The sequence below is a fragment of the Scomber scombrus genome, chromosome 5, assembly GCF_963691925.1.
Source record: "Scomber scombrus chromosome 5, fScoSco1.1, whole genome shotgun sequence".
In the NCBI taxonomy this organism is placed as follows: domain Eukaryota; kingdom Metazoa; phylum Chordata; class Actinopteri; order Scombriformes; family Scombridae; genus Scomber; species Scomber scombrus.
This window is the reverse complement of record NC_084974.1, coordinates 11820334-11964512: the sequence shown is the minus strand read 5'-3', so window position 1 is coordinate 11964512 and position 144179 is coordinate 11820334. Positions and strand designations below refer to the sequence as shown.

At 38.0% G+C, this 144179-nt stretch overlaps 4 protein-coding genes across 5 annotated transcripts; 1 reads left to right on the top strand and 3 right to left on the bottom strand.

Moving 5' to 3' along the window:
- The first annotated feature begins 24707 nt into the window (after positions 1-24707).
- On the top strand, positions 24708-40998 carry LOC133980248 (solute carrier organic anion transporter family member 1C1-like). Its single transcript, XM_062418907.1, has 14 exons — positions 24708-24725; positions 25878-26019; positions 29508-29640; positions 30349-30464; positions 30556-30702; positions 31164-31262; positions 33062-33304; positions 34155-34319; positions 35062-35257; positions 36316-36481; positions 37195-37367; positions 39620-39684; positions 39896-40013; positions 40764-40998. Exons 2-14 carry the CDS (start codon positions 25878-25880, stop codon positions 40996-40998), a joined length of 1998 nt encoding a protein of 665 aa, XP_062274891.1. The 5' UTR covers positions 24708-24725.
- Positions 40999-43137: 2139 nt separating this feature from the next.
- Positions 43138-52305, bottom strand: LOC133980717 (tRNA-dihydrouridine(20a/20b) synthase [NAD(P)+]-like). Of its 2 annotated transcripts, XM_062419498.1 has the most exons (12): positions 51978-52305; positions 51559-51680; positions 50825-50942; positions 49864-49986; positions 49453-49683; positions 46957-47064; positions 46285-46385; positions 45789-45936; positions 45546-45681; positions 45100-45202; positions 44840-44940; positions 43138-44410 (listed from the first exon to the last, which is right to left on the bottom strand). In XM_062419498.1, the coding sequence occupies exons 1-12, from the start codon at positions 52073-52075 to the stop codon at positions 44375-44377; spliced, it is 1425 nt and encodes a 474-aa protein (XP_062275482.1). In that variant the 5' UTR covers positions 52076-52305; the 3' UTR covers positions 43138-44374. The 2 variants fall into 2 exon arrangements, with proteins under 2 accessions (XP_062275482.1, XP_062275481.1); XM_062419497.1 differs by lacking the exons at positions 43138-44410; positions 44840-44940; positions 45100-45202; ... (2 more) ...; positions 46285-46385; positions 46957-47064 and adding an exon at positions 49005-49382 and having other exon boundaries at positions 49457-49683.
- Positions 52306-54191: 1886 nt separating this feature from the next.
- rflnb (refilin B) lies at positions 54192-56769 on the bottom strand. Its single transcript, XM_062419423.1, has 3 exons — positions 56234-56769; positions 55683-55777; positions 54192-55456 (listed from the first exon to the last, which is right to left on the bottom strand). The coding sequence occupies exons 1-3, from the start codon at positions 56429-56431 to the stop codon at positions 55138-55140; spliced, it is 612 nt and encodes a 203-aa protein (XP_062275407.1). The 5' UTR covers positions 56432-56769; the 3' UTR covers positions 54192-55137.
- A 789-nt stretch (positions 56770-57558) lies between these two features.
- On the bottom strand, positions 57559-84170 carry vps53 (VPS53 subunit of GARP complex). The gene is made up of 22 exons (XM_062419479.1): positions 84030-84170; positions 82722-82802; positions 81313-81362; positions 81120-81186; positions 75933-76019; positions 75263-75378; positions 73671-73790; positions 70948-71026; positions 70673-70816; positions 70424-70566; positions 69623-69764; positions 68907-69005; positions 68391-68485; positions 66977-67219; positions 65034-65181; positions 64504-64586; positions 64323-64401; positions 63975-64123; positions 63810-63879; positions 63493-63630; positions 59161-59265; positions 57559-58533 (listed from the first exon to the last, which is right to left on the bottom strand). Exons 1-22 carry the CDS (start codon positions 84114-84116, stop codon positions 58363-58365), a joined length of 2496 nt encoding a protein of 831 aa, XP_062275463.1. The 5' UTR covers positions 84117-84170; the 3' UTR covers positions 57559-58362.
- Between the last annotated feature and the right edge of the window lie 60009 nt (positions 84171-144179).

The following is a 144179-nucleotide window of genomic DNA, read 5'->3' as shown; positions in this document are numbered from 1 at the left end:
GTTAGTTCCCTATTTGTTCTGTGATGCATAATACAGTACATGCAGCTTTTCAAGTATTTTAAAGTAATGCTGTGTATAGGGAAAGCAGGCAGAAGGATCCAGGATGTGAAGATGCACGTTATTGTTGTAGTGACTGTTTTCTGCATCTGGTTGCTTTTCATTATCAAGCCTTGTGGGACAAGAGGAGGGATCACCATTCAAAACCACTCACATCTGCTCAAGGATCAACAAGACAGGTGCAGACCATTCACATTCTCTCTGCATGATTTAACCTATCCCACTAAGACCATGTTTACACTTAAAATACATCTTATTATGTGTTACCTTCCCAAATTAATACAGGGGATGAGGGGAGTAACAGAGATGTAAGAAGAGAGTGTAACTAATTAGCTGATTAACTAGCTAACCAAATAACAGTTAAACCACAATGCAAACCGAAGACAATGAAAACAATAAGAAAAATCACACCACTGATTAACATCCACAAAAACAGGTACTTTCATGTAGTTCTTCAACACCACACAGCATGAAGCTGCCAAATGGCCCAGTGGCACCATCGGCTGTATCTCTAGCCCTTTTAACTGCCAGCCTTAATCAGCAAGTGGGTACTAGGGCATTCAGCCACACACATCAACCCTACCTGCTCCCAGGGGAACCGCCAGTGATTTTGGGCCCCATGAAAAGATATCACATTGGGCCCCACCACCACAAACAGGTCACGCCAACTATGTACAACTGCTGTATCCACACCTCTACCTGTGAAGGCTTGCAACTCTCTTTTAGTCCAATACTAACTGCACAATATTTACTGACATTGAGCTGTGAAAATATAACACTGTGTAGACATGCATGCATGTAACATTCTGCACACAAGTAAAGCGTTAGTTTAATGCATTAGTTTTATTGTGAATGAAATATTCTATTCATGTCTATTAATGATGATATGTTAATAAAAAAAATTACTAATGTTCTAATATTTTTCAGGGCCCTTGTCAGTCAATTGTCCTAACTTTTCTACCCCTTATGGCGCCCCTGCCTACTCCACCCGTAACATTATGTCTTTAATGAGCAGTCATTTGTTAGACCAAAACAAAGAGCTTTTCAAAAAGTGTGAGTAAATTACCAATCTCACTTTGTAATGTGGACGGGTTCATTTCATGAAGAAATGTGCCATGTAAACAAGTGGAAACCAACCAGAGCAAGAAGAGATTGAAATAGTTTCCTATTGTCTGAGGCATTCAGTGAGGAGGGAAACCTCTAGAAATGTTGAACTGTGAAGTGGGAGAAGCTTTTTTAAGCAAAAGTCCTTTTCATTTCATCCATATACTGCGTTGAATGACACACAGTTGAAGCCCTGCCATGACTTGGACTAGCATGAAACATCACAAAAGATAAAGAAGTGTTTCAGAAAATATCACAGTTTTTCGATGTAAACATGCAAGTCAGTGGATTTAAAGACTAACAATTCTCACCTTATGACTTCAAAGTTGTATTTTGGATATATACAATCTCTTCTAAATTGATTTATGTGGTAGGAAGTAGATGAAAAAATATACACAATATGCAGCATAAATCAATTCATTTTAGAATTCTGGAAGAAAAATGTATACTTAATGAATTACAAAAACTATATGAATGCATATAAGCGTATGCATGAGTTGTCATATTAAATGCCAAAAAAAATAAAAAAATAAAAATTGTAAATGTTTAATTTAATGCATGAAAAACGAAGCCAGAAACTTAGGTATTACTAAGATGTGTCTCCTCACACTGATTGGCAGCTACTTTGAAATTAACTTTGGGGATAAAATGCTCATATTATGACTTTTCAAGCACTGAGTACTGAGTTATTTGTTGATAACGAAAAAAAAATCAAGTAGTTAACCTGAAAGATAGCTGGAACAGTTCACAGATGTTCACAAAAACTCAGTCAACAACATTCACATTATCAAACCACAGAACACACACACGCACTATTGAGGCTGTCAGTAGACTTTTCATCAGTTTTAAGAGATGCCCTACTCCACAAGATAAACTGTTACACATACACAAGTGTAACTGTAAACATTGTAACCACTGCACAAATGTAAAACAGACCAAGTCCATTTTTGTGTTTTACATCTCACAAGGAGCTCACCACTAATCTTTTCATTCACTGTAAATCCTTGTCTGTTATCGATAGGCTAGAATGCACTTGCAAAGTGTTTCACATTGGAAGAACAAAAAGGCGTTTACAGGACAGGCTAGCAGAAGACAAATATGCTATTCAAACAGGGAATGTAATCTACCCTATGGGGAGACACTATTTGGACTTCCATAACTGTAACCCATCCACATTACAAGCCTATGGCATTGACCACATTTATGTGTTTTTGTAAACATATTTTAGTTTGTAACCATTATCATTGTGTGTATTCTCTTTGTTGATCTTTTACTCAGCTTTGATGAATATTGTGGGCAAAAATGACGCCATCTGCTGGAATTTGCATATGTGTACACCCTTTCTAGGCCACACCACCATGTCCAAGTGGAAGATTCCTGTTTGGCGGAACACTGCTAGAAAAGCACCAGGTGTTTCATGAGATCTGTTTGACTCCCTGAAGGCTTGATGCCAAAACACTTAGGGATATGTTTTAAAGAGTGCCTTAGAGTTTGTTTCTATCTTTATGTATAAATGTATCCCTATTCAAAGAGCACATCAAATAAATTCAATTTTAGTTCAGGAAGTGCTCCTACCCAAACACTTTTGACTACTGAGGTTTTGTTTTGTGTTGTAGAGACGCGGTATCCTTGACTGGTTTTCACTGACATGAACATCAGTGTATTTGGTGGACATGGGTCATATCAGTTGTTTGCCAAATGAGTGCTGTGCCCTGTATTCTTCCAGTAGAATTAATTCTTCAGTCACTTGAACTGTTTAGTGTGTTCAGTTCATGCATGTTGAAACAGCAGTGTATAAATGATCCCTGCAGTCCATTACAATGACTATTTACATGAATTTAAACCGACATTTTATTTGTTATATGATTTTACAAATTTAGCTTTAATCCATATCTAATCGCATGACATTGCTACTTAGTGATACCAATCTGCTCCTGGAGGTGATGCGGTGAGTCACCTCTTCATTAAGCATTTCTGTTAATTAGCTTTGTTTAGTTTCATTGTGCAATAAGGAATGACCTCAGTTTCAACTGTGTAATTAATGCAAATACATACCAGATTTCTTCTGATTCCCAAGCCCTCACAAAACTGTAAAATGCTTCCTTAATACATTGCAGATAGGTATGTTGAGATCTCATTATGCATTAACAGAGTAATTCAGCACTAAGTAAAATGATAGTTTTCATTCTATATGCGGAAAATCCCTAACAGTAACAGATTTTACAGGTGAGGATTCCTCATTTGTACACTGTACAACTATAATACAGTTATATACAGTGCTGCCTACTCCAGCCTGGTGTTAACCGAGCCCCTCATATTTCATGGACCACATGTCACCATAGCAACAGAGAAACATGCAAGACTTTGTCTGTTGTGTCCTCACAGGTCCAGCTGTAAACAAAGAGCACTATGTTTACTTATATTATTACTCTTCTCTAAGAGCAGAACTCCATACAATTCTTTTTTAAAACTATCATTTACTTTTCATCATTTGGATTTAGCATTAATTTTAAAACTTGCCAGGCAAAATATGCTTAGTAGTGTCTATCTGCCTTGAGCCTTATGTTGTGTAACGTGTTGGCTTAAGAAACCAATATAAATGCCAAACCATATAATTCAGTTTACTTAATCTGATCCGGACTAGCTAAATTCAACATTCTGGTGATTAAATGTTTAAATAGCTTTCTTGACTATGTTATTAAAACATTTGGGTCAAACAGTTAATGAACTCCCACATGCAGCCGCTAATTGGGGCAGCATCTCAGTTTATAGAAATTCTCAAGAGCAGCACAACAGCAGACTTGAAGAAGTGTTTAAAGACATCAAAGCTTTCTAACAAATGCCAGACCGGGAATAGATGTCTCTGCAGCCTGACAGCGGTGAGTAAGTTACAGTATTACCCGACCAAGAGGAGGTCAACACCATCTATAAACTGCACACAACCCAGAATGTGTAGAAACTGAAAGGGTCAGCTACCTGTTGCATTACCATGGTTTAACTGTAGTGCCACCACTTAATTACTTTGAACCAGATCAGCAGGTTTTGAGGACAGACAATTTAGAAAATTCAAGGACATGACAGTGTGAGTCTGTGTGCGTTTGCCATCTGACAGTTGTGAGTGCCAGTGCAATCAGATACAGCATGGCAGGACAGGTGCTACAGGAGCATGATGGAAATATGCAACCAGTCACCTTCTGCTTCCACATGCTATTTATCTGTCCTCCAGCAGTAATCAGATCTGAAGGAGGAGGTGAAGGTGCACATTCTGTTGTCAAGCAGAAAAATCTGTCCACATTAAAGGGGAAAGTCACAGCACATACCTGAGCTACACAAGATTAAGATTAAATGTATCCCAGTATCACCCTGTGTGCATAAAACTTAACAAACACAATAAAAGAAACATACACACTTAGATGAAAAAAGCAATCCCAGATACAGTTCACACATTGCATACATCCTTTGTAAAATACATGATGCAGATGTTAGTGGATGGCCAAAATATCTAAAAATCATGTAAGTGAATTTAAACACTTAAGGCCCTCTAAGTGATTGAATGAAAGGGAAAGTGAATTATGATTCCAGCTAGAGTGATGGAAGAAATATTTAATCACACGCACAAGGGTTAATGTGACCAAAATGCCAAGAGTGAGCCCAAACCTCATTACAGTAACCAAGCAACAAAAACTTGAAATGTGAGTTTACACATTTCCTAATACTGAGCTACCCTGATGCTGTAGACCACTGTCATTCACAGCACTCGTGACACTTTCAGTATATTGAACCCAAAGTAGCTAAATCTAAAGACTGTGATAGACAGCACAGGAGGCTCCGATCAATGCAAATTTATCCAGTGACTCTGCAAAAACCACAACAGTAAAATAACATTCAGCACTTGCAAGATCAAGTAGATATGAGCAGGAGATATTAAAGCAACTAAACTCCTCATAAAATCCATCTGAAGGTCAATAACCATCAACAATATTCATGTTGCACATTCTCCATCTAAAACCTTATATATCTCCTCCAAAGTGTAAGCTCTATGGACAGCAAACTTTAAAAAGGACCTTTTATATGGGTGTTAAATTAAAGGGAAAAACCTGAAAAAGTGGAATAACTATGTCTTGGGAGATATTGGACCAATCAGCACTCTACCTCATCAACAAAACAACAAAGACTGGCATCCCCCCAATACAGACTATCTCTACCAAGGAGCACTGAAGCTGTTCCAGCAGCTCATAGCGGCTCAATACTTCACTAACTAGCTTATACCACATTTCACTTATCACCCAATGAATTGTGGATGACATACTTAGTTGAGTGGTATATGAGTCTGAATGAACTACGTTTATTTAAAAAAAACTGACAAAATATTTTAGACCAGAATAGCATCATGTGATTTCCCCTAATTTGAAAATCACTGTTTCCTGTTTGTTTCCATGACATAGCCTACTGTCTCTCATGATGGACCCCCAAATACTGTACAAACTGAGCTAACGCCAACACAATCAAGCTGTGGCAACCAGCTTTACTCACATGCGCCCTTTATATTACTGATTTGAAAAGGAGATTACAATGCAATAAAACAAAACAAAAAACTGCCCTTTTCTCATATATTAAAAGTAACAGGGATACATTATGTAAGTCATTCAATACATTCTGCAAAAAATGAGAAAAAACTCATAAGAAAAGAACATAGCTGGATAACCCCTGCTACTTGGTATCACATCAAGGAAATGAACATATTGTGAAATAAACAGTAAAAAACTTGAGCATCCTTGTCTGATTTAGAACTTAATGATATAACCCCATCATGTGCCTGGTCCAAATTATGCTTGAGAGGGCATGATGTTATCAGAGCAGCCTACTGACTAATGCATAACACTGTGAATACTATATGATTCCAATAAAGCTCAGTTGAATTGTACAGAAAATTAGAGAGAGAGAGAGAGAGAAAGAAGGAGAGGGAGGAGAAGGAGGAGAGAGAGAGAGAGAGAAGGAGAGAGAGAAAGAGAGAGAGAGAGAGAGAGAGAGAGAGAGAGAGAGAGAGAGAGAGAGAGAGAGAGAGAGAGAGAGAGAGAAATAGATCGAGGGGGACAGAAGAGAAGAGGGAGGGAGAGAGAGAGAGAGAGAGGGGGGGGGGGGGGGGGACAGAAAGAAAGAGAAGGAGGGAGGGTGTGAGAAGTACCAATCAATTTTTTCCATTTTTCTGTGAAAGCTTGTACTGAAGCCTCTCGAACAGCGCAGTCAGTCCAAGTAAAGGAGGCAGCGGGGATCACGTACTTTTCCAAGCGCATCTAACGCACCGTATCTCCAAACGGCTTTTTTTCTTTTCTTTTCCCTTCTCCCTTACTTTTCTTTTCTTTTCTTTTTTTAGTGACATGGACCGGTGAAGAGATGCTTCAGGAGATAAAAATCCCTATTTGATTTCGATTAGTCTGCCCGAGAGTTACCGTGAAGTCGGCTGGAAATGAACTCAGAAGATACACGTCGGTCTCTGAGTGATAAGAGTCGGCGCGTCTCCTCCTCTGCCATCCACATGAGAAGTTTGACCGGAGCTGGTTGAAGGGAGCTGGCTACCTGTCTTTCCTATCGGCTTTTAAATCCCTGAAGATCATTCAACTGGACGACGGCTTCACAGAACACTGAGGTAAACCTGATGATCTTGCTTGATATACCAGCTGCATCAATGTGTGTCTGGTTTTTCTAATGAAAAATGGCATTAGATTCTTTTCTTTTCTGGTGCGTTTGTGGTAATTCGTCCTCACAGTTTACTTTATCCAATTGTGATCCTATGGTAATATATACAAAGATCATTCATTGAATGGTTGTGTTTCAATACATGTTTTATTTAAGGGAATAATCAGTGTCTGAACTCTTAATATTTGTGGTGAATAATAGTGTCAAAGAGTGCACTAACTGTAAGATGTGCTGGAGAGAAATTCTGCACGAAAGCACCTGCTGTACCTGCAACCGGGGCATCCTGGCTCAGGAGCCAAACTGCAGCATGTTTCCCTGTCACATTGTTGAAAATATGCCTTCAATGATTATATGCTTTACCTGCTTGGTGGAAACGTTCGCCATTGAAAGCCTTGCTCATTTTTGTAGTCCTATATCTAGTTAATTTAGTTTATCTATTTTCCATGGTTTTAGATTCAAATCATACTCATCTAAAAGGTCACAGGTCACTTAATTTCAACAGGTAAAAGTGTCACTGAAATTAAAATCTCTTTTCTAAAGAGTGACCTGGCCAAGAGAGCATCATGAACATTGTTACCAATAAACACAGACACTACACACAGACAAATACAACTGTCACACAATACACGAGTATTGAACACATATATCCAATTAATATGCAATACAAGGTTAAAGACAGAAATCCAGTTATAATGTATAAGCAGGTGCAATTTTCTGAAAGGATTTCAGTGGAAATTTAGAAGCAATCACATTTACCAAGAGTACCATACAAATATAAGTATGTACTATATAAAAATACACAGGCTCCCTCTCCATACCAATATGTGTAGTATATTTACATGTTGCCTTGAAAATGTTTGTCTTTACAATAAAGCTACATACTCAATGACAGTTACCATATATCAGGATGGAAAAGCTGATAATTCTTGATAAGAGAATGTTGATTTTAAAATAGTGTCATGGTATTGTCTATTAATTTCCTTAAAGTCCTTCAAATGTAGATAAACCAATAGGGCGAAGCAATGTGGTTACCATATATTACCTTAAGAATGTATGCAGTAGTTCATGATGGACCCCTAACTTGGTCTGAAAATTTTGCAAAAAGACAGACACAGCACAGTATTTCTGTCTTAACTGACTACGAGCTGTCTTAAAGGACTACCCCTTAAAAAGCAATCAAGTCTAAGCGGTGAGCTGACTAATGACGCTATTTTTTCCCCATCAAGTAGATTCTTGCCAGTCTCTCTGGGCTTAGATGTGATTGGGAAAAAATCAATTTGTCTTTCTTTGGTCTCGTTGGGTACACATGTTTTTGTGTTTTTTTTTTTTACTGTAACATTAAATAAAAAGAAAAATATAGACTGCACAAGATGAAGTGTGCTCATTCTGCCAGGCTAATGAAGTATTTAATGATTCTACCTGTGATGGATTGGGCTGCTAATGTGGTTTATTGGCTCTCTTCAGTGCATCAGTCTATACACATCTATAAACCTTTCATCTTCTGGAGAAATCTTGATCTATCTATCTCTATATTTTTAGGAACTCAATTCTGGGAACAGTAATTCCATGACAAACACATTCTAGACGCAGCAGCATGACACATTTAGGTGCTAAGCAAAACTACTAGTGTATTAGTGAATAAAGGCTTGTCTGATTATTTTAGATTTTATTATTCAGCTTTATTCATAGACATGATTCTGGACTAGTTGAATGATATATCCATATACAGACTGGTGGTGTTTTATACTGAATATGGATTATAGCACAGTGTTTATGGAAAAGAATAAAAGATGTTCAATACATTATAAACAGTGGTGGTACACAAGAAAAAGTATTTTTTTCAAAACCCGCTGCTCTTGTGGAGTACTGCTTTATATTGGCCTACTCAAAGCTGCTGTGAGTCTAATACCTTGAATGTAGGTCAAACCTGTTGCGATTAGCCAGCCTCTTCAAGACAGAAAAATCTTTCAGTGAGAAGAAATGCAAACTTGTTTCATGTGGCACTCGTGGCAGTTTCAGTGACAGCAGTGGTGACGGTATTGTGTTAGTGTTCTGTGCTGCATAGCAATCACCAACTCAACCCCCTGGGGCAATTACATTCACTGTTTCACATGACTCCTGGAAATGGACCGAGTGGGGGAGGAGAGGGCAATACGTGAAATAAGTGAGACGAATGTGAGGAGTTAGAAAGAAAGAATTCATAGAGAGGGAGAGAAAGGGGTCAGAAAGGAAGAAATGAAAGAGGAGGTGACAGTAATTGTAAAGAATTATGTAAAATAAGTTGATTTGAAGTCTTTAAATGTATTTCCTTCTATTGTTTGTATGGGTTTCCCTATAGATGAATGCTTTGTTTGAAGGTATTCTTACTGTTGCATTATTATTATCAGTATTTTATCCACTTTTCTGTATCAATGCTTTCACACTGTATTCAACCAATAGTCTGTGTAGAAAGATGGATGTAGCGAGATGTGACATCACCCATTAGTTTGCACTGGAGCTGGTTTGAAGCCGGGATGTTGCCTTTCACACTTTCCAAACAAGCCCTGCCACCTCAGGTTGAAGCAAACACTACCTTACTGGAAATATACCTAGCAGCATACTTTGATTAATGATAGCTACTTATGCTAACATCAAAATAACAGAGCATATATTATAATTAAGTAACATTAAACTTACAGACATATTGTGACAATAGTCCTTGAACAACAGGTGAGTCAGCTGTTAATCAGTGTCCATATGGCAGACAGCAAAGTCGACTTCAAGTCCTCAAATCATATTAGCCACAATTTCCAAAATGACCACCAGCTAACTAGATTTTCACTTGGAGCCAGCGTTTTTTTGGAGCCAGCATCTAGTGGCTGTCACTTATATTAGCACTAACATGCTGTGGTAGTTGCCGCTTGATTCAAAGTGATCCCAAATGTACCCTGATTTGGGCATTGTTGGGAAACCTCAGTGACTAACTAAACATTCCTGCAGCTGCTTCTCTGTGAGAGCCTTTCTAGTGGCCAAGGGTTACAGTCAATTCTGTACCTAAAAAATAATTTACATTTAGGCTACTCTGTTTAACACAAAGTTTATGAAGGAAATAAAAACAATTTATGTTAATCCAACACAACTAAATGGGAACACATATGTCAAAAGATATTTACTTAAAAAGGCACCACTTTTACAGGTAATCAAATGCTCTCAGGAAGTGTTGCATCAGCAATAGATACAATAGTTTTGGTAATGAGTACTGAACTTAATTGCGAGACAAATCGCAGCAAATCAGATCAAAAAGCAGTAAGGATTCTTTCACTTTTGATAAACAATAATAATAAGAACAACAGTCTAACACTACTCAAACTACAGTGACTTATACTAATTACACAAGAGCTGCAAAGCTACTGAAAGGTTAGCATGTGATTTTTCAAATGAGAACTTTTTTTAGTTTGAGCTCAGAGTACCATGTTGTCAATGGGTCAGTGACAAATAAGGGTTGGCAAGATGAGCGATTACAAATTTCTTAAAAATTGTTTTAAAAGCATGCATCAGGTTTGTTAATGTGTATATTTTTGTGTTTATGTTGGTTTTATTTCATTTGAAATGACATTTGCAACATTATTTTCCCAAAAGTAAGACTGAATGCTCTTGAAAATGTCCAACGGTATAACCACAAAAGAATGATGAATATTAAATATTTTATCCACCTACAGTGTATGAGTGCCCTTATAAAAATATATATTTCATTTCAAAACGGCATTTAAATGTTAATGCGTTTTGTCACTATAAACATAGGACATATCCTAAAAACAAATTTTTTTCTAAATAACTGTGTGACAAATTATGGAAAATGTGTTAAAAAAAACATACTGTGCGTTGCAAAAGTTGATTACATTTATTCCACATTTTAGTTCACATTTATTTTCACATATATATATTCACAATTTTTTGTACATCAATTGGATACTGGGTTGCATCAATTGGTGTAACCAGTATTTTTTCATAAAAACATGATACACTGCCTGACCATGTTCCTCATACAGTCAAACACCATTGTTTGTTGAAGAAATGGACACTGAAAACCAAATATGACAGTTAACTAGGTTCAGTGAACTTGTTTTTTAAATGTTATTTCAGTTTAGAAAAAGGAACATCTGTCAGCCAGAAATGATTAGGATAATAATTTTAAATCCAGTCAAGAAACAATCATTGTAATTTAATTTAATAAATGAACTAACTTCTTAACTTCTAAATTCTGTGCTAAAAAAACCCAACACGTTTTACAACAATCATGGAAATTTCATCTTAGAATTTAACTCGTGTGATGTATCGTAGAAAAAAGAAAAAAATCACCTGTCCTACCATTTGACATGTAAACTGAGCAAACCTGACCAAGTCCAAAAAAATAAAAATTTATGACCAACCTTGTCAGGCAGCAGTTGTGATCATCAGGGCCCCTTTTAAAATACCGGCAACAGCTTTACAGCGATTCGGCTCTTTTCTCTTGCTTTGTGTGTGACAAAAAGCCACAGACCGAGCAGCAAGTACACCATCGCCTCGATGTCCTCCATTGTTTATGTGTTTGTGTCGCTTATACAACGAAGTCACAGCAGTTTCGCGCAGCCGTGCTATGACGACCCCGCCCACGTTGAGGAGATACTATGAAGAAATGGGAAACAACGTGCCTGGTATCAAAACCAAGAAGAGTCGAGTAGAGTCAAGTAGTGCTTGAACTAGTGCCGGTTTCAGCTGGGTCATGATCGTGTTGGAGGAGTAGCGGTAGCTCTGTCTACAGATGACGCGCGACACAGCGGGACTGTGGCTGCCTTATCTGGCCTGTTAATCAACAAAGTGGCATATTTTTCCCTCACGATGGTATAAAACTGAACTCCGGCAAAATAACACAGCTTAACAGATAATTTATGCTAGCAACAATTATACTCAGACTCCTCAGAGTACAGCAGCAAACACAAAATAATACTAAACTAGTATTACACACGCGTGGTGGCACCTTTATAAGTCACTCGCTTTGACGAAGAGACAATGTCTCTCCTTGCTAGTTAACTGTGAAAGGCCGAGTCTTTTGAAGATTCGGTGATGTCAGCGGAACTGGACCTGACGTCAGGTGTCTCACAGCCAATGAGGGACGAGAATCTAAGGGGTTCACGGGATGTTGAGTTCAGGGTGATTTGACCCTAGGCGTGGGGGAAGGGGCTGAGGGAGCCCTTTGGCACCCTTTCCTTTGTTTGAGGGGGCAAAGGGAAACTTAAATGGCTTCCCTGATTCCATGTAGGCCTCTGAGAAAACAAAGGCGCCCATGTGCTCTTAATCCACCCGACATTAAGTTGAGGCCTAACATAACCCTTTTAAATTCGACTAAACTACATGGGAACAAAAAAAGTAGCGTCACGTCATTGGCCCCAATACAGGTCTGCAGGGGTGCCCTAGTGGCCTAGGGCATATACCATATATTGGGGGACACCTGCAAGCCACACACTCCTCTCCCCACCATACCAACCACCAAACAAAGACAGACAAAGGTACTGTTTGTATACAATACATATATATAGGTCAGCTGATGGTGGCACAGTCATGCTTTGGCCACCATCAGTGAAAAAATGTTCCAGAATAATGTCTACAGTATAACCGTGTGGCGAACAATGGAAAATCTTGGAACAATGGAGCGATTAACTCTTTCTCTCAATGTGTATGTTTTCTGTAAATATTATTTTATTTTATGTCTTGAACAAGTCAAAAAAGTATATTTCACACTTTACACATGCTTCATTGTATGTGGTCATATGATGTCAGTTATAGACTGAGTAATACAACAAAGTATGTACATAGTTGCCATATGTGAAGCTCATATTTTTTTGATACTGTAGTTTAAAATGGTAAACTCACAACAGAAACCTTTTGTTCCTTTGTATGTTTGTATGTTGGTAAAAGTCATGGTTTATGTTTTTAGGATATCCATTGTGAGGGATTTTTTGTGTCATGAGGGATTTATTGTGTCATGTGTGTGTGCCTTAAGGTCTGTAAAATGCCTAGTGCATGGGCATCTTTACAATGACTTTTGCTACCTCAGGAAAGACACATGGTAGTATAACTGACTATGTCTAATTTATTTGGGAGTCAGCAGTGTTACATGGTTGGTTCATGTGTTTTAGTACATTATGACTTCCCTTCTGCAAAGTTCCACTAGGAGTTACAGTATAAAAGCTGAAACTGTTTGTTTTTGTGTGTCCTTCTCCATGTTGGCATGTACTGAGTAAAAGAGAAAGATCCATCACTCCGTCGTCTGTGCTTTTCTTCAGAGAAACTTCTACTACACCATCCATCCCATTCCCATTCCCGAGGTAACAGAAAGCCTTGAGGGAATGTCTTACAATTTGGCACAAACTTAACTTGGATTCAACGGTTAAATGATTCGATTTTGGTGGTCAAAGGTTAAGATCAATATGACCTCACGTCGTCCCATTCTTGTGAATGTGATATCTCAGGAATGCCTGGATGGAATTTCATTACATCTGGCACAAAGGTCCACTTGGACTCAAGGATTAACTGATTAGAAATTCATGGTCAAAGGTCAACGTTACTGTGACCTGTAAATCGGGAATGAATATGCTAATTACTACAAAGTTTCATTGTCTCTAAGTGAAGACAACATGTTTGTCACTGGAGATTATTCACTGGAATCATACATGTGTAATAATCATGTATAATATATAAAATATAATATATAATATAATAATATACTAATAATATTGATAACCAATTCACCAAAAAGTACTCTTAATACCTTTTTATTAAGTGCCTTCAAAGTCTTCACTACTAATATTGTATGAGTCTGGACAGACATGGATGTAAACTGCAACTTGACTGGTTGTTGGAAGCATACAACTGCAAAGCGGCCTTTCTAGTTCATTCTTCATTCAATCATCTGAAAAAGTGCACACAGCAGCTGTGTTGTTACAATGTTGACTTTATAGCTGTGATTTTAAGACTTAAGATCTTCAGAACAAATACAGGCACTATTGTTTGTATATGTTAGTCTCTCCTCTCCCAGCTGCTGTAGACATGTTTCTGTTTTTGTGCCGAGGATGAGAAGTGGGTCACATGTTTGAATTATCCATTTGCAGGGTTGCATGCATCAGTGCCAAGAAATTGCATTACGTGGTAGACTTCTGCTAAGGAGACACAGAGACATTTCTGGAGGATGGAGGTGGGAGCTGAGCAAGGCCGCGCACAGGAGAATGGACGCAGTGACGCCGCAGCTAAAGAACCGCGCGCCTCTCCATGCTCCAGCCTGAAGGTAGGTGAACTGACATACTGACATATCTTTATAAAAGATCAAAGAGCTCCAGCTGACACCTTTTTCTCTTATAGATGCTGTATGTGTGTGTGTGTTGGGGAGGGAATCACATGCTTCCTTAGTATGAATGCCTGCACGTGTGTGTGTGTGTGTGTGTGTGTGTGTGTGTGTGTGTGTGTGTGTGTGTGTGTGTGTATGTGTGTGTGTGTGTGTGTGTGTGTGTGTGTGTGTGTGTGTGTGTGTGTGTGTACAGACAGACAAGTACTAATAAAATAACCAAATTACAGCAACAGTCCAACAAGTCACTTCCGCAAGGCTGATGTGTTGGAGGAATACTGCACATAATGAGCTAACTCTCCTGGCTTAATGTAAAGACATTTAAAGAATGTCAGGGGAAATTAAATCATGCTTCTGATCTTTTATTCATCCATACACTGCACTGGCATTCCCACCAGTGTAAGGTTTAAAGAACCCTTCACAGCAGCATATATATTTCCTCCCCTCCTTTGGATGTCAGTGGTTAATGACTTGTCATCCAATGGCAGAAGATAGTATCAGGTATTGTAGCTAGTCAGTCATTTAATTGGTATAATCCTATTATGTAAATTCTTGCCTTTTCCCAGCATTCATGTGGCTGTTAGCTTCTTTCCTTCCTTTTGCTCACAAACCAAAGCTGAACCGATCCCCTCTCTGTTCATCACGCTGCAAAGACGTAATAAAATCAGGGCATCAAACTTTATTCTTGACCTTGGAAAAAAGGATATGACACAGTAGTCTTACATCATGGTCCATTTAGCTGCTTTTCTGGACCTTTCAATCATATCTCAAGTTTGCTCAGTAATAATGGAATTTAATGGAAGTGAGCTGAGTGTTCATTTTTGATCTTGGAAACAACCATTTCAACAATCTCACCTGCTGTTCTGAGGCTTTTGATCATATCACATGATCTTCATCAGCAAATGGAGTAAATGTGATCTGTTTTAAAATGAACTTCTCAACAAAAAACGCAACAAATACCATAAATTCATGTTGAGATAAATCTCATGTAAGATCTGTCTTTACTTAACCTTTTTGTTAAGTTTTGATTGCATTAAAATGTGTTAACAATTTTTCACGTTCATCTTAAAGGGCCAGTGTGTAAAATTTAGTGGCATCTAGCGGTGAGGTTGCAGATTATAACCAAATACCCAACCAATACCCTTCTCTCCCCTCTTCCCTTTCCAAGCTTATAGGAGAACCTATGATGGCTGTGAATCATGCAAAAAACTAAAATTACCCTCCATTTCATGTCCATTCTGGCCTGCCGTAGAAACATTGTAGAGCAACATGGCAGGCTCTGTGGAAGAGGACCCAATCTGTATATAAAGGTCTCAAGGTAAAGAAAATGCAATGATTCTTACTTCCAAGTGATTATACACTAATTAAAACATACTCTGCCATGTCCGTTACAACAGATGCCACTAAATTCCATACACTGCACCTTTAAACAAAAGAACATTGAAACAGGGTTTTCCTGCTGTTATCATTCCTCCTGTTCATACTGGACCTAAAGAAACCCTTCGTTAATGCACTTTGTATCTCATCACTTGAGGTCTTTTTACACTAGGGACATTTTTTTCATGTGATTCATTTGCATATGAATTTTCTTTTTTCAGGCTGTTGTTTTTGTCATGAGTGCGATTAAAAGCATCAACCAATCACAAAGTGTAATCTGCTCAGACAGCTGTTGATTGCAAATTCCCACGTGGGGAGTTGAATATCCCCCTGTATAAATTGATTGATAAGCTCTCAGGGTGTCTGTGAGATTGCATCTTTCACTGTAGGTAGACTCACTCACTACAGTGGCTGGGTAAATAAAATAAATGAATCAGTACATTGATTTACAAACACTGTGGATTTCTTTCCATGCGCCGATATGCAAACAATTTTGGTCTTCTGTCAGTCAGCCTGGTGACTGGGTCACCCTCTTAGCTCCTCAGATAGCCGGTATGTAGACAAGGATGCTGAATCCAGGTCGGAGTCAGCTCTCCTCTCTCTTCTGTTGCTGTGAGGAGGGGGACAAAGTCATCATCTCCGGCATGCATTCAGCGTCTCCATCCATAGAGGTGGCCGAAGGAGAATAAGCTGTCGCAAGTGTATGTATTTCTGTCGCAAATTCATATCACTGCTGGTGTGAATAGTTTTGATGCGAAATATTCACAGGCAGGTATTTGTTTATTCGTCATGCCCCCAGTGTGTAAAGGCCTTTAGAGTGGGCTTAGACATGATCGTTGTGATAGTAATACTTGGCTTTAGATGTTACCACTTTATTACAATAACACCTAAGAGTGGGGGGACAAAAAGTCTTGTCTCTTTTATTCCAGCGCCAGTGTGTTGAGGACTTGGCAAGTCTGATTCTGGAGTTCAGACTAAGATGAAAGGCTGGTCTCACCAGACCAGTGGCTCCTTACATCTCTGAAAATGTAACAAACAGGCATTATTTGGATAAACTGACCACATACTTTCTTGCCTGAGAAAATATTAAATATTAACAAAGTGACATATAAAAGGTTCTAGAGAGTTCTAAAAAACTACAAAGGGTATGGCTCAAAATCTCCACCATCGCCATTACGACAGCGTAAAAAAAAATGGATTATGTAACCTGTAACTTACATTGTTAGCGCATTTGAAAGGGATATTTTAATGGCCATTTTTATGAGGAGAAATAACTACGGTGAACAAATCCTCTTTCAGTGTTTGTACTGGAACCTGTCACACTTGAAAAATTGTAAACCTGTCCTTTGGGTACCAGGTGCTATACAGTACTTAAGTAGTAGTAAGTTATTAAAATAACTTTTTTATTTGACTCTTCACACTTTTACTACAATTATCCAGTTTTACGTCATAAAGTGTGTCTAAGTTCATACTTACGCTAAATGACTTCCTATTATAGTGACTACATGCTGTTTTTTTGCCTAAATTATAGCCCTGGGTCCATAGTGAATATGTTATAATGGTTATCAACATTACTTTCTGAAGAAAGATCAAGAAAATAAGGCAGAACATAATGTGAATGTCATGTTGTTATTATTAGACCACCCCAGGCTTTTCCATCTTTCTCTTTTCTTTTTCCCACCTCAAACAACCTTAAAAATTGGCTGAAAGTCTTCTGCCAACAACATGAAAGTTTTTAAAGCCCTAAATGGGATCAGACACTCTTGTTGCTTTTTCCCACATGAAAGTGATGTGAGACAATGGCGTTCAAGCAGCTTATCATAATACAGACTGAAGGAGCAAGACAGACTTGTATTTCTTCTCATAATTGTTTGGTTCCCCGACCGGCTGGGTGGGACGTGGCACAGCCCGTTTCAACTCTAATCCTGTGCACTATGTTCCACCAAAAAGCTAGAATTTAGGTGGTACAATGCCCCAGTGTTTGTTCATTTATTTTTTGCTTTAAAGACCATCCCACAACTCCCTAAATACAGTGTAATGATGTTATGAACAATGAATTATTTCCTTTTATCTGACCCTATGCAAATAACAGAAAACTGTGCGTGTGTGTGTGTGTGTGTGTGTGTGTGTGTGTGTGTGTGTGTGTGTGTGTGTGTGTGTGCGTGCATTCGTGCATGTGTGCGTGTGTGTGTGTGTGATAGTCTTCTGTGTTAGTCTAAAGCCGGCCTCACACTACAGGGGTTTTGGCCCAATTTACCCCTGATTCTGACAATCAGAGGAGAAATCTGTTCTGGGTTCTTGGTTATTAACAATGTCTGGCCCAGATTATCTGGTAATATTTGGGGTTTACAGATGCCACTGAGATAATTTCCAACATGTTTGATATTTTGGATTTAAAATCTAGATGATTATGTAACTACTTTCCAAGTGGGACCACATTGGCCAATGAGAGAGACAAGTTTACAAGCTGATGGTGTTGCCAAGCAACTGTAAACATTACATCCCTCAAGGAAAACATTAAATAACATAGTACTACTATATTAAAACTGTTCAAATCTTACCTCCAGCTACCAATTTTTTATTCAGGCTCGTTTAGCCTTCTGCTTTTATTTCTCACCACAAAGCATTTCTCACTTCAAGTGAGTTTGTTTACATCTGTTGTTTAAGAGTAGAGAGCAGAACATTTGTGAAGTTTCTCCTTGTGTGTGATGCAACCCGATTTTAAAATCAAATAAAAGCAAGTCACAGGTCACGAGGAGTCTTCGTTAATATTTTCACACAGACTTAATATGAATCACTTTCTAGTGACCACACTGAGACCAAAGCACATTTGGCATGTGTGATCATGCCACAATGCATGCCATTGTTGCAAATCACAAAACATGAAATTCAGAAAAAAATAATCCAGTTGGTTGCTTTTGTAAAAGAAAATTATAAATAGATTATTTATTTGTTAGCTGTTATCATTGCTGGCATTATACTACTTGATAAAAGTTATACCAGTCTCTAAAGTGAGGGCATGTCTTTTTTAATTTATTTTACTTTACTGCCTTTAATCATACCACTATCTGTAATAGGTGGTTCTTTTCTTCAGATTGGATGGAGACTTGTTTTCTTCAATAGGTTGTTTTAGCACAAAAACTGGAAACAGATGAATGTTGTTACCTTTGGAAAGAGCCAGGCTTGCTGTTTCTAATCTTTATGCTAAACTACATTAACCAGCTACCTTGTGTTAACTGGACAAGTATGTGCGTATAGTCCATCTTGTTATCTAACATGAAAGGGAATTATTATATTTTGTAAAAAGCTGAATTATTCTCTATGTTCTCTCTGTGCAATCTGACAGCTTAAAGGCATCATGATAGGCATGTCAACTCAGGTTTTAATTAAGCATGTTAGAGCAATTCAAATTAAATTTGATATGTATCGTAGGTTAAATTATTTTCACGACGCCATTACCTGTAATGTAGTTACAGAAACTTAAATCATAGCACATTACATTAACCTGCAGATTGGCCTCTTGCTGAGCCCAATCTGTCAAAGGTGATTAATATAAGAGTGAATTTATGATGTACCTTTATTGATCCCCTACAGAAGAGTATTAGGGTCACTGAAAAAATAAATAAATATAATTCTCTGACTTTAATCTCAGAATTCTGACTTTAATCTCAGAATTCTGACTTTTTTTCTCAGAATTATGACTTTTTTCCAAAACCTAAAAAAAATAATAATAATTTTGGGAGGATTTTTTTTTGTTGAAAAAAAAAAGAATAAAACATTTGGGTTTTTTTTGGGAAAAAATGATTAAACATTTTTGTTTTTTGAAAAAATGAAAAAGAAAATCCTCCTTAAATTTTTTTTTTCTTGTTTAGGTTTTGGAAAAAAGTCAGAATTCTGAGATTTTTCAGTGGCTCTAATACTCTGTATTAGATGTCCCCTGTAGGGGAAAGGCAAATTAATACAGCAGCACAAAGGAATGTAGTTAACATCAAAGACATTTCCACGAATACATACATATCAAAAAGTAAGTAAAAATTTAAATAAGATAAGTCCCCCCCCCAAAAAAAAACAACAAAAAAAAACACTTTTAGGGCTGTTGTTGCAGGGTGCAAATGAGTTAGAATAATAACATAATTGTATATATTTCATATCTGAACATCATAAGGCTGGGTGGGTGCCTATCCTGCATGATGTACCTGGATGCAGCTATGTAAGATTTAAACAGGAAGAACAAATGTTAATCTGATTGCAGTCAGTAACCTTTATCGAATGTTATTTCTGTCTCATGTTTTCCATCAGTCTTTACAGGCAAAATGCCACTGCAAATAATATACTAAACTGTATGAATCATAGATGTGTGCAGGGCTGGCATGCATCCGCCATATGAATCAGCTTTCAGTTGCCATTTCCCTTTGAGATCAATGTGGTCCCTCTGGAAATGGCTAGCTACCACGTGAGAAAGTATTTTCAATATCATGATGACTTTAAATAATGTTCCTTCAATGCACTCTGTCATCCATTCTGGTACAAGTGATGTCTTTGTGAGCTGCTAACTGACTGAACAGGCATCAGCAGGAACAAATGTAGTTGTGGCTGGTAAAACTGACAATTTGTCAGTATAAAGATTGTGTTGGCTGGAGCACACTGCACTGACTCATTCACATTTAAACGTTAAATTGTATCATTCAGAATGTGACACTGATGTTGTTGGCTTAAATTCCTAATTAGGCCAGTGCTGATAAAAATATATCCACGTCCGTTTGGAGAAAAGTTAGCACTGGATTTTCTGACTCAATCCCCTCCACTGAGCATAACTTAGATTTTGTTTTTCTTCACATAAACATCTAATCAAGACCATTTTGAAGTGCTCACAAAACAGGCTTTTCTACAACAAAATGAGTGAGAATTGAGAGGAAATAGGAAAACAGAAAGGTATTTTTCTTGCTTTGAAGGGAAACATAACTGTATACATTAGGGGTGAGTTTCAATAGCATTTTATCCATACCAAGTGTCAAAACTTATTAGGTCTTTAAACATTTGCAAGTAACTAAATGTTCAAATAAACTTACAGAAACATCTTGTTGGCTAAGAGGGCAGACCAACTAGTTTTAGTGGCATTCTAATAAATGTGTAAAACCTGTACTTAGGCTCTGAAACTGATGTTTGCAGGATAAAATATGACACGTTCTGTATCCAAACCTGGAAGACAGCTTGTTATTTCTTTAGAGAAGAGTCACCACTCTGTTGGATTATTTTGAACTACAAAAACACATAATCCACTCACGGTTAAAGAGTGTTGTTAAAGAGTGATGTTTCTTTACTCACAAACAGTCTTTTCTGAATAGACATTAGCTGCAGAGAATACATTGACCAGACAACACACAAACTTTTTACCTTAGCCATTACACAATTAACGTTAATTAGCTACAGCTGGTATCTGTTATTATAATCTGCAACAATAGCAGTCGGCTAAAAGTAAGAAGCCTGCTACATATCTGTTTTAGTTCTGCTTTGCTAATAAAAAAGAGTGATGCAGAATAAAAGATTTGAGCACATTGCAGCTTAACAACTCAACAAAATGGAGTCAAAATGAAACCGACCCCTAGTATGCATGCTTGCCTGTAAATTAATCCCCCCAGGAAGTGCACATGTGATGAGCTGCTTTCATTATTGCCCCACAGCCAGCACTGGTGGTCAGCATGATCTCAATGGAGGTCTGTTAAGATTGATAGGACCACTTTCATCATACAGTATCATCTACAGTAAATGGTCATTCTGTACAAGAATGTACAGTGCAGGAAAAATAAGTAATTCCTGATCATCTCCCATTTGTTAAACATACTGAATAGATTTCTGCTCAGAAGTCTCTAACTTTGTCAGTGTGGTTTTGCCAGTAGTGGTAGTATAGTCAGATGTAAATCAGCTGCAACCAACACATTTTTAATCAATTAATCTGTCCATTATTTTTTTTATTTGTTGCTTGATCAAACATTTTTTGATTATTCTATCAAATATTTTTGAATTAATCGATTAATGCATCGATTGTGACATCCTTTTTATGGAAAAAACAATCTTGCAAACAGCAGAGACAAAAACACACACAAAATAAAATATTTTAACAATAAATATATGAATGAAGGAATTATTTCAAACTTTTACTTTTACTTAATGATACTATACATCATAAATGTTAAAGTGAGCTATTATGCTTTTCCTTATTTTCAGTTTCACATATATTGTTACAATATCGGATGTTCATATTAAACATGGCCAAAGTCTCAAAAAAATAGGTAAATAGGTAACATGTAAGTCATAATCCCTGTGAACAAAAAGCTCAACCTTCAGACTGCTGTGAAGGCTTCTAATGTTTTTTTCTACTTTCACCCCGAGCTGACGCCGGCTTGTGAGGGATTTCTTTATATGGTCATCTGCTCCATGCAGAGCCCAAAAGTTCACTGTCTGCTTCATTAACATGTTTTTCCCTATGTTTTGGGGATAGTCAAGTTGAGCCATGACTTGAGTCAAGCTGGCAAACTGTGAGTGTTTTCCCATTACAAAGCAGGACAAAGTAAAATAGGTAGTTTACCTGTTGAAGGGGTGCTGGTCGTCTGCAGCTCTTCATCAGACATTATCATCACTGTGGCTGTTTCTGCTTGTACTTGTATGTATTGTGTCTGTATTAAGTCCCTGCATTACTTCTGTTGTTTTGACCACTTTTGTGATACTAAGTGAGCTCCACTAATTCAGTGAGGAACGCATTTAATTTTCTGTAAAAGTACCCCATAATTAGTTATGTAATAGCTTGTAATTTGAAGCAGGAAATGTTGGGTTTGCAGCAGTAACTTAATACAGCTGATATGGTTGCAAAGGGGCACCGCATCATAACAGAGTTGGCTCATAGGGAGGGGGGCCAGAGTTAAAACTGCCTGTTAAGAGACAGAGGCTGAACTGAGGGGCTGCAAAAAGGGCCAGTATAAGATAAACAAGACATTTTTTGAACTGTGAATCATGCAAAGATACTCTCAGTGGAGTCTTTGAATGAAAATATAAAGCTGGAAGTGACCATAATAAGTCCCCTTTCAGATGAATACATGTGTAGGCCTAATTACGAAAGGTGTTGTTTGCTATATTCTGATAATTACTGTAGATAGTGTTGCTTTACTTAAATGGCTAGTGCCAATTGTAATTGGTACTACCATTGCATTGTTTATCTGCAAAAGGTTGCTTAATAATAATAATAATAATAATTATATTAAATTAATTTATATAGCACCTTTCATACAAGAAATGCAGCTCAAAGTGCTTTACAACAAAATAAATTACATGCACCAAGTGCTTCACATGAAATGGACAACAGACCATTAATTAACATTAACATAAGATGGAAAACACAACCCACGTGATAAATTAATAGAATTAATATAAAATAATAAAATGCAATACATAGTAAGTGTGCTTCGGTGGTGGTATTTTGAGATTTAATAAGCGAAAACTCACACAGTCCACAAATCAACGCCTCAGTCTTTGAAGCCATAAGCAAACAGAACTTCCCTTTTCCCAATGGACACAGACTCAACACCGGTCTTGATTAGCCGAAGTAAGCCTCTTACAGCTTACCCCAGAACGTCTTCCCACGGGTTTAACGTCACTGTGGGTCTTATCTGTGTCGGGTGCAACCTGGAGCACACCCTAAGTTCTGCCGTGGGGGTCAAACAACACACACCAGTCTTTTTCCTCAAATCTACCATCCACTGATACATTTGATATAAGATGGAATAAATAAAACCCAATAGAATTAAGATCAAATAAAGTGAAAATGCAATACATAAAATGTGCACTTGAGGGGTGGTAAAACTGCTTACACTGACTTACAGTGTCACATAACATAAATGGAAATCTACATTGTTTCATTTTGTCTATAACAAACTGGTCCATAAACAAACTGCTTACAATTTGCGAATCCACCGGAAAGCAGTGCTGCAATACTTGTCACTGGCATGTACTCTAAGGGAGTCTTGGTTGAGTTTTTCCTTAAAACACAACAGATAAGGATGCAATGACGACTCCCAGGCACTGACTACCAACCAAAAGTCAGATAAAACTCACTGTAATAGTCCAAATACGTACGCTGCTGTCTTGTTGTTTTGAGGTCACAGAGTCCCAGGATGTTTTCTTTTAAGATGCTCATGGATAGTAGTTGTGCTGCTGTGGTAGGCCATTTCAGTTTTACTAGGCATGCAGAGCACCATGTTATTAAGTCTCTGTTTAAAGAATTTTGACAATATTATCATAATTTGGCGTGAATGCAAACAGTACATTGCATCAATGCATTCCTGACGCGTCAATGTATTTACGTAATACAATGACATGTCATTTCAGCCCTAGTCAGATGCTTCCAATTCAAGAGTTCAAACTGTATCCTGTATGTACTATGTTAATGATATAGATAAATCATACTTCCAGCCTTGATGTATCCATGACCATGGCCCATTTTTTCTGTTTATTTGTGTAATGTGATTCTCATGTGCACTGCTTTTCTCACATCAGTGCTGGATATTTAGTAAGAGGGCAGGATGCAGCACAAGAACCATGACCAAGGCCACAAACCATTACTTGTTTACAAGCATCAAAGGAGACAAAGAGATTACAGACAGTTAGTCTATAGAAAACACAAGGGTCTTCTTCTTCTTCTGTCTAAACTCTGCTCTGAGAAATGTGTGGAGTGAAGCAAGCAGTGATTCAAAGTGGATGTTTTGAGTCAATTAGAGGGATTCAGAGAAATAGAGAAGCATGATGTAAGAGACAGAGTTAAGAAAAAAGGCAGTTCATGTGACCATGTGTAGAGTGGTGGATCTCTCTACACACAAACCTGTACGGGCCAAAGTAACACATTGCAATCATGTGTGTTGTACAATGTAGCCTTTAAATATTGAAATAGTCATTTTACTTTTACAAATTAAAACATTCTGTAGATTGCAAGTCAATCTTCCAAGGCAAACTTGTGGCTTCAGATAAGATTCAGCAATTCAACCATTGCTGAGCACACATTAGTTTTCATTTTGGACATATTTCACAGGAAACTGCACACAGTAACTAGCATATTGGACACAAATCATCTGTTTCTTCATTGAGAGTGCATATAACCTGAATGTAAACATAACGGTAAGGACTATTTATTTCCTTATTGTATTTAGACTCCAGAGGGGTCGATTTTATTTTACTCTTAAATCCAAAGTACTTCGTATCTTTACAACATCACCTCCTCAAGGCAAGATCATAACTTACTTAATTCCGCAAATCTCAATGACTCAATGCAGCTGTGGTTGGCCTTGTCACAATGCTCAGTGCACAGTCTATACTTATATTATTTTTGCATTTTTTTAAACTCTAAGTTGGTACTTAAAAAAAAAAAAAAAAAGAAAACATAACATTTTTTAGTGCTTTGGATGCTTGTAATTTGTTCTGAAAAGAGTAGTTTGCTACAGTGTTTAGGTAGATGTTCATGGTATACTGAAGTTGTCAAAATCGCATCTTGTGATGCCATGCCATTATTTGTGGGTTCTAATCAACAGGTTGGGAACCACTGATCGAGCCATAGAATCAGCAGATTACTACTTTTATTTGCTTAGTACAATTTGAAATGAGTCGACATTTGGTCATTTCGTTATGTAGGTTCAAGAGCATCATCATAAAGACTTTATTAGGTTTGAAAGGATCGAAATAATGTGTAGGTTTGTAGCTAAACAACTCACAGAATATTGATTTAGAGTGTAACTTGCTTTTCTTGCTCAGTGTCAAATGCTCAAAACCTTTTCACAGGTACATGCTCATTGCTCTTCAGTGTCATTTTAGCAGTAATTAAGACAATCAAAATATAAAAGTGATCCATTGAGAGTCCTTCTGTGTGTGAGTGTGTGTTTGTACAGTTTGTATTTACAGTTTTTACTTTTTTTTCTATTTTCTTATTCTTTACCTTATTTTATTATACTTTACCTTTTCTATCAGTCATTTCATCCTCTCATAGATCTGGCTGTCATTATTCAAATGCTAACCAGTCATTCTGTAATTGCTGTTTACATTTCTCCCTATTCTATCTAAACTTTGTGTTCATCTCTCTCCCTCCCTCATCCACCCCTTCACTCATCTGATCCCTATTATTCTGCACTGCTGGCACTTGTATTTTCTCATTTGTGGAGTACAGCTCTTGTGCATATTAATGTAAAAAAAAAAACCCTGTCTTTGTTTCTTTCTATTTCCTTTTTCTCATCTCACTCTCTTCTCCCAGATGTTTTTGGTGGCTTTGTCCTTTGCCTACTTTGCAAAAGCTCTGTCGGGGAGCTACATGAAGAGCACAATAACTCAGCTGGAGAGGCGCTTTGACATCCCCAGTTACCTAATAGGTGTCATTGACGGGAGCTTCGAGATAGGTGAGTAGGCCTGCCAGCCACTGCTGTTATTTTGTTGTTCTGTTTGCAGTTTCTCTGTCATGGGTACCCCTCCCTTCTCTCTTTCTGTCTTTGCGACAGAAATATGAATGGGTCACAGAGGTATTCAAGTTGCAGATAAAGGATTCATCAGGCTTTCAAGAAGAGGACAGAGGAGTGTGTGCTTGTGTGTGTGTGCGCGGGTATGTGTGTGGTGATTCACAGTGTTGAGCAGGGACATAACAGGCTGTGAGCTTTCTTGTTGCTGTGGACAGCCAGACCACAATTTGTAAGCTTTTGTCATGCATTAACATCTCTGTAGTATTAATTTAATCTCATCGTATTTGCCAGTTATATACATGGGAATCGGCTGGCATTTACCAGCTTTTATCTGACATGTGAATCAGCTTAAAGCAGATGAAGCCTTCAGGCAAAACTAAACATATTTTGTTGTGTAAGTGCAACACAAACTTATGAGCTTTGTGTAGAAATGTATAAAATATCACAGATACAGTTGGTATATACATTTATTGATAAACAACAAGAAATTGCAACATAGAAATGCCAAATATTAGTGATTTAGAAACAGTTTTTTAGGGCGCTAACAATCCCAGGCCCGCTGGAAACTGAATGATTTTTGGGAACCATACAAGAACTGATTTATGAACCAATGGCTTTTAAACACACTGTGTGGGTCTTGTGGAATAAATTGTAAAACAACAAAAAAATCTGAACATTCATCTTTGCTTTGTTTGTTCTTGTTTTGGTCATGAATGACTGAGTTATCTAAGCATGCTTTTATTAAAAGCTGAGAAATACTTTGGAAAAAGTGCCACTCTAACACAGAGCTAGCACACAGCAAGACACATTCCTTCCTACATACTGTATACATACTGCTAATTTAGCACTTACAGTTAATGTAACTATATGTCTGTGGGATGTGGGAGGAATCACATCTGGAGAAAAGAGTTAAATGAGTTATGAGGTGACCACTGAGCCACTCTGTTACACCACGTTATAATGTGTATATCTCAACCTAAAGTTGGGAAAGAAGTGATAGTCTCCATTTATCCATACATTTCTCATATGACAAAAAATCCTTTTTTACATGATTTTTACTGTAAATCAACTTCTCACACATTTTAGAAACCACCTTATTGGAGTTGAAAGAAGACATACTGAAAACATAAAGGTCTGCATGTCCACTGCACCTGTAAAACACTGATCCCTTCCAATGAACACTGCTGAAAGAAACTGGCCCGACAATGCCACAAGAATCATGGACATATACTTTGAAATGGTTGTGTGAGGAAGAACATAGGTGTTGTTTCACTTGATTAATCATTACTTATAGATGCTTCACTAGTTGGTCCTGTATGTAGTACTGTAAGCTTTACCCAGTTTTAATGATATGATATAGGGTCAACGTTTAAATTATTGAACATGCATCTAGTTTGTAGATCTGACTTGAATCTCTACTGTATTCATGCAACAAATACATATTTTAAGTAACCAGTGGTTAGATTGTTCCCTCCCTAGTTTCTAGGTCAGTTATGTAAAGCGAGTCCATTCAACTGAAGTGTCTCTTGTAGGTTATAAATCATACATAGCTTGCAGAATGAGAGGAGATCCAAAGAGACATGATTCAAACAAGATAAAAGTAGCTATCCACTATCAGGCATTCTATTTCTGCTGTTTTGCTGTCAGGTAGGCAGTTTGATAGTGAAGAATAATTAACATTTTTCTTCAATAAGTGTGCAGCCTGTTGATACTCTTATAGAGGTGAGATTGTATATGCCGACAGAAAAGGTGAGGATGACATCTCCAGATCTCTTTCCTTCCATCCCTCCATCTCTCCATCTCCTATGAAAGCTGTTTCTCTCATGTGGCCTAGGCAACAAGCTTTTTCTATAGGACCGTTGCCGCGGCAACATGGAGGCAGAGCAGGGCAGCATGAAAGAAAAGAGGAAAGTGCAGTGCAAGAAACAAGAGAGGATAACAGCGCAGGGGGAGGACAAAAAGAGATAAGAAGATCACGAGAAGAGGGAAATAAAGAAAGAAGATAGAAGGGTGATAATTGTAAATCAGTTCAGATGATTGGCTCAAAGCTATATATGCATGCATGCACATACTGTGCAGCACATGAAATCATTCCTAGCATGTTCCATGCCTTAATTGCTGTATTTGATCATGATCATCACACATACTGTATATCAGTTTCTAGTAGAAGATTTTCTGTTATAAAGGATCAAAAATCTAATTCACTTCTCCTGAAGTACACCCAGTGTACTTGTGGCTGACTGTGCTCTGGCCGTAAAACACTGTAATTTGTAGAATACTATTAAATATAAGTACTTCTAAGAATTTCTTGTAACTGCTTAAAAAGGTTAACCCCCCCTCACATACACACATACACAAACACAAAGCAGCCAAAGAATTGTTGAAGGGTTTGACGTCATCCCGTCAAATGAACCTTTTCAATAGAAAAAGGTCAGGCAACACGGCATAAGATTATCTTTCTAGGCCACTTTTCTACCGTCTTTACAATGGATTCATTGGTTGTAGACAAAATGTGCTACAAGGTGACAATAGAGCAACGCAGAGTTATTGTTATTGTTTAATTTTTATGCCATCTTACGCATTTGCTGTTACAAATAACAAATATTTTGGATAACATGAAGCTAATGTGTCAGGTGTGAGAGAACAACCTTATCTGCAATTGAAATTGTAAACATACAGAACACAGTTTTCAGAACATTATTGTTTGGATATACTATTATAATGATATTCTCCATATGTGCCAATATAAATGCAGTAAATACCCATTATATACATACAGTACATAATTGTTTCATGTAATGGTTGTGCAGATCTCTTTAGCTCTCGTCACGACACACACACACGGTTATGTTCTTACTGGCATTTATTTTGTTTCTTCTTTTTCTTTAATGCTGTTATGCCTTTCTGCATTTATGCCATTATGCCGTGAGAACTCGTTAGCCGCTAGTCATGAAGAGAGGTTCTTGACGCGCTTTAGGCCATGCTTAGCAGTCTAGCTTCACAGTGCAGCATCAATTAAGTCTGCCGTCACTCAAGTAATAAACATTGGTTCCGGGCCGAAACACAACAGCACCAATTTTACTTTACTCAACTTATAAAGCAAATTATGAAATTAACCCATGACTTTACTTATTTAACATTTTTATCTAAATTATTTAACTACATGAAATTATTATCTTAATACAGATACAACAACACTTACAATTATACATGTGTAGCTTGTTTTTCTATAACAAACAAGTCAAAAGATAAAACAATCAAAGTTTAATATAATAGTATGAACATATGGGGCCAGCACACAGAGTCACATCTGAATAACATACAATGTCAAAAAAGAAAACACAGTAAAAAAAAAAGGCATAATTTCCTTCTCAAGCAGAGCAGTCTGCATGAAGTCCCTAATGCTTCTGTCCTTTTCTTCATTCTGCCAGGTAACCTGTTGGTGATCGCTTTCGTCAGTCACTTTGGCGCCAAGCTCCATAGGCCAAAGATCATTGCAGTAGGTTGTGTACTGATGTCCATTGGCACCTTCATTATTGCGCTGCCACACTTCATCATTGGACGGTGAGTTACAAGAGCCAGAGGTCCTCATTGTTATTTGGATTTTCATTTTAATGGAATATGGGAGTTTCCAACACATTAATAAAAGCTGCACAAACCTGCATCAGTTGATTTGACAGCTTTTTTCCCCCTTTTTTTTGTTAAACAGCCTAACAGGCTAAACAGCTTTGAACTTAGACAGAGATTTTGTAGTGAAGCTGTTTTCCCATCTCCCCATGTGCATCTAATTCCAAACAATAAATCAAATCATATGTACAAGAAGTAGACTCGTCATTAAACTGCATCACCAACCAACAGAGGACTCATTGAAACAACATGAACATCAAATAAATATGATGCATGCCTATCAGTGGTTTTTCTATTTCTATTGTTCTAGAAGATTAGTACCAATACAATCAGAAAACTCACCCTATTTCCATTTTTATCTCTTATGTATATTGGGATGAGATACACCAATGATATACTTACTTTACATAATATAAAGCTGTTTTTAGTTTAACCTATACAACGTCAAACAGCCCATGACTTGCAGTTTGCTGTTCCAGTGAGTTTTGAAGATGCGTCAGGATGGTCACTTTTTCCAACAGGCTTTCCCTCACTGACATGTTACTTATGAACATTTTGTAGCCTATATCTAAGTACAGTTATGATTTTTATCTCTGTTGCTTAGTGTTTTTAAAAAAAACAGTTCTATTTGTGTTTTGTGTACAGCTATGAATTTGAAACATCAGTGCGGTGGGTAGTGAACTCAACTCTGAACCCCTCTCCGTGCCCGGTGGGCATATCAGCTGACCTTATCAAAGATGGTAAACTGGTGCCAGCTAAAGGTGTGTGTTGACGTGTGCGTTGACAGAGATTAACACAGACTCATACTAATGTAGACAAGTATGTTTGGTTACAACTCATCTTTTCCTCCAGGTTGCGAGGGAGATTCCAACCTGTCCATGTGGATCTACGTGCTCCTGGGAAATGTCCTGCGGGGGATTGGAGAAACGCCTGTTCAGCCTCTTGGGATCTCTTATATAGATGATTTTGCTAGTGAGGAGAATGCTGCGCTATATGTTGGTAAGAAAAACATCACTTAGTTATAGAGATGCACTGTAAAAAGTAACCTATAAGTGATGATATTAAGGCTCTGTATTAACATTTTTTTAAAAGAGGGGTTACCACTCTGTCAGATTGTTTCACACACTCATTTTTACTATGGTCAAACCAGTGCGTTACCTTTGTGAACTGTTCAGTAGATATTGCAGGTAAGGTCTCAGCTTTAACAGTCATAACAACAGGTAATGTATATGGTTTAATGGGTCTCTGTGTTAACCTTTATCTTATCATTAGGAGTTCTCCCAGATGGTGCTAAAAGTTCCCTAGCAACGAGTTTTCTCTTAATTTATATGTTATGGCCCAAATATACTGAATGCTATAATTGAGTATCTCAGTATAACAGTATCTCAGTTCTAAATTCAGAGTAATCCTAATCTCTGTGTCTGTTGTAAGTGTGTTTGAATGTGTTTATCTTATTTTAGGCTGTGTGCAGACCATTTCAGTGGTTGGCCCTGTGTTTGGCTACCTACTGGGCTCCCTTTGTGCCAAAATATATGTGGACATTGGATTTGTGAAAATGGGTGAGTCAATACCTGACTACATTTCTAAGCAATCTTGGCCCAGATCTATATGTAAAATTGCGGACCATCGAGACACATTGGATGTCATGAAACCCTCATCCATGACTCACAAAGTGCTCTTGTGATGGGATTTGGAAAACAATTATTAGGACACATTTGTCTTTGTCTTGACATTTACATGTTGTGTCAAAGCTGCTTGCTGGAAATACTAAATGAATTGAAGGGGTAACACAAATATTAAGTGCATTATTAAGTACATTAAGTGCAAATGTAAAATTAGTAGAATTCATGTGGAGAAACCATGTGGTTTCGACAATTCTGCTCAGATTTAAACTTCATAATACGTCCATAATGTAATAATTCATGTTCATACAACTCTTCTCTGTTGGAGCAGTAAAGCAACCAGTGCTGTAACCATGAGCAACAGTGTGTTATAGCCCAGAAACTGAAATCTAAAAATTCTGATACCAGGACAGAAATATATAGTTCTTAACTGAGGCACGATGTTATCAGATACCACAACAATTAGATTACACACAATACATGCACATCTTAACAAGTCAGAACAGGTGTACAGGATTACCATCAATTAGCTAATGAATAAGGGCAGGCAAGGGAGAGCAATTATAAAGCCCTGTGATACATTACAATCAAATAGAGTGCTGCAGAGGGAGAAGGAGAACAAACAGAAAACAAAAGACAGATAATGAAAGGAATGACACAGAGACAAACAGACAAAAAACAGGGGATGGAAATGAAAGTAACTGGCAACAAAACAGTGAAAAGAGAAATTGGAGAGAAATCCAAGTGAGGGTGAACTGACTTATTGAAAAACAAAGGAACACAGATGTGCTTCTCCTGCACTAAATCTCTGTTGGATAAAAAAAGAACTTCAGTGTGTTTCCTTTTCCCAATATATACAGTACTGTGCAAAAGTTTTAGTAAAGTGAGGATGCTTTTAAAAACAATTTCATGAATATTTTTTATTTATCAATCAGCTTTATTTAAGATTCACTAAGATGAAGAACCCTAAAGCAAAGCAATATTTAATGTGAGCATGTGTGCCTTTTCCTTGGTACACTTTAACACAGTTTTGGTATTTAGCAGGTAGGTTATTCCCAGCATTTTGGAGAAGTTGCCTCAGTACTTCTGTAGATTTAAGCATCCCAGTTACTTCTGTCTCTTCATGTAATCCCAGACTGACTCAATGATGTTGAGATCAGGGTGCTTTGGGGGTTTTGCTATCTGTTGCAGGATTCTTTGCTCTTCTATTCGCTGAAAATAGTTTGCTGAAAGTAGTTATGGCTCTGGCTGTATTTTTGGAATAATTGTCATGCTGCAGATGCCTCCTTGATGGTATTGCCTTATGGATAAGGATCAGAAACATATAAAGTACCTATACACCTACACCCTGCTTTATTTATATATGAGTGATTGACAAATCTATAAATAATGATTGGAAATAAGGCTGAGGTGAAACAGATGAGTACTTACCTTTTAGTCTCCATGACCTGACAAAGGTCAGAATTGATTCAATACTGTCAGACTTCGTTTTATAAACATTTACTCAGTGCTTTATCTTTGCATTATTTTATTTGGTTATCAAGTTACAGTGGAGAGAGAGAGAGAGAGTGGAGAAAACCTGTTGAACTGTATATCTAATTGTTATAAAACAAAAAGTTGTCCCACTAAACCATATAAGATCTGTGTTAAACCAGAGGACAGGTATGTGTGCCCCCTTTTTCATTTTTACTTACATGAATACTGGTTAACTTTTACCCTCTATACCCCCAACACAGAAACCATCACAATCACTCCATCAGATGCCCGCTGGGTTGGGGCCTGGTGGCTGGGCTACCTCATAGCTGGGGTCATCACCCTGCTTTCTGCAATCCCATTCTGGTTTCTGCCCCGCTCCCTGCCCATGTCAGGGTCCCGAGGCCCAGAAAAGCCAGAGCAGACAAGTTTCATTAAAGACTCTCCTTTCGGGAAGCACAAGTACCCAGCGGATGAACATGCTAGTTTCCTAGAAATGGCCAAAGGTAAGGTTGGATGTAGAGGTTCGGATATATGATTTTCAGACTTGTTAGAGCTGGAAAACTATACTCTCTGGAAGTCAAAAGCAACTCATACTGCATTAATTTTTCCCTGAAATGCGTAATTTTTCTACATTCTTCAACTACTGTGAAACTACCGCTTAGTGTTTATCTAAACTGCTAAGCCACTATAACTAAACACATTAGAATCATAAAGCCAGTGAACTGACTCAGTTATGTCCGTTAGTCAACGATATTACTTAAGTTGGATAACATAAGCAACAATAGCCACTCCATTTTTTCTCTATTATATCAAATATTAATGAATAAATAAGCAACAATCAAAGTTAAAGTTTGGAAAAACATTATTAATTATTATTTATTAAGAGTTTAACAATCAAAAACTCAGCTGATCTGCTTTATCAGGACTTTTGGATGTGTTTTGATCATATCTTGATTCAAATGTTGCTCAACCGAATTGATGTCTCCACATAAGCCCCGCCCACTTTACAACTACACGGACAAAAGCAGAAAGTTTGGCTGAAAATGTGTTCATGATTATTACTATATCACTATATACATCACTATTACTGATGGAAAGTTGCTGATTTAGAAAATATACTTTCTGAGCATTTAAAGCCACTATGTACTCTAACTGGGTGAATGTCTTTTTCAAATTCTACACTTAGTAGCTTTAATTTTGTCACATGTCAGAAAGGGAAATGTCATATCATAACAGTAATTAGAGATTATGTTACAGTCAGCTATCACTCTTATATTGAACTGTTTTGATATTTAACATTTCTGGATGTGTCACAGATGTGTCTTTTTAGTTAGATTTGTTTTCTCTTCGCAGACTTTATTCCAACCCTGCGAACTCTGTTGGGGCACCCTGTATATTTGATCTACCTGTGTGTGACAATCATCCAGTTGAACTCTCTTATTGGCATGGTCACGTACAAGCCAAAGTATATTGAACAGCACTTCAGGCAGTCTGCATCAAAGGCCAATTTCCTTATGGGTATGGTACATTTGCTATGAGTATTTCACTGTGTCACATGAATTATTTGTCTATTACAACTGGGAAAATCTGCACATGACAGACCCAGGAAAGAGTTTTGTGCTGTTAAGATAACCCATTTAACGTGCTTATTATTCCAAAATAATGTTCGCTTTTGATCTGAGTTAGAAAAAAAAAAAAAAATCATCTCTAATGTGTCCACTGGTCAGCATTTTGTTTCCAGCTAATTTATGGTATTTTACATTACTGTATGATGCAGAGAAAGTCTTTTGGGAAGAGGATTTTGTTAAAGAAAGGAGAACTGGATTGGTTATGCTCTACTTTAGCTGATTAACACAGCTGCAGAGACTGGGGCTTTGTGAATATAAGAGTGCTTTGCATATTAAATGAAATTTCTAATGAAGTTGATAACATAAGATGAAAGTGTCTACGTACATGTGGTCTCATCAAGGGAGAAGTCTGCCTTGACCAGACTGGCTGCATATGAAAGAGAATGCAATATTAGTGACCAGTGCTAATGACATGGGTATAGATAAAAGACTATGCCTTCACATTGATGTTTAATGAAATGTCTTCCTCTGAAAGAGTCTCACAAGTTAACTTGCATGTGGTATTAAGCCGAGCTTTAATACAGTATTAATTCATATTGTCCGTCTTTCTTGAAATCCAAATTTAGCCTTTAATGCAACATGTAATTTCATATAATAGTGATCCAGTGTTTTGCTGTTTACATTCATCTCAGGTGTGATCAATATCCCGGCTGTAGCGCTGGGGATGTTTTCTGGTGGTCTGCTGATGAAAAGACTGAAGCTGAACCTCATGGGAGCAGCCAAGTTTGCCTTTGGCACATCCCTGATTGGTTATATCCTGTCGCTGTTCTTCTTTGCCATGAGCTGTGAGAATGCCAAGGTAGCCGGGGTGACGCTTTCTTACAACAGGTGAGTCACAAATAATCACACAGTATGTCTGGGTTACTGTTCAAATACCTAAATAAGCTCCTTTTTAAATTAAGACGTTGGTTAGGAACATAATATCATAGCTGCACCAAGGTTAGTATATTGATGATCATTCATGATTAATGTGACAGTTTAGTTAAAACTAAGAGTGATTGGTATCTAGGCAGAATTGGCACCAAATTGATAATCATTTTGTTTCCATGGGTGTGCATACATAAAAGAACAGCATGAGAACAGCCAAGAAAACAAGCAGGAACATGCAGACCGCTGTTTTACACAGTAGGCCACCCGTAGATGATCAAATGCACCAAGCACAATCACCCAGCCAGGAACAACATCACACCACCAACAAAAAAGTCATCCCCTTGTGTGTGCCCAAAAGCACAGCTGTGTGTTAAAACTGAGGTTTAGCATCAGACTTAGCTGAAGTGACACTGCTGACAAATCAGTAAAAGCTGCCAAAAGTGTGCTAATTAACCTACAGTGAATATGCTGAAGCTGGCACACACTACTTAACCACAACACTGTGAGTGGTAAATAACATTTTCCAATGCTTATTAAGTCTGTTTTTACTTTCATAAATGAGTGAGCAGCTATCAGCTCACTTTTTCATAGCAGCCAATTAGAGGTGGGCAGAACCCTCCATGCCTCCTCACCCCCAACCCTGCACTAACCACAGAAAATGCTAAATAATGATTATAATATTGAGTTATTCTACATCATTTATTGAGATTGTTGAGTCAATTAGGAGACGAAGCTACGCTAATGTAAAATTAAGACTTGCATTAATTTCTTTATTCATTCTGTCACAACAACACTGAATTGTTTGACTCTGAGGTAAAATAACAGCCAAAAAGTCTGCTTTCCTTTTGTTTCCCTCCAAATGTGTGTAACAATGTCTGATGGTAATGTAATGTGTACTGCGGTTTACAATAGTATTTTGGTCTTTGGTCTATAATAGTATTTTTAACTAATTGTTTTCCTGTCACAACCCAATATTTTTCTTTCATTCGTACTTCTTCTTGCTCTGTTCCTTCCAGTGTGGAAGGGATATCTTATGATAAACACCCTGTGTTCACTGCCTGCAACTCGGACTGCTCATGTTCTGCAAGTGACTGGGACCCAGTCTGTGGAGAGAATGGCATCACGTATGTTTCTCCCTGCCTTGCTGGCTGCAGCGGCTCTGCTGGCTCAGGGAAAAACACAGTAAGTTGTCAAGGTACTCAAACTATTTTTTTTTTAAAAAGTTGAAAAATAATTTACAATGGTAAACACCTTAATAGTGTGCAGGCTCTGGCTGCTTCACAAAACTGATACATCCCTAAAGCTGGATTTTATCCTTAAGGAGTGTATTGTTGAGATTTTTTTTAAAGATGTATCACACTGCTGTTTATTCTTGTGCATTTAATTATTCCCCAGTGTGATATTTCCAGTCTAAATTAACAATCTGTCATCTCTGGAATCTCATTAGCATGAACAAAAAAGGCTTTGACTCAGGACAGTATTGTTACTAATTATTAAAAAATAATTGTTAATAATGTTTTTGAACCTGAATGCATAAGGCAATGATGCAGATCTAGTAGAGAGATAGTATAGTATAGAGGAAATCAAAGCCTTTACTTAAAATTCCGTTTATGCTACGAATGGTGGAAATAAGTGTTGTTGGTGTTTTTTTTCCTACCTAAAAGAGGGTAAAATTATGACAATCTGATTTTTTTTTCACCTTGAATAATGTTTGAACTGAAAGAGAGTGAAGACATTCAACAATTTCAGTTAAAACTCTCACTGCCCACATTGATTTTCATTTTCATACAAGTGCTTGTTTCTATACACATTATACAGAATGTATCAGTGTGTTTATGTGTGTCTGTGTCCTGCTATTCGTGGTTACATATGTGAGGTTATGCATGTCTCTCCAGGTCTTCTCTAACTGTAGCTGTGTCGGTGTGGCCGGTAACTTTACGGCCAGTACAGGTCAATGTCCTAACAAGGACGACTGTGACAGGATGTTCCCGTACTTCCTGGGTCTCTCTGTCATCACTTCCTTTATCATCTCCCTCGGTGGAACACCAGGCTACATGATTCTCATCAGGTCAGATATAAGCCAAAATATCATGAAAAATGACTTTGAAGTAACTTGATTACCATTGTAAACACAGCAAAAAGGGTCATATCTCCATTATTTCATGTTTTGCATACAACATTATGACTTTTTTTTCCAGAATCTTCCCATTGATATATTAAAAAAAAGTTTACATTTGTTTCTACTGATGCAAATTTAATTTGGACATAGATGGACCTTTTGGAGCTCTTTTATAACCACCATATTTATTAAATGACATTCAACATAATATGACCCAAATTTGTAACAGTGTTTACAATGTTTATTATAGATAGATGGATGGATGGATAGATAGATGACTTTATTCATCCCTACAGGGAGATGAAATTGTCATAGCGGGCTTACTTACTGTTGTTTACAGTGTGTTTGTGTCTGTGTGTCACATAAACAGAGGCTCTGTCTTACAAACAGTTTAAAAATGTCTGTTTCCTATCATATGATTTTACTTAAATCCATGAGGACCAATTTGTGACCTTTTGCTCACAAATGAGGTCAGAGAGACTGTTAAGTTACAAAGTGGAAAAAGCTACCTTTGTCTTGCTGACTTATTGATATTTCCTAACAGTAATTGAGCACTATGATAAGCTGCCGAGTGCGCCACTAATCTTAGGTGCGATAATAGGCATCAGTTCAACAAAGCACAGCCTGTTGACTTAAACAAACACCCACAGTTCATTAGGGTTAGCAGCAGGTATTCTACACATATCCTGTGCAAAACTAGATGAAGACTTTCAGAGTCATAATTCATGACGCTGAGGCAGCCGCAGAATGCTACGATGCTACATTTCTTCAAAATGTAATCAGTGATGACACATTGTAAACAACAAGAAAACAAGAAATGATGGTCTGGGTGGAAAACACTGAACAGATCCTTCTTTAATGCACTATAATTACTGGCCCCTTTGATACAGAAGGAAATGGGTCATGGCAATCAGTGCTTTTCTCACACATTTGTATGCAGTATATATGTTGCGTTGTATGCATTAGTGAGTGCTAAATCTAGAAAACTGAGAAATTGATAATCACCAGATATATGATGGAGGGAAATTGTGTATCTGGTCAGAGACCTAATGTGGTTCTAATTAAATAATTTAATATTGTTACTGTTCAGTTACATTGATTTCTTTACAGGAAATTTGTCAAATGGAGCAGTAATATGAGTAAAAACAGTCTATCTATTATTCATAGTTTGAAGCAGCAAATTACCTGAATTAGCAAATGAGAGATTTAACCTTGCTGGCTGAAGCTGCAAATGCATTTAAAGTCCCCTTGGATTCATTGTTTTTCTGACAGTTGCATAAGTAGAGAACATGCATATTGGAGTTTTTCATTGCAACTGCTGCACAACATTGTCATATACACATGCTATGTGTTTTAGAAAATATTTGCAAAAACAGACATAATATATATATGCTAAGAAATAAAACAACTTTAAGGTTAATGCAATAAAATGTATACACAGATTCCCTAAGTCATTTATTATGAACTCACTTTAGATTATTCTGCACCACAGCGCCATCTGGTGGTTGACACTCCACCTAACAGAGAGACCAAAAGATTCAAGTTAGCAATCTGTATTATTTTTGTCCTTCCTATATATATATACATATAATATATATTCAAATAAATAGGCTTTATTGAGAGAGCATTAATGAAAGTGCTCCACATGACACAAACACACACACACACACACACACACACACACACACACACACACACAGAGTCACTTACGCATAACACAAACACACATACAAGATCTCCTAAAGCCATGTCAGCTGATCCAGTTGGAATGCACCAGCCTCATGAAATTAGTTTACATGCTGTGAGTTTCTGTGTCTTTATTGTGCTGTCCCTTGTAATGTCTTTATGGTCTTTTTTTTAAGACTCAATCGATTTTCAGAGATTAATGTAAAGTCTGATGAGACCAGAAAGAGGTCATAGGGTATATTAAGCTTTAGTATATGCCTTAAGAACCCTTCATAAAATGTCTTGTTTTTGCTGTTTTTTACATTGATCATTTTCCACATAAAACACTCTCAAAGTTCCCTTTTTTATGTCCTGGAACTTACATTAGTTTGACTGTACTTCGCAACACTAAGGTTTCTTAAGACCCACTTTTTACTTAGAAAGGAGTCTTGTTTGTTGCTGTACACATCGCTGACATTTTCTAAGCAGTTTCTGTTGAATATCATAAAAATTGTCTCTGAATGTTCCTCCTGCAGGTGCATTAAACCACAGCTGAAATCTTTGGCCTTGGGTTTCCATGCTCTAGCAACACGTACACTTGGTTAGTATCCTTCTAAAGCCAGCTTTTATTGGATGTCTTTGTTATGTTTCTTCCAAATTTCCAAGCCTCTGTAACTTGGAACTTCCAGATAAACTCCGAAGTGCTTGTGTTTGCCAATATTTCAGTGGTTTATGCCTGCTACTTAGAAGTAGGACTGTGTGTTTCAGCTCTGCTCTGATGTGATTTAGGAAATATGTTTGTGATTCTACAGCAGGGATCCCAGCACCCATCTACTTTGGAGCAATCATTGACACCACATGTCTAAAATGGGGCCACAAGAGGTGTGGAGGCATAGGAGCCTGCAGAATCTACAACACCACTGCATACAGGTAGAGCTCAGTAACCAGTATTCCCATTTGGTGATGCAGTTTGTTTGTGTGTGCAAGATGTCGCTTTTGACATGTACTTTTTTTTTTTTTTAAACCAGTGTGCAATTTAGACACTGAGATGCATCTTTTGGAGCTTTGTTAAGTGTTGAAAGATTTTCAGATCTCGTTCATCTATTGGTACTTTAGCTATTTGACCTAACATTGTAGTGATTTACATACATTTAACTAAAGAGTTTAAGTCCTCATGAAGTGTCTACTTCGTTAGAGCTTCATATAGCATACGACTTCTTTGTGCCGTCCGTGTTGCTGTACCAAGTTGTGCATGCATCTTTTAAATTTGTGTTACAGCGTCAGGATTTCTTTTGGCTAGATTGTGTAGTTATATTTGGATATTTAACCTTCTAGGTCATGTTTTGTCTGTAGAAACTGATAAATAAACCAATAAATAGAGAAATTAATAAATTTAATTTTGTAAGTATTGCTAAAATACGATAAGAGTATGCTGGCAAAGCAACCAATCATTATCTTCTGCCCTTTCTCATGATTCAGTAACTTGTTTAGTGATCTTCTAATTGCAGAAGTCATTACAGCATCAATTACTCTTCAGTCTGTCTATGAGTTTTTTCCTCCTCTTGTCTTGTAAGATAAGATATTCCTTTATACGTCTGATGTAGACTGAAAAAGTATTTTTGGTGTTCAGGGCTTTCTTTATCAAATCTATTAATATTTTTTTACATCCTTGCTTCTCAGGATAGCATACCTGGGTTTGACTCTGAGCCTGCGGACTATCTCGTTTGTTATTTGCATCCCGGGATTCATTTTGCTCAGCAGACAGCTGAAGGAGGAGGAAAGAAACGCCATCCACGGAGCCCTGGCAAATGGCGGAACAGAGCTGGAGGCACTCAGGAAGGAAGAGTTGATCTCTAATTCTGACCAGTCACAACGAACAGCAGACAACAGCACAGACAGGGAGACGCGGCTGTGACAAGTCTAGCAGAACTGACAGTACTCCGACAAACACACACCATAGATGAACGAATGCAAGCGCAAACACACACACACACACACACACACACACACACACACACACACACACACACGCGCGCACACACACACACGCGCACACACACACCACACACACACACACACACACACACACACACACACACACACAAATGAGATTTGCAGGAATTCACATATTTTATCTGATCATCTCATATAAAGCATAAATTCTATATTTGTACTACTGGACCTTTGAAGGCTTTGTGAAATTGACATAAATTTGATATAACTGAAATATTTCTCTTGAATGTACATGCTGTTAATTTTTACTTATAAAGAAAAGTATGACATTATTTTTTGTTTTAATGGTGGCACCAGAGGTTGTGATGGAAAATGTGACTTGTACAGATGACTGCAAAACTAGTGTAATTCTTAACACCAGCACCTATAAAGCTGCCTCTTTTAGGGTTTTTCCTTCAGATGAAGATTTTCTTCCTGACATCACTGCTCTGTTCTTGAATAGAAGAAGAGAAGTGGCCTTACAAACATGAAACTAAATTTTAACAAGTCAAACAGGAGGAAAATTACACCTTCAGACAGACGGGAACTGATTTTTTATTTTATTTTATTTTTTGCAATTTTACATAGAAAAGATAAGCATGTTCTTGTGGAGATATGTGTTTGAATAACTTTCAGATGGCTCTGCAGTGGTCGGTTTGACATATGTGCCTCATTCACTCAACAATTACCTTTAAATCGTGTGTCATCTATCTCACTGATAGAGTAGTTTTGAACAGATGCATATCAAACTATTTCATTTTACACTTTTACATTTCAGACTGAATGTAAAGTCTTTACACTCGTATAGAAAAATGTTTTATTTTGACTAACTTAAACTTTTGTCTGTAAGTCCACACTTAGATCTGATTGTATTTTGTGTTGTGCTCTTTCAGGATGTAAATGCCGTCCTTTGTTATTCACACAAAAAAATGGAAAATGGTATTTAAGTGTGATCTGCTAACCTGTTTGTTGAGTGGAGGCTGTTCTAATTTCAGTACTGATGTCTACTAAAATATACTAAAAACTAGAATCAACCCTAGTGAACTCATATCTTGATCTAGCGGTATCTGTACACTAGACTTTGTTATGACACTGAAGATGAAGATTAAACTGAATTTGTGCATCCAAATGGGCCTCGGCAGGCTCCAGTGTTGAACAACCATCTTTGTATGAAACAGAAGGTTGAGCTGAAAGCTTTCTCTTGTTTGGTTGCCATGTGTTGTGCCTTGGATAAGGCAGAATTTGCACTGTTGCGTTGATAAATGATATTATACGTTGTCCAAGTTTTCAGACACGCAACCCTGCTCTGTGTGAAGTGTCACCACAGGAAGAGCGTGTTGATATTGCTGATATGTATAAGTTCTGCATCTCCAGACATTGCTATACTAAAAGTTTCACTGGTCAGTCTGTTTTTTTGTTGTGTTGGAAGTTTTTTGTGTGTTTTTGTGCGTACATGAACTTGTGTGCCATAAACCCATTAACAGAAACATCATGGTCTTTTCTCAGGTGTTCATTATCAAGTTTTATTCTTACAAACAGCTTCATCCCAAAATCAGAACCCTATTTACTTGAAATCTGACAAAAGAATTTCTAAAAGTAAAAATGAATTGATTAGTTATTTCAGTTAATACTGTATTTCAAGACAATTGTTTTGAAAAACACAATACTTTTGTCTTTATAAATGTATAGCATATTATTGTTTTGTAAGACTTTATTTCAAAAGTGGATATGTGCCATTTTGGCAAATTGCAGTATGTTGTGACTGTATTGTCTTGAATTCAGGTTCAGTTTCAGGCACAGGTGGCCAAGTACAGACTGAGAGGAGCAGTGAAAGGTGTAGAGGAAGGAAGTCATTATCTCAATAATGTAAGGCATTTACTTGCATTAAAGAAATCAGAATGTACATAATTTTCTTGGATTATTTTTGTAAAATTTCAAAGAATATCTTTAATGTAATACTAAAATAAAACTTTTAATATCCAATCAAATTATATGTTGGTGTTATTCATTTATTCAAGTCACCAAATGTAATACATGTATATATTATAAACCACACAGTATGCAGAAACATATCTTTATTGAACAAAAGTATAGTACATCCACCTGAAAGGCACTTCAATATGGTTTGTGTCTTCAACAGAAATGTAAAAGCACAATTTAAAGAATGTATTTATCATTTAAAAAAAGGGGGAAGCACACAAACATTTGGTGATTACAATCTGAGCTCGTCTTTCACAATGACAGGGCTTTGAAGTTCATCAGCCACCTTTCATGACACATACAGAACAACTCTTCGTGCAACTGTGGGACTATCACCCAAGAATGAACGCTTGAAACACAAACTGCAGCAAATTTAACAATAATGTAAACCTTTTTTGGCTCAGAGATGTGCACAATAAGAGATATATAACACATCAGATTTATTCTGCTCTGTTGTGTCTACAATAAGAAAATAAGTGGTTGAATCCACAGATATCCTTTTTTATACAATTAGTTGTTGTAAAAGATTGATATGTTTAAATTAAGGTGGAAACAAAAGAAAAAGGTGCTTGAATTTTTGGAATCCTAACCAATATTACTCCATCACTATTTAGTTAAAAAACAAAAGTATAAAACATCAACTGGAATATGACAAAAACATGTGACAATGATTTGTCAAAGCGCAACTGTACATGCAAACTCTATTTGCACAGCCATGCAAACATAGACTGAATTTACATACTGTTGATAAGCTCAAAGTAAGAGCAGTAGATGTCCCTACTACAAAACAGAAATAAAAAAACAAACCAAATCTTTAGTATCAAAATACATTCATAGCCATTTACCACAGTGATAGAGTGCGTAAGCTTTCAATTAAATTCTATAGAAAATCTTGCACTCTACACTGTGCAAACCATAGAACAGCATCCGTGTTGCATTGTCAACATATTAAGTGCCCTGTGATCACACCTGGGTTGATTACTGACTGAATCCTCTCCAATTACCTTGCACAACTAATCTGCCTGATAGAGTATGCATTTGAAAAGAAATCCTCTTAGTCACACTATGCCAGGCAGAAACAGGAAACCATCAAAAATAATCATTCCATTTAAGTTAGTCAGGTGCACCGATAAAAAATGTACTCTGTGCTCTAAAACCACTACTGATATCAGTCAAAGTATGTACTTCAAAGAGGATCCAAATCCTGGTTTCGTGATATGTGCTGTGACATAATGTGTTATATGAAGGTAAGCGTGTGTTGCAGTGGCTCTCTCGTGTTAGGTCTAAGCTGCTGTGTAAATGCTTCAACCTGACAGTAACTAGTCGTCCTTTTTGTTTCCACTATCTTGATGATTCTGGAGAGAGAAAAAAATGAAAAGAAAAGTTATTTCAACATGTAGGTCCATATAAATGCAGGTTATTACACTTCAAAAGATGTGAACTCCAAAAGGCATAATTAAACAAATCCTAATGAATCCCGAGATCATGAAAACTCACTGGGATTTGTTGATTTTTACTTTTACTGTCAATTATGTTTGTCTTCAGTGTATCAACACTGACAACATGAGCTGAAACCTGATTTTTTTTAACCTGATTGAGAGTTGATGATAAAAATGGACTGGCTTCTTCAAACATGAATTATGTAGAAGGCATAGCAGGTGCAAATCAAGCTTCCAACCTGTGGCTGCTCGCCTAATGTTTTAATGTTGCCCTGAAATTGCTCTATCTAGGTAGGAGATGACCCATCAAGTCATTATGCTGCTTCATTTAGGACTAATCATCACCTGGAGCTCCTGATGTTCCTTCAACAATCTGTCGTATTCCCTGGCGAGGCTGTCCATCTGCTTCTTCATTACATCCGCCTCTGACTGGGAGTTCTTAAGGGCTAGATTGGACACAATCACACGTTGACACATGGCATCCTCATTATCTTTAGCTATCAGTAGTGATGACTTCAAAATGAAAAACACTAGTACATATGTAATAGCAACACAAATACATAGTATTTAGGGTGGATGTGTTGCGTAGGTAAATGGATACCAACCATCTCCTGAGGTCTTCAGTTCCTCTTTCAGTTTTCCCACCTCTGTCCTCAACAGGTCCATGCCCTGTGCGGTAGCCTTATCACCCTGTCCTTCCATCAGAGCCTGAAATACATCAAATGACATAAGCCTCAAGTATATGACATTAAATACATGAAAGCTTTGTATCGGCAAACATGTATGTGTATCAAACAGGAGTGGAACAGGTAGTGTGTCTCCCAAAAAAGTAAGGAAAACAGTCTACTGGGCTTTCCAGATTCCGGCAACTGACCTTTATTTTTATTATTGATTCATCTGCAGCTTATTATTTCAATTAATTGCTTAATAATTTGGTCTATAAAATGTCAGAAATTAGGGAAAGATAACTTAGACAAACAACTACAAATGTGTGGTTCTATTCAAGAAAAGTGGTATCGTTCCATTTCTAACCAAACAGTGTGAAGTTTACCTGTTTCAGCAGGTCATTGTCCTCCATGTACTTCTTGGCAGCCTGATTAGCGTTGTCAGCCTGCGCCTGAAGAGCAGCAGTCTTGCCAGACACTGATGCCAGTTGGTTAATCAAAGTGATCACTCGCTTCATAACCCTGGAAAATAACAGGGTTTAGAGGAAAGTCTGGATCAAGTGACAGATGTGTTAAGTCTGTAACAACAGGGCTGTCTTCTGTTTATCAGTAAACGAGAGGAAACTCACAACCAGAGGAAGACAGCAAAGCCGGAGATGTAGAGGTTCCTCTGGGCTCTGAAAAGCTTCATGTGCAGGTGGTCATACATGGTGGACTGCACCTTGGCATCTTTGGCAAGGTCTTGACCGGAATATTTCCTCACCTCACGAACTGCATCTAAAGAAAAATGAGCAGACCATGAGTTATACCCAAAAGTTTAGATGTACCGTTTCAACATGTATCTTTCATTTTTAAGATTTAGCTGACAGACATACAGTCTCTTGGGACAAATCAGAATAAATTAAATGTGACTTTATATCAGGCTTTTAAGATCCAGAGATTAATACTCCCCTAAATCCCCAAACTTCCTCTGAGCTCTATGCCAATGTCTTAATACATCATTTCACGCTATCTCAGGTGATCAGTAAGCAGGTCACAATTCCAACTTTGAGTCATCTTTAACCTTTCTACAAGTCTTGTGATGAAAAAACAATCAAACCCCAAAACAACTGATGTTTCACTTACCAAGGAAGAGAACAATAAGTATTATGATCATTGTGAAGAACACTTTGTTCCAAAACCTTGCCACAGTGCCCCAGATCCTCAGCTGGAAAATGCTCTGCCACCTGCAAACACACACACACACACACACACACACACACACACACACACACACACACACACACACACACACACACACACACACACACACACACACACACACACACACACAAATGGAATTAGCAGGGAAATTTCCCATCCAAATAACACTTAATTAATACAATACCTGATATGATTCTGGATTAGAAATTAATAGGTAAATCTAATAAAATAAAAAAACTGTCAGGGCTTACTGTCAGAATGTGCAGCTCTGGGGAGAGTATGGAGAGATTATGTAGTTGACAGTATATTTGTTTTAATCACAGCAATGTTATAGTAACTTGTTTTGAATTCTGTATATAGGTCTGATATAGGTAGAGGCCCTGTATAAGCCCTTTGGGGTTTCTTGCTGCTACCTTGCACCTTTCTTTTTTTGTTATTTATTTATTTATCTTTTGCTTTTTGTCTTATTATTGTGCAAAATTAAAACAAAGACAAATGAAATGTACGCCCTCCCTGCTCTTTTTTTCTAAATATATTGACTATGAGACCATGTTGTGGTAAAAGCAAACCAACCTGAAGGACACTGTTTCTTACCTCCTAGCTGAGATGAATGGTAAACAGAGGATGACAAGAATACCCATCTCCACATAGAGGAAGAGGGCCACAGCAGTCCACTGCAGAGTCATCTTTAGTGAAGATAACCTGACAGAGATATACAGGAAAACATTAGCAAATAAACAACCAGTCTCTGATAACAATACCTGCAGTATAAAGAACATAAAGCTTGCTATTACAGCTTCAGTAGAAGGGCATGCTTCTTATACTTTGTATGGATTTTCTGGCACTTGGTAAACAATACAGCCTCTTAGTGGGAGACATCAATAAAATAAGCTGCTTAGTTACTCTGTTCACAGTTCACATACCTTAACTCATGTAACAAAAAAAGGTGAATATAAATTCATATTGGTGGCATAATCCTAACATATGATCACACTTTTAAAGGTGTTCTCACTCAACTTAAAAATACTTAATTCAAAGCTACGCAGCAGATTCAGACACCTAAAGGAAATATGACATCATTATTAAAATGGGTAATAAAGTATCGCAGATAAGGCATGGAAAACACAGCTTACCGACAAAACCACCAAGTTAACGTGACTGACTAACCCAAAATAAATGTGCTTAAGTTGTGAAATCAGTCGGAAACTTTGTTGTCTTCTTGCAGACCTACTCTCTTCCTAGTTGCTTAAAAAGAAGAAAAAGAAAAAATTGCACGCTCTTCCTGTTCAGGGTTTAAGCGTCATTGCGTCATTGCGTCACTGCAAGTAGCTCGCAGCGTGCGCTCATTCCATTTCAAAATAAAACTCACTTCAAAGATTTGGTCGATATCCTTCTAGGAACCAAGAGGGGAAAAAAAGCCCTCCAATTTCATTTTTTTGTGTGATTTCCTAACTATTATATATAAAACTTTGTTGTCAATTCATAGAGAAAAGTGCATGTTTATAAGGTCATTTTGACACCAAGGAAGCCCTGCAGGTAGTATAGTTGTGAACTATACTCCCAATAATGTAATAAAAAACACTCATAACTCAATAATAATGTAATAAAACCTGATAATGTAATAAAGTGCATTTCTCAATAATGTAACAATCTCTGTACCGATGATGTAATACATTATTAAATTAACAGCAGGTTATTACATTATTGGGTTAACCTTATTCTTGCAGAACCGAATAATGTAATAATTCTCCAACATTGTAATAACATTGTTACTTTTTTTATTGAGTTAGTTTATTTTTATTACATTATTGGGAGTTATTACATTATTGGGAAATTATTACATTATCAAATCTACAACCCCTAAAAATAAATAATCATTGTTGTTTTTTTCCTAGAAATTCAAATGGTTTTTATTTTTACAGCTTTACTGTACTTTGGATAGTTCTGTTATTAATTTTGTCTTTTCCTCAGGGTTCATTAACTATCTTTGATTGATTATTCTGAACCAGTATTATTATTATACTACACTATAATAGACCACTCTACTATGTATTAATATTTATTTTTGTAATTTACATTATCCAGTGAAATGCGTAATTTAGGAGGAGCTGAGCCCCTCTAAATGTCTGATCCTAGAATCACCCCTGATGTAACATAAACGTTTAATATGATGTAACATTTGATTCAATATTTTTTTGTGAAAGTTCATTCTTGACCATTAGCTGATGGTACACTTCATTACTGCTATACGTGCAAGTGGGACACGAACATACTTTATTTTGAAGGCAAACTAGTCTTCTTTCTTAAACACATTTTTATTGGCAAACCAAGACTTTGCATTCAAATACGAAACTTCTGTTCTCCTCAATTCAATAATTATATTCATTGAGCTAACATGAAAAAATAGTCATCATTGAGAGGTAAAACTGATATTGCTCTTTTCTCAAGGCTAGATGCTTATTGTACCAGTGTAATATTGCAATTTTGTTCAGCATTTTTTCTGTTCTGGTTTTATTTGATGATGATTCTTTTCTAAAATACTGCAGTAAGATTTTTTTTTCTTGTTCTGAATATTGAATAAACTTCTCGTGAATGGGTGTGCAGGTACACTGTTTCTTGTGATAAGAAATACAGCAATACAGACAGATATCAGTTATCCAACTGACTTATAGCTTTTTGGTTTTATTTGGCACAAGAAAAAAGAAATAATAACAAAATAAAAATGCAGAAATTAAAAATATCACATTAACATGCTCATGTCCCCAGATCATGCACTGACCCATATGTGCTCTGGAGGTAATCTATTACAGCTGAGGTACTGGATAGAGAATTGAAGACTTTTCTCTCAGGCTGGGAGCTAACCCTCTCCAGCATATAGATAAGATGATGGTGGAAGCAGGTGAATGGTGTGCCCTGATCTAAAGAGATGTCCACCCAGTCCCATATACACTCCAAAGGTGTATCCTCATAGCCAGCGAACATGGCAGGGTTAGAAAGCAGTCCTCGTGCAGCCATCACACCTTAAAAGCAAATCCAAACATTAACAATTATTTTCATTTATACATCTATGTGGTTGTGTTGAAAACAAACCTACCATCAACACCAGTCAGCTGGTGAATGGACTCCACATCACGGAGGTACTTGATGTCCCCATTGGCAATGACAGGAACGGATACACTGTCTTTGATTGTCTTTATGGCATCATAGTGGACCGGCTGGTGACGCTCCTCTGATGTGCGACCGTGAACTGTTATCCACGACACACCGGCTGACTCAGCCTTCTGGCACAGATCGACTGTCCGTCTCAGGTCTTTGTGAATTCTGCAGGTAAAGTGCATTTCTCTCTTTATTATTGTTATGATTAAGACCCTCATTTATTGCAGGAAGTCACAAACACACCACATAAAACTACATGTATTCGGCATTAGTTGATATAGATATGGATTCTTTCTGCTGGACAAACTTTCATTGATCAAATATGAACTGTTGCAGGCTTTTTACCTGATTTTGATGGAAGCTGTATAGTTTGGATTGTCCACTTGGTTCCTGACAAGTCTGACCATGTCTTTAACCAGCTCAGGCTTGTTGATTAGGCATGCACCATACCCTGCTGACATGGCCCATCTGAAAACATCACAAAGCATTTGATCAACCAGGACAAAATAATATCAATTCAATTGTCTCACCAAAATAACCCTTAATTAGGACAGTCCTTCATAATAATGGGTTAACAGAGATATGAACTCAAACACAGAAGCAGATAAACATCTTTTTGGAACAAGTAATTAAAAGTTTGGCCATTGACAGAATCTCTCCTGCTGTGCTTATTGGATGACTGGTATCTCCTATCACTGGGTGCATCCAAACTAAAATTTGCACTTGCACTGGCAGGCTTCACTGCTGCTTCAAGGATTGCTCTCTGCCATTGAAGAGCCCGAAAAAACTGAAGAATGGTTAAAATTGATGGCAGACATGGCCTCTTTCGAATCTCAAATCACAAGGACTAATAATTATAAAGGATAGTTCATGAAGTTTGTTCTAATTCTCTGATGAATATAAAGGAATAAGCCTATTCAGAAAGTAAATATTCCTACAAATTGTTTTCATTGTGTTTGTTTTTTTCTTTTTAAGAAAAATGTGCTACCCCATTTGGGCCCCTTATTCTTATTTTTCATTAATCTCCACAGTTTACTGCTTTTACTTCCTGTAGCTGTAGCGATTTATTTTGTTTAGTTTTCTTCTGTTTGTTCTCTTATTTATTTTATAATGCTCTGTACATACTGAAAAAGGTGAATCTAATTACAAACAAAAATATGGGGTTGAAAATAAGAATTTATGACCCTGGATTAGAAAAGTTCATTTTAAAAACTGTGAGATTTGAAAATTAAAATGGAGAAATAACTACGTAATTTTAAGTGACTGGGGGCCAAAATGTATCAGGGCCTACTGTTAGTAGTTGCACCTCTGGGGACAGCCACAGTTGAGGTCAACTCCATCTGAGAAAGGTGCTACCACACAGGCTGCATCAGCCAGAGTCTGGGCATCATGGGCAGCAAACTGTACTATCAGGGGCCGGTCACCTGAGGAAGAGACAGAAAAAATTACATCGATATGATAGTTTGTACAAATTACAGTCCGACCGATACTGGATTTTTGGGGTCGATGCCGATACCGATATTAGGTAGTAAAACAAAATTGATATAATGACTGATAATCTTTTATATACAGAATATGTACAGAAAATGCACATTTTTTGCAATGTGGTTATCAAAGGATAGTCTACAGTTTAACTATAAAAACTGTGAAATGAAACACTAAACTTCACTGGGAATTTAATAATTATTAATTCCTATAAAAGTTAAAACACATACAACAACAAAAAAACATATATTATACTTGAGTTAAGAAAAAGGATCAAATACATGTAAAATGTTGCCTGTATAACTTTAAAACAATATCAGTGCATATCGGACAACATATATGCCGACACAGATAGATCTGTGATAATATCGGCTGATGATGACTGATGTATTGATCAGTCTCTAGTACAAATCTCACAATTAACAAATCAATACTCATGTGAAAGTGCTGCAACCTTTACATGAAGGCGTGGTGAAGTGGCATTAAGTAGAAGAGGTCATACAGTATATTATGGTCATGCACTTTTGTCGCTCAGATGGCAGTGTTGCTACTCACGCTCATTGGTAGTGAATTCACTGTCTCTGGCTTTGACAGATCGCATGAAGTCAGCAGCAACTATCATTGGGGTGAAGCAAATATCACAGTTGTATTTCCTCACCAAGGATCTGAAAGCCAGCCTGAGGAGAAATCATAATAAGGAGCACAATTGAGCACACACACACACACAGTACATGATATATGATTATAGCTGATACACATAATAGCTGTGTAACCAGAAGAATTGAATTGTCTTTATTGTCATTGTCAATAAAACAAAATTGAACACACACATCTCACACTTAAATAAAGTTGGTAAAAGAGAAAAAATAGATAAATATACATGCACACATGCAGACATACATACATTAAAAAAAGGAAAAAAAGGGCCACATAAAAGCATTCAGTTCTGCAGAAAAACAACAAATTCAACTTACTTTGAATATCGGACCATTGGAGCGCATATTTTCAGGACTTTTCCCCTTTCAAACATATCCATAACACTGGTATCACCGTTAGTAAGGTCAGTCTTCATCTTTTAGCCTGTTAGCCTGTTAGCATAACAAGCTCACAATCAGTCTGTAGTTTCTTTGATGCTCTGCCACTCCAGACTTCTTATTTCATGGCCTCGCAGACGAGAACAGAGGAGATATTTTGCACACACGGTCGCATTAAGATAGATAAAAACTAGACATGCACAGACACATAGAGTATACTTGGTAACAACTTTTAAAAGACGATGTTTTCAGTCCACCATGCGGAGAACACGTGGGCGTGTTTCCGACCTGTGAACCCTGACGTCATCCAATGTTATTATTATATATATATTTTAAACATTTAAAAAACTAAGTACATTATTTTAGTCCATGTAAACAATGTAATGTTTTTTTTGTAAAGATAAATAGATTAAAAAAAGAAAAAAAAAGAAAGTCGCATCAGATTGTAATCGTTTAACGCTGCGTTCAAATCCTGTGGAAAAATTGTAAATTCCGAACTCTCACTCTACTGTGCAGAAATCCCGGTGTGAATTTTTTGCAACTGGCAATTCAGCAATATGATATTAAGGCAATATATTATATCCGCAACCAATACCACTCTGAAATCCCCAAATCTACTCATATCAGAAAAGAGAGGTGATATATGACACTTGGAGAAGAAATTGCATATAATGTAAGTGTTCCCTATGCCAAAAATGTCTCCCTTTACTAATGTGAGACAATTCAGGATGAAATCTGGACACTCACTGAAATGTCTAAATCACCTTAATTCACACTATAAAAACTGGTCACTTCATTAATTACAATAACAAATAGAACAGTAATGTTTTTATTATGATATTATATGATGTATGCATCAATATTAGTACCATTTGTAATCCACTTAATAACAAAAAATAACATTACAAGACTAAGACTCCTAAATAACTACTGGTATTGCATATTTTATGTGCTTAAATGCATATTTAACAATATATAAGTCTGTCCCACAATTGTAAAACAATGCTGTTCCTCATTTTAAACCACATTTTCTAAACTGGAACAATACAAAAAAAAAAGAAACATGTTTTCAAAATATTACAGTATATTTATTATATACTCACTGTATCTCAGCTCGCTGCAGGTCCAGGCCACCAGTTGCGGAGACATATTCTGCAGAATTCCCCCCACTGTTTTACAAATTCTCAAGAACCATTGAGCAAAGCGAAGTCTGCAGTGATTTTCTAAAACACTAAAATATGAGCACAACAGGCTCAGTGGTCATAGGATTACAGACATAATGCGCTGGACTAAATGTCAACTTGTCATATCTTATGTGTGGTATAAAAAAATTATAAATGGACTGCGTTTATGGAGGACTTTTACACATTGATGGTGTAAGGTTTTAAATTGTATTTCTCACACACAGTCACACACTGATGGTGGAGGAGCTGCCATGCAAAACTGGTCTGCTCATATGGAGCAAATTGGGGTTTATTGTCTTGTTCAAGGACACCTAGCAATAAAACATTTAGTAAAAGTCAGACAAGTAAATAAGTATCCACTTTTAACAGTTAACAGTTACATTAGCAAAATCCTCTCACATAAGATGTCATTAAAACCTATGAGGCCCCATGTGTAGTATGATCCAAGTGTGTACTATTTATCTGGCTGTCTTGGCATGTCTCTTCAATTCAAATTTCTTTATACACTGTAATGTATTTATCTGGTCACTAGAGGGCACTTAAACAGCACTATTCTAAAAACATAGGTCACGGTAGCAACAATAATTCTCCTAAAAAGGGATAGTTAACCCAAAAACAGGGTACATATTATTTTTATACCCGAACAGATATGCAACACATCCATCTCCCCAAGTTGTTCTGGTATAGTAACCAACTGTATAGCAGAATATCTGTTCATTTGATTACCCACAAACCATCTGAACAGTTTTTTTCCCTTTCTGTGCGGGCATGCCCATTTTTGTATGAGTGTGAAAGCAGCCAATAATCCATGGTCACTCGTTTTGAGAAATATTACTTGCTATTCCTGTAATCAAAATATGTAGACTCAAATAATGACTAAACACAGCCTGCTGACATGCTTTGAAAAGGACAAAGACTGCCTGATCAAAAATTACAGTACACAGTTTTTTTTAACTAATGAACACTTTATTTAAAATTGGCACTAAATAAGTGAAATAAGTGAAAGAAGCATCAATAAAGCATCACAAAAATATCCCTTGACACAGTTGAGGAGACCCGTTAATCAGCTGATAAAATATCAGATTCAAACATTTATAAACAAAAAAAAACAAAAAAAAAAGAATAAATATGATTTTCAATCCAAATCAAGCCATAGAAAGTGATAGCAGTGGAATGCAGCTTTTTACTTTCACTTGTAAGCCAGTGAGTGATATCAAAACAATACTATCCACCTTTCAGTAAACTCCACACTCCTGTTCCATCAGTACAACCTACTTAATCAGTTTGTAGAAGCTCACACACAAAAATGAACAGCAAGTGTTCCTTTTATCTACCAACTTTTTACGTAATACATTATGAATCCTGGCCAGAAAGAAGGCTTGCAAAAACAGTCAGAGCTTAGTTTGTGCTAAAGTTGTGCAGAAATACACAATATCCTGTGAAGAAACAAAACACACCACATCCTTTGTGCAGTGTGGATAACTAAGTTAGTGATTTAGCATGCATCCAAACTCCCGCACCACATTTAATTGCTCCTCCACTCCTTCACTGTTATTTTCGCCCACTTTGAAACATAACCCATTTTTGCACTTCTAAAATCATTCCTTGTTCACCTTGATGTGAGCAGAGTAACAATAAGTATTCACCCCATCAAAAAACAACAAAGCCTCCAATAAAATATCTATTCTAAGTATGAATCATCCAGAATAGTAATTTCATCCATTTAGTCCATATCTTCTCATCTCTATCTGTAGCAACACAGCACAGAGGCTTCCTGTCCACAGCTTGTGATGGGTAGTTAATAAAAAAAGGATAGGCGACTACACAACTGTAAAGACAACACAGCAGGTCTATGGCAGTCTTGGGGGAGCTACAGTATAGGAGTCTTGTCCCCTGCCACCTGTCCCCCTCCCCCCTCACTGAGGTAGCTTTCTGCTGCCTGCAGTCTCCAGCTCTACACTGGAGAGGAAGCGCCTGGCTAGCCGGTGGCAGTCGTAGCTCAGCTCTGTGGTATACAAGGTGCTGGTTTTCTTGGGGTAGATGATCGTGGTGCTCTTGAAGCGCTGCGGCCGGTGGCGAGGCTGAAACTCCAGCTGTGTCTTGTAGTGGCGCCAGGTGCTATGGGGCACGGCCATGATGGTCTGCATGCAGTGTTCAAGGCCCTGGCCCCATGGCTGTAGGGCCACATCCTGGATGAAGTGGCGGTCTGAGTCGTAATGCATGGATGAGGTGTATCTGTGGAAGAAGGAAGGATATAGTGAAACCAGTATCCCAAATGATCCAATTGTCCCGGCACAGTATAACCAACCAATCTGTATCTGACTGTCCAAGTATTGGCTATAAAGGGCAAAAATACTAAAGCGTTCATATCCTTGTGGTGTTTTTTTGACAAGCATGGCTACACCTACTCTACAATACATCTAATTCCTTATAGAACTTAGCAACATTATAGTTTACCCACCTTATCTCTTTCGGCGGTAACGGATCAAGGGATATACCCTCCCCATAGGACAACGTGTGCAGCTGTGGCAAAGATCCAGAGGGTGAAACTGGTACCTGCAAAATGAGGGGAAGAAAAACAAAAAACAAAATAAGCCTCACAAACAACACATTGGGAGGCAATTCAATAACTTCTCACTGGTCCAGTTCAGTGCTTAAGTGAACCACTTTCCTCAGCTGGCCCGAACATGCTAACTTACTACATGCAAGTCTTACTGTCAAAGAATACTCACAAACATTTGATCCATACAACTTAAAATTGGCTCATGGAGAAAACAATGCCCACCACACTGTGATATAAGAGAATTATATATGTGCTCTATCAACATTTATTCCAATGCAATGCAACCTTTACTTGTGCATTGGTGGAAACTATCAGACATTTAATCATATGATATTACATTTCAACTCCTACACCAAGTCTTCCATATCAAATTGCACTAAGGAATGCCCTGGCGTACCTCATTGCACCAAAGAGATCACATGATGTAGTCATTAAGCAGAGTTACCTACCAGGGAGCCCCTTCCTTCATCTTCAGACACCGGGCTCACGCCCCCGGCTTTATCCGCGCACACAGGCAGGAGCCAGGCGCTGGGGCTCGGGCTCGGGGGTAGCCCAGAGTCCGGGCTGTCAAGTCCTCTATCAGCCCTGCAGCTCATATCCAGTGGATCACCTTCACATACATTTGGCAAGTTCAACCTGCCAACCATCTCTAGTTAAAAAAAAAGTTGCTCAACTCCAGCGAGTAAAACGCAGATGACGAAATGAGAAATAGTCCCAGATTATAGTTCCTCTTGTGTGTGTTTTATTCTTCTGTGCGTCCTCTGGTGTTATTTGGTAATCTCTTCCCGGACAGCATGCACGGCTGCCCGCAGTGAATATCATCAACCAGGCGGTAAAGCAGTTCCCAACCTTAGTGCTTTAAACCACCTCCAAACTAAATAGTTGTTTACTTTTACGTGCACAAAGATAAAAGCATAACCCAGCACCAGGTTGCACATGTGATTAAAGAGATGAAGTGTGTTCACTGCAGAGCTGTGCGGAGAAGAGAAAGGATGTGAGACCCTCAATGCCCGCGGCTCGTCTTCAAAACTTCTCTTCCCTCAAAGGGGCCTTCAAGATCCACAAACAGGAAAGGAAACGCCTTTTGAAGCATTTACTCGCTGCTGATTGGATGGAGGATAAGCGGCAACCAGAGACGAATGCATACATAGGAACTTTTCCAGCAGCGCTTCATTCAACATTGGATCTGACTGATATTTTTTCCTGGTATTGTGCACAGTGAGCAAATTGACGCAGCACACACATAGTGAAGCAGGGGAAAATCAGTGGCAATGTTTTAATAGTGTTCAACAATTGCCTGTGTAGAACATAATTCAGACAATACAGACAAGTAGCATGTTGTACCTGAAAGCAGGAATGTTTTCCTAAAAGCATTTCTTTAAATCTACAATGACTTTCTAAACTGAGGAGGTGCTGACATCAAAAATGAGTTACCTTACCCAAGGAGCAAAAACTGAATAAATAGTCAGTTTTCTTTTTCTTCCATGACAGTGATGTTCTGCATTAGATATATGAGGGAGCAGCTTCAGAGAGACCCAGAAAATTATTGGTTATGAGTTAAGTGTCGAGAAAAACCCATCAGTCTTCGTACATTTTGGTAATGAAACGATGTGGTTTTCCAAATTACATGTTTAAGTTTAGACATAACTCATTACTTACTGTACAATAGTGCTGCTGAATGGATGGATGGATATTGTAACTTGATACCCAGCAAAACAAACCCTTAAATTCATGTCAATGCAAATGGGATAATATAGATGTTTTAGTCATTACGGCTTGTACAGAGTATTTATTGACTGTTACATATGACAGATCACACACCTGCGCATATTGCATGTACACATACTCAATCCTTCCATCCTTCCTAAGCGAAGGTCCGGGTTAAAAGACAAAGCCAACCACAAGTCTAACTGAGGATGCAAGAAATAAAAAGATAATTTTAGTCCCGGACTTGGAATTTCTGAATGTGAAGTGAGAGCTGTAATTTAGGCCATCGTTGACACAAACACCTAACACCTATGTCTCATGTCAACTTTAATGAAAGGCAGAGAAGCACACAGATTGCTGTCCAGTATCCCCGACTAGAAATTACAATAGCTGAAGGCAGCCATGGCTATCCTTGAAATACATTATATTCAGATAACATCAGCTTTAATTAAGATCAGGCTGCCTGTAATCATCCTTGATTAGACATTTCCCAGAGAGGCAGCCAGCAGCTCTCTGAGCAGAATTTAGTTAATAGCACTGTGTTCGCTCTTATGAGTGCAAATACACTCTGCAACAATGTACTAATGTTTCAAAGCTCAGACATTAGTGTCATCAAGAAAGGTGAGAAATTACAGAAATGTGTGTGTACAAACATCAGGTAGCATTTGAGGAAGATTCTTCATCCAGCGTCAGCTTGATTCATATTACTGTCAGTCAAAAAATTCAGTCAACTTTTTGTTCTTTCTGTAATTCTGTGTAGAGCTGTAATAGCTGAATGAAGTCTTTGAGATGATTAGCTGCGAGGGAGGTGAAGACAATCCCAGCATGCAGCATTTTTAAATTTCATTGTGTTTATTCAGTGTGTCTTTGTTCACAGTCTCTTCTTGATGAGTTTCTCTAGTTTGCGTATGCGGGAGGACTCCTGCTCAGGGGTGGGAGCACTGAAAGATAGAGAGGGTCCGCCGTCGGCCCCAGAGGGTGGAGTGGGTAACCTCTGTCTGAAGAGCTCCAGCATGCTGCTCTGTTCACTGCGCTTCAAACCCTACAATGTATACAAAAACACACAGGAAAAATGACAACACATTAATAAATGTCTCACTGAATATGTGAAATATTCTGTTAGAGTAGTCGAGTATTAGTATGCAAAACTGGAACAAAGGGGAAGAACAATTATAGGAAAAAATGAAAACAGATGAGATCACAGAAGCAACACACTGATAACACTCATATCTGTACGTTCAATGTCAAGTTACAGTCAACAGCCAGTAAGCTTGGCTTAACATACTGATTTGAATTGGGAAAAAACAGCTAGCCTGGCTCTGTCCAAAGGTAACATTTCTGGCTTGTTTTGCTAAAAAGTGCAACTTTTTTGAATGTCCCAATTTTTGACTCCATTTGTGTAAACGACCCATTAAGGAAGTCACCACCCCCAACAAAGAAATAGTCCTGCACATAACAAGATATAACATGATAATGAGGGAGTTGTAGAGGTTCTGGTGGCTTCGGACAGAGCTAGGTTAAAGGTGTTTCAAGTTTCAAGTGTTTCAAGTCTTCATGCTAAGCTAAGCAAACTGCCTGCTAGCTCTAGTTTCCTTTTGAAGATACAGGCAAGAAAGCAAGTTTCCCAAAACTATTCCTTTTAATCACTGGTGGAGTCAAACCAACTAACCTTCATGTCCAGAATCTTCTGGAAGGTCTCAGGATTGCCATCAGCCAGGAGCTTGATGTAGTTATCAACAAACACCACTGGCGGTTCATGTGGGGCCATCACCACCTGCAGAAAAATGAAGTTTATTGTGGGTTTCAACCCCCTCCGCCCCCCACTTTCCTGTGAACCATCATGGGTCGACCCAAGAGATCTTTAAATGATCCCACATGGGGCAGCTATAGCCCAAATGAGGCAGAGGGGAGTGGGAGGGGGGCTCCATCTGACAGAACCAATAGTTGTAGCTGCTAGCTGCAGTTGAGACTATGTTTCTATATTTAGTAGCCTACTCCTCACATTTTTTTCTCCCTTTTACATACCAATTACTCCATGCATGAGTGGGGAAGAATTAGCTTCACCGGTAATTATTTTGGGGGTATAATGAGTCTAGGCAAAATCAGCATTAGCCAAGAGCAGGCAAAAGAAGTTTAATGGGGCACAAATCTTGTGGATTGGATTCTCGTGGTTGGTTTTTTTCAAACAATAGAAACTGTGTGGAAAGCGTGGACTGGGGAGTATTTCTTCCAGCCACTACATAATAGGCAGACTAACACATGGCTGACAGACCACTATCTCCCATCTCATGCATACACGTTCACACGGACAATCTCTCCAAATGTTACTTCTATCCTTTACTTCAAAGGAGCCCAGTCTGTCTTTTCAAGCTTTACTATCGTTTTGCTCAAACTCAATCGTTTTGCATGAGAAGGTGAGCTGCACAGGGAGGGAGAGAGTGGAGGAATCAGACGCAGGATAGAAAGAGAGAGACAGCAGGCATGAAAGGCTCAGGATTGTGTGGAATTCTTTGCTTTCTTACTAGCCCTGCTGACTGAGTGATTTACTTAGCAACTGTCCTGGAGCCAGGCCAAGGGAAAGGCCTGTAGGGACCTTGTAAAAAAAAAAAAAAAAAAAAAAAGGGGGGGGGGGAGTTTAAGAATGAAAACGGGCATAAAAAGGGAGAGAGAGAGCAACAGAGTGGTGGGGGGTGGGGGGTGCATTCAGGCCAAACAAGGGTAGGAAGGGGGGTTGCCTTTTAACTACTCCCCAGGAGACAACTTCAGAGGTGGGAGAGAGCGAGCTGCAGCTCCAGTATGGTGGGCTGGGCTGGAGGAGCGTGGAAAACAGCCACGTCTCACAGGCATCGTACCGGCCAGGAGAGGCCGTCTCAGACAGACAGAAAGAATCCTATGTACTTTGAACATAACTGTGCGCTGGCACACATAACAGCCTAAATGTATTCATCACCATCATTCACTTCAACAGTAAAAAGAGGATACTTTGACAGCTACATAAAGATTTAAGAGATTTTATTTTACAGGAAACTAAAAAGTACAGTTGATTCTTCTCTTCTGTGAACTGAGGAGAAGAATATTGCATCAGTTTAAAGCTGCACTCAATATTTTTTATAACAACATTGGATCAAATGACTGCACACTGTGAAAGGGTCACTTGGAGTGATGAACCTACAGAGAATTACCAACCCACTCTGCGGTTTCCCTCAGCTCTACGGAGCGTTTTAGCATCTTTCAGCTCGTTATTTTGTTTTCTACGGCTCGCAACCTTACTGTTTTGGCAACTGCTTTCCACAGCTTCATTTACAAATGTAGGCAAGAAACTGTTTTCAGCAAATACGCTCAGATAAACCAATGGTACACTACCTGTCCAACATCAAATAGCAGAGACAAAGTTAGCAACTATCTCGTGAATATTGTGAAACATTTGAATGCTTAAGAAACATATTTCCCTGAAGAGTCGTTGGAGACAAAACCAAGCTAAAAAGAAAGTGAGTACTGGAGATACATTAACCACGTCAACAGAAAAATAACGCCAAATAAAACAGGCAGCTATTAGCTAACATGTTAGCCATGACAATTTTGTGTTTACAGCTTGTTCTGCGCCTTGGAAATGTAAAAAGGAATGCTTCAGTGGGTTATATGCCTAATTCTCAAAGAGAGCTTTGAAAAATTAAAGTGCTCTGTTGATTGTCCCAATGAACTGCATTTTCTTGGCGGGGGTAAGCTCAGATTTAATTTCAAGTCACGGCATCACAGAGTGTAATTTAAAACTATTGTTGTGGCAACGTAGAGGAATTCTTGCATTGACCTTCTTTCTATGGGTTTGTCTTTCAGAAGCTTCAGTCTTTGCCCAAGATGGAAGCAATTACCTGTGAAGAACCTTGATGTTGCAATAAGTCAATGGCTAAAATGCTGGCCACATTACAAAAGCTTCTATTTCTCTTTCCAAGGTCAAAAACCTTCACTTTAGAAGTCATTATACAGCTCCTTTAATGTTTTTTAGAAGGATGAAATCTCTTGAGATCCACCTCCACCTCTTTTATTCCTTTTTTGCTACCAGGGCCAAAATGTATTGCTTGATTGCATATTATTTATACTATATTTTACAGCATTTTAACACATTTAAAATTTATGTCTGTTATCTGTCTTTATCTTTTCATATTTCTACAGGTATCAGATTTCTATCCTTAACAATGATTATGCTGTCTTTTGCTGTCACAATAACGTGTGTGTGAACCACTCGAAGGTCTTCATGCAGTGTCAGCTACGTCTGTGAGATTTCTTCAGAAGCCAAACAGATCACATTCCAGCAGAAGGGGCCCGCTGGCAGTCAAATTCAGAAAAACTAGACAGGAGTGGGCTGATCTGAAAGCATTCTATAATTCTGTAATGTGAAAGCCCCTTATAATGTGTGGCAGATGAGTGGAAATTCATGTATTTACATTCAAGGCATTTTTCCAGGGAACAAAAGTAGGCCTTACAACAGGCCATATGGAACAGTGTGCATCCCAGTAGAAAACAGAGACATCAAATATGAAATGCTGAGAGGGGTTTGCAAGACAAGTCGATGTCTGAGACAAAACAAAGTTATGGTGCCTGAAGGCTCAAGTCTAAGGCAGGATGTAAACGTGGTTAAAATCAAAAATACGTTCTAGTCTGCCATATATCCACTGTGCATAGCACGATTAGAGCAGGTCACACTGACTGCTATTAACATCAAGACAGCGCAACCATGATAACTTCAGGAAGGAAAGAAGGCCTCCCAGGAATCCAAGAGAAATATGGGGACAGGCAGGCGTGCCCTCTGTGTATGTGTGCGTGCGCATTTCTCTACACTTCAGGGACAGTTAATTAGGGTGGGGTTAATCTATGGCAGTCACATACCAGTGTCCTCTAGAGTCTCATAAGGTAATTTTGAGGCAAGGCTAACTGTTTGACCCCTGCATTTGCTCTGTGCAGTGAAAACAACATTCAACACACACAAGTTGTTATACTGCATCTGTGGGTGTGTCATGATAAGTGTATTCGTGAGAAGACGCATGGCTGCATGCATTTACTTATTTACTCACTCGCACCTTTTGACTGGCCCTAGGTAAACCACATACTGCGTGAAAGAATACGTGTGCGTGGTTTGAGTTGGCCAGTCTCACCCATTAAACCGGTGGTGCATGAGATCCATTCCTATTCCCTCCCTACCTCCTATGTGAAGTGGGTTATTTTATGGAAAAATGCTCATAAAGTGCTATTGTGAGTGGGGTTAAAGACACAATTAAAGGGCTATTCTGCTCAGAATAAACTCTGAGTAGATAATCTATGCGAGTGACTCTAGACAAACATTTTAATACCGACTCGCCAGTCAAACCACAAACACTCAAAGGAGAAATGTTTCTTCAGTCTATTGTTTCTTCTTACGATGGAACCTCAATCAGTGGAAAAAGCAGTTAGCTGCAGGTTGTGCCAGGCTATTCTCGGTCAAGCGTTAACGTCAACACCATGGTTCATGTTAAACTGGATATGTCAGAATTTCAACATTAAATCTGTTAAATGGCAAACAAGAGATAAATGGATTTCATTCAGACCACACATAAACAAAAGGGTCTAAAGTTCCGAGCCTTTAAAGGTCAGAAACTGAAGATTTGGTTGTTAAAACGGCCAGCATGAATTTAGACACACAAGTTAAATGTCATAAAATCTGAAGTATCCCATAAAGACTAAGCTGCTCTAATAATGTGTTTAAATTGAACTATTTTCTACTTGAAGTTCTTTTTAAATTCCATCACTCAAAGATGCCAGCTCACTCTGAGTTTACATGTGAAAAGCAAATTGTTTAAATTAATCTTTACTGGACTTAAGAGCAAGGTCGAGTGTTTTTCCAACATTCACCTACGTATGGTGGGCTGTGCATACTTGTGATATCCCTTCACAATGTGAAGCTGCACTACAAAGATCATCAGCTGCACTAGAGCTTGGTTTGCACTATTGCAGTACCCATCCTCCTTACCTTAAGTATCATCTCTGCACGCGTCATGCCTTTCACCACAATCTTGGTGTAGCTGGCAGGTGCCTTGCGGAGCACCTGAGAACCTATGGAGGGCAGATCCAACAAGACAGTCTTCAGGGAGTGAGTGTCCAGAAGGAGCTGGTGGGATGGAGTACACAGTACAGAACCGTTATTAAAGATTAAACCACTGTCTGTGTCATTCATGGATTTTGTGATGCAATATCAATGTAATAGAGAACATACATGTGGAGCTTAATATGTGCTGAAGATGACTCACAAGTGAAGTTTTAGGCAAGATTAGCATAAACTGCACTTACTTGTTCAGCTCCCACCATGCTGATAGGCTTACATCTGAACAAGTGGTTGATAAATTTGGGGATGAAAGAGCTAAAGAAAGAGAGAAGTGACAAACATATCAATTATATGAACCTTTGATCATGGAGTATGGATAAAGCCACGGGTATGTGTGTGTATATTGTTACTTTGTAAATTTGATGCAGAATTGTGTGAAGTATTTGCGTGTAGAGGCTAGATTGTCTCTGATGATCGGCACATTCTGCTTAATGTGCATGATGATTGAAGTCACATAAGGACTCTGGTCACCCACGTGCTCCACACTCTGCCACGGCATCTGAGAGAGAGAGAGAGATAAAGAGAAAATGGAAGATCACACTTGATGATGACGACGATGACACTTTCACAAAGACCGCCGAAAAGTTGTTATACAGCAATCTTGATTATGTGCATTTAACTTTTTAATGAATGACAGTGGTATTGACTTCAATAGTGTTTGAGGTTAAGACATGTAAGAATGTGTAAGTCTGTCCAACCTTGCTCATAGCAGTGAGAGCAGGGTCACACGCAGCATCAAGATCTTGAACAAGTAGCTGGATACTGTTTGAAATCACACTGCGAAAACATGAGTAAATAACAACAATATTAAAGCATGCTCTTTTTCTATTTATTCGTATGTTATTGAAAAAAAAGAAAAGAAAAAGGTTTGTCACTTACGTGCTGAATGTATCCATCTCTCCAGTCAAATTAATTCTCTCCACCAGGACTTTATCTACTTTCTCCTTTAATTTCTCTTCCAGCTGTAACACATACAAATGAAAACATGAATGCACACGCTTAAACACACAAAAAAAGCTGTATTTCTGCATTTCAGGAATATGTACTGCATCAGAGTGCTAAAGAGTTATTTAAGAGTACATCCGTTCAAATATGTGACAGGCCTTTTTTTTGTAGTTGTTGAAATGTTGTTGAAATTGGTGAAAGTGTTACAGAAAAACAGCATGCATGAAACCTTTCAGGGTCTGTTGTAATCTTAACTGCCACTGCCAGTTCCTTAAAACACTAATGAAACAGAGATCAAGTAACTGCTGCTATGACTGGTATCCCTTCATGTGCAAAGACACCTAACTACCTGTCTAAGATAAACCTTTAGTGTGCACCTTCACTGCAGACTCTAGTTCAAATTAATTAAAGGCATGAATCCACAGATACTTTGAGTGTATGGATGTGTGTATCTGTGTACATGCCTGTTGTGTGGTAGCCAGGCAGTACTCAGCAGTGCTGAGGATGCTACAGATGAGGCAAAGCTCATCTACTGTGAACTTTGCTGCTTCAGAGCCTTCTTTCTCTTTCAGCAAACTGCTGATGGTGAGACCTCCACTGTTACTGCTGGATCTGAAGAGAGAGAAAAACAGACAGAAATAGAAGAAACAGGACAGAGAGAAAAAATACAGAGAGAGAGAAAGACAGAAAATGAGCAGTTACCACAAATAGAGGATAAATAGCCCAATCAGTCATCCATTGCTGTGTCAAGTCAGCACTTTATGTTTCTCAACCGATCATAACTAATGAGTACTCAAAATTGATAAATGTAGATGTTGTATAATGTTTTTAGTGCTTGTATTAAAACATCTGTCAATTTTGGAGAGATAAGTTATTTCAGTCTTGTTTGTTTTATATGTATGTGGTCGAACTCTTTGTTTACACTGGGGTCACAGAGGACGAGAAGGTTGAGGTGAACCCCAAGATGTTGTGTATTGTTTTTCTAAAACTGGCTGAGGTGTACGCCCTTTGTACCCTTGTGAAACATATTTTTTTTAAACCACAGGTAAAAAGTAAATTTCAGTAACTGAGACACAACAGGAATAACTGCAAGATGACGCGAGTGTAGGGATGCTGCAACGGCGACCCAGTCATTAATAAACGTCACAACAGAGACGTGGGCAAAACCACAATATTGTTCAAGCTCCTTTCGGGGGCCCCTTTCAAAACCTTGCAAAACCAATTCGCAGCACACCACATTGGATGAGCGTGACTACGTGTGTCTGTAAGTGTGCACACTTGCAAAGCGTCTGAGTGCATCTTTTATGAAGTGTTTCTATACGGCTGAGAATATGGTATACATTAGTCAGTGAATGCAAGTGGGTAATTAGCATGCATGCATATCTGAGACAGAAACAGAACACGCCTGTGTGTGTGTATACCACAGCCAGTGATGAGTTTTAATGTGGCCAATGAGCCAGAGATGTTTTTTCTGGTAGTGTATTAGGCTTTGCCACAACATAACCAACTCCAGATCCTACATAGCATGCCATCCCAATCCATCAAACACAGCGAGGACTGAAGACATTAAGTTTCCAACTAAACTCCTAAACAGTCCCATCACCATGCCAGAAGAATGAACAAATATGGGCGTGACATGCTTGTTTGTGAAAGTTAATCCTAAATAAATCTGTGTTTGTGTTACAGCCCTAAAAATTCAATTATTCTCATGGATGGAAACTGTTGAAATACTATACCGCTGCTTTAGACTTGTAATGCGCAATTGTTTTTGATACAGATTTACTGCTGTTATCAAGTGATTCTCTTTTTTTTTTCTTCTATGTGGAACTAGACACCTTAATTATTCTCTTGCCATTATCCCTCTTATACCAATTTCAATCTAGAAAGCTTTAGTCTGAAAGAAAATGTGTGTAGAGTGAACAGAAAATATTTGAAGGAGCATTTTGAATTTTGGATTACCCGCTTGTTATTCACTCACTGCCATCTTTGTGAGTTTCTGGAGCCAGAAAATCAAATCAAATCAAAATATGAGTGAAGTTAATGTTCAAATGATTCACTGAAAACTGAAGACACCAGTTAACAGGGAGCAATACAATTTTACCTATAAGAGGAAAGTCAACTCAACTTTTTCTTTGGATTATTTATAGTAACCTGGGACTTTGTTGATGTAGATGTATAATTTAATTTTGAATTTTTTAGTATTTTATAAATATAATTTTTTTCCATGTTGTGAGCAACACAATTGAAATTCCATTCCCTCCATTGTATTGGTGTGGAGGCAGAAATCTTAAAATCCGATATCTAAAATCTGGGCTAATAAAACCAAAGCTACCTGCATGGATAGCATTCAAGATAAAAATCTTTTTATGTGTAATATGGGTGAAATAACTCTTAAAGAGAGTCTTACTTAGGCAGGTTGCCAGAGAGGATCTTCCAGGCATACTCTCTCAGGAATTTCTGAAAGATGGTTGTGAGGGCAATCATGGGCTCTCCAGTGCTCAGTTGGGAGCACTGCACCATGCACTTCTTGTAATAAACAAAGAGGTCAGCACAGCTTGGCAGTACTGCTCCACCCTCCTCTGTGCCTGCCTTGGGTGGGCCCTGTGCTCGGAAGTCAGCCACAAACCGGTCAATCAGTTCGCCCAGGTTCCTGCAGAAGTAAGAACAGCCAAATCCCACACAGGTTCACATGCGCACACACACACACACACACACACACACACACACACACACACACACACACACACACACACACACACACACACACACACACACACACACACACACACACACACACACACACACACACACACACACACACAGTTGGATTAAGGGCACATTTAAGGAATTAAATGAATCAAACTAAAATAATAAAGAACATATGATTGGTCCCTGACCCCAATGAGTAAATAAAAAGATAACATAACAGGAAGACAGACAAAGGGCCAGATGGATAAATAGGAGAGAATTATCCAAAGCATATCAAAATCCTAAGTGCTACAGTCAACAGGTCCACAGTCAGTTGGTGTGGCCCAGTCCTACTGAATCTCTGAACTACAGCCAAGGACAAAACAAGCAGGCCACTGTTCTCTCCTGTTATGTCCCACTGGGGACAAGCTGATCTGGACATTGCCAGTTTAGGCCTTTGGACTGAGCTGAAATGAGGTTGTAGTTGCAGAATAGTTCAATCCAGTTCCATTGAAGAGACCAACAGCATTTAACACCCCAGAGAGCCAAAAGCCAGGGGGCTGCATGCAAGAACAGCACTCCCAAAACTGTGTTTGGTTTCTGGAGCGTTTGCACATTTACTGGGGGAGGGGAGAAACTGATGGGGGAGAACTGAAGGATGGTGGAGAGACAGAGGAAGGGATGTGAAAAAAATCAGGCAGGAGGAAAACAGAAAAAGACAAGCAGGCTAGGGGAGAAAGGGGAGAGATAAAAAATAAAGAACAAGAGATTGAGAACAAGAAGGAATAAAACAAAAGTAAAGCACAAAGAAAGACTGGAGAAGGGGCACCAAAAGAAAAAAAATAAAGAGGTGGGAATGAAAATAGGCAGATCTGCTGCGGCAGCACTTATTCAACCCCTCTCTCTCTCGCAGCGTCTGTGGTCGTGTGGCTAATGGGAAACATTTCTGCCACAGTGGAGACACAGACATGTACATGAACAAGAGATGGAAAGACAGAAGAGGCAGGGAAGTAGAATGGGAGGTGGGGGATCTGATTGATGAACATACAATGGAAAAAAGATGCCTGTGCCAATTTTACACACAACCTGCTCCTGATTGTGGGTCTGTGTGTATGTACGAGTGTGTTGCTCACTTGTCTTGGGATTCTATGTAGACATATAGATGAGGTTCAAAGCACTTGGAGACAATGCCGTGGAAAGGGTTGTCCGGAGCTTTGGGTTTCCTGGGCTATGAGTGGAAGAATGAAATTACAGGTTTTAGTAGCATCTCTAACAAAGTCCAATCAGTGAGTTTATTTTGCTTCCAATTCAGTAAGCAAAAGCTAAATGTCATATCCCTGAACATAGAAATGGTTTCCAAAGATAAGGCGATGTGGGAGATTTTATATTTAGTTATAAAACAAACAAAAACAACACAGAAAATATCAACATAGTATTTTCCAGCAATAAACTGCCCAGTTCTTAGTCAATCTATTGAGAACTTTTTTGATGTTTTTAAGCTGGGACAGTAACTTAGAGACTATTCTGAACAAATGAGCATTTTCCCTTTAGAAAGAGCAGCTGATCTAATCAAGTCAGAGGAAGAAATACATGAAGGTACATTTATGTTACAGAAAAATTCAATTAGGAGTCAAACATGGTCTACTCACCTTGGCCAGATCTTCATCTTTCTCTGTGCCAACATCCTCACCTGGGTCATCCTCCAGAAAGGGGTTAGTGGGTTCTAGCGGGATCTCTGGCTTCTTCTGCTGTACAAACACAGATATGACTTATTTTTTTCTACCGCTCAATTCACACTAACAATAATCTTGACTCAGAACTGCGAGGGGAATTATTGAAGACAATATTCTTTAAAGAAAAGTGAAGGTTTCATCACTTTTCTTCCATGTCTGTATTGATCACTTCTAATAAAACTTGGATGACCTGCAGCTCCAGTAATAAAATTCCACTCAGCCAAATCACGTGAAATCAAGTGAATTACAGATCCCAGCACTCGGGTGTAAACTGAACTTAAGACAAAAGGGTCTCTGTCTAAATATTATCAGTCCTGCGCAAGCTCGACCTAGTTGTGGCACAAAACAAAACTAATCATGAACTTCATAATCTGTCCATTCTCAGTGTGATCTGGATTAAAAAGGCTTCTTCAGGCTGTAACACTGAGGAGTACATTGTGTGTGTGTGTGTGTGTGTGTGTGTGTGTAAATGGAGAACACAAGTTACAAATCAGCAGTTTTATGTAACTGTTATTGTGGTACAAACAATAAAACAATTTGCCTTACAACAGGACAAATGTGCATAAACATATAATAGATAAAGATGTCATGTGTGATTGTTATGTGTGTATCAGTGTGTGTGCTTTTCTCACTCCAGGTACGTCAGTCAAGGTGCATCCTGTGAAGCGTTTGGCCAGCAGACTCTCGAAGTTTGTGGTCCTCTGAATGGCGAACAGAAGCAGCTTCACCTCGATCTCCTTAGCACGAGTTCGCATGACTTTGGCAAGCTCCACCCTTAGGAACACACACACACACACACACACACACACACACACACACACACACACACACACACACACACACACACACACACACACACACACACACACACACACACACACACACACACACACACACACACAATGAGCATATTTCCTCACAAGCTCATTATTAAAACATATTTGTAGTCTTCGCCTACCAAAAACTTTTCTTGACTGTAAGCAACAAACATTAGCAGACTTTCTTAATATGACACTGCCACGATTTTTGCCAGATGTTATTTTATTGATAGCTGTATTTGGAAGTGACACACAAACAGTGCCCACTCCTTTTGCCTCTCGTGTAGCGAACGGGAAAAGACTGAGACACGTCGTCACTAGGTCACTGCTCATGATGGCCACCTACGTCAACTGCACTGAAATTTGCAAATCACAGTCTAGCACACCACACCAGTGTGGTTCACTTCAAAAATTTCCAATTTCTCAATTTCTGCCTGTTTAATCTAATAACATTACATTTATTTTCTTTTTCTTTCATTTCCTCTCCTTTTTTTCTGGAGATAGACAGAGAACAAACATATTCATTAAATATCCCACAAACCACTGAACTCAAAGTCTTATCATGCTTGTCCTAAGAAGGGTTTCCTACTTCCTATAGGTTGTATGTGTGTTTACCTGGTGATGTGGCAGAACTCCACAGCAATACGCTCTGTCATGCACCATTCTTCAGGAAACATGCGTCCATATTTCTCTTCATAGTCGACAAGTTGACGCTTGATCCAGGCGTAGCGGCGATCGATCTTGTCCAGCCATGCAACCTAAACAGCAGGGCAGGGTATATGTTTCATCAATACATACATCCGTGATCGATCCATTATGGAGCACACATTTAGAGCCTTTTTTTTACTTTCAATTTGTACTCACATCTTGGTTTTCCTGGAAGAGTACCAGGTACTCAGAGAGGTGCTGCCTGATGAACTTTTTGATAATCTCCTGCTTAATGCGCGGATCGAGCACATTTGCAACCAGGCAGGCATCTTTAAGCACATTACTGGGACCCCCTGGTCTCTGTGTGAATGGATTGGGACATAAAAGTTAACTTTTTTTGAGGGGAAGATTGAGAGAAAATCATGTCTAAAGAGAAATAGACATTATTAATTTGTCCAGGGAAATGACAACCAAACCGTAAGCATATTTACCTTGGAGCCCTGAGAAGGGAAGGATTCTTCAAAATCTGCCAGAATCTGAGTCCCCAACTCACTCTGTGCTGCTTTTACTCTAGATAGGAAAACGTCCAGTGACAAAGTGGATGTTTCATTGATTTCTCAATCAGTCAAACATAATATTGGAATAATACACACAAGACTTGAGTATCCTCCAAGGCATGAATGTCTTGGCTCACTATTAAACACACTGTTCAAAAATTCCTGTAGCACTTGTCCACCATATTTTGATTGTTTTGTTTCTATCAAATTTTCTATCCTGTCACAGTCCATTATTTCATACAGTTGGTGTTTTTCAAACCCAGTGCTTATTAATACAATAATACACAAATTTGTTTCTTTATGTGCACAAGTGTGTCTCCATGAATATGAATGAACTGGCTCCTTGTCAGTAAAGCAACCACAAAAGCATGTGACAGAGAAGAGTTTATATAACGAGGTCTGCTTAAGACTATCTAAACCTGACATGTCCTCAGAGAGCCTATGTTCACCACGGTGGCATCCAGGCCGGGTTAACCAAGGACAGCACCCAAAGCTATGTCAATCGTCTAGAATAAACATGAGGGGGTGGATATTATAGATGGATGCCAACTGAACTTGCAGCCTTCATTTCAAGCACCCGCTGCCAGTTAAAAACACCCAGCTGACTGTGGACTCAAATCTTAACCAAATAGGTAGCTTCCAGTCTGAATTCAAGCCAATGCGTAAGTGTCTTCAACCTGCATTCTTTCTAATGACCAGCAGGAGGCTGAAGAGAGAAGTTCCATTGTATGGAAGTCTATGGGAAAATGACCGTATGTCTCACTTATCATCTCAGTAAACACTTTCCTAATGAGTTTATGGTCTCAATCACTAGATTCAAGTCTTCATCATTACAGCATGATGTTCATTTTCATACAGCATATTTCGTTTACAATAAAATAGACAATAAACCAAGGTATGCTTTAGGGTGCTATTTCACAGACTGTTTTCAATTCATGAAAGTTTGCAGGAACATTTTGGTCACCTGAAAAAAACGTGTTTAGCCTGTGGTTGTACTAAAAAACCCTCTAAGAAGTCGTCTGATCAGTTTTTCCAGTAAGTACATTTTGCTTTAACGGTTTTAAGCCTGTTTTTCTCATTAGCAATAATAAGCATTAGTATTATCACAGTTAACCATAGACCATAGACTTTAAATGTACTGTGCTAACTAAGCTAGCATCTAGGCAAGGCAAGGCAGCTTTATTTATATAGCGCATTTCATACCTAGGGGCAACTCAATGCAACTCAATCTAGCGTTAGGGTCAGCTCCATCCTTGTGAAAAATCAAATTCCCAAACTCAAGGCATCAAAACAGCAGTCCACAAACCAGTGGATGATGTCACGGTTTCAGTCTATGTTAACTCAGTTCTTTGTCTCACACAAATAAGCTGATGTTTTAATTCCTCAAAACCCAATAAAAATGTCTATCCTTGGTTTTAAACTGTATTACCATTCCTCAGAAATAATGGTTTATTGAATAGGTATTAATAGTTAGTGGATATTTTGCTTGGCCACTGCAAACATCCATTGGCTGCTTTATTTTATTCATGTCTGAATGTCCATTGTCACCTATATTTTGGTGATCCATTGCTTGTCCATGTATCTGCCCCCTGTCTAAATGTAGTCTTGATTCAGTTTCTGTATCCATTTGCGTCCAGCTGTCTACCCTGCCTTTATATCTTTCCCTTCCCTTCCTATCCTCCCTCTCTCTCCTGTCATCTGTTTCTCCAGCAGAGTCACTTCTTCCACACAGCTGTTATTTGGTATGAACACTGTCTGCCACACCTCAATCAAAACAGAATAGAAGGTCATTCTCTCTTGTTTTGGGGAATCACCTCCACTTACAACCTGAATTTGGCCAATGCGTCCCAAAACAGACTCTGGTGTTCTTGGAAAACATTGTGTCTGTCCATTGTAAAAAATGACATATAATCAGTCAGAGCTGTGGCAAGCAACAGTGTAACAATGCACTTTGTTCTGTGCGTGAGTGTGTGTGTATGTGCGGACATAACAAAAGATTACATTTAGATACATTTGAGCAAACAAACATTCTGGTTTAGGGTTAGGGCTCTCATATCAAATTCATTTGTAAAAAATATGTAAACTGATGGACATGTTGCAGGCAAGAACAAGAATGTCAAGTGCATACTGTAATACATGCATTTATCAAACACAAGAGTAGAAGCACATACTTAGAGATACAAAGAAAAGAACATGCAGAAAAGTATGCCCCAAAGCTCTCACAATGAAAAAATGCTGGCATAATAGGACTCTATTCATTGTGTTTCCTTCCTGTGTGTTCTCGTACTTGTGTGATTGTGCGAGTATGTGTGTGAATGTGTGCATAAACAGGATGTAATACGCAAAATACCTCCAGCCAAATACTGTTACCACTTTTCAGCAGTTCGGCTGATGAGCTGTGGAATATTTCAGCTCTAAGGAGAGATCCAGCTTTGAACTGGCTACTGGAAATGAGTTGTTTTTACAAATCTGCTGCTCACAAAATAGTTCAAGTGAGATTGAGCAAGTCCCTGAAGCATTCAAGGGTTGCTGCAATATAACGGATACACTCAAAGATAGTGTACTTGAAGGAAATATGCAAAGAAATAACAAGGAATGTAAGCACATATGTTATTGGTGAGTGAGTATGTGTGTTAAAGTATGTGCATATTAGTTACCTCTCTGAAAGCTGTCTGATCTGGGGTATGCCCATGTATTTGTGGAAATGTTCAAGCACGTTGACCACTCCCTGAAGCAGGTTGGCCACCTCACCATACTGCCTCTTTCTGGTCATGGCTCTGGAACAAAAGCATACGCATTAATTATTGAATTACATATTCTCTATAACTGCAACAGTCAAGAAGTTAAGACACCCACGTCCGACAAGCATCAAGTGAGTTTATCAATAAAACACCAAGGAAAGAGAGTGCCCACCTGATAACCCTAATGAAGCTTCTACCCCTACCTCCACAACTATGATTTACAGTCCACATGAACAGAAATGAATTAATGACCGAAGAAACCCAGACTCCACTGATTCTCATCAAGTTCTGTTGCTGTATGGGCCTTTTAAAAAAAAAAAAAACACCAAGGAAACAGGGTGCCCACCTGATGACCCCAGTTAAGCATTGACCCCTACTCAAGGAATGACTGCTGATTACAATATCGGATTGTAAAACCAGGTCCTATGAGCTCAACTGCCATAAATTCTACGTTTACGAAGCTTATTCATTTTCAGTTTTTGTTGACAATGCCAGCAAGGTGATCATTCTATTTTATGTTTATTACTGTGTTCGTAGTGGGTCTCCTCTCAGCTCCTGTCATTTGAGAGGCTTGAAATAAATAATATTTGATATTTTATACTGAAACAATTAATTGATCAAATCAAAATAGCTGCAGATTCTTTTTATGTCGAGTGACTAATCATTTCAGCTCTATCTCACAACTAGAGTCTACACTGAAGTTGGGAAATAATTCAATATTATTCATCATTTTCCAGCAGAATCTGATTGTGATTATAGGACATATGTTTTCATTCTGCAAAAATCATGCTGACCAAGTTATTTAAATGTTTTGTTTACACCTAATAAGAGTTTGAAGTGATGTAATGCACAATAGTGCAACACTTTTGCATACCTTCACCATATTGCAATATACAGTATTGTGCAAAAGTTGTAGGCACTAGAGGTAAAGTGAAGATGCCTTCAAAAATAATTGATAAATAAAGACTCTTTGTGGCGTTAAATTCATACAAAGTGCAGTAAACAGAAGAAACCAGAAAGAAATCAATATGAGGTGTAACCATGCTTTGCCTTTTAAACTGCACCAGTTCTACTGGGTGCACATATTCAGTTTTTCAAGGTACTTGGTAGGTAGGTTGTGTGGACGCGTCTCAGTTGCTCCTGTCTTTTTGGTAATCCCAGAATGACTTGATGATGTTGAGATTAGGGCTCTGGGTGGGGGCCATAACATCTGTTGCAGGACTACTTGTCCTTTTTGTCGATGACTCTTCATGCCTCCTTGATGGTATTGCATTATGGATAAGAATCTCTTCATCTTAAGTGCCTAAAACTTTTGCACAAACCTTTGGATCAATGTATATAAATCATAAATGTTGGAAATATCCTCATTAATAGCATGATACTGATTTCAACCATATTGCCCACCCCTTGTCTGCACACAACTACCAACACTTTATTTTGAACAAATAAGCTTTAGGGTCAAACCAGACACAGTCTGAATGTGCTATGCAGTATGTAACTATACCCACTCTAAAGAGTCCACACCTCCCGCCAGCATATGAAGGTGGTTTAAGGTGGTGATGGATGTAGTGAGGTGGCGCTTGGCATGGTCCAGCTGCTTTATGTCCCTTGTAATCTCCTTGACCTAGGTAGGAAGAGGAACAAGTCAGACAGGTTCTCAAGTAAAAGAGAGTATAAAGGAGGAGAAAGCATGGACAAAAGGAGCACATAAACATACTGAGATGGGAGAGGAAGAAGTGAGAAAAAGTGTACAAGAAAAAGAAAAGTGGTTAATTGGAGGGAGCAATAGGACAAAGAGAAATAGAGCAAGATGAGTGACACACCCACTAGTCTGAGAAGTAATTGCTCTGACATGCCTCTCGAGGGAGGGTCTGCATTCAAGTCTCCCCCTTCATCCTTTCTTTACTCACCCAACCTACTGGCCTTCTTCTGACCTTCACTCACACATACATACAAACAACACACACACTGTTCTGCTCGGAACAGCGAGACACATGGAAGGTGCATTACCTCGACTTTAAATTATTCTCTCACCATTGTCTTCTATTGTAATGGGAGGAGGATACAGGCTCCACACTGCTAGGCTCATATCTCTGAGTATCCCCTGTGTGTGTGTGTGTGTGTGTGTGTGTGTGTGTGTGTGTGTGTGTGTGTGTGTGTGTGTGTGTGTATACATACCATTTGTTCAGACTTCTCTGCCTTGTCCTTGATGTCTTTGATTTTGCCAAAAAGCTGCTGGATGGCTATCTGGGCCTCTTCCAATGCCTGCACAAATCAAACATACAGAAGACACATTTTCAATCCACTGACAATGTGAGTGTCTTTTTTGGAGTGAGCAAAACTGCCATTCAGCTATACTGAAAATATGGGTATGAACAAAACAAGTCAAAAAAGGCCAAAGCTTAGCTCAGCCCAGCCCAAATCATGTAACACTAACACCTGAAACAGTAACAGTAGCCTTTGATGTCCCAAACTTACTTATGTTTACTTTTCTTACATTCTACTTTCTTGGGCTGAGAGATTGTGTTGTGCAAAAAATACTCACACAGAATATCAAAAATGAAAACAGAGAGGGACAGAGGAAAATAAGGTATAAGTCTAGATTTTCTTTTATCTACAAAAGAAGAAAATATTAAAACCCTGTCATGAGCTGGTGTTAAACATTTATTTATTTGTGTTTTGACTGAAATTATATCACCTCACATATACAATTTCAACTTAATTTAAGATTTCCTAACAAGAAAAAAAAGAAAAAAAGGCTCCACTTCTAATAATACTTTGTTGTTAAAAACAGGGCAGTGTGTGGAATATCTCTGTCAGTTGTGGTGTACCAGTCTGGGTTAAATTTCCATGGATATTTTGTGTTTTTGGCTTTGGTCCATGTGAAAACTTCTAAGGCAGCTTCCCAGCTTGAGAATGGGAGCAATGTCAGACTCAGACTAATTGGCCATCTAATTGACAAGCTATCTAGATATCTGATATTGATAGTTCTTAAGTTGACAAATAGGCCATAAGGCTAAGTTCGGCATAAAGGCTGTCACTGGAAAGACTAAAGAGATCATTAGCAGATTTAACAGCCTAGAAAGACAGGCCAGATTAGATAACAGTTACAAATGTAAGATAGCTGAAGTGCTATTCTAATATTTTCACATCATCTAACATGGCAGCTGTTCTTTGATGGTCCTAAACAGAGATTTCGCTCTGACATCTGATGCCAAGGTAATTGGCTTCACTTGGCCCGATGCTGTGGCGGCACTGCAGACACAACTTTGACTCTCCTCGGACTCACTCACAGACACACACACACACACACACACACACACACACACACACACACACACACACACACACACACACACACACACACACACACACACACACACACACACACACACACACACACACACACACACACACACGGAATGTTAACAGCCGGCACCAGCTGTGCAAGGAATTTCCCACTTTTACAGGCACCTCTAAGAAACAAGTGGACAGTGAGAGAGCAAACACACACACAAAATATACAAATATAAATACAGCTTGCACTGACAGCAAAGGATTATTTTTCCCCCTGTGAGTGGTGTCAAAGGGCAACGCATAGTGACAGAGCCCTGGAGCCACAGTCAAAATAAAGAAGGCACCTTATGACCAAGTCATACAATCATAGCACAAAAACAAATGTAGCTTTATCCTCCGTATTTTAGGCTTAAAGGATCTGCGCTGTCTGAACAGGAGGTGTGAAAGGGAGGAACTTATTGGATTAAGTTCTGACTAGTCTTCAGTCAAGCTGTCTCTAGCTTTCATGCGTCCTTCTTTGGTTGTCAGGTGATAGGATAAATGAACTGGAAAAATTAAGTTAAGTTGTGTGACTATTCTTTGATCTTAGAGTTAGGAGGAAAGGAGTGCCACTGAATCTTTTTGAGCAAACCAAGTGCATCCAGAGGAGGCCAGAACCTCCAAGGCTGCAATTGTCGTTCATGCAGACTCAGCTGAGTCAATCTGGCTTGCTGCCTAGTGCTCATTTCCTGTATTTAGCCTTGAGGAAAGTAGAGAGAGACCACTGCCCAGCAGGCACCTCCACGCCCGAGATGTTATCTGTTCTCACACAAACACGCACATGTACACATACCAGTGTATTCCTATAACATGCGATAAGCAGCACATGTTCCATGGCACACACATTCTGTATTGAGGAGTTTAAAAAAAAAAAAAAAAAAGGAGCGAGGAGCTTTCCTGCAGGGGGGTGCATTTCACTCCCTTCTCACAGACATCAATTAGGATTTCTGAAGTGGAAGGTATATAAAATGGTACTTAAGAGTCTAGAGCCAAACACAATAAATCAGATAAATCAGTGGCGTTATTTTAAAAGTTGGAACATGGCCCAAGCACTACACTTCATATAAACAATTTTTTTTCAAGGAGACAATTTAGAGTGTTTCACTCGATAAAGAGGAGAATAGCTGCAGAAATGCTTTGTATAGAATCACTTCTCAAGTTTAAATATAACACAAAACCCTACTTTTTAATGTATTCTCTTAAAAATAAATATATGCTCCTATGCTATTGCTACACTTTCCCTAGACTGCTTAAGTTCCCTTTCATATTCACTTCTAAAAAAACAATACAGTGTTTGGCACCGTTGGTGTTTACAGATGAGGGAATTTTCTGATTTAATTGGCTACAATGAAAAGGTCACTACACATAACTGAATATGCAGAGTGTGACCCAGATTAGTAAAAAGAAGTACAAATGCAGGAAGTAGTTCATGTGTTGTGTGTTGTGTTGTGTTGTGAACACTACAAAGAGACAGAAGAGACGAAAGAAATGGATCAGATGAAGATAGAGTGCTGAGAAGATTAAAGCATGGAATCAAAACACAAGTTAACATAAAATATTTACATGAAGTCAATTCTATAGGAAGACCACCCCACACTGTAACCACTATGGTATCTAATGGAGTCCTTTTGATACCAGTGGACATTTAAAGGGTGCACACAAGTACAAAAAGACGCAAATGCCAGGTTGCCAGTCATGCAAGGAGCAAGGAACAGCCTGCGAGGATGCGGGGGGGGGGGGGGGGGGGGGGGGGGGGGGGTGCATGTGTGAGTGAACCCCTGTGCACAGCAGCTCTCTATGGCAAAAAGCTGAATAGCAATCAAATAACAGGAATGTTTATGGCAGGCAGTAATTTATAACAAATGTTTGGTCTCATTAATGAGCTTTCCCAACTTAAGACTTTTCTGCATGAATTCCACCCAAAATGTTTTTACGACCTTAATTTTTCGATTACAGCAAAAACAAATAAATGCAAAATAATCGCTTCATTAGCAGTATGATATTGAGCTCAGCTGACTCCGGAGCAGGTGTGCATGCTGTATCCACATTGCTATGACAACAGGCAGACAAGATCATCAAGCAAGGGCAGCTGTGAATGGTAGGGAACTTTCAGCCGGCAGACCACAACCAGATAAAGATACAGTGTGTGTGTGTTTGTGTGTGTGTGTGTGTGTGCCAACCCAGCCAGATAATAATAACCCTTTATTTATTGGCCAGGAGTAAATGACAGAGTTCATATGATTATAATCGAGTCCGACTCTCTGTGCCACTGGACAGCATGTATTACAGCCGGTCATTCTGTCACCCATTTGGCTTGTGGGGCTGTGTGCATGTTTGCACCTCTTCTAAAGGGATGAAATAACAATTCAGTGTTCATTCACAGGAAGAACTCATTCAAAAACTACACGGACTCGCAACTGCTTCCTGTTATTTGTAGAACTGCAACAATCAGATGATGGGGTTAGGCTTTAAGAAGAAAGAGCTGCTATTTTCTGATTCCAGCTTCTTAAATATGGAAGTTATGGATATTTTACTGGTCTTCTATGATGCTAAACTTTATATCTTTGGGTTGTGGACTGTCCGTTGAAATGAAACATGAAACACATACATTTGCGGTTACACCTTGGGCTTTGTGAAACAATGATTCACTTTTCTTTTCTTGTTTCCTTTTTTTGACATTTATAGATCAAACGACAAATCAAGAAAATGATTGACAATCAATAATGGAAACACTCGGTGGTGCATTACGTATTTGTCATGTGTAAAAAATGTTTTACCTCGCCTTCTTGTTTAAAAAAGACACGAATATAAAGATTTGACGTTTCCATTTTTAACAACAGGTATCGAAACTGGTGCTGTGTATGGGATCAACTCAATACAACATGAGAGATAAAAAAACAATAGCGTGTCGACTTTAAGACAGCCATCAATACACCACTCCATTAGCCACTGGGGTTTGACCACTAAGACAAATACCCACCCTCAGTCCTGCAGCAAATAACTGACTCCTGACTCCCTATGGTCATAACAGAAGCAAAATCATTCCCCAGAACTCCTGTACCTATCTTCCTCTCTCCATCCTTCTCCACAAGTCTTACCACCTTTAGTTTCAACCAGTTGATTGCATTTAGCTTAGTGAGTGAGTTCAGTCAACATCAGAAATTATTAAGCTGCTGATATTGTTGTATTCTATTGCTTTCATTAGGTCTCGTTTCGCCTTCTTGAAATGAACACCTCTCCATCTTTCCATCTGTAGAAAGGATTTTCCCTCTGAAAATGTTGGAATGGCTCTGTGGGGCTGGAAAAACAAACTAAAATTATTGTGTGTGACTGTATAATGTTATTGGCCTGGAGGGGATTTAGAGTGTTTCCTCTACCAAACGGTAGCTAACTGGGAACAACGGGGGCCACCAGGCCAGACACCCTGACGACAACGCACACCTAATCATGTCAACTGGTCAGAACATACGCGGCTCACCCATCAGGTGTCATGTTCCCTTTAAACCACAACTCCTTGACAGAGCAAGGACCTGGGTTAAATCAGCGTTGATTGTTCTTTTCCGTCCCGTTCCAACAAGAAAAGGCAAGAACGCAAAAGCCCGGGTTTAAAAGAAAATATTTACATACGGGAATCTATTTCCCAGACATGTTTTCCGTAAAAAGGGGCAGTTTGAGCAGCGGGGATGGATCTGAGTCATCCTGTCCTTTTCCATGGAGGCTGTGTGGAAAGAGGAAAGAGCAGGCGAGGGGAAGGAACGTGTTTTTCTGGGTCGGGAGCAACGACTGCTTTCATTGTAACTTCAGGAGAGGGATGCTGTTGTGAAAACTACAACAGCTGAATATGTACAACATGCAAATGGAGCTGTTTATCTCAGTTCATTAGGGTATGCACTACATGCTGTGTTTCTACAATGATGTGAGAGAAACAGAACAATTGTAAACACTTGTTTTTCTTTCAAATTGTCTTACACCAACACACATATCAATGAACCTTTGAGGCCAATCCAACAGTTCAGTGTAAGTACTCACTTGTCGACCATCCTGACCGACATTGGTCTGGCCTCTCACCACAGTCCTGATGTTGTCATCCAGACGCCTGTTAAAACAGAAACAAAACAGTACTTAGTCACATTGCATGTGAAACAACAAAACAATAATGTTAATAATAATGTTAATAATAATAATAATAATATTATTATTATTACATCACTGATATACTCACCTAATCTTCAGACGAATCTTGTTTACCACATCATCAATATTAGCCAAAGACTGAGGAGAAATACAACAAAAAAGAAATTTATAAGAAAACATTAAGCAATTTTTTAAGATATAATACTACTCTTCAATATATAATTTTGGTTCTTTATTATGCTGCATTTTCATGATTGTACTGTTATCCCTGTTTTTTGCTCGAAACAAAAAGCCTCTGAATAGCAATACATGAGATGCAGCTTGTAATGGATTTGTGCTTAAACAAGCAGTTCAAATTATACAAAAAGTTATATATTGCATCTACACTTCATATGCAGGGCAGGTGTAACACTTCACCTGTTGAATTATTACACACAAAATCCAATTGGGTGAAAGTGCATGCACACTACTAAGAGCCCTTCCCCAGTATTGAGGTAATTACTATTTGGTTACAGTGACCCCTAATGGAGATGAAGTATACATACAAATGTGCAGTGAATGGCTGGAGTATACTATATATTTTAAGATAAAGTGTAACCCAGTCATTTTGGATTTGCAATACACACATGTTTAAATGGATGTATGTGTAAATGTACATACACACTCAAACAAATCTGCACTTAAAATGTGTGTAAGTGTGTAAACTGTCATGTACAGTACATACACACAGAGACAAATGAATATAAATGTCTGTCTTTTGTTCTGTAGTGTTTAGAATAAAAAGATGGAATATATCAATAAAAATAGCACATAGTAAAAGTAGTTAAAGTATAATAAAAACAATATATAAAATCAAGTAAAAATACAACTATTAGAAGAAGTGCAGTATTGACAGATAGAAAAGCTAGTTAAAAGCTAAAGTGAAGAGATACACTTTTAGCTTCTAGTGAACTGGCTTCCCTGATATCTATCCGTAGTTTGTTCCACAGTTTTGGGGCATAATTGACAAAGGTTGCATCCCCAATTTACTGTCTGCTGTTGCTGGAAACCTCCAATAAACCAGCAGCAGATGATCTCAGTGTTCTTAAAGTCAAATAGTTAACAAGGGAGTTAGCCATGTAGCTTGGTCCTAGCTCATTAAAGGCTTTGTATTTAAGGACGAGGATCTTAAAGTCAATTCTAAAACTTACAGGAAGCCAGTGCAGAGCAGCTAAAACTGTACAGTAGGTAAGTACAGTTGTATTTCATGAACTAAAGATCAATCTGCCTTTTCACAGAAAACATTTTGACATGGCACTGTAGAAAAGGCACAGATGTCACTAATAATTGATTTCACTATTTACACCTGTGCTTTTCCTACTGTGACATTATTTCCTATAAAGTTTCCTCTTAGGAAAATAAACCCTAACCTAACAGAAATCAAGGTGGGCTAGACTTTAATAGATATTTGCAGATCAGAGGTGTACATCTACATGCTTCTGTTTCACTCCGCTGTACCTGCTCGGTGGGGAATAATGTGTTGATGTACTCCACTGTATTGAAGTCTGCTCTGTCCAGTGGGTCTTGGCTGGGGAAAACCTTTAACACAAAAGACAAACAATCATTTAGTTATAAAGTCATGGCTGTTGGCGTTCCTTAAGCTTGAAGGACAGGTTCACAATTTGTTTTAGTAACAACATTAGGGTCTATATGAACACTGAAAGAGGTTTTTCTCGCTGTTATAATTCATCCTGTTCATACTGGCTCAATATAAGTGATAAGGGCCAAAATCCACAGTGTGTCCACACAGTCATTTTGTTTTTATAAAATGCATTTAAGAGATGACAGATGAGGCTTCAGCTCAGCAGCCTGTTAGTCATATCAGGTGGATATCTACCACATTTACAGTCGTTTTAGGATAAAAGTCCCTCTTTGTGTTTCACTGATAAGCTGCTGAGGAAGGACGGCAACAAAAGGACTTTGGCTATAACGCTGAAAGATATTCATTGGAAATACTTAGTTTGAAGCTTCATATTAGCTACAGATGAACTTTTAAATACGTTTTTGCACAAGAGGACTGAGGATTACTGAGGTTACTCCCATTACTTACACTATGAATGCATTATGAAGGGATCTTTTAATGGTCAGTATGGGGTTAGGGTTAGCAAAATAAAAACTAGACTAGAATAGAGCATTAAATATAAGTTTGCAGCATAAAATAATGATTTGCTCATTAAAAGGACATACAGACAGTGCAAATGAAAGATTAACATTGTACGTGCTTTAAAAGAGCTAAATCATAAGCACAGGAGAAGAGAAGTGTTTTTAACCTGGATTTAAAAAAGCTGCTTCACCATGTTTAGTTTGAACTCTGGGCTCCACTATCTCACCTGAGTCAGTAGATCTCAGAGCCCTACTGGGTTTATACGTCAGTCATGTATTCTGGACCTAAACCAGTCAGTGATTTGTAGACCAGTAACAGATATTTAAAAAGACAGACTTAAACAGCTGTGAACCCGTCCTTTAAATAAGCTAACCATTACTAATAACATGCATAGATACACATTAAACGAGTCGTCACAATAAACAGCAAAGACAGCTTCGTAAACTAACGTCAAACGTGTTGACTCAACTTTAAACTCAATGGCAAGCTGTTTTCTATTAGTTAAGCTTTTATAATATCGTGTTAAATTGAGTATAAAAGGCATTTAGCTCGGGTTAGTGACAGTAACAAGGTAGAGTCACATCCAGTGTCTACAGCTGGTTGTTAGCTAGACAAACACTAATGTCCCTAAAATTACCATAGCAACGAGCTCAATCAACTACCTGTTCAATGGCTAGTTGCACCTCCGGAGTGAGATGCAAAATAGCCTCCAAATCCTCCGCAAATTCAAATTCTTCCTCCTCCATCATTGTCAAAACAAGACCGATAGAAAGCTGTCGGGCAAACAGCAACTTCCTGGTTGAGGGGGCTTCTGGGAGAGCCGGTGACGTGTTACACGCGGTGCTTTCAGGGGCTGTCGGAAACATCAGGGTGCTCATTCGAGGTGAGCAGCGCCTCACTTGGAGAGTGGATGGGAGTTCAGGCGGTAGCAAGGGATGTGTACCTTATCTCCTCTCCCTTATGGCGCTTTTCCACTACACAGTTTCAGCACGACTCGCCTCGCCTCGACTCGGCACGGTTCCTTTTCCATTACAAAAAGTACCTACTCAACGTGGGCGGGGTCGTCATAGCACGGCTCCGCGAAACTGCCGTGACTTCGTGACTTAGATAAATTGCAGTAAGAGTTACAGTCTTTAGACATTTTTAAATCCAGGTTAAAAACACTTCTCTTCTCCTGTGCTTATGATTGAGCTCTTTTTAAAGCACTTTAAAATGTAATCTTTCATTTTGCACTGTATGTCCTTTTAATGTTTGTATAGCAAATCATTATTTTATGCTGCAAACTTATATTTAATGCTCTATTCTAGTCTAGTTTTTATTTCATTTTTTCTCTCTTTCTATTTTTATGTGCTTTTTATTTTGTATTATTAGTGGGGGGTTTTGTTTTTAATTGTTGTTTTAATGTTTCCATGTTTTTACTATTATTGGGTTTTATTTTTATTTTTCAAATTGTGAATTTTTATGTTTTTTGTTTCCAATTCTTACTGTTAAATGTTTGTTTTTATGTAAAGCACATTGAGTTGCCACTGGGTATGAAATGCGCTATATAAATAAAGCTGCCTTGCCTGTAGGTCAGTGCACAGGGTTGGGAAGATCACTTTGGAAATGTAATAGGATGCAGATTACTAGTTACCAAGGGCGATTTTAGACCCTTTTTAGGGGTGCTCAAGTACCCCTAAATTTGATCTCAGCATCCCTAAAAATAAATAAATTATCATTGTATTTCCATTCATTATAATTCATTATACACAATAGTGGAACACACACTGCTATGTATTACTATTTCTTGTTGTAATTTACGTTATCCAGTGAAATGAGTAGTTTAGCAGGGGGTTTGAACACTTGCAGGGCATTGTATGTCAAATTCTCATTAGGAGCTGAGCCCCTCTAAAGGTCTGATCCTAGAAACGCCCCTGCTAGTTACCTTATTAAAATGTAATATGTAATGTAACCTTTTCAAGTACTTAATTTAAGTAAGGTAGCGTATTACATTTGATTACTTTTGGATTACTTTTCTAATTTTCTAACAAATATTTTTAGCTGTTAGGGTAAGTGTATCCATTAATAAAAAAAAAAATCTAAGTTCAGCTGTTTTTCATGGATACTGACATGATTTATAAGGGAGATCATTTCTTATAAAGCAAGATTTATCTCTCATTTGAAAATGTATTCATTAGTTCATGTAGATTTTGGAATATAGATGGGCATGGGCTTAATTGGTACTGTGACACCATTTAAGCCCATTGGTACTGTGACACCATTTAAGCCCATTGCTCAAAATAAGCCCATGTCATGATTTTTTATTTACAAAATATATAAAAAATGTTTTCAAAGAATTAAAAACAGCAATATATGTATTCAGTAGCATTCTAAATATAAAAAAATGATGGAAAAACCCTCCTCCTGAGCAAAATCTTAAAGGTCTGACTTCTGATGTAACCCCCTTTGCAATCATCGACATTTTCATAAGTAACTGTAATTTCACTACATATTTTTCTCAGTAACTGTAACAGATTACTGTTATATTTATTTGTAATCAAACTACGTAATGCCATTTGTGCGATCACAGTTTGTGCAATCAGAAGGAGTGTGATTTTGCTCTGTAGCTATAGGGTCATAGGGACATTTGACAGCACAAATATCAACTTTTCTCAACATTTTTCCCATTTATTTTCACAAATGAGGCTATATTAAAGGAATGGCATGTCTACAAATATGGCCCCACAGACTCAATGCCTGTGGTCCTCTGTCACTCGTACCAAGAGGAGAGACTGTATCTCCTCTGCACTGGCCTCTCTTCACTGGTTACCATTGAAGCACAGAATTGATTTTAAGATTATTTTATTTGTTTTTAATGCACTGCATGGACTGGCACTGGGCTACATCTATGAACTACCAATCCTCTGTTCTACTTCTAGACCTCTCAGATCTGCTAACCAATCACTGCTCTTCATCCTAGTACACCCAGTTAAAAACCAAAGGTGATCGAGCCTTTTCAGTTGTTGGCTCAAAATTGTAGAATAGTCTGCCACTGATGATCAGATCATCTCCCTCAATTGATGTCCTAAAACCCGTTTAAAAGCTAATCTCTTCTCCTCAGCCTTCCAGTTACCTGCATGAAACCATGCATGTCAGCTATTCTTTCTAGGTTTTGTCCAGATAGTTTAAGTTTTGTTAAAAGACAAACAAACAAACAGCCTATATTATCTTTACAACTGAACATCCAGTGCCCATTGCTCTACTTTTTCTACTGCTGGTTGTAACTTCTGAGAACTCCTTATGTATTCCCCTTTTCCACATATCTCCATCATCTGGAAACGATGAAACCCCAATAGACCTACCTACATTTCTAAATATTTCATTCATCATAAAAGAGGCCCTCATGGAAGTATATGCTTCCATGAAGACCTCTTTTCCTAATCTTACTGAGATCATCCTATCAGTTAAAAAACCTTTAATCCATTTCTACATGTTTCCTCTTATTTCTATACCACTTGACTATTAATCCCTTTTTCCACATCATGTCATATGTCTTTTCAACATTGAAAAATACCCCAAGAGAACAGCCACTACACTCTCTTTGTTAACATGAGCTTTCCTAATTTCATGCTCTAAAAGCTGATCCGAATCTATAGTGCTTCTTCCTTCAATACATCCACACTGATAATATTTTAATTCTCCTTAGATTCCTAAATAAGAAATTAATCTTTCATTTATAATTTTTTTCCATCCCACAATTTTGCCCACATGTGAGAGCATAGCGCCCTATAACTGCTAAGCTTGGATCATTACCTGCCTGTCAGAGAGAAACTATTATGGTTTCTTTCTATTGAATGAGTAAGGATCCCACTGCACTTACCTTGTTATACTCTACAAATGTAACAATTATAATAATTATAAGTAATACTTATTTAAGTCTATCACTGACATTATTTAACAGACAATAGCGTATTTGATCTTTCCTCAGCTGTCTTTTCAATTTCTTTAACACATTCAATTCTGTCATTGAAAATATATTAATAGTATTTCAGTATTTCTTTTTATCCTGCAGTGCTTCTGTGATTCTTGCTATTGTTCCTCCTCTTCCTCATTTCCCCCCATGACTGATCTTTTTTATACTATATACTTTAACAAAGGTCCATGTCAATAATTCTGCTTTGTTCTTATTATCTGTTATTGCATTTCCTTCATATTTCATTATCAGACACCCCTATTCTTTCTCATTACCAGATATTCTTTAAATCATACCTCATACTTCCTCTAATGGTGTATTTCTACCTAGTAATGAATCACAACATTGCCTCCAATACTCTCTTTTAGTCCTCTTAATGGTATTCCTCACTACTGTCTGCTTTCTCTTACAATTAATCAAAATGAAGTGTTTTTCAAGTTTTAACAGATTTGTTTTGACTTTTTATTGCTTTTATGTCCACCATGGAAGTAACTTTTTCCTTTTCATACTGCTTCTTTTTGGGATCAACTATTTTGCTGCTCCTAATAATATTCAACTGATTTCAAAATTCAAGTCATTAACTGACAGATTTTCAGTTTTCAGTCTTAAACTTGCTCCAATTTGATTCCCTTAAAAATGTCATCTCCGCTTTCTTTCATCCTGTTCTATATCACTTTCAATTCATATATTAACAGATATTCATATATTATATATTGGATGTGATCATTACCTACAAATGCCTCTTTTCAATACCTTCTAACTACTTATTCCAGCCAACGTTTGTGATACCAATGTGAGATCAATTGTTGATTCTGTACTCCTCACCAAATTCACCCTTGTGCCTGAGCCATCATTTAAACACACCAACTCCTTTTTATCTGTTATGTCTACTATCATTTCTCAGTTTGAATCTCCTTGGTTCCCCCATATTGGTCTGTGTGTATCAAAACCTACACATCAGATTACTTTCCCTCTTCAGTGCTATCATCATCATCATCATATCATAAATACTCTGTCATAGCTGTCTATATTTTACTCCTTGTCTGATGAATATTGCACATCATCCACCATTTCCATAGGTTCTGTCTATGCATATGCTAGAATATCCTTTAATAATAAAATGGGCTTCCCTCTGAGGGCCCTTCTTCTTGACTGAAATCTGCTTGCATGTTTCCCCCCCATCATAAGTCTTTCATCTTCAAGAACGTTGCTGCTGCCTTCAGGACTCATTGGTCTGTTTTGATCCCTGTTTGGTTGTTATGTGACAATCCTAGCCCTGTGCTTGTTTCCATACTTTCATTTCCTTTTCCATTATTACACTAGTTCTCATTATACATCGTCCATAGACTATACTGAAGGATTTTTTCCTTAGCAGCAACATTTTTCTATAGATTACTATCACATTCTCCTTAAACATGTTCTCCTCCACATCTTCCACATCACTGTTTTCCCTTGCAAACGCTAGCATTGGGGCCATACCTCTGACATTAATTGCATCTGAGGAGAGGAGGAATATATACTCTTATATTAAAGCTCATATATCCAACCATCACCTTTGCAGGAAGAACCATTTCTAAATGCCTGCAGCCCATTATTGTTCCTCCTATAAACATTTTTTTTCAGTTCAGTTACATAATGTTTGCAGTTTAAGCACCTTATTTCTTTGTTCAGCATTTTTGGACTTCAGCAACAAACTGCCATCTAATAACACCATAGTCATTTCCATGCCCTCAAGTGCTTTCCTCAGTCCATTTGTTAAGGCAATCAAATCTTCCATCAGTAGTTTTTTTTAATATACATTGTGTCTTTCCTTAATATCTTCAACTGTTTGCCTGACAGCGTAACTGGGTTACAATTCAAGATCCACGTCTTTCTCCACAGAAAACCTGTCACTACTACTTGAAATGCTGATCGAGTCACAATCCAGAATATACCAACATTTTTTAACTAACAAGTCAACGTGATGTCCTTTAAAATGCTCCACAGCTTTTATCCAACTGATTCGACTTTCATAAGCAGAAACATAAGCATGAAAGACATTGTGGTAAGTTGTAAGCACCAAGAAATGGTGGTACATTTGTTTTGGTCTTGCCCATATAAAACAAGTATGGAGTAAATTGTCACAATTTATTGCTGATCATATCTATCCTATTACTTTGGAAAAATGAATTGTTTGGATTCACTGAATATTCTTTATTCTTTAGCAAAAAGCCAAACTCTTCAGAGCTGACTGTCCATATCAAGCAATACATTTCTTCAATATCTGAATGTACAAACAAAAAAAGCCATTACAACCTTTACTCCTCAGGCGTTTATTGTTATTGTTGACCCAAGTTGTATACACAAGTTGGGCTACTTCAATAAAGTGGTTAAAAAAAGAAATCATAAGGGCAATTAACTAACTGTTTATATAATCATTCTTTCACTTTCTGTCTTTTTTGCCTTCGCTGTGTATGCAAATTTGTATCTCTGAGTCAGATTCTTTCTCCCTATAATGAGTGCACATGAACCAACAAAGTGAGTCATGTAACAGTGTTCATAGCTTTGACAAATTAGTTGCCAAGATGTCCCAATTATGGGAAGGGAGTAAATTATTGTGTATTTATTATAATATATAATAGTTTATAGTATCCTCAACTTTGAAGTAAGATGGTTTTTTATGTTTTTTTTGTTTTTAACCAAATGAATGCATCAGTTCACTTCTGCCAATTACAGCAGAAAGTACATACATTTAAAAAAAAAATGATTTAATCCCTTATTCAAACAGGTGGCATCATTGAGATCGAGATCTTTGTACAACAATAAACAAAGAGAGATGTACAGGTAATTCATAGACACATATTAGGCATTTTCAAATTAATAAAACCAGCTACAAGTGGAACTGCAAATAAATAAGTATAGCCTTTAAAATATTTAAGGGAAATTAGAAAGTGTAACTTAAATTTTTCATTTTCATTTTTTTGCAGCCCATTTCAGTTGTACAAAGCTTAGTATAATATAACCCACTTAATATAAATACACTAAGAAACTACAGAACTAATATGTTAGGTTGGCCTTTTTTATTCTTGTTTTGGATCATAGGTCGGTAGTAGGGCTATGTGTTTTATTAAAGCACAGACATGAACACAATATGCATATGTATTAAGATAGACAGATAAAATGCACTTACAAAACATGCACCTTTGACTTTTCATTCCACCCCCAACCCCTAACGACCTGCGTGAGCTGAGGTGATTAAAATCTCTTCTCAGAATTACACAGTCTTACAACCTCTTCCCACATTGTCTGCCTTCCACAAGTCTTTAAATCTGTTCATCGCTCTGTTCTGCCCTCAGCCAATCCTCATCTTAATACTTCATGGTCTTTCCTGACCATAGCCAACCCTGACCAATTTGGTGCCCTAGGCATGATTTTAGCTGGTGCCCGTTGCATCACAGCCAGTTCCACCAATGATGTTCATATACCGAGACAGAAACTGCAAAGCTTTATGACTCTGAGATTTTTTTTAATTTTAGAAACAAAAAAGCCTCACAAAATAAAACAGTATTTAATAACGTGATGCTGCATTGCTGGCTGGTGCTGAGGTGGAGAAGGTGTCTGCAGGTGTGGGAGTAAAATATTTCAAAAGTGCACCTGAAGAGAGGAGTATATGGGACCACTGGGTGTTACATTATATCAATAAAAAAGCTGCTGATGGTGAAACCAAGCCAATAATAGAGACATAATGCAGCAACAGTATACAGGGAGCAATTGTAACATCTCAGATTACACCCAACAGAAATGAGACAGAATCATGAAACCTATTACACATGGTCTGTGATGATCCCTCTTTGCCTGCCAAAGGACAAATTGGTGTCCCTAACTCTATTTAAAGTTTGATGAAGGGAAACCCTGCTTTTTGTGTGATGCTGTTTTGTGTTACTTAATTAATAAGTAACAGAAACAGCTTACTTATTCATTAGAAATTGCCTTTATATTTATATTATAGACAAAAGTCTATCTCTTTCAGAAATGGTCCTTTTATCCATTTTTTAGCTACTTTTTACAGTACACTCTTTAAATTTAAACTAAAGGATGTACCAGAAGCACTGTAATAAATATACATGTTATCCAGTTTTAAGACAAAATGTTATAGTATGCTTTTTACATCCTTGTCATTTCTATTAACATGTTAACAAATTAGCAAATTTACAGAGATGTGCTTACATTAATGTGCACTGTCCCTATCCAAAAATAAAGCATTTATTTATGTATTTATTATTTATTTACATCCTTGTCATTTCTACCAACATGTTTTAACTGATTAGAAGATTTTAGCCATCAGACATTTGGATCTGGATTAAATAAAGTGATTGAAAGACATCTATGCCTGCCTGCTTACATTACTAAACTTGCCGGATTCTCATTCATCTCAGCTGCCATAGTATTTGGGCTCATACCGGTAAGTTTGAGCTCCTTAGAGGACCTAAATCTGCTTTTATCACTGCACAAGCCAAGATAATACTGTGGACTGCATGTGGATGTGACCTCTGCGTTCATCTGACCCATCAAACCATGACTGAACTGGAAGGATGTATCTCCAATCTCATAACACTCAAGGGTGATGGGGGTGATGCTGCAGGCAACCCAGATAATAAGGTCTATTTAATAGGCTTTGCTAGGCTGGCGTTGGCTTTTTTTGTAATATTTCAAAATAATAATATTAAAATAGTATTAGTAAAAAATGGTAAAAGTTTACAATTTTGATTTTTTTTTTCTTCCCTAATTTGGAGCACCCCTATGAATGGACAGCACCGTCAACACTCGTCAACCAATGCTATTTAAGGAGCAGTAGTGCCCCCTACTGTTAGAATAAGTAGCAACATACAAAAATAAACATGCTCCCATAATCCCTGGCCATTTTTTTTGAGAAATGAATTCATAAAATAGCTTGAAGTACAGTGTTGAAAACACTACATAGAAGAAGAGAGGAAGGATGGTGACAAGAGAAAAGTAGGGAGGGAAGATGACAAAAAAAGTGTCAACAAATCAGGAAGGGGTTGAGGAGAATAGATATGATGAAAGAAAAGGGAGGACTGGATATTATTTTAGGGAAGAAAGTCAACGGTGAAGAAAAAATCGAGAAGGAGAACAAAGTATGAGGTGATCAGGTGTAATAAGTCCTCATTGTAGCTCCAGGCTTAAAGAGTCTTCGTGATAGTTTAGTGAAAGACAAAAAGAAGAGCAAAAAAAATACTGGATTTATGACTCATAGGGCAAAGTTAAAAAAGCTTCTGATGAATTTGCTTGTGTTCATAGATGTAGAAATATGCAGATAGGTAAAGGAGGTGTTGACGAAGATCAGAGTGGAAGACAGAGGGGTGAGAGAAATGCTATAAGGGAAAGAGGGCAGGAATGGTGAAGAGTAGCTGTAGTGTATTGTGTTATAGTGCGAGTCAGAGCAGCTGTCAGGTGGCAGATATAAATCATTCCCACAGAGGAAACACATCGTGTGTGTGTGTGTGTGTGTGTGTGTGTGTGTGTGTGTGTGTGTGTGTGTGTGTGTGTGTGTGTGTGTGTGTGTGTACAGTAGGGATGTTGTTACACATTGTAATGATAATTGTGATATGGCAGTGGATGTAAAATCAAGTCAAGATGATAGTGCATATAATGGGGCTTGTTACCAAAGAAAATAGCTGCATAATCCAGCTGTGTAGCTGCAATGGTTACATGAAATAGAAGCATATCTGTTCAACAAACAGACAACTGAAAAGCATGACTTATATGTTTAAGATGTAGACACCCTGTTTGGTCAGCATATCCAACTGTTTAAACTATTGGCAGAAGATCATTTACTAATGCAAGCATGTAAAAATAAAAGTAAGGTCAAAAGATTATTATTGTGTGACTGCTGCACTTGCAGAAGAATACATGCTAAAGAACAATTGGTAGTTGCAGCCCTAATCTCACATGAGTAGTGCCATTAAAATGAGAAATGAAAACTAAAATGTAATGGCCTGATTTATTTAAGAAGCAACCATTATTAATGAACCTAACACACTACAAATTATAGTTCACAGCAATGCTTGTAAAGCTGAACAACAGCTTTTAGTAGTTATCCTACTTGCCCTAAGTAGCATCACTGTATGTTTATGGAAAAAGTGATTATATAATTCTATTAGCAGCACAATTACTAGTCTCAAAAAAGTGTCTGCACAACAACAAACACAGAAGTAACAAATCAATAAAGAAAAAATAGAGAAATGAAAGAAAAGTTTAAGGAATCAAAAGTACGTAGAAATCCCCAATCATAATGTGATTGTTTGAAATAAACAATCACAAACTCTGCAAATTGTTAGGGCAGGTAGATGAGGCTGTGGAAAAATGTAAGATGGGATGTTCAGCAAAAATCTATGTTTTGAATATCGCTCACCCACTGTAAGCTTGTAGGAAACACACTGAGCATATGGAAGGAGATTGGATGCTTTTTGAAGTTTCTATGGAGATTGGATAACCACTGGCATGTAACAGACAAATCCACTATATAGAGGCGAGTTACCAACATTTTCAATCTACCTTTAAAGTTTACAAGGTGGTTGATACCAAAAAATAGCTTTTCACAGTAGTATTGCTTTTAAATTATTATCTAAAAGTTATAAAATTAATTGTGGTGTTCCTCAAGGTTCAATTTTAGGTTTTATAAATCTGTATTTGCTGCCACTTTGAAACATCATCAGGAGGCATTACATCAATGTATGTGGCTATGCAGATGACACACAGCTTTACATTTCTGTGTCTCCTGATGACCCAGGGCCAATTAATGCCTCTTTTCACTGTATTTTAGATATAAAATTATAGATGGCAGATAATTCTTTACAGCTCAACCAGGACAAAACTGAAGTCTTGGTCATTTGTACCAAAGAGAGAACAATGTGAAAGTGCAAGTACTCGCACTAAACCTCTATGAACAGGTGAAAAACACAGTAGTCATCTTAAACTCAGATCTCAGTTTCAAACCCCAATTTAGAAATGTCACTACGAATGCATTTTATTATTTGAAATACATTTGCAAGAGTGCAACTGTTCCCTTCTCAAGCCAATACAGAGACACTAATGCACACTTTTTTTTACTTGCAGTATTGACTACTGTAATGATCTGCTTTCTGGTTTCCCTAAGAAGAATATATCACAACTACAATTTATTTAGAACTCATCTGCACATGTGTTGATGAAGACCAGAATTGTATTGTGTTTTATTGTGAAAAGCACTTTGTGTTATGTTGTATTCATATGAAAAGTGCTATACAAATAAAGTCTGACTTATTGACTTGAATTATTGTTAAATCTCTTTGTCAACTTAATTCAAAACAGACTGACTGATTATAGCATGTGTATATTCAATATGTCCCTTGGTTCATTTTTTCAACATGTCATTTTCAGTAGGAACTGTTTCAGTGGTTTACTGTCATCAAGACACATTAGTATTTTCTGGATAAAGGTCAACATGTAAAGGAGTTTCTTAGGATAGTCTTAATGCAATGCATTCATTGAGCCAAAAAACAGTACAAATGCATCAGCTGACCCGTGGAGACCACTCACAACAATTACATCTTCAACTACAGCAGAGATGCCCCTGAAGTGGACCACACAAGGAGTCTTGTCAGTGACCACCCACTGAGCAATGAACGTCATTTCAACAGCGCCTCTAGGCTTCAGCTCTTATATGTACCAGGAGTTTTGGCTACATATCACCCAGTTTTGGACTTTGATCATTATTTATTTTAAAAATGCATAAAAAACCTGTTAATATTTCAAATAAGCACTGCACTGAGGTGTTCACTGGCTTCTTCCCATGGTGTTAACCATTTTTATTTTATTCTTATTCATTTTAGTTTTTTCAAGAGATTTCTTTATTTCAGTCTATGAGCAAATGAAGTAATGTATGTATGTTTAATGCAGAACAAATGGACTGTGGAAACAACGTGTTGGACAGACATTTAGACCCATAAATGCTGTATTAGTTTTCTTTTGTCTCTTGTGGAGCTCTTCAGTGTGAAGTGAAGCTGTAACTTAACCGTTAATTATAACCTTTTACATAACCTTTTTTTCCTTTTCATTTTCTTCTTTACATTAGAGATGCTGTGACAACAATTTTTAAGAACACTCAGAGAGACATGTATTAGTATTAATGAAAAAGCAAATGAAGTTGTCAGCGCTCACAAATAAGTATTTAACACTTAACATTTAATAATGCGCAGCAGCAGAAGGAAATGGACAAGTTTCAGCCCCAGGCTTTCCTCTGTGTTTCTGAGACATTTGTGGGTGTGACCCCTATTAAACAGCAATCAGGGTCCTGACAGTGATTAAACACCAGCTGATACAATTCATCAAAACAACATCATGATCATCAAAAAAAAGAAATATAGTTATAACTAAAAATAATGTCATTAAAAGAAATCACATTCTGTAACACCCAGATAGGTGACCAATTGATGTACATATAACATACTAATATGCACCAATAATACCCATATATACTCATGAAAAACAAGACAGCAGCAAGTCATCATTTATGCCATGATACTCAGTCTATAAGTAATGTATCCAGTAGGCCTCTCTTTGGGGAAGTTTCTTTTCTCTATCTCCTCCTCTGCTCAACAGTGGCTTAACAGTCTCAATACCCACAAACCAAACTCCATGGTCAGCAGAATTAAAGTGTCTGGCTACAGGAGACCTCATCCCTGTTTCTGATACTAATATATGCTCAGAAATCCTAATTCTCAATTCCCTGTTTGTCTGGCCCACATAGCAAAACCCTGAATAACATTTCAGTAGCTAGACAACATACGTGGTCTTACATGTGATTCTTCCAAAGAGAGGCCTGTTGGATGCACTACTTATAGACTGGGTGAGTATCATGGGGCCTTAAATGATGACTTATTGTTGTCTAGTTTTTTATGAATACTAATGAGTATCATTGATGTATATGTAATTGTATTTTCTGTAGAGGTCTGCACATGATCAGCTTACATACAGTATATATGGCTTTTTTATTGTTAGTGTGTAAATGAATTGGTATTAGGTTGTTGCAATAACAAATTTGATATATGTCAAATGTCAAATATGATGTTGCTTTGATGATTTGTATTGGTTGGCTGTTTATCACCGGCAGAGCCCTGGCCGCTGTTTATAAGGGGTCACACCAACAAATGACAGAAACGCTGAGGAAAGCCTTGAGCTGAAACACATTTGATTCCTTCTGCTGCTATGCATTATTAAAAGTGTTACATACTCATTTGTGAGTGCTGACAATTTAATTTGCTATTTTTGTGATGTTTGGGTCAGCACCCATTATATACTTAAGACATTTGAGTTGAACATGCCAGTTCTTCTAACTGAGCTTTGGTTCAAATATTGAAGTTTGTTCCACTGCAATGAATTTTTGGAGGAACAATCTTTTTGATCTGAGGAGTCATTATCTGTAGATTATGGTAGTCACTACTACTGTGTTTTTTAAATATTCATAGGTAAAGTTTAGTGATGAACACATACTAATCATTTCTGTTGCTTTGTGTTAACTTTATATGTGTGTCTCTCTCTCTTGCTCTCTGTGTGACTCTCTCCCTCGCTGGTGCTCTCAGCTCGCTTAAGCTCTCTCTTGTCTTTTTCAAAATGTGTACCAAAGCCTTCAGCAAAGCCTAACTTCACTTTTAACATTATCAAATGAGGAGAAATGTCCTCCACTCTTCCTAATAATGTCTTTGTCCTCCCTCATGGCAGGGCGGCACAGCTCTGATCAGTCTACTTGCCGGCTATGATTGGCCACTGCAGCATGATGTTGAGTTTTGTTTCTTCAAAAGTTGATTCTGGTTCAACTTTCCTGCTGCAGGCTACTGCAGTACCCCTGACGCGCCCCCCTCCTCCCGTCCCCTGCATAAATGCACTACCCCCATTCAAATAAATGGGAAGACTATTGTTTTTGCCACAATGATTAATTTGGTGTGAATTCAGTTGAAAGAACAGGAATGAAACAGTATGTTGTTTTTCACAGAATTTTATCATTCTGTTTCTCTCAGGACTTTTAATGGCTCTGCAGCTCCAGGCCAGTGCAATATGAATGAAGCATCCAGTCACTTATATTAGCTATTTAGGCTACAAAAACAATATTGTGAAAAAAGTTTAAAAGTTTCATTAAAAACATTCCACTGATTTTTCTTTTTGTTGACCTGACAATATCAGACGGCTATTGCACAAAACCTAGATAACAGAATAAACTGAGATTTTCCTATTATCCTGGACAAAAGCAGGGGCACATAAGTTACCATGGAGATGTATTCTGTGCAGCTAGCCTGCTCCGGACCAGGCTAACAGCCAGGCTTGACTAATCCTTGGTGTTTTATAGTTATTCCATGGTTTTCTGCATGACTTTTGCTTCATTTTTATTAGCATGCATTAAAATAACACAGACACACTGTCATTATTTTAATTGTAACCATTAGCATATAATCATTCTTGTGATAGTCATTATTACTGTTAGGACAAGTCTTTATGAAGACTGCTGTTCATGTTGCTGTCAGAAGTTTGATGAATATAATATATATAATATTGCCTGTTTCAGGAGGGAAAGAGCTCTCAGAGTGACACTGGAGATTGACTGGGATAATGCAGCAATATTTCCAGATATGTTAATGGAAGAGTGGTCGGATCAATACTTTTTAATTATTTCAGTTCATTTCTTTTCATGTTGCCTATCTTTCTAGTTTCAGGATTTCCAGGTCCAGTTTTCTCGGCATCTTCCCTTTGATTATTTCCATGTTAAGGTCCATTTCCTGCAGTTTCCTCCTGTGGACCTCTATATTCACATCTGCCAGCTCATTTTTTCTATTTAGGTATTGAATTCTGTAAACAACCTATAGATTAGCACAGCACAGCTATGTTGCCAGGTTGACTATCAGGCTGTACAGCATCAGGGTCCTGTTGTAAATATATTTTCTATGTGCACCGCATCACTGACTTCTTATCCATTATGGATTAAATAAGTATCTCCACAAGACTGACATGATATCTCAAGCCTTCTGGCGTACAGCGACGTCTCCTTGTCATCTAGTACTGTAGAAGTGTCTGACCCTGCTGCAGGAGTCCCTTCCCCCTGCCATATTCAATAGAACTTGTATTGACAGGACATGCCAAGCCTATGCTTTTAATGAATAATGCTCACTGGTGGCTTCAGCAGAGCGAGTGTGCTACTAGACACTACACAGCAAGACAAAGTCAGACAGTCCACATAACCCCATATAGTTGGTTGATTGTCTTCCATTTGCAGCACTGGAATAATGTACCTTGTATGAAGAGGGCATTCAGAGTCAGTGACAGTATAATAGTTTAACCAATAATAATGACCTTGAATATTACAAAGTAGTGTCAATTACTGGCTTTCAGTATTATAAAGTGCTAAGCAGTGTTATGGCAACTGATATGCATAGATCTATCCCTCAAAACGGACTCCTTGTATCACATTTCATCATCTCACCACTTCTTGAAGCAACATACCCACACTAATACAGATGATCTTTGGTTTGAATAGGGTTCAGACAGAATTTCAGACTGGTAATAGCTCAGTATAAAAAGCACTGAGTCATACATATTCTTGAATAATTCAATTCAAATACATTACTCCTGATGCATAGGAAATCTCATTTTTAACACACAATGGGATTGCTGTAGAAAGGACAGTCTCAGTCAATTTGATCCTGCAGGTGCAGATTTAATTAAAAAAAATGAAATAATTTGTCTTACATTCGTAAAGCCTTATTATTCAATTTAACATGAATTTCACAATAAATGTTTAAGTTACTTTTTAAATACAAAGTTTAACCATTTTTCTGACTTACCAATATAATAGCTGCTTTGTAATGAGTCAGGTGATTTAGTCCTCTTTAGTCCTAATGTGCACATAATACATGGATATGAACTTTTGATTAGTTAATATATGTAATATGGGCCGGGTCTGAAGTAGAGTTGCAATGTTTAGTCAAGAAGTCTTTAAGTTGATGGAAATAAAATGAATCAGCAATTATATTTTGGTAATCAATAATTATTTCTATTTTCTATTAAAGGCAGGATCTTCTCAAAACACGTATAGACTCATACAAAAAATAATCCTCTCAATCATCACTTAACCAGTAGAAGTGTGTGGCAGTGTATTTATCTACAGAGACCTTGCCCTCTGCCGGTATTGTCCTATTATTTTGCTGTGTTAGGGATGGGCATCTGGGCGTCAACCTTTGGGCAGTGGGTGTATAGCCCCCGGTCAATAACAGCATGCAGGGTGTGAGGTTGGGACTTGTAGTGTTGCAACCAGGTTTCATCACACTTAATGTGCTTCAGTGTTTCCCCTGTTTCTCCTGTTCTCTCCTCTGCTGTATGTAGACCAAAGGCGGAGCTGAGATACACACACACACGCAGTGCAGAGAGGCCACAGCGGACAGCATAAGCGTGTGCTTTAGCTGCATTTACACAAAATCCAGTAGTGTGTCACCTTCCTGCAGGGTTATGCGGAGGTGTGGGTGGGTTTTTTTGTGCTTTAGAATGTAACCACTATGAAAACAATCAGAAAATAATAGGTTATTTATCTGATTTGCGGCTTTGTTCTCTTCATTCACTCTCTAGCTTGCTGAACCACCGCTGCTCTCTCTCTCTATGAACTGAACTGAAAATATTTGTCTGCAACAACTGAAATCCCTCTGTCCACAAGCCACTTCATAATCGTAGCGCTGGGGGAACCCTCAGGTACATGGCTCATAAAATTAAACATTCAAGCACCAACACTATTTCACCATACATCATACTTCAATTTCTTTGAAGCTCAAGGAAACCAAGTTCTTATGTTCCAGTTGAGCTTAAAAGAAAAGAAAAATGACAACAGGTATGGGTTAATTTAAACTACATGAGGCACTTACCATACAAACATACAGTATGTCAACCCAGTTCAATATAGTTCAGTCAAGCTATTAATATCTGAAACCAAACAATTTAGCTGAATTCCTTCTGTGAACTAATTACTTGAGTCATTCACTCAAGCCCGTTTCACACATGCAATCTATCCTGCATAAGGTCATGTGTGAATGGCGGCAGGGATCAATATTCAGGGAAGTCTGTACCAATTTCCCACCTAAAGACCTTGTAACATTTCAGGGAAAGTGCTGTGTTGTAAATGAAAGCAGTTACATTGCAGGGACAAACACGTAAAGGGTTACATCCATCTGATGAAAAATGCTTTCTTGCAGAGCAAGCAAACCAATCGCAAGACCCTGCTTATGACGTATTTCAACATGCATCTTTTTTATGGTTGCCTTGCCAATGGCAATTAAATACAAGATCAGTGACATCTTCCACTGTGTACATGTACATCTGGTCTTACTCCATTTTCTTCTGTTGAGTTGTATGGCTTTTTGCTTCATAAGTGTTGCATAACTGCCATCTGCTGAACTGTCTCTTGCCCCATCTATTGCAGCATTGCCATGGCATGTGTGAAAAGGCACAATACAAAATGTTCCTGAATGTGTGAATAGTGAAAATCACTAGTGTTCCCTGAAAGATTATCTCAGTAATTCAGCGGGAACTATGCGTGAAAGAAGCATCAGTGAGTGAATGTATCCCTACACATTCACTCGCAACTGACTAAGAAATGAATGGATTGTTTCAAGAAGTGATTCAGTTCAGTTTGTTCACCCAAAATATTTTGTTGTTGTTGAAAGAATCATTCACAAACAACAAAACACTAACTGCAGCTGGCAGCCAAATCAGCTAGTAGCAATCACATGCATGCACATTTTAGTTATTAATACTGATGCACTAATGCATTTTACTGCTGGTAAAGGTGGAGTTATTTTTAATTTCCTTACATATTTAGTAGAATATTCTCAACCTAGGGACTAGTACCTTGTACATGGAGTGAATTACAATGCTTGAGTACTGATGCAAACACATTAAGAGTCAGACTGGAAAAGCTGCATAGACAGAATGACCAGTTAAACACAGTCATGAGGCTACTTAATTAGCCAGACGGTTTTTAATAGCTTGTGGAAAGCCATTTACTCCTAATGCCTGAGTTGACTATGCTGAACTGTTGTCACTAACAGCTTTTTTTTGTTCCTGGTGGCTTGGCAGTGCTCAAGAAAGTAGAGACTTCAGGTCAAGCAAAAGCAGTTCAGCAAGGCAAAGCATGTTTGAGTCTTTGGAGAGGAAACGAAAGGCAGATGAGATTAGTGCATTTCAGGATAAAGTCACCAAAAGGTCTTGGACTTATTTATGGCAATGGACATGATGTCTTTCAGAGTCATGAAGAGGTCAACATTTAGAGCACTTATGAGAGCAGCTGTTTCAAAGTACTGAAAAGGAGAGTCTCAGTATTTACCTCTATGTTAAGGTTGAGCTACAATTTTTATTTTCTGAAGCTTAAAACTGATCATAAATGCATTTTTAAGTACAAGTGTCACTGAACATTCACACGTGACCACAAAAGATAATTTCAACACAACTATATGGGAGGTTGCATATTTACTTTTTGTATCCCTAATAAAAATGTTGCCCATCCTCACAAGAAAAACAACAGTATATGTCTAAAATTTCACCTGGAAAAAACAAACTATAGTGATATTTACAGCATCTCACGGCTGTATTAATTATAACTCAGGGAAGTGATGCGTTTCAGATTACTTCATTACGTTAATTTGATAAGATTATTTTATTTTATTAGGGAGAGGCAGGTTGAGCGAATGGCAAGATAGACGGCAAAATGTGGATTTTGCTGCAGGAGACCACTGTTCACTTCCAATTTCCAACCATGAGTGTCATATGTCCTACTTTTAAGTAAAAGTTCGGACATTTTTTGTGTTTTTTTTAAATCACAAGGTTGTGGAGTTTACTGTTGCCATGACCACAAAGTTTACATAACATTAAGGAAGCATAAACCATGTTTCAAGTGACCATTTTAATCCAAATCATGATATTTTCCTAACTCTAACAACGTTTTGTGCCTAACCTAACCAAGCCTTAACCAGAGTGTTGTCATAGCATAAAATAATTACATTTTTTTAAACAAAGTGGATGTAGCAGGAATGTGGTCCAAGGGTTTAACTACTGCTGGAAGAGAATAAGTGAACTGTCAGCTGAATCAAATTTCCCTCAACAACTAATCCACATTTTTTTTTGCATGACAAGATTTCAAGGTTAGTTTCATCTGACAAGCATCAGTGTCTTGTTTACCAAATGTTTTGTTTGTGTGCTTGTTGCTCCTTAACAAATACAGTAAAAGTATGCTGACTATATGTGCAACTGATGTGAGAAAAAAATGGACTACTTTAGCTTGTGTTATTTGACAGAACTATAAAGGTCCCACCATCATGTGGGTAAAGATCACACATCTCAACCCCTGTAAACTCATGTAATGTGCTTAAGTCTCACAGAGCTTTTCTGATTCTCTGGCAACTGAGACCACAATTTGTGTCTTTAGGCAAGCCTCGGAGCATCTTCCATAGTCCATCCTCACTAAAGATGACTGAACACTGTCTATGAGATTAAGTTATATTAGCAAGTATAACGTTTTTAGATTAATCACAGTCATGGTAGCCTTATCAACATTTTTGTGAAACATTCTGTTTTCCAAACCTTGTCAGACTTCTAAAATATGTTTTATACGTTAAAATCCAACAAGCTTCCTGTACTTTGTTGATCCCAGCCAAAATTGGCAAGTACAAAGAGCAGAGACAGTGTGGATCATGTGGTCTCACTTTGGCACTCAGCATCCACCCTACAGAGTTGTCTGTTCAGATGCCCAGCAAATACCAAAGTCTGGGGTATTTCTCATGTTCTGCATGCTCATTTGCCTCTTGGAACAACCTGATGAAACATGCCATCTGCACAGACTTGAAAAAATGGTTAATGTAAGCAACACTTTTTTCAAGTTATTATCTCAGTTGTGCACAAAGACTTCCTCAGAATGGGCTTTTTGCAACAGGCCCCATGAGATGCTCCTGTTGAATGTCAGAAGAGATGTTCCCAGCTCACTGGATCCAAATAGCTTACTGGCCTCTTCAAGTTGATCACAGTGCATGAAGAAGTTGCAAACAGCATGAAACAAATAGCAATCCACTTCCAATATCACTGCAGGTGAAGAGCTCCTGCAAAGGAGAAGAAAAAAAAACACACCTCACAAGGAAACAAGTTACTTTCCACTCCAGCTAGTCTTAAAGCAGCATTCAGACAGCTTTCTGATCAAGCTTGAAAACTCATAAACTGAACATGTAGATCCTGCAACATACAAGCTCTTTCTTTTCTCTCTTGCTGTCCACCACTCATTTATTCTATTATTCTAAATAGTATATATTTCTGAAGTTGCATAATGTGGTATGTCAAATGCTAACATAAAATAAAATCCTTTAATAGAAGAACTGGGGGAACATAAATAGTGTATAAGGAAACATGTACAGTATGTCCTATATGGCAACAAAGTACATGTTTATTTGTATGGCAATGTGATATAGATAACATAAAAGACAATTAAAAATACATTTTCATACTGCTGTATTGCTCTGTTGTATTGTGAAAATATGCTATCAGGACAACCATAGTATGCATCCTGCTTAAGCATGATTTACCCAAGCTAAATGTCATCCTGAAATAGAACATCTAACCATTAGTCCTTTGTGATTCGGTACCTACAAGGTCCGTGTGACACTAAGTATAATAGGAGCATATGGTTTTAACCATCCCTTTATCAGTTAAAATTAACATGCAGATTTAAATGTCAAGGTTAAATTTAATATGAAGATTTGAAGAGCACTGCAATCATTTTATTTTGCCAAGATTATGTGTCACGGTGGATTTAGAGCCTTATTTGTCTTGAAGCTAATGAAAAAAATGGAAAAGGTAATCAGAATGGTGGTTAATTTTAACTCCAAAATGAATTCGATCACAGGGATTTCAGCAGTCTAATTGTCACAGTGGCAGGTATATTCAAAATGATTGCATTTATTTATTTGCAGATATGGGGTGCAGGAGGATGAATCCCTGTGTGATCCAAAATTATTCAATTACTCATGCAAACTGTGGGTTTAACACGAACATAGGGTGTCAGTATTTTGGCTCACAATTACAGAATGAAGTATGATTTTTCAATTGAACTTTTACTTCAAAACTTTATCATAATTTTTTGCAGGAGGTTTAGCCCCTTAGCACCAAGCTTATAGAAATGAATAGAATCAGTAAATAATAAACATAGCCATCTGTCTTGGCTGACAGCAGGAATCCCCCTATCCTGCATCTGCCAATTATTATGCAATAGCATTCCTATATTGCCATGTATCATTCAGACATTATTATCATTAGTTGTAGCCTAATATGATACTTGTGTCCAACAAATGAGTGCACAAACAGTGTGCAAGACGTTGCAGTTGTGTTACTTTATGCAAAGTTTACAGAAATACGGAAATATTAAATACCTTTAATGCGTGTATTTGTACAGTATAGCATGTGTGCTTCATGAGTATATAAATGTGCAATGCAAACAAAAAGGAACACCCACTAAGACACAAATAAACCCCTTCTTCCTGTGAGTCTGTATGCACTCATTTGTGCATACACAGATTTGTTTTAATGCGCACATCTTCACACATTCTTGTGTATGCATAGTGTGTGTGTGTGTGTGTGTGTGTGTGTGTGTGTGTGTGTGTGTGTGTGTGTGTGTGTCTAAGGACAGATGGTCCATTTAATAACCTTGCTAGAATGGTCGCCTGTGGGTTTGGCATGCCCAAGATGTGGGGAGTGACCTTGTTTTTCATGGCCACACACAGAGCAACCTGTTACAACTGGGAGTGTGCTTTGTGAGTGTGTGTAGAATCACCAAATCAAAGGTCAAAGTTCAATACTGTTTTTTTTCAAGCAGATACCACTTTGATATTTTTTACAAAAGATGAAAATAGAAAGCAAATGAAGAGAAATTAAATAACCATAACTCAAATGATAGCAAAGCTTAGTCTAACATAAGCAGTGGCTGATTCATTCTTCTTTGAATATCTGTCAATGTTCTTGAAATGGTGGCAAACAAAAAGCTAATTAAAATGACTAGATACACATTTCGAACATAACTTAATGAAGCAGTTTGATACTTTTGTTGGACATTTTATATGCTTATTCTATTTCTTAGCCAGGTGCAGTAACCAGTAGTTCCTGGAGTCTCGGAAGGAAACTATAAAAGTGATGTAATGACCTTTCCTTTTTTTATAGTTTCATTGGTGTCTTGTCGTCGCTGTGTGATTGCTAGGCAACCTGCGCAGATTCATGTTATTGTGCCCAAGTAAGAAATACTCAAGCACACCCTGGTCTTGACAAAGACATAGTTTGGCACAAAATTCCTAGTAAAGTGGCCATTTATCATTTCTCAAGGTCCATTTTAGTGTTGATTCAACAAACTAGATACAATGTGTTAATTAGTGAGCTCGATGAGGAATAAACAACCTACATGAGCTTTAGAGGTGCAGTGCTGTTTTCAGTCTTTGTGCTAAGCTAATCTAGCAGGCTGCTGACTGTAGCTTTATATTAACTTACAGACATGAAAGTTGTAACATCATTTCCTGTTACTCTCGGCAACAAACAAAATTTTAAAACTAGGAAGGACATTAAAATGTGTTGAAACTATAAAATCTCCACAAAGCCTAAACGAAAAATAAAACAACAAATGTCAGACTTCACAATAATAACAAATCACCACTTAGGAGGACATGTCACACACAATATGTTGTTTTCACAATGAGTAAGCGCCCAGCCTACAATTGAGAAAGAATGAAATCCAAATCCATTCAGTTAAGTTTATTTAATTTAAGAAAAATAATTATAATAAAAATAAAATAATAATAGTTTCATTAAAGTACATCCTGTCAGGATTTTGTTTCTTCCAACCGCTCCCTTCCACATGTCTCTATTTGTCTGCAAACTAACACTTCTCCCATTTTGTTTCATTTCTCTCTTTCTGTACTCCCTACATCTCATTTGTCTTTTTTGTCATATAACTGAGCTGAAAAGTGCTATGACAGACCAGAGAATTACAATGTGTGGGAGTGTTTGCATGCATGCAGGTGTGGGTGCAAATGACTGTGAAGGGGTGTGTGTGAATGATATAGTGTGGGTTGCATGCTTGTGTTTTCCTAAGAGCATGTCAGCGTACCTTTGTGCCAGGATGTGCGGGACTAATCAGAGCACGGAATATCATGCAGTGGCATTAATAGTAGCAGAAAACAGGATGTTGGAGTTCAGTAATGACCCTTTTTAATCTTGATATATCTCTTTTTTTCTCTATCAATCTTGATTTCAATAACAATCAGAAAAAATCAACAGAGTAAGCATTTTGTCACTCTGGGTGTTTTCCATCTGTATTTCCCCCCCAATTTTTTAATATGTTTGTTTCTCCTCTCTGCTCTCAGGGTGTTTCTGACTGTGAGTGAGGCTTTGTGCTGATGGTCCATTCATGGCTTCAAGGTAGGGGATGTTAGAGGATGTGGAGGAAAGTAGGGCATGACACAATTAATTGTATGTGGAGGAAGAAAGGGACAAAACAACAAACAAAAAAACAAAACAAGAAAAGAGCAACTAAAGGAAAAAAAAGAAAAAAGAAACTACATGTTGGCACATTTCATCATTCAAAATCCTTTACATTGATAGATGGATTGCTCTGAGATTGTTTCCCTTCCATTACAAATTCAATCTAGAGTATATTGTCATGATAAAGTGGTTTCCAGGTTTAGTGTTGTCTCCGTTGCATTTCTGGCTTTCTGTTTTCTTCTCTGGTTTAATCACTACCTGTTAAGACTGTGATTACCCCTAAATATTGATGAGTACATTACAGCTGTGTAATTACTTCACAGGACTCATCCATTTCTGTTGCCAGATAAATCTGCCCTCAAGCTGTTGCATTGACACACAGGCACACTGACTCAAAGGCAAACACACACTTCATCAGACTGGATTTCTGGGATCTTGAGGAAAATCTACTTCTGGAATTAACTGCAAATGACCTCAACCCTCAACAAGAGTCTAAAGAGTTTAAATCACTTTTTCACATGTTTTCACCTAACAACTGAACTGTTTCCTACACTTTCTAACGCATTGTGACTTCTATCTAAAGCTAATTCCCCATATTAGCTAGCATGTTTAAACAATAACTGCTGCAAATGTTTATGTTTTTATTAACATACGAGAAAAGTAGATAAAACTGTGAAAAAGGGAATAAACGATCTAGTGTCAGTGTTAGCATAATGCTATCAATCTCAATAGTGTGTCTGGCCATTTAAATGTCTAAATTAGGCTTGGCGATATGCTTAAAGTAAAAACACTCAACTGTTGCACTCCAAAAATCTCACTGTATGATCGTTTCCTTTGAAACAGCCACCCAACATGTAGATAAACTCAAAAGTGCTTTTTTGTTGGCATGTTGAAAGATGTAAATAATCACTGTGCATATCCACTGCTGTGCCAGGTGTGTGTGAATAACACAGTGCGTCTGTCAAATTATAGACTACTTATGCAAATACTGTATGACGGCATTTAATTGACCGAAAATAAATGGACTCTACATTTCTACAAAGAGTTGTTAATGGGTAAGAACCATCCATTACAACTTTGCACAGACTGTTCTTTAAATAGATTAATGGAGATATTTTCATGAGAATAAAATAAACCTTATTGCAATGTTGGAGAAATCTGCTAGATTCTTCTTTATTTTGTACTTTGTTATGTTTCTTTTCATTAGCAAGGACCAACTCATCAACAAGATGCATTTAAATGATTTATTAAGAAAAAACAATTGATAAGCATGGTTCTTCTGCTTGCTGACTGTGTTTTGGGGAAGCTTATAGGCAGTCCTATTTGTTGATGCATTTTTAGTTCATATATGCATAAAGGTGAACATTTAAATTAGTTAAAATGTATATGGAAAATTGCATTGATTTTATGTTTGTAACATTTGTTGAAAAATCCTCATTATTGTTGCTTTCTCGTAACGAGTAACTGGTAGAAAGGATTATGGAAAGAGGAGGTGTGGTTAGTCAGTGGATAGCCAGGGATGTGGAAAGTGGAGCCACACAGTGTTTTGTCCTCTCTCTCTCTCTCTCTCTCTCTCTCTCTCTCTCTCTCTCTCTCTCTCTCTCTCTCTCTCTCTCTCTCTTCTCCTTTTCTCCTTTTAACCTTCCTCTTGTGTTAGCTTTCTGCTACCATCGCTTATGTTAACGGGTCGGTTTTGACCCATGTCTTAAATCAGCCATAAAATACCCTAAAAATAATTATTTATCATCCAATTTGTTTCTTATCTCTTGTTTACCTTGTTAGGCTTCCTTATCCATGAAAAGATTGGTTTTAATATTTTTTTAGTGGGCCCCTTGGCCTTTCTCTTGACAGCATACCCCTCATTTTCAATATAAAAAAAATGTTAAATTAACCTCAAAAGAATTATATAAATAAATAAAAGGTTGTTATGTTACCTGACTATTACAGAGGGGTATTAGAACACATTTCTTAAATGTTCAAAAAAATATAGTTTTTAATTTTTATATTATTAACTATAGTAACATCTATGGTGTTACGGGTCAATTTCGACCCATATATATTTACTTCAAGAAAAAGGCAAAAAAAACAAGTCTTTTTTTTCAAAAATAGAACTAATACAGATAGCAAATGAAAAGCAGAACTAGTAATTATACAACATGTAGATTTGCAAGCAAACAACAACCAATCAAGCAAATCAAACCAACAGAAATCCAGTACTAGTACCATAGAAACTGTGTGCAAGAACATGCATGTGTATTTGTGTATTTTTAGATGCATTTGTGGAAAAAAGCAGAGTATTTTTTGCAGGTGAAGCACAATATGTTTATCTTTCTGTCCTTATTGCTAGGGCAGACCTGACACCTCTTTCTTTTAGAATCAGGTGGTCTCACTGGTGTTGTGGCTGTTGTGGTTGATGTTGAGGCAGGGCTGGCTGAGGAGGATGCTGGCGCTGATGCTCTTCGTGTTGCTGTGGCCGTGGACGGAATGCTTGGTGAGCTCTGCAGCTGTCTGACCAAGGCTGCAGTGGCTGGGTCTCACAGCACCCATTCCCTTTGCTCCCTGTGCGCCTTGCCAAGGGAACTTCCAAGCTCCTCAAGAAAGATTCTCCGCTTGGTTTTTTTTTGGTTTAATTCCACCCTTGGTGAATGTGGTTCCACAACACAAATGCATTGTATGCAGACACATCGAGGATGTTGTAAAACACAACCATTGGCCATCTCCTGGTCATTCGCTGGCAAGTTCTAGGTGGCATTCAGCTTGTCCAGGTTGTCCACTGTCTTGATGTCACTTACTCTCGTCACAGCAAACCTTGTGATCCCAGGGGTCATTTTGATGACATTTGCAGCAGCTGCCCTGCCATGTACGTCAGGAGGTACTGAGCTCCAACAGATGTTGCCACTTTTGGATTTGAATGTTTCAGCTGAAGCGGGAGCAGCTTCAGCACTGGTGACCTCCTCATCAGACTGATCAGATTTGTCTGTGTCTTCGGGTTGATACTCCACATCATCTTCCACCTCAGAAACCTGCTCATCTGTATCGCTATGTTGCTGTGTGTCCTCTGCCTCATTGTCAGCACAGATATAATCCAAAATTTGGCTTACAGTAAATCTTCTTCTCATTGTTGCATGCTGTGAACTGGAGATGTGTACTCTGCAAGTCACTGACTCTAAACTGAATTGGCCTTACATACCTGGACATGTCCGTCTTTGTTTGTTTGGTCAAACAGGCAAAGAGAGAAGCCACTAACTGAAGCTCAAGTGGTTGGAGGAAGATCTGGCTTTGGGCTGTTGGCTGATAGTGTGTTTATGATTTCAGTTTTGGCACTTATTATTGTTTTACAAGCTTATATTATAACTGGGTCGAAACTGACCCTAACAACACAAAGGTCATAATTTTCACCAGAGCATTTTATAATTTAGTAAAACTGATTTTTTAAATTTTATTTTGTTTAAATAGAAGTTCCTGACAAAGTCAAAAAGTCTTGATGCAATTAACAAATTTATGTAGTACTTTTATGCATTTAAAACCTAAAAACGGGTCGGTGCCGACCCTAACACTAGAGGAAGGTTAAATTGTAATAACTGTGGAGGACAATTGCTCTGTATAATTTTTTTTGTTACAAGTAAACCTTTAAAATGTATCAAGTCGTCCTGTGGATTTTGTTGGATTTAGAGCGTCAGGCTTCACTCACAGAAAACCTACACAAGAAGAGAGAAAGGTGGTGGGGCGGAGTGACGCAGAATATGAGAATGGAAGAGGAAGCGAGGGTTAGGCGATATTTATAAGAAAGGCGAGAGGCGGAGCAGTTGTTGTGTGGTGCTGCTCCTGAAATTTCTGTGAATGCGTTTCAATTAATATTCTATCTTCTCTGCATTGCTGTAATTCTTTGGCTTGTGTGCCATTTTAATTATTAACACTCTCCTTAATGGTTTTCAACACAAGCCTTGAGATACATTGCCCTATTGTTGAACATTGTATGAACTTTTAATTCTCATGACCCACTTGTAGAGCTTAATCTTCTTTCAGCATGCTGACTTTTAACCTCACACTGTATCAGTTCAGATTCAACACTTGATTTGTGCATCAGTACATCAGTCAGTTTTCTGTGGCTCTTTCACCTTCTTTCTCTTAAGCCCTGTCTATCTTAGCCTGTGTCTTTATTGCACAACACAATAAAAAGACCTTCAAACTACTTTAAAGCAAACTAAGAAAAAGACGCTTGTTTTGTTGTGTAGTGCCCTGTGTTATTGTAGCTTTCGAGGGCATGTATCGTCTGCTAGTTGGTGTTAATCTTGTCTTCATAAAACGTGTTAATGCCCAGTGTTAATCAGGGCTTCTACCCGCACAGACTACTGAATGTGTCTGTGCGAACAACAGGCTGTTAAATGTCAACTGTTACTGGATTATCTGCTGCCTGGAACCCTGTGATAATGATATATTGAGTATGCGTTTCTGTGTGGGTGCTTTTGAAAACGACGCATGCGCGTGTGTGATTGCGAGTGTGCATGCAGTGATTAAGACAGGCTATTTCTATTTTCCTAGCTCCCTGAATGATTTCCTTTTCAGTGTAAACCCTTTATTCTGCTGCTTTTATTAAATCAGAGGAAGACAGAGAGAAATCAAGACAGAGGAAGAAAGACAGCGTGAAAGGAAGAAAGGTACCAAGCCAAAGAAGAAAAAAGAGAGAAAAAGACAGAAAGCGGGCAGGGGAGAGAAACGGAGAGATGTAAGGCAGAGAAGGAATTTTAGAGGGGTGTTTAATCCCTGTAGTGTTTGTAGTCGTTCCTGTCTGCGGGGTGGTAGAATTTTAACGCTCCATAAAAGCCTGGCTTGGGCTTTGCTATCCCAACTCGCACAGCAGTGTTCGCCATAAGTGCTTCACTCATTGTTCTGTAAACCTGGCTACAAAATGATGAAAAAGGCATGAAATGAGAGGCAACGAAATAAAATGATTAAACGACTGGATAACCGTAACAATTGCCTGTATCAAAAAACATTTGGTCGTGTATCACACACACAACACAATAAATTATGTAACACATTGATCCACACCAACTAACAATCAGTGCATCTCATTAAGTCAGGTTATTAGACCCAGAGTTAATTGAGTCCTTCTGCAAGATAATAAGGTCACCTTAATTTCCTATTCCTTCTGCTTTCATTTTCCCCTCTTTTTTTTCTACCTTCTACTTTTAAACCTGAGTTTTGTTTTCGTTTAAATCTTTACACCTCCCAATATAATGCCTTTCCATCCCTAAACTCCAGCCCTTCATCTTATTTCTTCCAGTCTCATCATCTTTCCTTCCTTTACATTCTTCATACCTTTCCGGTCATCAGTTTTTCTTTATTTGTCTGACTTTGCACCATTCTTTACCAATTAAGTTGGCATGATTTTTGCAAATGAACCACTACATGATGCAAGAGTGACCTACAGGTGAGGTCTTCACCGGTCTAAGATAATTGAAACACCAGTTAGCATACTGTCATTTAACACCTGTAGCCCACACTTGATTTGTCATATAGATAGGAGAACTATCCAGGAAGTGAGGAGTTAATGGGTTAAACTTGCTGCTTTCATTAGTAGTATTTATTAGTACATAGTAGTCGTACTTGTCAGTACTTGTCGTACTTGTCGTACTTGTCACTGTTCAGGAAAACAGGACAGTGATGTATCCTGACGTGATGACGTGCATCAGCTCATGATGACATGCACATGATCTCTGTAACACCATCTGTTGTGTTCTTGTAGAAACAACATTTATTTACTTATTTACTAGTGTATGCTTTATTTTTTTATGAAGAAATATGGAAAAGCACTAGCAGACTGCAGAGAGGATAGAAGTTCAAGCTCAAGATATCTTTATTCATGTATTACAAGATAGGAAAAGAAACCCCATCATACAAAATTCTGACTATTGAAGTGTAAAGTGATCACATGTTTTATTGATTTATAACTCTGTTCCATCTAATGGACTTTTCCAAGAACCATTTTATGATGCTAGGAAGTTTACTTGAGTTTCGACTTTTGGAACCATTGTCTAAATTTAGTAATTTCCATTGGAACTTGCTGCACTGTCTTTGTCATTGGTCAAACACAAGAACACTTGTTCCTTTGGTTACTGAGTTTAATTCCCAGAGACAGACATCAACATTTTATTACCTACATTTACTGTACCCTTGAGCTCCTTCATAGTAGGAAGCATCTCCCACACTACCAGCAGCCGTTGGATCATGAGCAGATAGAGCTTTGACGTCATACCTGTCACTTCATGTACTGCCTACACAGCCTGTAAAAGGGCCTCCCTGCCCTCGCTGCTCAGTAACATTCAGAGCAGCAGCAGCACTCAGTGAAATGGAGTGCAGCCACTGGAAAACCGTTTCTATATATACAGAGTAACTAATGAGTCAATGATGAACAGCTGTGCAGGCTTGACGGTCAATCACAAGAACCACAGAGAAGCAAAAGAGACAGGAACTTATTGAAGGACTCTAGTGGTCAGGTATGGCATGACGTGAGCTATGAAAAGACCTGTTTGGTTTTAGACACCAGTGTGAAACCTGGTTACACTTGCTGATAATCTTTTACGTGATTTATGTCTATCCCATATCTTTGTGGGAAAGAAGTGAATGCTGTGTTCAATCCCATACTTTGTTTTAGACTCCATACTTGTCAAATATTCAAGCTTCTGTTTTAATGTGAGCAAGTAGCAGTGCAGTTTGATTTTTTTTGTTTTGTTCACGTCCAATCTGCTAACATGGATAGGGTGGGATTTATCACCTAGATTGCAGTCAGCCACCAGGGGGCAATTAAGATATTTTGCCTTCACTTTTGGGGAGCTGTCCTGACGCCCATCTTTACAATCAATGGTCTCAATCATAAAAATATCATAACTATGATTTTACATTGATCTCTTATTGTTGAAATACATAATTTTTTCAAATCTAACATGTCGGATTATGAAGTTAAAATGGTGCTAATTGTACCTTATCTTTACTTGTTACAGATGAACAAATTATTTTACAAACAGTTGTTAAACAGCGTTTACAATGGTGTTTCTGCAGATTTCTTCCAAATGCTAACATTAGACTATAAAAAACAATCGTGTGCTGTCACTTAGATAGAGATGTTTTACGAAAACTGTTGGAGAGATGCCATATGAGAGTTTTAGTTTATGGAGTCATATCTGAGCTTTAGATGCCAACACCCAACACAAAATGTCAAAATTCCCACTACACATACATCTGATCTGGTATCTCCTGGCAGGTAATTTTAGCAGCAAAAGAATGTGAACAGATACAATACGGTGTATCTTATGGGCTCTTATGGTACTGATTTTTATTTTGAACAACAATGTTGTTCATCCATTCCATAAAGATGACAAAAAAGACTAACGATGGCACTTTCACTACCCAGGCAGAGTGTGTGTGTGTGTGTGTGTGTGTGTGTGTGTGTGTGTGTGTGTGTGTGTGTGTGTGTGTGTGTGTGTGTGTGTGTGTGTGTGTGTCTTTGCAGCACCAGCCTCATATTTCCTGAGTGTGAACGCTGACTGTGCTGAGAAAGTAGTTCTCTTGTGTTTTCTAGGCCAGAGATGCACCAAGTGATCTCAGGAAGTGCAGCATATTTAGAGTACATAGCTTCTCTCTCTCTCTCGCTCTCTCTCTCTCTCTCTCTCTCTCTCTCTCTCTCTCTCTCTCTCTCTCTCTCGCGCTCTCTCGCTCTCTCTCTCTCTCTCTCTCTCTCACTCTCTCTCTCTATCACACACTCACACTCACGCACGCACACACACACACACACACACACACACACACACACACACACACACACACACACACACACACAGATCTAGAGGCACAAACTTAAAGGTGCATTCACATATTTGTTGTTAATTTGATTTCATTCAAGGCCACCTCTACAGCAACTAATCTTCAAAGCATTTGTCTCTCCACACACACACACATACACACACACACACACACACACACACACACACACACACACACACACACACACACACACACACACACACACATGTGCACATGCACATATTTAGAGCTCTTATTGTCAATAGTTCCCTGGTGTGATTTACCCTCGAATTCTGCATCAGATACACATTGCCCCATTCTGTCCTTTCCTGTTTTATTGTGGCCTGGTGTGATCATTGCTCGCAATGCTCTGCTGTCCTTCGTTTTGGTTAATTTGGATCATTTCCATTGTGTCCTACTTCAGTTTGTGTTTTTGGTATTTTGTTGTGGTGTGTTCTGCTTGGATATCTCTGGTTACTTTGCTTCTGTTCTGTCTGTAAACAACAGAACAAATGGTTGTTTTTGGGTAATGTGATTGCACATATGTATGTACATGTGTATATAATATTCTTGGAGAATAAAGTCTCTTTTATATTCAGCAGCATATTTTCTGTTGTGTCTGTGTTGATGATAGATATTGCAGGAGCCAATTGAGAATATTGTTAATGTGTAATTACGCCAATTAAACAACTTTTATGTACAAAAGGAGACACAATCCTTTTTGACAGGGTTTGTTGTAGTTTCTCTTGAATCTCTCTGAGTTCATGGTCAAACAAAATGATCTCATGTTTGTATTTAATACTTATGCCAATAAGTCTTCAAACAGATGTGACTTGCAGCTGTGATTTCAGTAGACCACTGATAGGGTTGTAATAAGAAGCTTGCTCTGATAACTTAAGAGACCAAAATTACAAGGAAGCCGGAACAAAAGCTACAACTTTTTTGTTTGATGGGAAACTTATGATCCACTTACACAGAATAATATACACTTGATGTAGATAATCATCTACTGGAAAATACATCATGTACAATCCACAGCTCATCTGCCAATGAATGTCCTAAAACTAGCCTTCATTGGCAGCTGGTTAATTACTGCTTGGTCCGTGAATGTATTATTATCCCTACCAGGCGTAAGGCTGGAGAGGATCATGCATTTGGTCGTTTGTGATCCTGTGCGTGCCTGTGTTTATCTGTCCACAGCTAATCACACATATTACTAGACCCATCAGCCTAATATTTTTTGTGGACATTTATGACTGTATGCACAAGGACCTCTTGAGATTGTGGTGATTCACAGACACCATTTTACAATATGACTTACAACATAAGAAAAGGCATTTCTTTCAATTGTCTGGATGAAAAACAAGGGTTACCTAGTCTTAGTCTTTAGTCGGAGTCACAGTACTTCTTTGAACTATTTGCAAAGCCCTGATCAGCATTAAGGCTTAGCCCGAGAGGTTGCTGCTAACTGCAGCCATTAATTAGAGAAAAGGGGAGATACTTGGATCCATCAGTTATTGGCATTGACTATTCTATCAAGTTGAATGTTATCCCAATTAACAGAATTGTTGTCACAAATCCATACAGTGACACGTTATTTCAGAACTCTCATTCAGACAGAAATCTCTAATTTCTGCTCTCTTCATTTCATGTCTTTCTCCCTGAATCAGTTCCCCTTGCCCTCTTTCTGTCACTGCTTTCCACTGTTGTCTTTCTTGCTGCCCTTCCATTCTCCAAACACCTCTTTTTCTGTCAATGGTGATTTCTCCATCTTGTCTCGTTTCATTTGTCCTTTTCACCTCTTCCTGTCTTCTTCCCTGGGTGTCCTTTGGTCCTTTCCCTGGAGGCACAGTTGGTGTCCAAAGAAACAATTTCAGAGAACACAGACAACAGACAATAAAGCCATGACATCAAGCTAAAGAAATCTATCTATCTATCTATCTATCTATCTATCTATCTATCTATCTATCTATCTATCTATCTATCTATCTATCTATCTATCTATCTATCTATCTATCTATCTATCTATCTATCTATCTATCTATCTATCTATCTATCTATCTATCTATCTATCTATCTACATAAACACACACATTCCTTTAGATGCTGACAGAAATAAGGGCAAATGAGGAGAAAGAGGATCAAAAGGTGGCATAAAGGGGCAAATTAGGTTAAATAAAAAGTTGTATGAGGAGCATTCAAGTGGTAACCAGTGATAAAAACTATACCATTGAATCTTACAGTTAAATGAGTGTCAGTTAGTTAGTTGGAGTTCAAAACTTTGCTGCTGCATTTGTGGGTTTTACAGACTCAATGATAATCTAGATTGGCCTGCTGCCCCGATCATATTAAACATATTTGACTTTTACAGCCTGACATCTGGAGGGGTTCATTAGTATGGAGATCACGGATGTACTGCAGCCAACACAGTTCACAGTGAGATAAGGTGTAAGAATGTCATTACAAACACTGTAAATAGTAGCTTTATTATAGTAATTAATAGACAATCAAATATAATGTGTTTCACCATTAAAAACCCATATAGTTTCTTACTATAGTGTGCTTATTGACCTACCTGTCGTTACAAATGGTTGGCAAACCACTGCTATCAGTTTAATAGTAGATCCCCGCCAGACATGTTTTAACATGTGTATCAAATACTTAATTTTGAATAATAATTTGTAGCGGGGTTCTCACAAATTATGTTAAATTACCTTATTAAAGTCCTTAAAATTACCTCTGCTCCTTCTCCATCTAAACTGACAGTCTATGAATATGCAAATATTCTTACTTTCAAGAACAATATTTACAAGATATTTCCTACTTCACTGTCAAGTCCATTCTCAGTGTATGTGCAGTAGAGGTGTGTTTCCACATCATGTTTGTGTAAGTTGAATATTGGTGCAAGATTAGCTCCCAAACGATTTGTCTTGTCACAAATCATGCATAACATAATTCTGCACAGTGAAACTCAAACATGAAACTGAAGGAACATCACATTTTTGAATGAAGGGGTTCTTTAAATATTTTTTTCTTTTTGCATAAGCCTTATGAAACACTTGATCTGCTCTGTCATACATGCAAAACTCAAAGTTGATCCAGGTAAACAGTTTAACAGAATGTGTGTGTACATTGTATATTTCATCCACTGGATAGCTGTGTCTACCTTTAGCCTCCTTTATCTCCCTTATCATGCTACTACTAGCAAGACTTGACAAAACAACATACAGGTGTATTGTATAATGGGTGGTTTATACATTCCTGTCTATTCCCTGTCCCTTCAAGAACTGGTAAGCCTAAACATGTCTAGTAAGACCAACTCAATCTTCAGGAGTTTTCTGTCAGCTTGTGTAACTATATGTGAGTTGCTGCCACAGAGCAAATACATTCCTAAACCACAGAGATGGACCAGAGTTATCTATCAAGTGGCCAAGAAATATGGTGTCACAGAGTGTCTTGTTGATGAAAACGGCAAACTGCTAAAGCAAGTCTTTCCATGGCCCCAAAATGACCCATGTCCAAGGGCTTGATAAGAGAGTGTGTGAGTAGATGACTGAAAAACAGACTGAAGGTATACCTATGGTTAGTAGGAATAAATTCATCTAATTATTTATCTTCTTCCGAGAGCAATTCCAGACCTATACTGGCCGATAGCAAGTACCAGTGTAAGGATGCGATCCATCCATTTTTCATTTCAAATCTATACCTTTCACTGTGGACGTTCAAACACCATTTTCTCAGGCTTGTGAAAGTTTTGTTGTCTTAAATTGAAGCTATTCTCTGCTCAAGCGCTGCACATCATGCTGTAAATTTGTTGAATTACTGAATAACCTAAGTAAAGCTCATAAATCACAACCCTACCCATGAACACAGGATTTATCAGTGCAAAGTTGCAAAACTAATCTCGATCTCAATTACAAAGAGGAAAGGAAAAAGCAGCAGAACTCCAGGATTACAAACTTCAGCCATCTACTGAAAATCAATCATCCATATTCCCAGCAGAGTGTGGACTAAGAAAGTACCATGTAATTAGTTTTATATGTAGCCTATTTAGAAACCTAATGAAAATGTCATTAAATGTGCTTATTATGGCTGAGATGATTGGTACCTGACAGAATATGCTTCTATGTGTATCTTAAACTGGTGTGTGTGTGTGTGTGTGTGTGTGTGTGTGTGTGTGTGTGTGTGAGTGTGTGTGTGTGTGTGTGTGTGTGTGTGTGTGTGTGTGTGTGTGTGTGTGTGTGTGTGTGTGTGTGTGTGTGTGCGCATAGATGTGTGGAGAATATCAGAGTGCAGGCAGTGTAGCTGAAGGTCACTCTGAATGGAGACAGATAAATGAACTGGGGACACCAACAAGCTTATTACTGTAGAGCGCGTACACACACAGCACAAATGGAAACATGCACGCTAGAACACATTGCATAGACTGATGATTGTTTCTGTAGTGACATGAATTGTTCCTCCCCAGATTCCCTCTCCCCGCTTCTCTCTAAATCTCACTGTGATAACCACAGTTGCTGAGAATTACAGCCACTGATATGGAAGGCCTGGAAACAATAGTGGGAACACATATAATAAAGTGCAATCCAGCTCAGAAGGCCAGCCAAAAACAGTACTTTTTGAAGCTTACTAGCTTTCCACCATCATTTTTTTGGCTCAGTACTTCTATAATTTAACACAAATTATGATTTAGCTAAAATGTTTTATAGGTGCATTAATATTCAGTACTTAGTTAATGTACTATTTACACCAGCTTGCATACTTTATGTTAGTTTTTATAGGTTGTTTTTTCAAATGTTGCAAGGAGCAACTATCCCCACCATAAAAACCCAAGTACTTGTGTGTAGGTAATCACAAACGTCTTGCAAGCACACAATATTTGCATGTCTAATGTGGCTTATGATGCCTGTCTTTTGTTCTTAATTGACAGTTAAGAATTATTAAGTAGAGTATACAAGTTATTTTCATTATAAGATAAGCTTGTGTAAGAATTGTGTAACAACATAAATCTTCTACACTGCCTATATACATAATTTGGTTTGGGTCAGGAGTGTAACCTGCTGCCAGGAGGCTGCAGAAATGTTCATCTTTATCTGGTGTCTTTTTCCCTCTCTATACCTACTTTCTGTTGGCAGACTGTCACAGCAAAACTTGCATTCTATTGGAAATAACCAGATAAAAATGGCTCTGTGTGACAGAAAGTGGCACATGCAAAAGCATGCTATCTTAACTCTGAGCCAACATGTCTACATGGACCCTAAATAGAATAATGCGCAAGCTTTTAACTGCATTTTTAGGTAACTTTATTAATTTCTCTGTCAAAATTTGAGTGAGTAGGGGAGAGGCAGTATAAAAGCAACTTTTCAGATACACGTTTAAAAGATAACGTTTCAGACAGAGACTCAGTTTTGTTGTGATCAACAAATCACAAGTGTGGTCTGTCAATACTAGGCACTATTGTGTACAAATGTGGAACAACCTCAGTATAATTTGACTTTAAACAGGAGTTGCGCATTGTTATTTTCCACCCTGTCAGTTGGGACCAAAGTAACACATGGGTGGTTTAAAAGAAATACAACCGTATGAACTTGAATTGTTTATATTATTCTTGTTTTTAATTTTAAAAAAACTGGCAGTGTTCTTGTTAATATGTTAATCCAATCGAGTATAAAGAAATATTACATTTCAGTTTCAGTTTCAATGTTCATATTCATCAAAGCTTTTACAACAATAGTTTGAACAGTATAACAGAACATTTATCAGTATAACAGTGAAAGAAAACAAATTTAATTTGCTGTATTACTAATATGAATTCTCCTCAGTACATGCCTCGTGGGACAAGTGCAGACAAAACAGACACCACCCCCACGCCTCCCCAGGAAAGGATGAGTTCAATGTCTCCCCACACATAAGACAATCCCCATCCTTGTCCTGGGAGACTGTATAAGTGCAGAGGTTTGATCACACCTGAATCTGCTGTGAATTTGCTTACCGTCATCAAAAACATCTTTTCAGGTAAAACTTTGTGAAAGTATGACATATCCATGGGATTTTTCAAGGTTCTGGTAAGTGATGTATGTGCTGACACAGCTAGACATTTCAAACTTGTATGGGCTTTGAGAAATCTGCCTTGTTACTTTAAACCCATGTTACGGCTGTGGCTCAGGAGGTAGAGCGGTCGTCCACCAATTGGAAGATTGGCGGTTCGATTCCCGGCTCCTCCAGTCCACATGTCGATGTGTCCTTGGGCAAGACACTTAACCCCAAATTGCTCCCGTTGCTGTGTCAACGGTGTATGAATGTGTATGAATGATTAGCTTCCCCTGATGTGCAGGTTGGCCCTGTGTGGTAGCTCCTGCCATCAGTGTATGAATGTGTGTGAATGGGGTGAATGAAATGTATTGTAAAGCGCTTTGAGTGGTCGAAAAGACTAGAAAGGCGCTATATAAGTACAGGCCATTTACCATTTACCATTTACTTTCATACCAGCTTACCCCTACCTCAGTACAAGCACTTGAAATGGACTTGTGTAGACTTTGTTTGTTTGTTTATATGTCAGGTCTTTGACAGTTTAGAAGCAGGTGTAAGGAAGATGTCTACAATCGATTGTGAATTCTATAAAACAGACACACAGGCGATTGACAAGACAAAAAGTGACTGTCTGGATTTGGTGAAAGAACTATCTGGCCCAGTTGAAGTTCTCCCAATGGTGTTCACTCTCAGACTGTTGGCTGAGCTGGAAGGAAGATACGACTCATATATCAAAAAGTTCAGAAATGGTTTAGCTTTTTAAACATGCAGAGGAAACAATGAAAGGACATGTAGAGGAAGCAATTCAGTTTAGGGTGGTTAATTCTCAAGCAAGATAAAACAAATTTGCCCATCAACTACTAAACTAATAAGAAGACTCTGCTGTTGACACTGTTCTATGCTGAATTTGTGAAAATTTGGTTGTGGTGGATCACCGGGATCACAGTGAGCATTTGCTTTGAATATCAGATTGTTGGTTTTGGAAAGTAACAGAAATTCCAATACTGAAATGTTATGGCGGAAGGGGTTTTAGATGCTGTTCTACCATCCGACAAGCACTTCTGTTGGAGTATGTTGGTGCTTAATGAAGTCATCCAGCTCAGGTTCCTCAAGATAGATAGATTTTAATCCTTGGCCTTGACCTAACTAACTCTGATGGGTAGACATAACAGTAACTTAAACTGTTGAAGATGGTTTTAATTATACTTTGATGTCAATTGATCTTGTATCAAGCATTCACTAGAAATAATAATAGTGAATATGAGTAACATGTGTCACTTGAATATGCATCACTGTTCACTTAATCCAGCAGATTTCGAAGGGAGCATCTCAGAGAATTGGGTTTCCATTCAGCATGGCAGCAGAGATTCCCTCAAGGAAAAGTGCCAAGCTGACATCAGTGAAGGTTTCTTAGACCATTACTGGAATCGTTGGAGCGTCTTTTTCTTTTCTTTTTTTCTTTTCAAACAAATTTTCCTCTTGAGAAAACTTCGACTATCTCTTAGATCTTGGTGCCCAGACCATGCCAGTAGGGGCCAATATTACAGCAACACACAAAGGAGCCCTCACTGGCTTCCCACCCATGCAAACCAATTATGTTCAATGGAGCAAGGCCTGAGGCACTCCTGCTGGGAATAGGAGTGGGGGTGCCAGTAATGAACCCAGGCAACAGTTTAAAGCAAGTATAATATAATTAACTACAGTTTATAATAAATAATATTTTAACTTCTACTAGAGACATGATATATATACAGTATTCTGTCTACTTATTTATACGTTATTTTGGCTTTTCTCTAACCCTCTTTGAAGGACCCAATACTCTTTGAACTGCCATGGTGCTCTGCTTGTCATGTCTTCAAGGTATTCTTACTGAGTTAAAAGTGCAAGAAGAGAGAGCCAGGGAGTGACTGTATGGTAGAGAGAGAGAAAGAAAGAACAAATATGAAACTGTTACTTTATAGTTCCAAATCCAATTCACAGAACATAAAAAGGCTTCAGGTTAGGGGAACAAGAAGATCTGAGGCCACATGCATCAAAGTCTGTGCAGATTTGTGACTAAACCTGTGTGTACACACAAAGCCAGAAATATTTAAAAAAATGAAAAAAGTTAATCAAAAGTAATTAATCAATGTTGCCTTAACAAATGTACCTTTGATTGGTATTTTACAAGTCTTTGTCTAAATACACCTGGACCCAGTATTCCTGGGTTTTAAATTCCTAGCTACAACTGACAGGTCTCTCTCTCTCCCCTCATCTGTTTTTTGTTATGTTGAAGCCCTAGTTCATTGTTTTACTTTCTTTTATTTTGCCTTATTAAATACATTACAGTTTTTGTTCAAACTTTCACCATGGTGTGTCTCCATATTTTCATGGGAAGGGATGAGAAGTGATAAGACTATTGATACCAATACCATTATCAATTCTGCATATTGGTTCTTTATTGATTCCCTTATCAACTCCTTATCAATTCATTGTGTAGTAGAAGTAGGCCTGCACAGGTTTTCAGTGACAATGCAACTGTTTTATTATCCACTGTTTATCAATGACCTTGCATGCTGATGAATATTTGAAACATAACTGGTAGGTAAGGTAAATGGTCTGCAGCCAAAAGTTAACTGCATTAATTAATAAATTATTAATTTGAAAGCATCTTAGAGTACCCTGCCTCTATGAGAATAAAAAAATGAGGGGAGGCTGTTATTAATGTTATAAATCCAGCAGTGGAGAGCAGCCTGTGTGCTGCATTGTTAGCTCCAGGACAGGCATTGCTCGAGGGGAGACAGACTGAGCAACGAATTATTTTCTTCACCTCAGAGTTGGTTTAAGTAGTTTAATGCTGCAGTATGTGTTAGTCAGCTGGTCTTGTTTGTTACTGTTGGAGTTCACTGCACCACTCTGCTAACGTTAGCCTCTGTGTGACAGCGTAGAAATTATAATAATAAATATATTAAATCAAAACACACTTGCAACCACTGCTGTTTTTTTAAGGTGAACTACAAGATAGCTGAAGATAACTTTAGCGTGTGCATGCTGTAGACAGTGTGGAGCCTGCACTGCCCTCACTGATGAGTTCTGCCTTTCTGTTCCATCAACACCACACACTTGGGCATTGATAAGAGGAATTGATAAGCTCGAAAGCATATGATTACGATGTTTCAGACAATTTGGAACTGCTTCCATGGCCCAAAAGCCAGCTTGTGACATATCACCCTCAGATTACTTTAGAAAAAATGTGTGTATGCATGATCTAAAGAATGCAGGAGTTGCACACATTCTTACTATAATTCTGTTTTAATGTACCCGTTTATGTGTGTATTGTTTATGCATGTGGACCCTGGATTCTGTCGTCTTTTCATTCAGCCTCATTGTGTCATATATTGGCTTTCGCACAAACCTTCATGCCAGGTCCCAACAACCAGATTATGGAAAAGATTAAGCAGCATTTTTTGACAGTTCTAATGAAATATGATAAGAGGATATGTTATGCTTATTTTCTGTCCTGTCTTGAAATGGGAACATAAATGGAAACAAACAAACAAGAAAAAAAGCATTTTATGAGAACCAAAACCTATTTTTGTGATTAGGGTAAACCATGTTGCTCCAAATAGAAAAGAAATCTATGCCGTGTGTATACACGTGTAATAACAGTCAAATGTTTGGATGAACTTTCTCATTCAAGTGAATGGGAAGCTGTGTTAAACTTTTGGCTGGTACTGCAAATTTTTGGCAGGTTTTATTGCATTGTGATGGGAGTTGATTATACTTAGTTTTCTGAAGCTCTAAACTGAAGATGAATGCTTTTGTTAATTTGTATGTCTGTCAGTTGAAGGTAGACATGCATCACAACACAGTGAGAAACAATATGAAGAGTTGTTTTTAGAAATAACAGACTGTTAAGTGTAGGAGTATTCTGTCACACTAACTTTCTCTGTCTTTCTTTCTGACCACAGACCCTCCTCTCACTTGCTCCCACTTGCATTTAAGAAAGAAAGCATCTTAAGAGGAGCTGTCTTCCTTCCAAGACCCCTAATCCATTGTCTATTCATCTTATTTTCTCCCATCCTCTCTCTTTTACCAGACACTGAAATGTCAAACACATGATTATCTGCCTTTCTCCCGCTTATCCCTCCCAGCTGCCCTTCTCTACCATCTCTCCCTTCTCTCCCCTCTCTTAGTCAATTTCTGGTTATTATGTCTCTGCTGGTCTTTTAATTAAACCCATAAAATGCAACTCTATCAGTAATTCATTGCAAGTTTCCTCAAATTAATATGTGCTGATATTTCAGAAACAATTATTTTGACTTGACAAGTGTTGTCTGCTGTTTGTCCAATAATGTAACACATATGGCGTTGAAGTGGGTGCTGAAACTAGCTTTTTCTGTATGTGTTAAACACAGCAGGTGTTACATGGCAGTGGAGGCTTTGAAGTCACTTCAAGGGCAACTAATTGAGCTGTCAAACAGTGAAATTCTGGTGAAACCAGAGAAAAGGTCAAGGGTCAATTAGATCTTTAGTATTCCTCCTTATGCATACATTGATGGTGCCAGCAAGTAAGCAATTTTGGTTGATGAGACAGAATAACTCTCTTTGTGTTGCTGTTTGTAGCTACTTTATCCAGATTTTTGGAAACATAAAAACCATGGTGGTGGACAATCGTCCTAAAGCGGGCCGTTTTTGTGGAGAAGTTACCACATCTAAAGCTATGTAACACCCCTGATTCTGTTTGTGTCTCTGATAGCAATATATCTGGGTGAGCAAGCACAGAGAGAGATTATACATCCTCTTGACACTTGATGGTCTCCACTGACAGAAAACTGCACATTTAATTTTCCCCCAAACTGGATTGATGGATCATCTTGACTGGGTCACCATCACACTCCAGCTTCATTGGGATCAGATAGTGAATGACTCAAGATATTTGAATGCACAGGGAAAGGGGATGACAGAATACACATTACACTGACAGAAAATATGTTGGATGATACTGAACAAAAATGTATGAGTAAAGGATGCTATTCACATTGTTCAAGGGGGGTTGTCAGTTGTCAGTGAGATGCTGTTAGGGACCATATCAGCAATTTCTCCACCTGAAAGAGATGGAAGTACACTGTAGATTTGCAGCAGCCCTACAAAGCTTTGGAGCAAAAGGTTAAAGCTCTTGGTAACAAGATAAATATATTTCATATTGCCACAGTAAATCCAAACTCCATTCACCACTCAAGATGCCAAAGGTGACTATTCTGAGGGAGTTCTATAATTGTGCTCTTAAAGTTCAACGGCAAGCTCTCATACACCAACCTAATGCAACAGATAGAAGCGGACTCTGAAAGGGTCAGAGAGTGAGTCAGAGGTCATTAAAGCAGTGGCCATCCATCCTACGCTCAAGCTGTGTAATTGAATGAAATAATGCCTGAAACTTTAGACATTAAAAAAGACGATGTCAACCTGGTAAAACGTATCTCAAGAACTGGCAAGTTTCTTGGTCCTTGTTACCAAATTAGACAAAACTTCTAATCCCTAAACCCTAGGCTACATTGACCTGAACCAACCATGCAGCTACCTCACATGAAATATTGTAAGTAGTGATGGGCCAGTGCAACGGCAAGTGAGTTGAATAGCTTTAAGTTCCAAAAAGTTCATCCTTCCAGAGGTAAATCTAATAATATCTCTCAGAATTCTGGTCAGCTAACTTTCTGACACTGACACTGCCCATCTATAATCGTTTACAGACTTTTTCGGTGTGGAATCTGAAATTTGCTCACAATTACATATCATACATACATGATAGTAGTCAGATCCATAACTAGTTATGAGTCACTTTGAGTATTGGTCATGCAACGCAAATAGTTTATTAGGAATTACAGGAAATTATAAAAGATATACTTGTCAATCCACTCTGTCATACTCTGCAGTGCAGAGCAACAAAAAAAACACACTCCACTCCTAAATTTAGTTTAATTTATTTCTCTGTAGGAACGCATAGACACATAGAATATATGTTCAACACAGTTCAGCCATTTTCCAAATATGAGGTACAGGCAGCACAACAACAAAACCCTGTGATAGGCCAAATATTTGTCTACAGAATGAGAATTGAGAGCCTGGCCACACAAACACTGAAAGGTGAGGGACGTGAGTTTGGAGCTCTAATCATGGAGTGGAGGAAGATAGTGATTAGAGCAGATGGGACCGTGCAAAGGAGGAATCAAACCAAATGGCAGCTTGTGCTTCCAGAAGTGTGCTGGTCTCTCATTCTAATGAGCTGCATAAATGAAATGTGTCACTTGGGCAAAGACAGGCCATTAAAGTTGATTAAAGACTGTTTCTTTTGGCCAAATATGCAAAGAAGTAAACCATTTTGACACAAATGTGTTCAAGTTTCTAAAGAACAGAAAGCAAAGAGAAAGGAATTTGTGCTTGGGGTGAATATAGAAATCACTCACCTATTCCATTTGGCTTCATTTGGTTTAAAGAGTGTATTACTGTATAGACATCGATATACTTGTGTCTATACACTCAATCCATTCAAGTTACAAGTCACAACTTGGGATTGGACTCAAAACACTCTTTAGTATCTACAGGTCTCCCCATATAACTACAGAGGAGAGAGATTTAATGGAACTTTTCTTTCTTTCTCAAACACTGCTTGATAAGCAGAAATGGGATTTAAAAATTCACTCTGCCCCCAAGGTTATGGGTTCCTGTAATGAGACTACAGGCTACTCTCCATACGTCTTACAATTGGCAGGCCACCCACACTCCCAGCAGGCCTTCTCTTTGTGATTGAATAGGAGATCTGCAGGTCGAGAGGATATTAACAGAGATTCCAAGTCCAAGGCAGCCACATACAGTGATATATCAGACTCAGAGAGAATGACAAGGCAAAATGTACTCTGGGCGGAAGGACTCATAACCCACCCTTTGTTACACTATGCTTTTGGAAACATGAGAATATGTGTCCAAACTTTTGACGGTACAAGGTATGACTGCAGTTTACATTACTCCGGAAGTGCTGCATAGAAGAATGAAGAGGCCAAATGTTTACTCAGTTTCACATGCAGTAAGTCCAGGAAACCTTAATGTGTTTTAGATGATGAAAAAACTTGCAACAGAAAACATTCTTCAGGCACTTTTATTGTGTGTTCACACAAAACAGCCAACATACCAACTGTACATCAGCTGTAAACTAGCTAGAAACAGACACACAAACTATGTCTGCTGGAGTATTTTTGTGTTCAGTTGAACCTCTGACTGAACCCAGGGTGCTTTCTGTTATTTCTTAGTCCCCCTCTTTTTCTCCTATCTTTTTGTGTGTTTATTAAACAGATTAATAAACTCCTGGGATGTAAGTTTTTAAAGATTTATTTTGGTTTTTTTTGCCTTTATTTGTAAGTACAGTGGCTGGCCAAAAGGAAACAGGGAGAGAGAGAGGGGTTATGACCTGCAGCAAGTCCATGGCAGGATTTGAACCAGGGATGCTCCCTTTATAGAGTATGCACTTTAACAACTCGACTACCTCCCAAATGTAGGTATTTTAATTGACTTTATATGCAATCATGATGCCTGTCAATATTGTAAAAGAACGTACATGTATGTACATTTAAATATAATCAAATGTTTGGGACATTTCTGAAGTGCATGAGTCTCAGTAAATAATACAAGTAATGAAATAACTTTGTTTTGCAATTGCATTTTTCTATCTACAAGGTTTACATTCAAATTGTTATGACAGATGACATGAAACTGAGTGCACCTGTTATACTTTGTGTCAAAGAGACTTGAACACAATTGAGGATTATAGGCTTATCATGAAGCTTATGGCACACAGGTGATATAATACTAAAAGTACTGTCAAAGCTGCAGGGTGACATAATGAAAACTCAGTATATCCTCCACTTTAACACATTCCTCCATGTAGTGTACCAGCTTGAGAGTGGAGAAATCCATCTATGAGAATAATTTCAGCATCTACAGGTATGATGTGCATGGGATATTGTGCCATGGATTTGCTCCCGGTCATCCTACAACATACATTTATCATTTTTTACCCAAACAACATCTCTGGAGCAATACATACATCTTTGTACTGCTGTCACAGCTCCTATACAACTCTATGTTAAAGTTTAACTGGTGCAACTTTTCTCCCAAAGATATTTGCTGACAAGCTTGAAAACTTTTTGTGCATGTCCTGAAGAAGTTTTGAAATTTGGTCTTCAGACTATAGTCCAAGTTGCCAGCTTCAGACAAACATTTTGTGCCAAACTATCACTGGGTTGTGAGAGAATTATTTTTCACATTTAACCAATACACATGCTTGTAGTCTATTAAAATTGCAAAGTGATTGTTATGCCAAACCCCCCTTTCCTAACTCCAGTTCTTGGCAATGACTAATAGAGGGCATTCAAAGCATAATGTGAAATTGTTCCAGCATGCTGAAAATAAAGATTGTAGAATGTGATTCATAACATGCACATGAACCCACGGTTTGTGCAAACATGTTCTTTAAAAAAAAAATTGAATTAATGATGAAACTCAAGCACATTGCTTCGATTAAGGGCTCAAGTGAAGGCAGGACCTATTCTGATCCAAGTAAAGATAGACCACAGGGACGTTCAATCGTACGTTCAGGCCTCTGGGTAGGGCTGTCAGACAGCTAACTTAAGCCTGCTGTCAACTTTTTGATAAGTAATAGTACTCTGAGTTCTTTTTTAGCCTCATTCTTGGTCTCGCTTCCTCTCTTTCCTCTGCCAGACACCATTTTCCCTCAACAGCTTTGATGTTTCTCGCTTCCACTCTTCCCTTCTGTCCTTTATTCTAATCCACTTAGTCTCCCCTCGCTGTGTTTCTCTTTCCTCCCTGGCCCTTCCTGTCTCCCCTCAATCCTTCCTTCCCTCTAAAATGCAGGTGAAACTTCCCAAGTTAAGAAGCCGCTCTTCTCTGTCCCCATCTTCCTATCATCCTTCCCTCCCTTGCTTGCTGATTAGCAGCTGCTCTTTGCCACCTTTGTCCTTCTCTCACCCCCTCTGCCGCTGTGCTGAGAAAAGTATCTTGCCCTCGAAGGAAGCATTATTTTTTAAATAACTGCTGAGCTGAGAGAATAAGGGAGAGAGACAGAGGAAAGATACAAGGCAAGAGTGCAGAAAAGGGGAGAAGAGAAAAAAGGAAAGGGTGACTTGAATGACTGACAGAGGGAAGATGGAAGAACAGACAAAGTAATGAAGCGGCGCAGACACTTACAGGGATATTGACAGAACACAAAGGGCACAGGTTGACAGAGAAACATGCAAGTGACAGAAAGACATTTAAACATTTTTTAAACCCTTAGCTGAGGTATTGAGAACGACTGCAACGGTAGAAAAAAACAAACACATTTCAGTCAGAAACATGAGGATAAAGTTCCAAAGACAGATACAGAGAAGTACCATATGAATATGGATAGACAGATGTAAAGGTCAAAGAGAAACAGGCAGGAGGAGAAAAAGGCTGATGTAAGCAGATGTGCAAGAAGACAGACAGTTAACAAAGTAAGGAAAGTGAGACAGGAATGCACAAAAGACAGATGGATAGTTTTGGCAGACTTGTGAGGAGGTGTGCAAATATGCAGATGTCTGGGTGGGCAGACACATAAACAAACAAAGAAGGAAGCACATTTTGAAATGAAAAGGCAGAAAACAACAGACAAGCAAATGGGCACAATTAAAGATGCACGGGTGGAGAGGTACTGGAACAGAGATAGGAAGAATATTCACTGAGCACCTTATGATGGCATTGCTCTGCTTTACTTTTCTCTTCGTCACCAGGCACACTCTCACAGATACAGACAGCCAAGCCATCCAGTGCTTACCCAGGCATGCCAGGCTGAGTTCCATGGCAAGCCAGGGAGAAGTGACATGCAGCTTTGAGTGCTTACACACACACACACACACACACACACACACACACACACACACACACACACACACAAGAAGAAAAAAGAGTGTGAGCATTGACATCTGTTACTGGCTCTAGTTTAGGCAAATCTACTTACGCCACGCTAGAAAAGAATTCACATGGTATTCCTACAATGTCAAACTGTTCTTTCAGTCTTTCTCAACAACACCAAGCCTCCACAACCAGAGAATATGAAACAAATGCTTATTCAAGGCGTCATGTTTAAAACTAACTATTTATGGTTTCAGAAATTTAGAGCTATTTCTTCTGGGCACCATGTTCTGCTGCAGCGTTGGTTGCCAGATACTGTTGGTGAGAACACATTTTGGTCTCCGTACAGGTATGGTGTTACCAAACCTGCCAACTTCAGTGAGACAAGACTCAGTATACCCAGACTCAGTATACCCAGTATATTGCTCAAAGTCACTGCATCCAAAAGTTGTTTGCTAAGAAATAGTTTTAGCAAGTAATCCTTCCAAACTATAAATTATCATTTTGTCCATGTCTGTCTATGTACAGGTTTTAAAAATAGTGTTATTTAATTACCTAGTTTAATTTTGGTATTAGTGTATTTCACAAGGCAGGCTACCTGTCTCACCCATACAGTCTGACTATGTACATAAAGCTGAACTTCTTAATATTTTCTACATTAAAATTGGATCAAATGCGTAGTGTGTGTGGGTCCTTCATAGACAAACCTAGAGAGAATGATGAGTCAATTCTCCAGTTCCCTTTAGCTCTGCACAGTATTTTGTTTTGGTTTTCCTGGCTGGAAATTTACTGTTTACAATCACTCTCATTGCTCTCATTAACCTTGCTTCCAGCTGCAGCAGGCAGCTGTTTTCAGTGAAAATGCTAAACTGTCTTTACACTACCTGTTCAACAACAAATAACAGACAGATAAATGTATCGACTAGAGCCATATTTCCCTGCAGGAATTTGTATGTGATACTTTAATTAAACATTTCTCCTTCTTTGCTGGAGGTTTAAATAGGCACACAACTCTTGTCTAACTCTTGGGAAAAATGCAAATACTGTAGGCATAGTTCCCAAAGTGTTGAACTATTCCTTTAATTTATGAGCTCTGCTGGATTTGAATGTACTCAAATATATATATATATATAGAGAGAGCAGCAACAGGATCTGTCATGCTAATGATATTCATAGTCTCATGAATTTCTCATTTAGCTACTTCAGGAAAGTTCTCCCTGTGCCTAGCCCTGGATATAATTTAAAGTTTAAGAATCCTGAACAGTATAGACAATATGTTGTATTTCTAGGACTCTTACAAACAGCACTGTATATCTTATTTAGTTGCTGCTGCAATGACCCAATTTCCCCACAGGGATCATTAAAGTTTTATCTTTAAATGTAGAGCTAACTCCTGCATTTGCAGCCGCTATGTTTATGTCGCCTTCTCCTTTGTGCCCATGTCCCTCTTCATCCTCTCCTCCCTCTTACACCCTCTGGCAGAGAAAACGATCCGACTGAAAATGAAAGTGTGACATTTAAATGAGCAACAGCAGAGGGCAAAAAGAAGGTTTAAGAGAGAGACAGAGGGTGAAGAGGATAGAAGAAGACTGAAGGAAGTGGCTGATTAAGTAGAGGGTGAAGAACAAGTGAAAAGAGTCACAACAGGGAATAATGTTGGAAGATAGGAGAGAAAGGAAGTGAAATGAAATGAAGGATACATATTTAGGACAGAGGAAGTGTGAAGTGCTAAACATTGGTGCACAAGCCAACCCATGTCATTACAACTCTTGCATACATATCAGAATTATATATCACAATTTAAACGTAGCTGGTAAATAAAGGATTCGTATGAATAAAAGTGTCGAAATAGTAAAGCAGTGATTTTGATTTTGTTTACTGTATTTGTTTAAATTGTAAAGCACCATTGGCCTGATTTTAACAAGCAAATACAGCACTTTATATTGTTATGATAGAGGACACATTCTTATGTGGAAATGAACGTTTCTGTCCCTTCTAAATGTATTTTTGCATGTGTGACCACTTGTTCTTTGGGTTTACTGCATCTATCAATTATTTTTCAATGTGAGGCATGTCTTGACTGGACAAGTAAGACTATGACAAAAACTAAAATCATGACATTCTTCATAGTTTGGATATGCCAGTTGAGATGTACGGTCAAGTTCATTTATAAAATATGCATATATAAAGATGCAAAATTTGTGTTATTAAGGGAGATATATGCATTTTGTGATTTTTTTTATTTTTAGACTGTTATGATGTCCGATGTCTATGTTAAACATGGTAAAATGTCCAAAACTTGAGGTAAACATATGTAAAAATCCTCCCTGAAAGTAAAATTCTCTGGTTTCAGCCTTTTTTGAACACTTAATTTGTCACCTCTACTTTCCCATCGAACTAACGTCAGATTGTTTGCATATGCCCACAAAGCCTATGTAGCCTTTGTAGCTACGTTTGTAGGCTACATGTATGAATGTATAGTTCAAGTTTCCATTTTGAGTAAAGGACAAAAAAAAAGTTAAATCATACTACTTTCGTTAATTTATGTAACCTCTGGAGCTGGTACAAATTTGTGTGTGTGTGTGTGTGTCTGACTTTTATCACGCAAAAATTGATGATCCTTCTTTTTATTAGTTGATTATTCATGCTCTGGCCCAGCTAAGTTAAGAGAGAAAGAACACCCAGAGAACAAAATCAGAGAACTCTCTAAATAATTTCTCATTTTCCTTGTAATATTTCGCATAGTGAGGTAAAGCAAGTTGGACTGTCTTAGTTCTACCACACTCACATAACCCATGCACAGGTTTCATCATGATTTGTACTTTACTCAGCCTGCAGTGACTAAAGTCTAAGTGTGGGTATCTTGACAGCATCCCTCCTTTCATCAGATGTTAAGATACCTTTCCTTTCACTGACTCCTGGGTTGAAAAATAAACTCATTACTTCTCTTCGTTTTTCCACTTCTTCTGCCCATATCAGACTTGACTTGACACAGCCTCAATTTAAGCCACATATGAAATGGCATCCGGAGAGAATTTTGCTTTTGATGTATTTCTCTTTAGAGGGGATGTTGGCAGGGCACAATGTGCTTAAACATATAAATCAGTGGGATTGCAGTTACAGTAAGAAGGCTTGTAGTTATAATGGTAATATTTAATGACTATTAATACAGTTAACTAGACAGCAGTAAATACGATTTATCATATATACATATATACATACCGGATATAATAATGATAATACTTCTTTACATTCCATTTATTTCTAAATAGGTGTATATTATGGCATACTAAATGGGGACACGTGCTGAAAATTCAATTTCACTTGACTGTTAAAGAACTTAGTGATATACTTTCCTAAATGGGTAAAATAATGCTTCTCAGCTTATTCTTGGTGTAAAATTCAAGTTTTCCAAGGTCAAACAATTACTATTTGGGTCAAGAAGTCCAATATTTGCAGAATGCCTGTTTACCCTGCATCACCACAGAAGCCAACAAAGCTGACAAACACTGGCTACCTTAGTGGATTAAATCTCCACTCAACAGTAGAGTGTTTTCTTGTTTAGATTTGTATTTTGGTACAGTGCACTGTATCATATTTCATGCTCACATGCTTATTGACATTATAGTGTTGACATTGAATATGGATTTCCAAATGGGGTCTAGCTAGGCACTAGTATCCTCATTTCTTTTATTAAATGTGCTAACATCTTTTCCTTTCAGCTAAGCTCAGGGACTTTGTTTTTTTCCTGTAATAAACCCAAGGACATACATAACTGGAGAGATGTCAAATCTCTTGTTACTGAGTGAGCTAGGAATGGTTCCTCTTGTATAGTAAAGCAACAAATGGCCCATTGCCTAATTTTGTGGGTTGTGAAAACCAATAAAAGAGAATGATATGGTGAGTCTTTGTACTTTAGTAACATGCTGCATATATGTGCCATAATGTGGGCAGGATTCTGGCTTAGAGCCTTTTTTAGCTTCTTGGGATGAGCTGGTGTCTAAAACAGCAATAGATGCTATAAAACCATCTTAACATACTTTAGTATATGATGGAATGAAAGCTTTTTTTCAGTCCAATACAATTTTGGAAGATTTATTCCAGTGTACATGTTTTAGTAACATTTTGAGTGAATGCCTAAGGTGCCAAAAGGCCACAAAACACCCTATTGAAACAAACACAACACTACAATAATTGGTTAATTTTTTAAACAGACAAACAAAAAAAGTTGGAATCTGTGAACCCAGTGTTGAACTGGTGAATGGATATGTGCCTCTCAACTCGGAACAGGACTGTTTGACACCTTTGATTGTTGATGTTTACTTCAGGCCAACACACAGGGAATGTTTCTTAGTCATTCAAGCTGTGTCCAGAAAGACATTTATAGGCTTCTAAATATATGAGTGTATTTAAGATTGAATCTCAGAAATAAATATCTCTCCTTCAGGCTGTAATCTGTCATTGTATAACATCAAAGATGGCCCTGTTTGTGTGAAAATTGTGCTGAGTGTGTTTTTGCACTATACTGCTTAGAGCAATAATTCACCACGGAAGGTGTGACAGAAGGTATATCTACAGCAAGTTCTTATAAAGCGATTCAAAGTGAATATTTCATAAAACACACTATGACACTGCTACTACACAAACTAATATAATTCATGTGACTATTAGTGTGTAGGCTGATTTGGCAAGTGAATACAGTACATTTGTTGCCAGAGGACTTTTAAAAGCTTAATCCAGAGGGTTTTTTCATGTTTCTTTTTAACTCTAATCCAACTGACTGGGGTACCTGCAGACCCCAGAGGTATATTAAAAAAAAAATTATATCTCACATGTGCTTTATTCTATCATTCCAAGTGTTTTATGACTTTGTCAATCATTTGGTTCCTAATGACTTTATATCATTGCTTTTTGTTTCTCTTTTATTTCGGACTTTTTAAAAATACCAATCTATTGATGAACCGGGGGATCTGTGTCAAAAACACCCAATTCTACTTATGCAGTTTTAATAGATTGAACAATATATTCTAACTATTTATAGAGTTTATGTTCGGCATAAGTCATGATTGAAAGTATCACACACTATCAGGGGGGTAATGGCACTCTGGCATTTTGACAGTAGCATTTTGAAGGAGACAGACACAGGTGCAGCAGACATATTTCTTCATGTGCTCTATCAATGTCCCTACATTTTCATTTTACACAATATACAAATTTAACTCCAGCTTTGTTTTTTTTCCAGATGACTTTAATTACATAAATACTATTTTGAGAAGGAATACATTTTGAAATAAATGTTGCCATGTCAGTTGTTTCTTAAAGTAGTTATTCTTGTGGTCCCATGGGATCCCAGTCAGTTGGTAGGGTTATTAGTGGGTTATTGCATCTGACATAACAATGATGTCCTCCTTGCTTACAGTCATTATTTATTAGCCCTTATTGTGCATGGCCCCCTTCTTTTCCCAAAGCAAAGAAGATGTTTGTTCCAAAATGAAATATCCACTATAGATTTACAGAGAAGAAAATATGTTTTTTACATGAATGTTAAAATAATTGTCATCAGACATTGGATACATGGATAGTTTTGTTCTAAAATAAAAAAATGATGAGATGGTAATAATAATAATAAGAGAGTAACTGACAGGCCTTTAATTGATCAGTGTTAAAATAACATGCTCAACGGCTCGATTTATATGATTTTTTTTATGAACCAAATTTCCCTTTGGAACATTGATATCTCTCTATGACTACATATAATTAGATTCTGACTTGTTAAGACTTGTTCAGATCCCCTTGACCCTTCAAACAATGATATCAAACATAGACAAGACCATGAAAACAATCAACAGACTCATGAACGTAAGAGAAAAAGGATGAGAATATAAGCAGACATAATCCATATTGAACAAATTGGGATTCTTACCCCTGGATTCCACCAGGCAGCCACTCTAGTCAATGCTTGTGATCCCTTATCCCAGATTTCAAAAGCAGCTCTCCGCTCTGCTCTGTTAAACATACACACCTAGTCTATTTTTGATGGAAGTCAAGCTACACAGAGCAGACCAAGCCGGGAAAGAAGCCAGACACAGGGATGTATAGAGCAGCCATTCAACTTTAAAATAAAATACCAGGCCAGAGGATATTTGTCACCATGGAAGACGAGAGGTTTATTATATATATTATATGACATCACTGATGCCATGACTGCCCAGGTCCCTTGCTTCCTTTCCAGGTAGAGGGGTGGCTCATTTCTCTCTGGCACAACCGGAACTAAATGCTCAGCTTCTGAAAGGCTCTTAGTGAAGTATAACGCTGTGCAGAGAATGAAACAAAACAGCGTTGCAGCTGCATTGCCACGCAGCTTTTTTCGGTGGAATCACAGCATTATGCTCTCCCTCTCTGAGCATCAAGTGGGACAAAATAATATTTATTTATTTACTTTATCCAAGCCCACATTAGAGAGAATAGCTTTGGCTTTTGGCTTGAACAGACTTCAACCCTACTAAAAGCAACCTAATGTTGCTGTCACTCCTGATTACTTTGAATTGTGAAAGTTCCATTTTTCACATTTTTCATCTTCAGATTTCAATAAAACCATAGTGCAAATGCAAATCAAGTGTCATGAAAGATGTGAGTCAGGCCAACATATTTGTCACATTTTGTGACTCATAAGTTGTTGACGATGCAGCAACCGCCTCATGTGCTAAGTCACTGCCCAAGTTCTGACCTGACATCTACTCCTGCTAATAATATCCAGCATGTTATGCATCTCCCTTGCTATCTCACTTATTTCCTTTTCTCATCCTTTGATGCACCAAAATCAGAGCAGATGCTGAGCATTAGTTAGCGATATCCTCTCGTTACAGCAGATGGATAGCATCTGACACACAAGCATCATATTTTGAATTTATTGAAGGGTTCTTCATGATCCCAGAAAGTCTGTTCTATGAAATGATGTAAAAAGCCATGACAAACTAAAGCTCTTGTACTTTTCCATAATCAAGCTATTTTGTACCTTTGTGCTCTAAATGTTAGTTTGTGAACATGTACTTACTAAAGTACCAAATATAGAAAACATTGTGCTTGTGCTAAAATATTTTTTTCATAAACTGTTGGCAAAATGAAAGCACCGGCTGTATCAGTTACACTGGACAATTGCTTTCCTAGGTTGAAACAAAATCAATTTTGTTCCCCGAAGCTGCGTTTTGTTTGGTTCTCTATGTTTCAATTAACAGACTGACAACAGTGGAAGCTTACTACTACGTCATGTCACCATAGGGTACCGAGCACTCAGTAACAAATGCTTCTCCTGCCTGAAACAGTATCTGTTGCAGGGGTACTGATAACCCACCCCTTGTAAAGATAAGACATTTGACTTCGGCAATAGTGCTACACACAACTGCAATCACAACTGCACAAGTCGACTCAAAATATTTCTCAGGAGAATGCAAAGTTTTCTTTTTTTTATGCATTTATTTTTTAACCTATTTTTTCTCCCCCGTGTCTCCTTGGGGCCTCAATACATTTCCCTATTTGTTTATGTACAAAAGTGTTTTACTGCATTTATTTTTCTTTTTGATGTTTGAATGGAAACCAAAGAGCGACTTGGGATTAAGTGGATTAGTAGGAAAAAAAGGAAAACATAAAGCATTTGATAATGTGTTGACCGATCAGACGAACAGCAGCAAGTTTCCTTTACTTCATTATTCATTCTTCATTATTTTTCCGGTTTTACAGGTCTATTATCTGTTTACATGCTCCATGTAATCTCAGGGTCCTCTAAATGCTTACTAATTAGGTGTGTCACACTGATCTGTACTCCACGCCTGCCTTTATACAAACTGAAGACAGTAGCCATTCAGAAGCACTCATTCAGCTACGGTCAGCAGCAGTCCACTTATCCATTTGCCTTTCCACTGTGTGTAGTGTACAGCAGTAATTGTCCTCCTAATAATGTGTTTCACTTATATCTGGGTTATCTCCTCATTTAAGCATGTCCCAAGGCACCACACCCTGCTCCACCAACACAATCTCTCAACTCTTTAACTATTTAGTGAGGTTTTCCAGATTGATGTATGGAGAAATTTGGAGCTGTTAGTCAGCAGTGCAGTCCTCCATTCACTGCATTTACTTGCTCTCATCTAGATACATCCAGACAATATAGCTACAGGTGCTTCCTTTTTTGAAGCATATCCTTGCAGTCACTTATAAATTACTTGATCCTCACCAACTTATCTTTTTCTTCATTTAAAGTCTGCTGTAACCTAAACATATAGTATTGCAACATTGTAGACATTAATTACTATCCTTGTTCTCTCCAGAGTTCAGAGATTATTAATATCAAGACATTCTTCCTGTTGGTGAAAATGGACCATCTCAGGTCATACTCATTAAATTCACAGTCAATCGCCTTTGTTGGCATGCCATGGCCATGACATGTAAATCGCACACAGTAGAGAAAGAAGAGGTTCCACTGTCTGGTGAAGTTCAGGAGTTGTATGAGCATACATTGCAAGTGTTCTGCACCAGAGCTGAGGGCTGCAGAGTGCATAAGCTGCAGGTGAAGAAAGGAAAAAGTGAAGATCTGCAGTTGAGTTTTCTCTCATTTTTTTATGGAAAAGGGGGTATCTCACTATCACCACCATCTTAAGAGTTTGACAGGTCTAGTCTAGTGCCTTTTTTCCATGAGCATGCTATTATAGTGAACTGTATGAAATGTTTCATCAGTTCTTCAACTAACCAACAGATACAAATCTGTATTTCGGCCTAACTTGGAAATCAGCAGCCAACATCAGCAGTTACGAGTGCCAAATGTTACCCTCTACCGCAAATTGTAGCCCTTGGTCTGCTATCTGTGCCCTTCAGCAACACATCATGGACCAGGGAGCGTGAGGTGACTTTTAATTTGTGGTGGAGAAGAGTTTCTGTGCAGACATGTGTTTGGAAAGGCTGCTGTCATCTATTGGAGCTAAGCAGTTGGTAGACAGATTAAAGGATGAGATGTCTTTGTTACTGATGGGTTATAAATCCACCAGTGGTCTTGCAATGTGTGTGCTGTAGTGAGAAACAAACAGGTTCTCTGCAACAAAGTAATGTGCATATTATGCATAGACAGTGTCCCTCAACACAGGGAGAATCTACTGTGTGACATCCATAAATCACTGGAATTTCAGTATTATGCCATGGAATTCATTTAAAGCTATGGTAGGTCATGTTTTTTAGAAGCATTTTTGTTATATGTTGGATTTCTCTGTACATCCTGACATCCTGTGTGTGAGTGAGCACAGTTGTTAGCTGTTAAACTGCATGCATGCATATGAAGCTTGTGTATATGCCCATGCTTGTCTGGTGGGAGGGGCTTAGCACAGAGAGTGGAGGGAGGAGAGCTGCATCAGGAGAGCTTTCAAATATTTAGTTTTTCTTTTCTTTTCCCGAACCCACCCACCCCAGCTTTAACCACTTGTAGCCTTGCCGTTTTCAGAAAAGTCAGGCTTTTCTTGAAAACACACGTCACAAAAATTATTACAGTGGCACTGGTACATATTTTAAGCATATTTCAGCACCTTGGAGAGTGCCGCAGCAGACAGTCCTAACAACTGTATGCATGAGATGACATTGATTAGGTTTCCATACTTTCAGCAATTAAAACCCTGCTGAGTTTATCTGTGAGGTATTGCAGCGAAAATATGCAGCACAAAGCAAGTTGTTGGTGTTATTGTGGAAAATGAGTCTCAGAACCATGTCTGTTTCTGGAGGAAAGACACTCCGCTGCCACTTGGTGATTTTATCAACAAGAAAAGCTGAACATCTGTGGTTAAAACATCTGTACTGATCTGTTAATGAATGTGGGTGATTCTTACAGTGTCTGTTATCCACAGCTGTTTATACAATATGAATATGAATTCATAAAATCCCAGCAGCATCTGAAGGCAGCAGAACTGATACAGTATGTTGATGAAACTGCAGCCTCTGAGAGGCCATGATTAATTAAGAGACTTAAGTATTTTGAACCATGTGCCTTGCACATTGACCGTTTTTTTGCTGTTTAAATAGCAAAAGTGGATTTGGACATGCCCTAAATGCTCTTACACCACACGCTTCACACCATGCGCTATAGATCGTTAAAATAGGGCCTTCTGTCTGAGAATAGAATGAAATCATCAATTTGAAGTTGAGGAACAACTCTCTACTGCTGCCATCCCAGCTTCTCTATATTCCCTTTGGTATTAGATGCATATTACAAGATTTGACCTTATTTAGCTCTAATTAGTGTAAATTTAAAGGAGTGGATTCAAAATTCCTTGAAAGTAACTGCAATAGGCTTTTCATCTTAAAAAATGTGCTAAGGCAGCTGGTTCTGTGCTTGAGGCTTGATGAAGCTGCGGAAGTCCTGACATGACAGCATAGACCAAGCCACTGCAATATTCTTAGACATTAAAGTTATGAGAGATGAAGAGGCATTTAATTAACTATACTGTAAGTCTCCTGTTAAGCTAGGGCACAATCATAACCAATGTTTCTGATAAAAGACCAGTGGGAAAATATTAATAATAAGCGGCTAATATATTGCCATTTTCATTAGCATATACATGCACTTCTGTTACTTCTACAGTAGATTTATAAAAAAAAAAAAAACACTTTTGATATAAATAAAAACAGTGACAATTGGTTCAGATTTTTAAAATAATGATACAAAATTGCAGTTAAGGGGATAGCCAAATTTTGCACATGAGCCAAATCACAATAGAAAGAGTGAATCTTGAACAATTCAGTCATTTCAGGAACAGCTGAGGCAAAAGAGATGAGGTGAGGCAGAAGAGATTGACAGTAGGTCAGTGGACGCATACACGTATCACTCATTTCAACTGAAAATCCAGTCCTTTTAATAGCTCCTAAATTATGGCCTTGCCCAAGCTTACATATCAACATTTTGCACAAATGACGGCATTAAAACTTCAAAGGGGAAGTCAAGAGCGAAGCCTCCTGCAAAGAACCAAAATCCTCCCCTGAACACTGGGCCAGTGCTCTGCTCAGGCTGGCACTGGCCGGACAGCCAGGCTTCTGCCTTCTGTGCACCTGGCAGAGTAAGCTCAACCAGGGCACTCAATTTCACAGAGGTGCTGCAAGGAAAACACTAAAAACCACTTCATTGGTGTCAAACTGTAAATCAATGTTACATAAGTTTACTTAACTAAGTTCACAGAAGAGCTATTTAAATGAAATAGCAACTGAAAAGAAAAGGCCACCTCCCCTGGAGTCAACCAGCTATAAAACAGCATCACTGCCATTGCTGACCACATTGTGGTCAAAGGAGGTATATAATGAAATTCTGTCAACAGGATTCAAGCCCTCCGCTGCCACCTAGCATCTATTCCAACTATTTCAACTCCCACGTTTAATGCTGCAACATCACCATAGTAATCTGCTGCATAATGTGACAAGAAAAACTATGTTGTATTATGGAAAGAATGAGGTCTGTGTGGGCTGTAAATCAAAATAAAAGAAATATCAGCAGAGCTGTAGATGCCAAGGCCATGCTTCATGTTCAGCAGTGTTACACAGCCTGTCATTTAAATCGTTTTCATGAGGGCTTTTTTCCTTTTTTTTTTAATGCTCCTGTGGTCTCTAAAGTCAATGTAAACCGATGGGCAATGCACACCATCAAGCCAGTGAATATAATGGACAAATAAATGCACGAACAACATGACTGTGGTTCTGGTGAGTGCTCAGCTGAAAATCACTCAGACAGTGGTGAGGTGCCTTTGTGTATAGCAGTGATGGAAAATGCTATCACCCTCTGGAGGCCTTGTTTGACCTCTGTCAGCAATTTCATATTTCTTGTTCTGTCCTTCTGGAAGAAAACAAAGAACTATTAGGATTATGGCCTCTGCGTTTTTTGACATCACCTCTTCTGAGGCAGGTGTTAAAACTTGATTGGCCTGGGCTCCACAAATTACTGCTTGATTTATTTGGATCCAGACTACACCAAAATTAGGTTGTAAAATCATTAAGGAACATATCCAGTAGAGGAGAAAACTAAATAGATCATCATCTATGTAGAGTTTTACAGTTTAACCTTTTAAATAACACAATTATTTGTGTACTTGTGATTTAATTTTCTACAAAAATCCCTGGTGGTGATTTAATATAAAATCTTGCCAAACCTTACCTGATCTCTAAACGTGTTCCCTCATCATAACATTTCTAATTGTGATAGAAAATACTCACAAAACATCTGAGAATTTCCCTTTTCTCTCCTTCCATTTCAAGACATTTGGTAGAACACGTACACACACAGAAATAAGGCAGCTTTCATGGTTTGAGAGGCGTTGATAATTTGAGTTGAAATGAGCTTGTCTTCATTAATGACAGTCACTGCTAAACCGTTTATCTCTATATACCCAGGTCACTATGATAAAATGACTCCTTCAATGCAATTTCTACTAATACCTCTCTTTAATGTCAAAAAGGGAGCACAGCCCTGGGGGAGAATGCTTCTTTCTGGCTTAAATACATTGAAAATATACATGATTCATGCATGTGAAGACATTTTGTCAAAGGGTAACATTATATGCAGTCATGGACTTTTTACTCTTGGGGTCGTGGTTGTCCTTATATCCTGTGTAAGGTGATTACAGGTGTGAGCTAATTAATGTAATTCAGTGAGCTCAATGTGAATCAAAGCTGGCTCAGCTTGGTCACGAATGATAACTTAGCTGGAAACTGTGTGGGTAATCTTAAATTGCACAGTTTATGATTAGGATACTGCATACAGGCAAATGCAGACAATAAGAAAGACCATTGTTGTTTGGGGGAAATGTATGTTATGACAGATGGAAGGTATGTCCTTCAAAATAGTAGCTACAGTATACAATCAAATGTAGCCTCATTCTTGTGCATTATGCTTTAAGACAAAGATAAGGGTACAAATAATGATCCATGTTGCATTTACAACAGCGATAGTCATAGTGTATTAACAACAGCATGAAAAGGTGATAGAGGACATGTTAACAAGACAGATGGCTGTTAATTGCAGAGACCTCTTATCTCTCTAGCTCAGAGAATATTGACAGGAGTGTGCCAATACTATGAACCTCCAGCAGAAGAGCATAATCTTGGGGAAAGTAAGACCCTTATGGTGGTAAAACACCAATGCATAATTGGACTGCCAACTGCTGCAACAATGTAGTTGATTCTGGATATTTTAAACACCGCTGGTTCACAATTAACTGTAGCATTGAGCTTTTTAATGACTAAGACTGAGCTAAAATACACAGGTTTACAGGGGTGACATTTTTTGTCACCCCTGTAGAGAATGATACTCTGTATGACCCGCAGTTCTAAACAGGGTGTATGTGTTGCAATAAGTGTGATCTCTTGTCGGTTGACACTTCTTCTTTGCTCTATTATCCATGTTCTGTGGTAACTGGAGGATTTGCTAAGATACAGGACATTGTATTTGTGTTGTAATACTGCTGGTATTGGGATTTTAAAATTCATTATAAAGCTTGTAAGAAGGGAAATAGCAGTG

Coding starts and splice junctions, on each gene's coding strand:
- rflnb (XM_062419423.1), bottom strand. CDS start 56,431: ATGGTTGGCAGGTTGAACTTGCCAAATGTATGTGAAGGTGATCCACTG. Junction 55,778..56,233: donor ATGAAGGAAGGGGCTCCCTG/GTAGGTAACTCT, acceptor CTCATTTTGCAG/GTACCAGTTTCACCCTCTGG. Junction 55,457..55,682: donor TTACCGCCGAAAGAGATAAG/GTGGGTAAACTA, acceptor CTTCTTCCACAG/ATACACCTCATCCATGCATT.
- LOC133980248 (XM_062418907.1), top strand. CDS start 25,878: ATGTTTTTGGTGGCTTTGTCCTTTGCCTACTTTGCAAAAGCTCTGTCG. Junction 31,263..33,061: donor CATTGGATTTGTGAAAATGG/GTGAGTCAATAC, acceptor CCCCCAACACAG/AAACCATCACAATCACTCCA. Junction 36,482..37,194: donor CTGGCTCAGGGAAAAACACA/GTAAGTTGTCAA, acceptor ATGTCTCTCCAG/GTCTTCTCTAACTGTAGCTG.
- vps53 (XM_062419479.1), bottom strand. CDS start 84,116: ATGATGGAGGAGGAAGAATTTGAATTTGCGGAGGATTTGGAGGCTATT. Junction 76,020..81,119: donor TCGGTCAGGATGGTCGACAA/GTGAGTACTTAC, acceptor TGATTTGTGCAG/GCATTGGAAGAGGCCCAGAT. Junction 69,765..70,423: donor GAGTTCTGCCACATCACCAG/GTAAACACACAT, acceptor TGTGTTCCTAAG/GGTGGAGCTTGCCAAAGTCA.
- LOC133980717 (XM_062419498.1), bottom strand. CDS start 52,075: ATGAAGACTGACCTTACTAACGGTGATACCAGTGTTATGGATATGTTT. Junction 47,065..49,452: donor CTGACTGGTGTTGATGGTAG/GTTTGTTTTCAA, acceptor TATCTCTGTCAG/GTTATCTTCACTAAAGATGA. Junction 44,411..44,839: donor AGGAACATCAGGAGCTCCAG/GTGATGATTAGT, acceptor TTCTCTCTCCAG/AATCATCAAGATAGTGGAAA.